Source organism: Aythya fuligula, chromosome 25, assembly GCF_009819795.1.
Source record: "Aythya fuligula isolate bAytFul2 chromosome 25, bAytFul2.pri, whole genome shotgun sequence".
Taxonomy (NCBI): domain Eukaryota; kingdom Metazoa; phylum Chordata; class Aves; order Anseriformes; family Anatidae; genus Aythya; species Aythya fuligula.
In genome coordinates, this window is record NC_045583.1 from 2210750 (window position 1) to 2332645 (window position 121896).

General features: G+C 42.7%; 5 protein-coding genes across 8 annotated transcripts; 3 read left to right on the forward strand and 2 right to left on the reverse strand.

The window, feature by feature from the left end:
- The first annotated feature begins 340 nt into the window (after window positions 1–340).
- Window positions 341–61562, forward strand: MAGI3 (membrane associated guanylate kinase, WW and PDZ domain containing 3). 2 transcript variants are annotated; one of them, XM_032203365.1, is made up of 22 exons: window positions 341–663; window positions 29838–29954; window positions 30658–30777; window positions 32898–33107; window positions 34374–34548; window positions 35398–35477; window positions 37644–37701; window positions 38642–38736; window positions 39506–39694; window positions 41108–41716; window positions 42269–42300; window positions 44138–44291; window positions 44546–44637; window positions 46659–46851; window positions 47647–47832; window positions 49292–49477; window positions 53074–53176; window positions 53287–53419; window positions 53905–54048; window positions 56810–56948; window positions 57848–57937; window positions 58383–58446. In XM_032203365.1, exons 1-21 carry the CDS (start codon window positions 342–344, stop codon window positions 57895–57897), a joined length of 3387 nt encoding a protein of 1128 aa, XP_032059256.1. In that variant the 5' UTR covers window position 341; the 3' UTR covers window positions 57898–57937; window positions 58383–58446. The 2 variants fall into 2 exon arrangements, with proteins under 2 accessions (XP_032059256.1, XP_032059257.1); XM_032203366.1 differs by lacking the exon at window positions 57848–57937 and having other exon boundaries at window positions 58383–61562.
- Window positions 61563–61753: 191 nt separating this feature from the next.
- PHTF1 (putative homeodomain transcription factor 1) lies at window positions 61754–75331 on the reverse strand. 2 transcript variants are annotated; one of them, XM_032203367.1, is made up of 18 exons: window positions 75238–75331; window positions 75117–75173; window positions 74949–75018; window positions 74427–74585; window positions 73380–73539; window positions 72495–72620; window positions 71549–71708; window positions 70587–70757; window positions 70429–70506; window positions 69616–69825; window positions 69093–69221; window positions 68443–68715; window positions 66083–66214; window positions 65864–65950; window positions 64712–64867; window positions 64209–64304; window positions 63442–63567; window positions 61754–63070 (listed from the first exon to the last, which is right to left on the reverse strand). In XM_032203367.1, exons 1-18 carry the CDS (start codon window positions 75280–75282, stop codon window positions 63050–63052), a joined length of 2256 nt encoding a protein of 751 aa, XP_032059258.1. In that variant the 5' UTR covers window positions 75283–75331; the 3' UTR covers window positions 61754–63049. The 2 variants fall into 2 exon arrangements, with proteins under 2 accessions (XP_032059258.1, XP_032059259.1); XM_032203368.1 differs by lacking the exons at window positions 74427–74585; window positions 74949–75018; window positions 75117–75173; window positions 75238–75331 and adding an exon at window positions 73909–74412.
- A 967-nt stretch (window positions 75332–76298) lies between these two features.
- On the reverse strand, window positions 76299–93936 carry RSBN1 (round spermatid basic protein 1). Its single transcript, XM_032203000.1, has 7 exons — window positions 93498–93936; window positions 89073–89743; window positions 84353–84490; window positions 83783–83925; window positions 82748–82915; window positions 81686–81794; window positions 76299–80231 (listed from the first exon to the last, which is right to left on the reverse strand). The coding sequence occupies exons 1-7, from the start codon at window positions 93934–93936 to the stop codon at window positions 79770–79772; spliced, it is 2130 nt and encodes a 709-aa protein (XP_032058891.1). The 3' UTR covers window positions 76299–79769.
- A 1466-nt stretch (window positions 93937–95402) lies between these two features.
- Window positions 95403–100037, forward strand: RAB29 (RAB29, member RAS oncogene family). The gene is made up of 5 exons (XM_032203222.1): window positions 95403–95538; window positions 96493–96564; window positions 97797–97978; window positions 99057–99178; window positions 99837–100037. The coding sequence occupies exons 1-5, from the start codon at window positions 95415–95417 to the stop codon at window positions 99952–99954; spliced, it is 618 nt and encodes a 205-aa protein (XP_032059113.1). The 5' UTR covers window positions 95403–95414; the 3' UTR covers window positions 99955–100037.
- A 5302-nt stretch (window positions 100038–105339) lies between these two features.
- On the forward strand, window positions 105340–121203 carry NUCKS1 (nuclear casein kinase and cyclin dependent kinase substrate 1). Of its 2 annotated transcripts, none has more exons than XM_032203064.1 (8): window positions 105340–105624; window positions 112481–112530; window positions 113581–113686; window positions 116025–116080; window positions 116407–116556; window positions 117246–117398; window positions 118166–118315; window positions 119006–121203. In XM_032203064.1, the coding sequence occupies exons 1-8, from the start codon at window positions 105608–105610 to the stop codon at window positions 119203–119205; spliced, it is 882 nt and encodes a 293-aa protein (XP_032058955.1). In that variant the 5' UTR covers window positions 105340–105607; the 3' UTR covers window positions 119206–121203. The 2 variants fall into 2 exon arrangements, with proteins under 2 accessions (XP_032058955.1, XP_032058956.1); XM_032203065.1 differs by having other exon boundaries at window positions 105342–105624; window positions 118169–118315.
- The last annotated feature ends 693 nt before the right edge of the window (window positions 121204–121896 follow it).

Sequence of the window (121896 nt, forward strand, 5' to 3'; positions counted from 1 at the left end):
CTATGTGAGAAAAGGATAAAGGATAAAGGATAAAAATTGTGGCAGAGGCTGGAGCTGGGTGCGCACAGGCCCTGCTGAGGGGACACCTCCCCTCAGGCCCCTCAGGGCTGCGGGCGGGGGGGGGCGGGGCTCGCTCCGCGCTGCCCGTGACGTAAAGCCCCGCCCCTCGGCTACACAGAGCGGCGGGGCGGGGCTTCGCGGAGGAGGGGGGGCGGGGCTTCCCAAAGGGGGCGTGGCCTCTCGAGGGGTGGGGCCGGGGGTGGGGCGGGGCCGCGCGGCAGTCGGGCGGCAGCCGCGGCCGGAGCGGGCGGCGGCGGCGGCGACGGGGGCCGGGGTGCGGCATGTCCAAAACGCTGCGGAAGAAGCGGCACTGGCTGAGCAAGGTGCAGGAGTGCGTGGTGTCCTGGGGCGGCGCGGCGGGCCCCGACCCCGAGCTGCTGCGCGGCGGCGCCGAACGCGGCGAGTTCCCCTACCTGGCGGGGCGCCTACCGCCGGGCTCCGAGGGCGGGCCGGGCCCCGCGTTGCTCTCCGGTAAAGCGCCGGCTCCTGGCGACGTGCTGCTGGAGGTGAACGGCACCCCCGTCAGCGGCCTGACGCACCGCGACGCGCTGGCCGTCATCCGGCACTTCAGGGAGCCCGTGCGCCTCAAGACCGTGCGCCCAGGTGAGCCAGGCCGCGGGCAGGCCCGGGGAGCGCGCTCGGGGTTGGGGCTGGGGCCGCGGCCCCGCGTCCTTGCCCCGCTGGGGGCGGGGGGGAGGCTCCCTCCGGAGCTGGGGTTGGGCCCTGAGAGGGCTGGGGGGGCCCCGGGGTGAGCGCGGAGATTGGGTGGGGCCTTGGGGTTGGGGGTCCGGGGGGATGAGGGGGGGGTCCCGAGGCCTCTCGGAGCCCCCCGGAGCCCCCCGCGACCCCCCGGGGCCGGCACCGGGCGGGGCGCGGCCGGGGCCGGGGTCGCGGGGGCGGCGCCTCCCGGAGCGCGGTGGGACCGGGATCGGGCCCCGGCCGCGGCCCCCGAGCGCCCTCGGCCCCGGCTGGGAGTGGGGGGCTGAGGAGGAGCCCCTGGGCTGTGTCCCCCCCTGGGTCGGGGTTATCGCTGCGGGTAATGAGGGCCAGCAGGTGTCGGGCGTCAGGTTGGTGCCCGGCACTCCCCGGTGCCCGCGACCACACGCGTTAATGATTCACAGCGAACGAGCTCCGGAGCTGCAGCTTTGCTGGTCGCGATCCAGGTGTGAGCTCGGTGCGTTGTGCAGAAGCTCTCTTAAAGCTGTGCCTGTCTGAATCCCAGCCGCTAACAGCCTGTCAGGGACTGAAATCCAAAACGCTGCTTTTACAGGCTCTCTGTTTACCACCTGCTCTGTGCTTCTTTCATAACGCCCAGGTTGCTCTTTGACTCTAGGTAACGCGTATCTTAAATCAGAGTTTCCTCCTTTGACCACTAATTAAAAGTTATCTTTGCTACGGAGATTGAGCACTTACTTAGTCCCGATGTGTATCACCTGTTAAAAAAAATGAAACCTGCAACACCTTAAAGCAGCTACAGAAGGCTGCTGGCTCCGAGATGCCTGCCTTCAAAAACTGGAAACCCCGTCTGAATGAGGAAACTAGGAAAGAACAAACTGCTGCAAGTTAAATTCAAATAAAAGAATAAATAAATTAAGGAACACGTTGTTAAAGACGAGACAATAACAAATCTCTTTTTTAAAAAGTTAATGGCAGATGAAACCGTATTAAGAATATCAAATGAAATTCTTGTGTGGTTACTCTGGAGGGAAATGGGATATTCCCGTACTGGGACTTTCCGTAACAGAGAGATGTCTCAAACTTTCAAGTTAAAACTGGCAGAAAAGATTTGAAATAAATGCATGCAACGAAGAGCAGACACTTGCCAGAGCCAGATGATGCTCTGATGTAGGTATAGGAGCTGTAAAGGTGAGGCACTAAAAAGCAGTGCGGGTTCTGTTCCTTAAATCAATTGTGAAGCAGGGGAATAGAAGGCGAGGAGCGTGGTGCCCACCAGACAGTGGTGCTGGGCTCCTGCTGTGCAGTGCCGTGAGTTGGTGCAGCTGGGTTTTTGGGCAGGCTTTCGGTGGGGTGTCAGCAGCCCCTGAGTGGGGCGCGCACGGAGCTGTTGCGTGCCGGTGTTGCTGCTGGAAGGTAAGAGCAGAATTCTCCTGGGGATTATGAACTGGTTAAAAGGTAGGAGCGGTTTTCTCAGCAGAAGGAAAGTGCTGCTGGTGTCTTGCACAGCCCGGTGTTACTAAGTGTAGTCATTCTGGGCTTGTGAACTAAACACTGGGCGAGTTGTGTAAAGAGAAGTAGCATTTCTATGCTGATTTTATGTAACTTTTGGAACAAATCAAATTCATGCTTCAGATCCAGCAGTTTTTCCATACTAGAGCATATTGCAAGCTTATTTACCACATCAGATGATTTTGGCAGGCGTTTTCGGTGTTAGACTCAGTGTCCTTAAATGCGGTATTTTAAAGCAGACTATTTTTCTTGTTGCTTTTTATTTTTTCAATTGCCACAGTAGCACTCTGTGGAAATACTCCAATTAGGGTGCGTGTGACGAGAGCTGTTGGCACGGCGTTCTCAGAGAAGCACCACGACTCTGGCCGTGGCTCCCCTTCTTCCCGCAGCGACCCGGGGTGCTCCAGGCTGGCTGACCCCAATGGTGGTGCCTGAGGGGTAGGGGCTGCGGAGGTGGTGGCGTGTGGTGCTTGTGGGATGGCTGGATGCTCAGAGACCCAAGCTGCCCCACTTCTTAAAGCCCCGTGTTGCTCTCCAGCCCCAAATGTTGTCTTTTGAATGCGCTGCCAGACTGGGAGAGCCTCTGGCAGGCAGCGCGCTGCTTCTGGGCGACTTCTGCATCATCAGGGCCATGCTGTGTTCTGCTGCCTCCCGCCTGGCAGGGAGGAATTGGTCTCCTCATACTTGGTCTTGGAGAGTGTGAGGCCTTGGCTCTCAGTGTTTGAGAGCTGGCTTCGTCTTCTCGGTGAAATCTGGTGCGGGTGTCCCAGTGGCCTCTGGCAGCACGTTAGGAGGCTGGACGTGTGCTTTATTTTGAGCATCCTTCGTTGAAGGCAGCAACAGCTTTAGTTGACAGCAGTAGAATCCGTCTGTGATACTTCTAGCAATCTCATAGAAAATTTAAAATGGAAATTTCAAGATGCTGTTTAGTCTTGTTTGATAAGACACTTGAAAGATACGAATGCTAAATTGAACGCCATCTGTTAACTGCACATCACAAACGAAGGACCATTTTGCTGATGAAGTTCCTCCTTCCCTCTCACTCCGTTCTTCCTCGTGAAGCAGAACAAGAGCGGCGTGAGGCTGAGCAGGGCTCGGGGCTGGGGTCACAGCCACCTCCAGGACGGGGCCGCAGGCGCTGGGAGCCCCTCAGCAGCAGGGGCCGTGCGGTGAGACCTGCAGGAAGGCTGCTCTCGGGTTTTCTGCCAGTGTTCCTGGACCGATGCTGGGATCGGAGTTGTCCAAATGAAAGTTAGGCATTGCTTCGTTCTGCTCGGTGCTTTAGATTATAACCCTGCTGTTATTTTTGTGTCATTCATCATCTCGATCAGCTGACGAGAGCCGGCCATACGGAGCAGTAGGGCTCCTCGTCCTGTGTGCGTGCTAACATGAGCAGCCTCATCGTAATGAGCGCATCTGTATTTTAGCCACACTTGTTAAATGCTGGTTTCAAGCTAATCACCTGCTTATGTGCATCCCAACGATGGCTGCCAGGTGGCTCAAGGACCTTCCCTGCCCAATGTCACTTGGATTAGTACTTGCATTAGCCTTGTAAGTAGCTGGCGCTGTTTCTGATTCTTTTATTCCCATTAAGGAAAAACCGAAGCATTTTGCTTGCAGTCAGTCCATCATCCTTCTGCCTGCTCAGCTCATCCTGTAAACGTACCGACTGGTTGCGTGTGACAGTCACATTCTGCCTGAAAAATATTTGTACGTGAAGCTGAGCTTACTCGCTAAAATGCTTAACACTCTCACTCTGAATGCGTATTTTCTTCAGAGCAGCGTGCTGCAGCATCAGAAGTAGGTTGCAGACTTAACGTGGTAAAGCAGCAAGCACTGCTGATTATCTGCAAGTTCCTCCTTCTGGAGCCTGGGTTGCCAGATACTATGTAGGAAGGAATGTGCTTTCCTTCCAAACGAAGGAGCTTCGATGCATAAAGCTACTCTGTGGCAATTATTATGGTTTCATATAACTAGCATCTGGGAAGAAGCAGGCAGAGTCACGCTGCTCTTCCACTTCCAAACCGTGGAGTTTTGTCCCTGGCTTATTGTTGAATGTATATCAGCTCTGTTGTGACTAACCCGGTCTGTAATCAAGAAATGCAGTGAGCTTCCAAATGATTAAAAGTTCCCTTCAGACTATCTTCTGATTTTTTTTTTTTTTTTAAAGTCTCAGTGCTCCTGAAATCACTAAACCTTGATTTCCTCTGTGTTTATTTCATAGCCGACTGTCACAACTTCAGCTGTGATTAAAACTTGTTCTGCAGTGGGGGCATTATCAGTGACCTCCGCTGGGGATTCTCAGGCATGCAGTAAGTTCAGTTCAGGCTAGGATATTTTTTTTATTTTTTTTACCAGATGGGGCATTCAGATAACCTCCCCGTTCACATTCACGGGATCTTTTTCAGTCCTTTGCCCCTGGTGCAGCACAGGGGCGCGTTGCTGCTGCGTGCACTCAGCCAGCCGCAGCCTCTTGATGTCCGCTGTGGCTTCAGGTCTGTCGCTTCCCCCTGGCTTGCGATGCACTCGTACAGAAAGTGAGGTGACCGACGGGTGGGTGCAGGACTCTGAAGTTCTTGGTACCGAGCTGTTTTGGCTTTCGTGCCAGTATCTTTCACTAAATCACGTAACGTTCTCAAGATGTAGCAATCTTGAGGATATGAAGGCCTTAGCTTACCGAAATGCTCTCTAGATCAAAGTCTACTACAGATTTACCAGAAAACAGTAAGATGTGTTTTCTCACGTGATGGTGAAATTGTGTAGTAATTAACCTGTGAAGTGCCCGTTACCAGAAGGAGCGATGGGAGCGATCAGAGGCCGGTTGTGCGTGGGGTCCTTCCCCTGAAGCCGGAGGCGTGAGATGACTGCGGTAGCTCAGACCAGGATGCTTCAGACATAATGCTTGCAGCTGAGTACGTAAGATTGATTTACATTTTCTTTTGTGCTTGAGGTAGGCGCTGAGCCTCTGTGTGGGGGTAAACATTTGCATGTTTGGCAATTAAGGCAGAGAGGAGCGCACACAGCACTGAGAGGCTGTTTTCACAAAATCTGATGAATTCTAAATGTGCCGTGTTAAAACAGAGATCAGAATACACACTAGGATAATTTTGCCTCTCTGAGGAAAGGCATTACCCTAATTCTGTGTTTCTCTGAGAGCTGGCAGCAGGCCAGCTCGGTGATTAACCAGACCAGTGTGTTACTGTGCTACTGGGGGGATGAGGAAGTCGGTTCGGGTCCTTCGCTCTTCGCGCACACCGGGTGGAGGACTTGTGGGTGTTGGTCTGAAAAACAGTCCTTCCTGTTCGAGGGCGTGTGAGAGAGTGACCCGTTAAAAAAAGAAAAGGTTGATTCATTTTACCACACTTGGAGGTTAAAAAACAAAACAAAACAAACAAATGTACATGTTATTTCCTATAACAGATGTGTAGGGTATCTCAGATTAGTGGAAGTGGGCAGAAGACATGTGCTATCTTTAAAAAGAAACCTGAGTGAGAAACTCTTTCAGCTGGGCCCTGTCACTTTTGTCCAGCATTGGCAATAGCGATGGTGCATCGCGTAGCAGTTTGGGAGAGCCACCTTGCACTACAAGCTCTTAGTTTGCATCTCAGGTGCGTGGATGCAGAGGACCATCAAGCGCTTGCCAAGGGATTGGTATTAGCATTAGTATGTGTATGCAATTTGTAGTCTTGTTTCTCCTATTCATCTTTATATAAACATGTTATTCTTGGCATAGAACATGCTGCCGTTCCCTTTCACATACTTGTTTAAATCTCACTGCAATAAGCGCTGTGATTTCACTGGCTCTAATTATTCTATTCTTTCTTAGCATGTTAGTTTCAAATGATAACGAGGCCTCATGTGGCTTTTGCTACTGTGCTGCTTAACACCATGGTTTTAATTTGTACTTTTTTGTTCCCTTCAGGAGAGCCATTCTGTTCCCTGTTTGTTCGCTGATGTCTCTCAGGAGAGACCTGGCAGAACAGCACAGAGTAAGACCAGCCTTTACCTTGAGCTGGCGGAGGAGCCGGTAGCGCAGCGTCTGCTCTCCCTGTTTGTGAGCTTCAAAGCTGCCACCACAGTGTCCCTGTCTCCTCCTTGTGGGGCATGGGAATTTCACTAGGACTGAACAATTGAGCACCTGTATTCCAGTTATTCCTGGAAGGAAAATTTTCTTACTCAGGTAGACAACTTTGATTGAAGTTTTTGCATATATATTTATTGGTTGCAATAAGGAGAGGGTTTTTTCCCTTTTAAAAAAAAAAAAAAAGGAAGCCTAGGTTTACACATTGGCACAGAACTAACTTGTTTAAAATCCTTGAAACTGTCCGTTGCCACTATTCTACAATAGCAGGAGACTTTTATTTTCTATGTGAATGAAACCAAGAATTAAATAAAACATGAATCTTCATTAGAAGCTGTGATTTCAACCACAGATTTCTTCATAGTTCTTGTCTAAGTATTGCCCTTGAATTCTTGGCTGGCTTTAATGAAATGCTAGTCAGTTGTAGAAAATGGCTGTCTCTTTATTCTTTTTATTGTCTTAGAAGATTCAATTTCCTTAATTTTTTCAAAGTGGTTTTTTTTTTTTTTTTTTTTTTTTACTTTTAGAAGGCACTTCAGAACAAAACTGTCATTTTAGAATTTTCCCAAAATAAACAAGCTGTGCTTGTTTAACTTGCTCTGCACGATGCTCCTTTATTATTGTAACATCTGCTTCAAGATATTGTTCTTAAAAGTATCTTAAAAATATAAAAAAGATTATGCATTCAAATTGACAGCTGAAAAAATTACTCTAGTTTTGATTGTTGCTCTGCTTTAAAGTCTTCTGAATTCATTCTTCTGGTTCTTGTTTTTAATTTGAGATGCTTCCTTTTAAGAAATATCTTCTAATGTTCGTGGACTGTGGGTTAAATTGCATATTGTTCCCTGAATGGGAACAGTTTTCTTCTTTAAGGCAATGGTATTCCTGAGAGGACTGGATTTGGATTAAGAAAAATATGAGCTCTTTGTATTTGAGAGTAAATTTCTGATTTAGTTCAGCTGAACAGAAGGTGAGAGGAAATGCAGTGGGAAGACTGCAGATTTGTATTGATCTGCTATACCAGTCTTCGAAACCAGAATTCTCTGTAATTCACCTTCTCTGTTGCTGATGGCTGGTAGAGTCTGTACTGAATTACTCTGCTTTGGGGTCGTGGTGGGAATGGGACCAGCCCCCAGGTGACATGCCAGCAGTAGCTGAATGCGTTGGGCTGGCTTCCAAGCTCATCAGTCTTAAAATCAAGAGCGTATTCTTCTGGGGGAAAGGGGAGTCACCCAGCAAGGGCGCTTGTCTGCGTGGTATCAAGGAGACTGTTGTCAAGGCACCGAGGGAGGAAAGGGGTTGCTGCTGTGGGTGCTGCGAGTACGGGGACGCTGGAGTTTGATTTTTCCACACTAGCTGTTAAAACCTCTGTACAAGCCATGCTAATTTGCATCAGTGCTATTTGATGCAAATTTGGGTGATTTAGTTCAGGTGCAGCTTTCAAGATGAAATAAAATCATAGCAATCCTTTGTTCAAACTTATGTCCCCGTGCTTTTGTCATATACTAATGCAATGTATTAAAGTAATGATCTTATGTGGAAATGTAATTTCATTTGCAAAGCACACCAAGGCTTTTAGATACAGCACTGGGCTCTCTCCAAGTGAGCTGTCAAAAATGCTTGCTTGAAGCTATTTTTCAATATGTATGTTGCATGAGCTTGTAATTTTTTGTGAATTATTGCTTGCTTTTAATTGAATGTAACTTCCTCAAATTGAAAATCACCAGTGTGTTTATTATCAATCCTGTGTCGCTCCTCAGTTGCTGAATAGTAGTCTAGCTCATATAAGTTGATTCATCTCATGAAAATAACTTACAGTATGTAAGTAACGAGTTAATTCCTTTAAGCTCTGGATAGCTATCTCTCTTCAGTTATCTGTATTAAAAAAGTAAAACTTGAATTCTTTGTCTGTCGGATCATGGCATATTGATTTTTATTGAATATTGATTTTTGTGTTCTACTTCAGTGCTGTTTCATTACCGGCTTTTGGTAATAAATACAATCAGACTAACAGCTGACATCTTATGGATTGTGAATGCTATATAAATATCAGAATTATCCTTTTTTTTTTTTTGTTTTGGTATGGCTGTCTATAAATGTTATTTCTACCTGCATGATAACGAATTATCATTTCTGGCCGGCTGGGTGGAAGAAGCCCTGTGCCATGAGACAGAGAAGGGTGGAAACAGAGCATGAAGGAAACAGATGCGGGGAATGGGGTCATGCTGTGTAGAAGAGCTGGGCTCGGGGTTTGGTGCTCCTCTCGCAACGCAAGTGGGAGGAGGTGACAGCAGGGAACTGGTGATAACAGGAAATGCCTTTACAGGTGTTAGTGCGCCTAGAGCAGCTACTGAAGTAGGGTTCACCGAGATTCAGTAATTGTTTGAACTTTGGCTAAGCCTTGTAACGTTTATGGCTTTGCTGACTTGTACGTGCTAATTTAGGGCTCTGTACAGAAAGGCACAGATGTTTAGCGTTTTTCTTATGATTCCTGTACATCTCCTGCTTTGCTTACTCTTCAAAGTGAAGACTTGGGAACGCTTCTCTCCCATGCACTGTTATTTACAACTTCTTCGTTTTGTCAGCCAAGTGGGAGCTGTAGCAACTTGCGGAATCCCCACACATACGGACACGTCTGTGCCTGGGTGAAGTTCTTGAAGTGCAGAGAGCGGCGGAGCCTGGCTGCTGCTGCGGGATGTTCTCAAACCTGTTCCCCAAGTCTTGGGCTTGGATCACAGAAATTTCGCTCAGAGTCACCCAGAAACCACCGCAGCCCCCAGCATTCACATGCCTGACTTGAGGTTTCCTGGCTGAGGCGGGGATGTGATACCCTTCTGCCCTGGTTTTGTTGGCGGGGCCTTCGGAGTCCGCTCAGGGCCGAGGGCAGCCTGAGCACAGGCCCCTCAGGAGCAGGGCTCTGGGGCTGCAGCAGGCCCCAGGCGCTCACCTCCCGGCCTGTTCCTCATCCTTGGTGCTGCTGCAGGAGCCATGAACCCGAATTCTGGCAGGCACCCCGACCCTGTGGCCGGTTCTGTGGCAGAGAGGGTAAACCCTGGTGGAGCCCGGCCTGTTTCTGAGGGTGATTTATCAGGTTTACTACCAGGACATAAAGAATAAGAAATTGAAAATGTTGTTGTTTTTAATAAGCTAGTCTTCTTAACTGATCATTTAACCGAATGCATGTTATTGCATCTGGAAAATATGAATCTTGAGTGACATTTAATCCATCCTCTATTCTTGGCTTGTAGGTTTGCAGCACTCAGTAGCTGTCTGCAGGCTATTATGCGTTTACATAAAAACACTTCTAGAAGTTCGTGATTTAAGATGCATCATAGACTAAACATTGAAGTCACTTGAAAGAACAACCATGATCCCCTCGCCCACCCAGTGAACAACCCACGTGCATTTTTAAGCCTGGCCACTAGACATTTCACTTCTTTGTAGTGCAAATTTGAATAAAGATCTCATGTCATGGAAATAAAAATGGATGCTTGGTATGATCCAGTGTTGTTTACTTTCTGGTAAGCAAATTCAGTTTAAGGTATGCAACATCTGCCCCTATCCATGAGCTATGAAGAACACCAAGGACCCTTTTGGATTTTAAGGTGTAAGGCAGGAGATCTCTGCAGTCATCTGCTAAAAATTGCTCTGAAAAGCAACTGTAGTTACTTGGTAGTATTGCCTGTGTATCAGGCTCTGAAGGTAGAAATATGGAAGAACAGATTTAGAGCTGAGTTTCTACTGAAATGTCCCCAGTGCCATTGTCAGAGGAATTTTAACAAAGCGTTCAGGGAGAATTGCATTTCCCTTGGACTTGGATCATTTCACAGTTGTGTTGTGAGAGAATTTCAGTGTTAATTACATTTTGGGATTCAAATTGTGTCCCTTCTATTAAGGACTGCTTTAGTATGCAGGAGGGGGCATAGCAAGTGATTTGATGCAGCCCAGTTTGCCAGGACTCCTCTGCCTGCCATTTAAAAGGTTGATCGGCGTTTGCACGTTCTGTGGGTGTAATCAGGGTGCTTGCACTGGGGCCTGCGGTGGCTGTTGTGACTCAACCCAGGGCTGCAGGCACGAGTGCTGTGTGTGGAGGGCAGGCGGGGTGGAAATGCTGCAAAGTGCTTGTGCTGGGGTGAAGAGCATCACCCCAAGCCCCTGCTCAGCTGCAGCCGGGAGCGCTCAGGTCGGATGCGGCGCTGCCGTGCCAGCAGATTCCCCGCGTGGAGATGGGAGCGGCGCCCAGTAAAATATGCAGCAGTTTTGTGCTTGGCCAGAAGAAACATGTTTGTAAAAAAATCTTCTTTCATGTTGATGATGAAAGAACAGATGAGAAGAAAAATTCCATCTGAAGTAGCTGCTTAATTACGGCTTGATATGGTGATGTAGTTTATCAAATTAAGTTGTTAGTGGAAATAATCTTAGGGTGGAAAGCGTGTTTGCTCTAGAGCAGCAACTTTCAACTTCTTGATCTCTGTGGGTTCTTCATTATTTTCTAGGGTCACCAGGTCTTGTATAGCAAAGTTAAGCCCCTTTTCGGTCTGTTTGCTTTACTGAAATGTTTCATGAGCACTAGAGGAGTCACTCAGGGAGTCTCAGTCTGCAGTGGCTGTGAGCTAAGAACCCCTCCTGCCGAGCATCTGTAGCGGAGAGCGGTGCAGCCGCTAGTGACTGACCAACGTGGTCCCAGCAGAGTTTAAAACATGTCCCAAGGTATTTGGATCTGCAATTAAATTGGTCTTAGGGGATCTGCAACATTCTCTTAACTCCTGAAATCAGGCTACTGGAAGAAAACAGATAATTAAACCAGTTCTGCTTCTTGATATCCTAAGAAAAAAAAAATCTGATTCACATAAATTATTTGTGTAAGATCCTGGAAAATGGACTTCTTGTAGTGGTTAAGACTAGCAGTAAAAGTTAAAAAGAAGTAGGCAAGGCAACCGATGAGCAACTTTGAGCTTTTGTTTTGCATAATGTTTTTAACAAAAGTTAAAGATAGCAAAATGAAGTGTAGCTAATCTTTAGATGACTAGCTGGTTCCCTGTCTACTTCAGTACAGAAAGCCTCTTTAAAAGGCATTCTTTATCTTAAATAGTTGCTCTACTTGTAGTCAGTCTTCAGAAAAAGTCATTTGTATAGTGTCTTCCCCATCCGCTTTGCATTCTGAAAGGAAGAAGTGCATAAGAGGTGGGTGGTGTCAAGAGTAAAACTTCAGTGAGCATTAAGCAGGAAAATCACTCTTAAAAACAGATCAAAATAAAAAGCAAAAGTGCCTGCTTCTGTATAAATTTTCATTTTTCCCGCAAGACTTAGTGGAAGGTCGCAACATAAATACAATCGAAGGAGGAATGGGGGCTGGTTTATTCTGTTTGGCACAGCTGCTGGCCTCCCAGCCTCATCCTGCAGCTGAATTCAGAGATGCATTTATGTAAGTTATTTCTTTTTCTGAAATTATTAAATAAATAAATAAATATATACGTATAAAAAACATTGACAAATAATTTGAGCTCAGTGTAAGTCAGCGTGCTGATGAGGTATTTTCCTACTGTGCTAAGTGATTTTCATGAAAAAGTCTAGACATAGGTGAATTTTTAAATAATTTTGACACAGTGTTTGCTCAAATAAAGAACAAGAACACCCAAACCACGTAAGCCTCCCACCTATCTTTAAGATTTCATTGCCAGTAGATGCAACTTTGTTTTGGTTATAGGCCAAGTTTACGGTGACCTTCTCCCAGGCTGAAGGTTTGCTAATAGGCAGAAGCAGAGTTTGCTGGTACTACTCATTAAATCCAAGAGGATTAACGTTCAGTTTATTTCCTCTAAAACCACAGAACTATCAGGAAATAACTAAGCCCTAAAGTTTTAGGTCTGCAGAGATGATTTCCTCCTAATGCATGTACATCAGAGGAATTTCAAAATCCCGTTATGTAAGAGGGAAGCAGAGTCCCGTATTAATCCAGGGGAATGATGTTTAATGGCTTGTTTTGTCCTTTATTGGTCTAAAGAATTCCTCAGAAATCAGCTGACCAAAAGTGCCAGTGAAGTATTTTTACCTCTGTTGCTGGAACTATTACTGCTCAGTAATTTCACTAATCTTCTTTGCAGTGAGATTAGATTGTAAATGCTTTGATGCTGGGAGAGCTGTGTTTGTGGGAACAGCTTGGTGCTGTGGGCACCATCAGGTGGAAGTGCCCATGCCTAAAAAGCTGTGTCACTCCATTGCTGAGTAATATTTTGAAATATGCGTTACCCTGACTGTGCTTCAAATTTGCCATGTTTTCGGAAGACAGTGTTTGTAATGTGAGCTTTAATGCAATGTGTTTGGTGTATGACAAAAATTACAAATGACCTAAGCTTGAAGACAAAATTGCTGTGATTATATTTCAGATTGAATGCTAGTCCCTGTTGTGTAATGCAGTTTTGTATGAATAAATAAAAATTATTCTGGTCCATTATTCAAGATCTGACAGCTGCTACTCATGTATGTGTTTTTGTTTGTTTGTTTTTTAAATCACTTACTGTAGAAGTATTAATATGCTGTATTTATAAATACTTTTAAAATGTATTCATCAATAGGTATGAAAGCTTGATGTGTCTACCTGACTTGTGGTTAAACTTCATCAGAAAGCTGAGATGGTGGCCAACTGGTTTATGTGATGTTCTGATGGAGTTATGTCCTTGACAGACCTATGTGCTTTCAAACCCTACTTTGTGGCTCTCTTAAGGGCAGCAGGAAAACTTTTTCTCAGTGCAAGGCCTGAAGTATTGCTCGTGTAGTGAAATTACGTATAGCAACTTGCCTCTGAACTGCAGCCCTTCCCGTCTGCCCTACTTACTCAGTGTAAAAATACCTAATCCTGTGGCTTTTATTTCCCTCTCTGTAGGACAGCAATGAGTAATTACTTTTCTCTAGTGAAGGTAGAGGTGCTGAAAAAGTTTAATTAACGCCCATTAGGAGATGCTACTAGTACTTAAATGAATTCATTAGGGTAGGACACTTAATGTTCATCAAAATAGTGAGTAATTGCAGGGGACTGTATGGTTTTATATTATACTGCATATTACTGTATATTTTTCTTTCAAGCTAAGAGTTTACTAAAATGGAATATTCTTCCATTCAGTCATCAGTCTCTGATACGTAATGTGGAATGTCATCCTGTAGGAACGGTAAAAAGGTTTTTACCCGAGGAAGTTCTTTCTGTGTTTTTCTTCTTGCACTGGGTGAAATGCAGGGAAAAAAAAAAAAAAAAAAAGCCTTAAATCAATTTCTGCTTTGTTGAATCACCTTCAGGGGGCATACGTTTTGTTCTGAAATCGTTATTTGTTGCCTTTTGGCAAACACATCTGTTTTTTTTCTTAATTGAACTATGTTGTTAAGAGGTCCATTGCTCTTTCTGGTTTGCAGGGTTTTAGAGATGTTGGATGTTAAGGAAACAGCAAAGGCAAACTATGCCTGTTCATGCATTGTAACTTCTGTGCTGTTCAGTATTTACAGTTATTACTTAAACATAAGAAAACTGCTTAAAGTTTGTTTAAAAACAGAGAGAGATGAGTTTTCCTATTTCCAGAATTAATCATTATGGGAAAATGGGAAAGTAGTTTTAAAGGCTGGCTGGTTTTTAGTAGCTCAAAATTTTTTAAACTGAAATTTAGTGAAGTATACCCACAGTATGGGACCTGACGTTTTAAGAGAGATTTTAAGACCACCACAATAAAAAAGAAATCCAACACAGAATCAAGAAACTCTGCAAAAGAGTTTATGAAGAGAAAGTGGAAAATTAATATTCAGCATTTCATAGCAAAAAATATATATAAAAGATGTAGAATTAACAAAATAATGAGGAAGTGTTTGTGTTTTTGTTGTTGTTTTGTTTTTTAAGGCAGTCTTTGACAAAAATTTGGATCTTACCTGAGGAATTCACAATTCAGGCAACTGCTCCCTGATCATGAATCGATACGATGAGTAAAATTAGGAAGGAAGAGAAAATTGTTAGGAGAAGGAAGGTAGGGTATTTGCTGGGGCACTTACTGGGGTGTTGCTTAGTCTCGCAAAATGCCTAAGGTAAAGCTGTTGCCATTTCAGTGCTGTGGTTTCTGTGCCCAAAGCCAGTCCTGCTGAGCTTGCCTGAAGGTTGTTCCAGGTCTTTGCCATAACTGCCCAGGTTGATGGCTTTTAAACTTGTAGGCCTGCATTAAGTGTTTGTTTTCATGCATCAAATTAATTCTACAGCCAAATAAAATGGACACGTGCAGGTGATCTCAGCTGGTGGATTTGGTTTGTTTTCCCCTACTAGGTGCAGCTTCTAATGCTTTGTGGTTGTGTCCCTTCTGGCTGCCTTAAACAGGTATCAGATTGAAATGCAAATTTGGTACTGAAGGTCACCTAAAGCTGGAAAGTTATGGCAGTTCCTCCTGTTTGGCACTTCCAATAAAGGTGGAAGTGCTCTTTTGACCCTGTTCATTTCAAGACCAAACTCAAAATCCCACTTCTGCCGCGCTGTTTGACTGGTGGCTCCAGAGCGACATCTGAGTGCTAAGGTCGTGGTCTGGAGGGGTTGTACAACTGAAGAGGCTGCATTTAACACGGTCTCTTTTTGACAGGAGGGAGAGATCAGCAAGGCATGGAGTTCAGGCTATGGAATTTTATTTTAATCTTGAGTTCATTTGTCTTGGGAAAACAGTGCAAGTAAATCTGAAAGTACCACGTACGGGCTCTGAATAAGGAAGCATTTTAATAAGTATTTATTGTGGGTAACAGAAGTATCTGCTCAGTGAAAGACTGTGCTCTGGTAATAGTAAAGCATTTCAGAGAGATTACTCCAGAATCTATATGGTCAGACAAGGGTGACAGAAAAGCAAATGATGCAATAAATACAGGAAAAAAACTACTGTGCTGTCAGTTTTGGTTTTCCTATCGGGGTGTGCGTACATAGCTGCCTTCTGATTGATTGTGAATTGAGAACAGAAATTAGATTTGGCTTTGCCTTCAAAGCTGTCTTGTTATTTGAAGTGCTTTCTTATGAGAATTCCATTTCTGTGTCAGTCTTGAATTTAGTGAGCTCTTTAAGCAGATATAAATGAGTCCAGCCTTTGGAGACAGCTGCATGAAGACGATGATTGGCAAGCTTCCCAAGCTGAATGCACCACAATCCAAGAGCTAAGCGCTCCCAAACTGAAACTTTTATGATTGTAACTGAATGACCCTTCCTGTCGCATAGGCTGTACAAGCATTGCTATTTTGTTCAGGACATCTACCATGTGTAGAACTTCTGGAGGCAAAAATTAAACTGCAATCAACTGGTGAAAGTTGATCACTGATGATCTAGTAGATAATCGGGTGTTGGAGAGGAGCCGCTGCCACCCTGCATCAGGAGCTGCACCGAGGCGTCCCGTCCTGGCACTGCCGTCCGGCCGAGGCTGCTTGGGAAGGTGAGGCTGCTGCTCTGAGGGTAGGTGGCACAATTCTGCCTCGTGCTCTCCTCCAACGCTGAAGTAACCTCAAATAAATGCCTCAGGAGGGGGTGATGAGAATGTCTCTTACCTGCTGCCTGGCTGCTCCAGTTAGTGCTTTCAGTCTGCGAGACACACGCGTTCATTAGTAGTCTGAGGGTTCCAATATTAATCACCGTTTGTTAATAAACTCATTTACCACTTTCAGCTTCCGCATGCTCTGTTGAGGCTGCTTTCTTACTGACTACAGCTAGATAAGGAAAGCAGAAATGCTGAGAAGCAGATGTTGCATGACCAAGTACCCAGCTGTGCATTAACAAAATGAATCTCATGGTGATTAGTTAACAATTCCTTGGCAGTCAGAGGCATATGTAAAACAGTAAACACAGCATGAGGAAATAATAATAATAATAATAATAAAAATTAAAAGCACTTTCTGAGCTTAAAACACTGGCAGCATCAGTTCAACCATCTGTGTTACGGAGGAGCTGACTGCTGTGGGTAAGTCACACCAAGGTCAGTTGAGCTGACTTTGAGTCCGTAACCCTTTGGGAGCAGAATGCAACATTTCCATTTCCTAAGCACGAGGTGAGTCCTCATCTGAACGGCAGAGTGACTGAATAAGGGAAAATAAGTACTGTAGAGTTTTTACTTGCTGTTCAGTAAAGATGTTTAGTCAACGCCAGCAAACACAGGAACTGACAAAAAGACAGGCAGCCACCTGAAGTTAACTGGTGAAGTTGGAGCTGAAGTCCGTGTTGCCACTGTTACACGGGTGAGCGCGTGTGAAGGAGGAAGATAAAGATCGGTCCGACCTTCTGGCTATATAGATAGCAGAGCTGTGGCTGCAGGTACAGAACTCTGTCCTCTGCAATATTTTTTTCCGCAGTGCCTTTTTATTGCTCATTAGAGTAATGATTTAGTTTGTGCTGCTCTGTGAATGTCGCCACCCTTCCAGTTTTACCCCCTGCACCTGTTTTTCTCATGGGTTACTCATCACAGCTTACAACAGTTTGAAGAACAAATTTATAGCAAGCTTATAAGTGGCTTTTAAGCAACTTTAGAAACTATAACACTGCTTTTTAGCAGTTGGGTATGAAGGAATTTATTAGGTTGAAGAAATATTTACAAAGATCTCTGAATGTTAATTCTGAATTACATTTCTCTCTAGGAAAAGGAGAGAGCCTTTTGTTTGCATTGGTCAGAGGGTATGGTTTTTAGTGTCGGCATTTCCCCAGACATGCCAGGCTAAGATACTGCTAAATGTGAGCATTTCATCGGAATAACTTTGGAAGAGAACTTCAAATTCCTGGTGTAGAATAAACATGCATTTTCTAATTTTTTAATGTATTTTGAAATGTCATAATTAGCGTGCTGTGTGGTTTGTGGGATTAATGGGTCATTACGTAGAATGTACTTTTTCTCCCTGCAGAAGCACAGAAATCAAGCGGTGACAGCACAGTACTGTTGGTCCTTGTTAGCTTGTGTTTGGCTTCTGCTATTGCAGATGCCTCCTAGTTACTGTCCAGCAGTGCTGAGGAACAAATGAGATTCCACAATAGCTGCTTCGGCAATCTGCTTGATCTTTAGATGTGTTTTCATGCAAATAGATTATGGGAGGAGGGTGCTTTCGATTTCAAAGTTAAATGAAGGAATTAACCCACGTTTTCAGAGTGTTTTGTGCATCAGACATACCGAGCGTGTTGCACTTGAAGTCCTGTGCACAGTCCCCCTGGAAGCTTCCGTAGGTGCAGATTTAAATTGAATTGATTGCTCTGAGGGACCCTGCTTGGGCTGGGGGCCAGCCTGGGTGATGTGCGGGGTCCCTTTGAGCTCACCACAGTGCGATGCTGGCAGTGGGTGCTCACGGCAGGAGCTGACCCCAGGCATCTGCCTCGCCTCTCCAGCAGTGAAGGTAGCAGGAGGAGTAGGGCTGTATCACCTGCTACGTTTGTTAGCAATTTCAGTGACTAGGCCACTTGTCTTGTTTGGACTTTGCTGGAAAGCAATGGAATCCCAAAAGCTGAGCAGGTCCTCTGCTGGCATTTAGCTTTGCTTGCATGCTCTTTCCAGAGGAAGCATATTTCTTATTTAATTGAAAATCCTGGGTGCCATAACTGAAAATAAATCGTAGTAAATGAATAGTGATGAGATAATAGGATATGCCGTGTGAGGGATAAGATAAATTCCTTTCATTTTCAATATTGCACAAGGATCAACACAGAGAGAAATGTTCTTTCCTTACACGATTACTTTGACAACATGCCATTAAGATCATAAACACAATTTTCCTTGCAGACAGTGTTCAAAATTAAGTTAGAACAAATTCTAGTTCACTGAATGAAGCTGGTGAGATTTGTGAGGGTGATGGGTGGCTGTGGTAGCTCTGGGGCTGAGGTTTGAACCAGAGCAGACCCTAATGGGCGCGGGCCCTGGGCTGCCTCCAGGCTCTGCAGCTGCAGCTTCCCCCATAGAGGTATTGCCAAAAAATGGACAGAAAGTGTTTGTGGCTGACGTCTGCATACAGGTGAAAGAGAGAATTGCCTTACTTCCCAAATTGGAAGTAGTTTGAAAGATGCTGGTAGGTCTTGTAAGGGTTTTTTTTCTTACTTGTAGGTTACTGTTAGGAACACTGTGTGATTTGGGTACACTTACAGTAAAGCTACATAGTGGATGCTCAGTACATTTGCAGAGGCATTCTGGGGAAAAAAAATTGTCGTTTTGGATTCCTGACGGGTTTGACTTAACCACAGTTGACACTAAATGCTGCTTTGTAGGTTGTGTTTTGAGAGGAAGTCTTTTTCTTATTTTATTTTTATGAAATTGGTATGACTTAGGCAATCTAAAAGTTGCAGTGCTGTTTATGCCAGAACTTTAAAATGTCAGCGTTTATACTTTCCTCTAACCAGCTTGTTTTTGCTGAGAAATGTGTTGAACAATCTGTGAGGAACACAAACCTGTTTCCTTCCAACCAGGCTTATGTAAAAGAGGACATCTATAAGAAACACTTTGCAGCCTTCACTCCCGCGTTGGCTTTCCGTATGCTCAGTCCGGGCGGTTGTAGGGACTCTGCTTTGGCGGATGCTCATCGCTTCTTACCAAGAGTTACAGCACACGCTGGTGTACCCTGATCCTTAGTTACTGTGGCAGACTGAATAACGCTTCTCTCAGTTCCAAAATTGAGAAAAACGTGCAATGTGTGTGTGTCAGGCATTCGCGTTAGTCATGGCCAGTGCACATCTGGAGTTAAAGGGGTTTTGCTGAGCGTTAGACAAAGGCAGCTTTTTGTGGGGGGTGTTGTTGTTGCTGTTGGTTTTCCAATTCAACGTGAAGATGTCTGTGATCAATACGGCTGTGACCACAGCACATTTGTTCGTTTGATGCAGAGGAGTGCTGCCCTAGGACTTAACGCTGATATTTTTAAATTCCTGGGAGTCCTTGGGAGCGCAGGGAGGCACCGCGCTGTCCTCTGGAGCTTGAATTTATTGCTGCACTGCCTCTCTCTGGCATAGCAGCAGCTATCCTTAGGGAATGTCACAGCCTGTGCTTTGAGATGCTGGGATTTCCTGAATTCCTTGAAAAGCCTGTCTGAGAAGCTCTACTTCTCTCCCATCAGCCGCGCTGCAGCTCTGTTGCTTGCTGTTGTGGGTGCGTGGCAGGCAGACCCTGCCCCTCCTGCGCTTGGGGGGCCTTGCAGTCGCTGCCCCCTGGCCTGGGGTTTGGGTACACATAGCTTGAAATGGGCTTTATCGGTTTAAAAGTGAAGAAGAGCAAGTGTAGCAGATGGAAAATAAGGTAAAATAAGGAAAATAAGGTAGCTGCTATCCCTGTCTTTTCAAAAGTAAATGAATTGTGTAAATGGCTCTGCTCCACAAAGGTCAGCGATGGGACAATTGGAAACAGTAGGGAGAGGAAGCTGAGAGGCAGAAAAATGCCGGTTATGCCTGTGGTTCATGGTGATTCTTCATTTTTTGTGGCCGATCTGCTCCCAGCGTGCAAAGCTGAACTGTGCGCGAATAGTTTTTTTTTGTGGTAAGAGAGCAAATCTCTAGCCTGAGTTTGGGGATGGGGCTGGTGTCCCCGGAGGGAGCTCGCCCTCTGCGCGGCCGGACGGGTGGCGAGCTGCTGCTGGCTGTGGTGGTGAGACCCCGAAGGGTTTGCTGTGCTTCAGAACAGAAATACGGTGTCGCTGTCAAACGCCGCTCTGCCAATCTCCAGACTGAAATAGGTTAGTGGGCCTAGAAATTATGCACAGGATAATTGCACGTCTTGCTTCCTATGAAAAGCAGGCTAAAAATAAGCGTGCGTATTATTTGAATAAGTTCTAATCAGAGCACGCTGGGAAGAGAAAAAAAAAAGGGGAAAAAAAAAAAAGAAGGTCTTGGCATGCAAACATGTACCCTTCTGCTGGGAAAATAATGCCAAGTCCCAAACAGATTAAATCGCTTGTGTAACACAGAGCAGCTGCAAGGACATTTTTCTTTTGGGGATATGACTGAAATGTGTCATTCTATAGAACTTCACGCTGCTTAAGCAATAAGATATGGTATGTTACACGTATGTCTGCATGTGAAACGTGACGCTCACGTAGGGCAAACACCAGGGCAGACAGCTGTTGCCCAGCACTGCAATGGGTTAACCTGTAAAAGTGCCCTGTTTGGGATCCTTTGTTAGGGTGGGCTATTTAAACTCCACTCATTAAGTGCTTGGTAACTTTAAATTTACACGGCAGCTGCAGGTTGTCAAAGGGCAGCGTTGGTATTAAAACAGTTTTGCGACAACGTTCTGTTCAGTTGTGTATGGTAACTCTGCTTTCCAGAGCAAATTGTTTCCTTGCAGTCTCAAGAAATCATTTTCTCTAGTGTGACTATGCTAAAACCGCACACATTGGGAATTTAAGGAAAGGAGTGGCAGATTGTTTATAAATTGGGAAAAACAAGCCATAGCTGTCCTGAGGAAATTCACTTCTGCTGCCTGGGTGCTTGTCTTTGCGTATGGGGGTGTTATTTTATTTTTATTTTTATATTTGTTAATGTATTGTTACAACCTCTAACAGCTACAGAGGATTCTGATTTTGTAGCTCCCAGTAGAAGAGGAGCAGTGACAGATACTGCTCCTGCCAAACAGCCTCTGTAGGTGTAGTCATTTGTGCGCTGATTAAACCTCAGCAAGAGATTGAGTATGTGATTAGGAAGCCTTAATAAAGTAGTCAGTGCTATTATTAGAGCAACCCAGTATTATAAAATTTTTGAACAAGTTTGTGTATTACCAACCATCGTTGTTGTTTTGCCCCACCAGATTTCTGTAGCGCTCTCCTTTAATTCCCTTCAGCCCTGTGTGGTGTCACCGTGCAGGCTTCACCAGCCCGATCCTCCCAGCGCATCCCATTCTGTCCTGTTAATTGTGCCCTGTGTTCATCTCCTGTGGAGAAGTCAGAAACCTGCTGACTCTCACGCTTTGCATTTCTGTCTTACAGGAGCATAGTTAGATCTTGCGAATCTAAGTTTTGTTTTGTGAGGTGTTTCAAGCTCTCGAGCTGTGTTCACTGAGCTTTCTAGATACCTGTGTAAGTCCTTGTCTCTGTTTCAAACCAGCAGTGGCAGAGGGACTTTATCTGGATTCTGGTTTTCTGTCATCAGCGCGAATGCATCTTATTTGAGATGGAAATCATGGATGGAAATCGTGTGCCATTTCAGCAGATGAAGTGCTGTGGGGACTGCTAAAAATGAGGACAGGAACAAGCAGAGCAGTGCTGGAGGCGAAGGGAAAGGGCAGCTCCAGTAGTAGCCAGAGAGAATCATGGTTTTTCCCTGCTGACCTGCAAGTACGGCTTAATCTGGTGTATAAACAGCAGTATCTCAAGGGCGACTTTCTGCACAGAAACTCTTCCACTGACTTTTTCCCCCCCAACCATCTTATAGTATCAAAACACAGAATACTGTTCTGAGAGCTGGGAGCAGTAGGAGAGATGTATGTCTTTGCTTTTAGGTACTACCCTGCAGTAATTGAAAGCAAATTCTCTTGAACTGTGGTTGTTTCAGAAAGTTGTAAAATGCTCTATCTTCCCCGTGAATTACGTGTGCTATATGCTGTCTCCCAGTAAAGTGTGGGAAGCATCTTGAGAAAAATAGAAAATTAAAATATGTATTCAAAATATAGCAAATCTTTATAAATAGGTGAAAGATTGTTGATCTGTTCAGAGCTTTTTTTTTTCTTTTTTTTTTTAAAGAAAATACCAAATCAAAGAGAGAAGAAAGTCTCCATATATTATGTAAAAGGTCAAACTGTTCTCTTGTGGAAAGTTCTTTTGCATTTTTCTTCCCCGCTGTTAAGTTGAAGGAAATGGTTATGTTTGCATTTTATTTGAAACCCATTCATTATTTTAAATCATTTGAGTTCTACTCATATCTCCTTCAGTTTCTGATCTTATATCAGAAACAGCTGTACAGTTCTTTGTGCTTTGCCATTCTCCTATTTAATAATAGCTACGCTAAAATACTTGGCATTATCAGAGAAAAGCCTACCCATTTGTAATTCTCCTGACTCTATTTCCATCGTTAATGGATTTTTATGTGTGTGCAATGTATTACTATAATTATATCTGATAATATTATATTTGAAGCTGGCATCTGCAAGTTTGAAGTTCTTCACTCAAAGGATTTTCGTTTTAAAAATCCTTAAGGCTGTAGGCAGACAATGTATCAGGCTATGCTTCTGCTACCAGTGCATCACGTAGAACAAACTTAAAATGATGCCTGCTGTCATTCACAGGAACCATGCACAGGCTGAGAATGTCTGTAGATTTAATGAGATATGCAAAAGAAAAAATAGCATTCGCTGAAAAATAATGAATTGAATGTGCTGTCCACCAGTTTACCAGCATGTCTCATCATCTCTAATTTTTTTCAAAATGCATGTTTCATGTTAACCCCACTATCTATACTTTACTTTCATGAAGAGATGAATGCCTCTTGACAAAACTGTGCTGGGCTGTGATGAAGGCGAGTCATGTAATTATATTAGTGTATTGCAAAATGTTTAGGTTTTGAGTCTGGTAGTGCATTTGTGTGTTGATTTCCTACCTACATGTTTCCAAATACAGCTGGACTTAATTTACAACTTCTTCTGCAGTTTTCTGTTGGCACACATCACTGTCAGGCTGCGTTATGCTGCTGCAAGAGCTGCTGGTAGCACCTGAGCAGGTCGGAGGGAGCTGCTCCACTGGTGCTCTGCCACCAGGGCCCCTGCAGTGCAAGGCTTTTAACTCGAGCCTTACTGATGCTCTATTTGTTTGGTACGTGTTCTGGAATGTGAGGCAAATGCTTTTACCTTCAGGTGGTTTAAGGAAAAGCTGTATTTCTTGCTGTTTGTGGTTAGACAGGAGCTGTTGCCTGGGCTGTGGGCAGGGGCAGAGGAGTCTCTCCCACCATGGACTTGGTCCTGTCTGGAGCTGGAGGATGCACTTGGTAGATGGTAGCAGATGCTTCTTTCATCTGTGAAAAACCTTTTGGATTCAGAATGCTGGGTCCTTATTCCTTCTTTCCAAGATTGTCAACTATGACACATCTATTTGCAAACTGAGGCAATTGTTAGTTGGGTAACAAGTGTTATTTTCATACACCAACCAAATGGCACTGAAAGAATCCCTGTAAACGCCATTATGTTCTGCCAGTATTTTCTTTCTTCTTCCTTCTGCACTAAACAAAGGATTTTTCTCATGGTACATGAGGATCCCAGCCACAGACATTCACTATCTAGAGGCTTCTGTTACAGTTGATTTTGCTGTTCCTATACTGCCAAAAATAAAAAAACGGAAGGATAGAATACAGGCTCCTGCTGTTCACATTTCTTCACTTGTCCTTTTCAGCTCTGCGTGTTGTTTCTGAAGAAACCAAGCATTATTTGCCAATGCTTTTTGTATTTATTAAAGATCGTTTAGGGATGTACCTTTCAAACTATATTTTAGTTATCTTCAAAAGTTAAAACGCTTTTAATGAAAAAGTTCATAAGTAAACACAAAGTCAAATTATTCTTGCATAGGTTTACCAACACTGGACTCGTATATTGGGTGGAATGTTTCCACCACTGTAAGATTTCAGGGAAGCACTACAACACAGTGTATGTCGTGATGGTCAAGACTGAGGACTGAGAAACAGTCTCCCTGGTCACCACATTCACTGAAGATCTTAAGGCAATGTTCAGCAAAGGCATATGTTGATCACTCCTTAGATCATTTTTAGTGATCCTTTTTCTTTTTTTCTTTCTCTGATTCTCTCTCTGCTGATAGCAGTGGCAGTAATTTCAGGAGAGCTCAGCTCTTGATGTCTTCTCCATGTCTGCTCCCAGTCTAAATCTCCAGAAAGACTCGTGTTGAGGGAGAAGGTGAAAAGTCTGTTAGTATGGCCAGAACAGATTACAGATATTTTTTCTCTTTTTTTCATGGCCTTTAATAATCTAAGTTTTGTTGTTGTTTTGTGTTTGTAAATATATCATTTGCATATATATATATATATATATATATATATATATATGCTTTTTATGTATTTGGTTCTTCTCCCACATCTCTCTTCTCTCATTCTAGAAAATGAAGTTCCATTCTTTACCTTGTCTGTTCTGTTCATTGTGCAGAGGAAAACTTACGTCTTTTGACAGATTTCTGTTTTAGGACAAATGTCACTACCTAACCTAAATGTCACTACCCGTAACCGAAGTGATACAGCAAATCAAGATGCCCTTATGATATCTCAGCCAAAAAGCATGCCCACTGTGGCCGTTTGGAGAATCTCAGCTGAATGCTCAACATCAGTAAGTGGCTGACAGTTTCTGATGTCAGATCTGGCAATCAAAAGACATGATTAATTTAGACTTTCCGAGCAGAGCAGTGTGGACCTACCGCTGTTTGAGTCTCATTAAAAGGCAAACAAGCAGAAGCGCACATGGCACATTCCTGAGGTGATTATCTGCTTTTAGTCTTCTGAATGTCCTGCAGCAGCCTAACTCCAAAGCGGCCTGTAATTGCTGGGTAGCATATAGGTGCTTATTAAGTTTTGTCTACTGAACCCAGTGATTTTCATTCTCGTTGTCCCCTACAAAATAATGCAGCAGCTGATTGCTCTTTTAAGAAGTTGTTGTTACCTAGTGAATAAGTAGAAATTGCTTCGATTGGAGATCAGCCCATATCTGGACCAGGATATCTGTTCCGGACTGATTGCTGTCCCAGATTCGGTCACCACCTTGACCTTCTTATCAACCTGAATTTTTCTATTAAGCTCCTCTCTTTGTGACAGGCAGCGTCCAAACCTCTGCTCCGTGTGTCTGGTTTGAACTGCCCTGATGAGGGACGGGAAGTCCTTGGTGGAGGTGTGCTCTGTGGTGGTCCCAGGACTGCTGCCTTCTCTTTTTCCATGAAGGAAGAGCCGATTTCTACACAGCACTCTATCTGTATTTCTGCCCCGCAATCTTAGCTGAGCTGCACCTGCTAAGTAGGTCAGACATTCTCAAAATTTTGCCGTCTTTTTCATCTTTAATTGAAGTAATTTGAACCTCCTACATGTTGTGCTGAGAACGCAGCAGAATGTTTGCTAGGTGGGCAGCCTTGTGAGGCGAGTACTAAAGCTGCTGTTACTGCTGAGCTTTTTTGTCTTTTGTTTTGCTTGTTCTGTGAATGCTGTGATTCTTCTTCGTGCTTTTAGGAAGAACTTATTGTATGCAGTTAATGTGCATGTATTTGGATCTGTAACTCATGCTGGATTATCAGCTGTGAGTATCATAAATTTAAGGTCTTGCACACTAATGATAACTTTGGTGTCTTAGAGCGACATACCTGCTTTGTGTACCTGCAAGTGTCTTTAAATGACTTTTGCATACTCGAGTCAAAGATCAATTAATCTTGCTTTATATAATAATGTCCTAGATTTAATTAAATAGTAAGTTTTCCACTTGATCAGCCCGACAACTCCTGTTGCAGGGGGCTGCCTTTGCGCAGGGCCGTGTAGCCTCCTGCTGCCCCTCGGTGTTCCCTGTGGGGCTGTGGCGGGGCTGCCGGGGCGGAGTGAGGCCTGGTTCTGCTTCCTCCCACGCTTTGTGCCCACCACAAGGCAAAATAATCCTGTAGCTGCATCTAATCCGCGCCTTTTTCATTCTTTAATGCCCCCAAAACCCTCTCAGGCGCTGCTGCGGGAGGTTAATCCGGGGAGCGGGGGGGCTGAGGGGATTTAGCGGTGCCACCGGGCGCCCGCGCACCTCCAGCACCCCCCCGGCCCTTCACCCACTGGGGGCTTTGCGACCTGAAGGGGACATGGCGTACCTGGAACAAGCTGCAGCCACGGAAATTTGCCTTTATGGTTGCTGGTGGGTTTTGAAAGGAAGCACAGCATTTCCACGAGGCCTTCAAAGTGCCTTGTGTGAGCACACATCAGGTGTTCTGTGGGTTAGCAGCACCGTTCAGAAACGCTTGTGAAGTTATTTTGCCGCCGCTCCTCACTGGGCAGCGACATAAAACCCTCACGGACTGAATGCTTAGAAATTACCCGCCCATTAAAACTTTCACCTCAGCTGTTTGCCAGCATTGGTAGTTCAGAACCGCACCTCTCTGTATGGGGTTAGCAGCACCCATTTGGTACGCGTTTGTTTGTACCCCGTACACTTCATCGCTGCCGCAGCAGGTTGGCTCTGGGCAGCACTCCGTGGGTAGCCCTGCTCGGGTCAGCAGCCACGGTGGCATTCACCTGTGCAGTTCGTGAGGAGACAAGCGAAATGGAAGCCCTTCTCTTCTCTGTTTCTCTCACTCATGCTTGCGTCTGTGCTTCGCAGTGTGTTATTTTGCTGCCGTGCTACTCAGGCCTCTTTTTGTCCTTCATAGGAGCTTAGTTTTCCTTGCTGAACTGCAGTGTGTATATCCTCACGTAAACAGGTCCCTTGTGGTTAATTTAAATTAAATCTGAAAGCAAGAGGCTTGTGCCTGTTCATCTTAGAGAGCCAAACGGTATAAAGTATGTTATTCCTCTCGACTGGCCGCTGTGTTTCATGTGTCGTCCAAAAGAGACAGCTCAGCAGCACAACAAGCAGCAGCCTTGCATTTATTAGGTCATTTCAGGGTCTGATACGTGAGGTCTTCCGAGAAGCTCGTGTGAAACGATGTAAAGCAGCATGTTGAACTCCAGAAGGAGGAAATAACTGCCTTTTACATAAGAACAAGCCCTAGAGGTTGCCTAAAGCATCCTCGCTGTTACTTTATTTTTCTGCTTCCTAATGCATACGGTTCTCCACGTGACCTCCCATCATTTTCTCGCTGCTTAGTGTGTTGTTTGACTTTCTCCTATTTTCCTCCGGCAGTGCTTTCAATCTTCAGCTTAGTCTTCCTGCTCTCAGAATACAGTCTGATGTGCGAGGTTTTTAGTGTTAAGATTAACCCCGTAATGCCAGCATATCCGTACAGACAGCTTTGGTTTTCCTTTTTTGGGACTGAGTTGTATTTATTGAAAAAGGCTTATGAGCTCTTAAATTTTAAAACATGATGAGGGGGAGATCAGTGAATAAAGCCTCTGCAAGTCTACGTCCATTTCAGAATTTCACCTCTTGCCAAGTTTTCCCTCCGTGCAGCACTCTGAACATGGCTAACAACCAGATCCATCTGCCGGAGTGAAATACGCGCGTATTGATCTGCCTGAGTGAAATGTGCTTGTGTGTTCAAGTGCAGTGCTATAGATCTGGCTTTGGCAGGGAGATGGATGGACCGCTTCAGTGGTAAAACATTTTTTAATGTTGAGAAACCATCTTGTCTACAAACAATGAAGAGATTTGTGGTAACAAATGGAAAATATTTTTCTTGCTGGAGATTACACCATTTGTTTTCATTTTCCATGACATGTTTTGCTCATTATGCTGCAGGAAGCAAACCCAAAGCTTTGTAAAGAAAGGCTCGTGATGGCAAAACGGGGAATTCAGCTCAGGGCTTGCTGCCCTAACAGCAGAGAGCACGTAACCCAGGGGAGCACCGCGTTACGGCGGGTCTCCTGGCTGGGGGGGAGCAGGGCACAGAGGGTTATGCTGCTCCCTCCGTCCCCATTAGCGGTAATTATTTATCATTTGTTTTACTCCTGGCAAGCTGTGAGGATTATGCTGTGGGGTCTTCTTAATACTGTAGAATGCTTTTTGTGTTTCTGAATGTATTTTTCAGATAAATGACAGAATTATACGAGGGTGAGAAAGAGACCTTGGAGCTGAGGGCTCCGTGTGCTGTGGGAGGTGTGGGTGCGGTGGGCTTTCTGCTCATTCCTCTGGGGGCTTTGGGTCTCTCGGTTGCTTTCTGGTTTGGGCCATTTTATGGCAGACCTCTGCAAGGAGAAGGCTGGTAGGAAATCTGGCATGGTTTCCCTTCTGAAGGTTGTTTTCAACACAGGATTGTTTGGAAATCGGTTTTCAGTACTGCAGGCAAGGTGTTTCCTTAAATGTCAGGATGTGTGAATACTTTAGATTTCCCCACGTTACCTATATTTTCTAACTAGTTCTTGATGATGTTGCAGAATGAATTTTAGCTTTTTTAAAAATCTTAAATTCTGAACAAGATTGTGTTAAGAATAATCTGTTCTTATCACATTTTTCAGCATTTTGCTTGAAGTTTAGCCCCATAAATTTTGTCATACCCACTGTATTCTTTGGTGTGTCATTTGTACTTCCAGACAGATCACCACATTCTCTTCTCCACGCTCCACCTTATGTTGTTAAGCTGTTAAAGACTTAAAACTGCTTAAGTTTTGGGGGGTTGCTTCTATTTTTAAATGCAACAAACAAACCCAACAATGCTGGTACTAGTAGTTGATGCATAAAGTTACTGATCTATTATGTATGGAGAAGGGAGGTACAAACTTGCAAAATGAAAATCTGCAATGAACCTCGCTGCAGTGATGACATGGTTTGGAAAAATATGGTTGGTAGTAGCGGAAGGGTTTTTTGTGCAGCGCACACATCAGATTGACGTTTAGTATCAGGACAACAACCTTGGTTTTAAGGTGCAGATGAGCTTTGTGTTAGGACTGGTGTGTGTCTGATGCCCCATTCCCTTCTCTTTGGTACTTTGAAGTGGTTTTCTTCAGCAGCTGGGTCTCAGCAGACTTCAGAGGCCCTTTTAGAATCACTCATATGGGAGTTTTCTTAAGTTTCATCACTGTTGCTGACTTAAAATAAGTATGGACCAATCCAATTTTTGTTCCCATTGAGATGTACCAGCATAGGCATGCTACTGGCCATCTCCTATATCAGTTCTTAAAGACAAAAGCTAAAAGCCTTTTTCCCTGAAGCCCTGAGTGTTCTGCTATAGTACGTAACTTAAATTTATCAGGGTCACTGAACCCTATTTAATGTGCTTTCTGGGAAGATGACAGGGTACAAAAGATTGTTTTGTACCCTTCTGTCAGAAGGATGAAGCAGTAACACAAGAGCTCAGTTATTTGTGTGCTAAAGGGGCCATGGCTATCTAGCGATATGACAGATTTGCTAATGATACCTGACAGAAGTATTGCAAAGGAATAATTGTAAAAAAATCTTCTGTCATGCAGTGCTTTTAAAAAGAAAATATTTTCTTTTTGTAATACCAAGAATGTAGGCTCCCGTGTGACAAAATATTGAGTTCAGGTGTCTAAGCAATAGCAGTAAATTGAATGGAAAGTATTATCTCTGTGTATGTTTTGGAGCAGTTTTCTATCTGTAGAGAGTTTTAATTTTGCTAATAGATTTTGTATTTTAATACTTTTTTATTTCAAAACACTTCCAGAATATTGGCACTGTCTTGTTTAGGAGATGCAGAGCTTGGGTGGTTGTCACTCAGCTGTGCTTAAAATCACTGTGCCTGATTTACACCAGCTGAGAATCGGGCTTTAGTAATATGTTTTCCATTGAAGTTGGTGCATTTAGAAGCAGCAGCAAGCCTTGGGTTGTTTTTTCTTTTTTTTTTTTTTTTTTGACATATTTATGGCAGTGAAATGTCGTTGTTGGCAATTTTGGCTTAATAGTTACAAGTTGTTATTATTATTATTTTATTTTTTCTTTTTTAAAATTTTAAGGAAAAGTCATCAACAAAGACTTGCGTCACTACTTGAGCCTTCAGTTCCAGAAGGGCTCAATAGACCATAAGCTCCAGCAAGTGATCAGAGACAACCTCTACTTGAGAACCATCCCTTGTAAGTATGTAAAGGTCAGCCTCATTTGATCTGTTTGTGCTAACCATCACATAATTTGAGAGATTTAAATGTCTTCTTTCTCAATCTGGTTTGTAGTTTTACCTTTCAACAGGAACTTTGTTAAAAGACTTTGCTAGATAGAATAGCTTAATATCTTAAAGTTGTGATGAAATTAAATTCCTTACCAGGAGAGCTTTAATTAAGCTGTTATAACTATGTGTGTCCCTTAATTATAGACATAAAAACTTTGAGAACTTCTGCATTAATACAACAATTTACTGATTATTTTGAAAAAACTTACCTCTCGCCAGGGTTTGGAATACAGATGAATTGTCCTCTCAACTGTAAGGTTAAAAAATAGTTCTTGTGCCTAGTTATGGATTTGGTGGCCCAGTAATCAAGTATGCTTAGTCACACTGACCTCATCAAAAATTACTGAATGGGTACAGGTGGTCAGGAGACAGTGGGAAGATGAAACACCCCTAACACTGCATTAAAATGCCACAGGTGTGAAACAGCTACCTCCAACCCCAGGCTGCTGTTGCCTGGCCCAGGTCACTGTCAGCATCTACAGCATAAGTTTTCAGTTCACTGAGCATAAGACAAAATTGTAATTGCCACCTTATTCTGCTTTTTTTTCCTGCATTTGGTAAACATGAAGGATTTTACGTATCTTACAAGTGTGTTTTCTCTGTCGTTCCAGGCACTACAAGGGCTCCCAGAGATGGGGAGGTCCCTGGGGTAGACTATAATTTTATTCCTGTTGAGCAGTTCAAAGCACTTGAAGAAAGTGGAGCCTTGCTAGAAAGTGGAACGTATGATGGTATGTTGATGATGATTGTTGGAACAGGAACAAATATCCAGTGCTCTTACCCAAAATCTTGGTCTAAGCACAGCTCCTCACACACAGGAGGTGCCACGTTTCCTGCCCACTTTGATGGTTCTTAGAGCAGGAGAGAGGCAATATTGGAATACCTGAGAGAGGACTCTAGGTCTTGTTTTGAAACTCTGTCTGGACTCTTTGTTGTTTTTGCTACTGCATCACAACTGGTCCTGCTGACCAGTCTTCCATGATTGGATTATTTTCCATGTTGCATTTTTGAGGAGGTGTTCTGAAAATCTTTGCCTATACTTGGTAGAATTTTGTCATAAAGGAATTCATAGACAAATTTTTTTAACCTTTGACAGCAGAGACATTCTTCTCAGAGGCATGCATCAAAAGGACAGGAGGCAGGAGAAATCTTGATACACAGGAAGAAAGGATTTTGCAGTGAAAAACTGTTCAGCACTAGACTCTGTTGTCCAAATCTGTAGCAAAGTTGGTTTAAATGTAATGGGGGCTGAACCATCAGGAAGCAATTATCCAGAGTTCTGGAACTGCCATCATGTGATGGGCTTTTGCTTTGCTTTGTTTTGTTTTAAAGTGTTAGATAGCAGCCAGAGATAACTTTAAGGTTCCTCACAATGCTGTATTGTGGGGGTGGGGGTGCTGGCCCCACAACCCATCTTTGCTTACAGTAAGAGGGAGGAGGGACAAGTTTGGCTCGGAAGCCTTGCACTGCTATAGAGCGTTCCCCTGTTGCAGATGTGTGTCAAGTAATGACTGCCTGTGTTCTGCTGCTTTTTACTATGGAACAATTTATCTCTTGACACTTTAAACAGAAGAAATGGCATTGCTTTTTTTTTTTAATGTAAGTTTTTATAAATCCTGAAATACGAGCTGGCTTAAGGTTTTTTCAAATATGTAGTTGTACTTGAAATCAACTAAATTTTCAGAAATGCTGAGCGTGTGCAGCATTCATTGATGCTAAACTGAGCTTACCAAATTATAAAGCTGCCTGATTTTGACATACAATACAAATAGCTGTAAGCATGCTTCTAGAGGACTTCTCTGGTAGGTGGTGGTTATAATAGCACTTGAATTAATTTGATTGATGTGTCAACAAACAAAAAATACAAATGTCTGAAGTAGAAAACTGTGTGAAAGGCTCTGTACCTCCTCATTTTATGTATCTCGTGCTGCATGCTGTCAAATAACATTGCCTGGTCTGGGGAAATCTTCTAAGCAAATTTAGGGTAAACTGGTACTTTTTTTTTTTTTTCCTGAGTTCCCCTTTATCTGGGTTTCTTTTTTTTTTTTTTTTTTTTTTTAATACAGTCAAATCAAAATCCAGCCACCAAATGTTAACCCAGCAGGAATTCTGGGCCGCTCTCTTGCTGTTTGCTCAGTTCCCTAATAAAAATCATATGAGCAGTCAGGAGAGAGGTCAGTTGCTGAAATTCTTTTCCAGAAAACTACAGATGATTCTCAATCTTTGTGTTTCGAAAGAAAATACTGAAGAAAAAAATCAGTTTACTTTTCTCAACTACAAATCATTTTTAGATGGAGCTGTATTAACAGCATGTATATGGTCAGTAGAAAAATGTAGAGCTGTAGTTTAAAAATCAATTATTTGTATTTTTTTAATGTAAATAGGTATTTTATGTTTCTGCACATATTGTTTTGCTTTTTGACTTCAGCATGTTTCTATTAATGTACACTACTCTATTAGTCACTTAATCAGTATACAAAGTAAGAGCAATTGACCTTCAGTGCTCTACTTCTCTAAGACTGTTCCCCAAGTCTCTTTCTGGAGCATTAGTGAATTCCATGCAAAATAACAAATCGTTCATTTACTTTGAAAACCTGTGGCGGGATAGAAATTTTGAATTAAACATCTTGCTCTCTGATGTACAATGTAATCATGAGCAAAACCACATTGTAGGAATAAGTAGTTTTTGAGTAATGATTGTTTTTTGAAGATGCTGATGTCTTCCTTAGGAAGTTACAGTTAAGGCATGACACCAGACACATTACATGGGCAATAAAACGTTCACTAGAATTGCCAGTACTTTCAGCAAGTACCAGTGCCTTCATTATCCTGATTTCTGTCTCATTGTCAGGTAATTTTTATGGTACTCCGAAGCCTCCAGCAGAGCCCAGCCCCTTTCAGCCCGATCCAGTGGATCAAGTTCTTTTTGACAATGACTTTGATACTGAATCACAGAGGAAAAGAACCACATCAGTCAGCAAAATGCAAAGGATGGACAGTTCTCTCCCTGAAGAGGAGGAAGAGGAGGAAAAGGAAGCAGTTAATGGCAGCGGAGGGATAGGTTGGTTACAAAGGGAAAAATTCCCTGAAGTGTTTCATGAATGAATAAGAAGTACACAGATAGCATTCATGCTTGCTTGAAGTGCTTCCTTAGCTTTGGTTAAGTTTGAAGGTGGTTTTCTACTCAGACGGGTGTTTTTACTCTCCTTTGAAATTAGATTTTAAAAAGAAACAGCTGTTCTCTCAGCCAGATGTGCAATTGCATCATAAAATGCACTGCTCAGTAGAGAACATGTAGTGCTGGGTAGTGGCCAGTTACAACAGGGAAGGAAAAATTTATCCGTACGACAGAATCCCTTTGCAGAATATAATCCATACCCTGTAAATTTGATCATTTCATTTCAGTAATCTTACTGCATGCAGGAGATTTTAGTGAAGCAGTTAGTTTAAGGGGCAACACTAACTCATACTGTAAAATTTTCGTATTATTCTGGTTAAGGGAACTGTCACACAGCCTGAAACTGCCTACGGGGGTGTTTGCGGAGGGAAGTAAAGCAGAGCACATAGAGACTGGACCAGTGTCTGGTGGGATGTTTCAGAGACTGGCAGGACACCCTTTTCCTCCTGCTGTCACAGTTACTCATCTCGAGGGGGAAGAAGTGATGGTGGAGAGAAGCCGTCGTGCTGCATTTGCGTGTGTGTAGGACTTACACTGAGCGCACCTGACCAAGCCTTGCGAGCTTTAGGGCTGGCAGCACCACAGCATAGAGAGGCCTGCTGGCCTGGCTGGTGGTTATGTGAAAGTTATGGACACGGTCGTGTAGCTGAGAACATCAAGCATAACCTCTGGATGCAGGGCCGAGGCTTGCAGTTAAGAGTTTTCTACAGGGATTTTGGGGAGCTTTTTCTTCTCGTGGATTGCAGGAGGGTTGTGTTTATTTTATTGGCAGTTTGGGTCTTTTCCGCACTTCAGTTTTGGTGCTTTGAGGAATATTAGTAGGATTTTTATTTATTTATTTTCAGTGGCATTACAAACACCGTGGGAAGGGAAACAAAGTAGTCAACTTGGATTTCTGCCAGCGTTGATGTTTCTCAGCCTAGGTTCAGACGAATAATACAAGGTTAATTCTGTTTGGCAGGGGCAGAACGGAGTTCAGTGTTTTCATGTCAGCTTTTCAAAGTTCATAGCTAAAAAAAAGTGGAAAAATGCTCATCGCATCCAGGAATGTATTTGACATTCTCTCGTAGCCAGATTAAGAGGGTGGTGCTTAGTGAGAAACACCATAAGCATCTGACAAATAGTAACACTTTCCCTGAACAACTGCAGAAAACAAAGAAAAACATTCAGATTCCTCTGACTGGATGAAACCTGTTCCCAGTTACAACCAGACAAGCAGCTCCATGGACTTCAGAAATTACTTATCAAGGGATGAGACCCTGGAACCTCTGCCCAAGAACTGGGAGATGGCCTACACCGACACTGGCATGATCTACTTCATCGAGTGAGTAGCCCGACAGCGCCGAGAAGTTACTGTGCCATTGTGAGAGACGTGCTGAGGAGCTGGTCTGGGAAGCTGCCTCCTGCTCTTACACCTCTCTTCTTCTATTCTTATTCCTTATATTTCTGTATGGAATTCTGAATGTTTCTGCTGTTTTGTTCTGTGCTGATAATCATTGCGCTACATACTTGGTATGATTGCCATCGCGCGGGAAAGTCTTACGATTCCACATGCGTAGTCAGTGTGTTTGTAATATGAGCTATGCATCTCACAAAGTGCAAAGCTGGGTGGGTATTGCTAGGTAAGGTGTAACACCGTACAAACTTTTAATATAACAGATTTCTCTGAAATTTGCGGATTTGTTTATTCTTTCTTCTCCTCATGTGTTGCTTGACTTGGAATGCCTGCTTAAAAAGATAAGCAGCACAGATTAAAGATCAGGATAGGAAAGCAGTTCATGTGTGAAATTTATGAATTCTCATTTATGAATTCTGAGGCGAAAGAAACAAACCCCTAACTGAGCATTAAGCATAAGAGTAGGCTAAAATGTTTTCTCCTTGCAGGTCGAAATAGTTGACGTTCCCAAATGAGCTTTTAGGGGCAGGGGATGGTGTTTGTAACTCTAATGTTTCACATCTGTCCTGGAGATCTCCAGTGTGCTAGTACCTCTGAGCAGTATTGTTGTCTTTTCTGTTTAGCATTTTACGATGTGGCTGAGGCATAAATAAAGGCTAAATTGTCTAAAGACTATAGTTTGCCCAAGGTAGTAAATATTTAAAAGTTAAAGAAAACCAACATTTCTTCAGTCTGTGGAAATCCTCTTCTTTTAATGGGCTGCATTTTGCTCCACAGTCACAACACCAAGACAACCACGTGGCTTGATCCTCGGCTCTGTAAGAAAGCCAAAGCTCCTGAAGATTGTGAAGATGGAGGTGAGATATTCAGAATTCATTTGTCACCTCTGATTGATAAATGTCTGAGTTTATCAGAGCTGGATAAGATCCATTACTGCTGTGATAGAAGCTTCTTCCTCAGACCCTTGACTCTCTGGAGCAAACAGAGTATAGCACTGAGTGTCCATAGTGAGGTGGCAATACGAGTTAACGTAAGGCTGGGAAAGACTATAGTATGTTTTCCCTGGAGCAGTGGAATCTGACTGAATCCTGGATATATCTGCATTCCTGAGAAGAGAATGGTATATTTTGTTCCAATAAGTATCATCGCTAAGGAGAAAGCTGGAAAGCTGATGATCTCACTGGAAACTTTTATGTGAGTGGAATATGGCAGGAAGAAAAGGTCCCTAAGTATTAGAATGTATGAATAATGAAAATGCAGCATAGTGCCTATTGCTAGGAACATGTACGGCATGTGTTGTGGTGTAATACTTGAATGCGTAAGCAAAGGGAACAACTCTTCATGCTGCTGCTTTAAGACAGGTCAGGTTCATGATTGACCTACAGACAATTCCTGCAACCATTTCCTACATAGTCATGCAATTTAGTCAACTAAACAAGAGTACCAAATAGCTCTGTCTTCAGCAAATGCCTGACATGTTGCAAAAGCTGAGGCAGACTCGGAATGGCCTGTCTTCTTAAATTGCACAGGCTAGCAATCATGTATTCATAATCAAGCCAGCTGGAGCAATGGACTCATACTGCTGCTTATTAAACATACGTGCAGCTCACCGCAGGATAAAAAGAGCACTTTAAACAGAGAGATGCAGGATATCCAAGTGAACAACATTTAAATGAATAGTCCCAATGGGTGTTTTGTCAAATCCTGTGGAGTGATGCTGATATTAATAAGTGGTAACACACTGTCATATGCTTGGAAAATTGTTCTTACCTTCAAACTTAGGGCAGCCTCAAACAAGATTAGACAGCAATTTTATCCTGCAAAATGTCTAGCTACCTGACTCTGTCTGTTATGCTAATATTTAAATTTCTATGGTCAAAATAACTAGAACAATAAAGGCAGAATTACGGGACCCCTGTTTTAACTGCTTGTCACCTCTCTTCGGGAATGGTCAGTTGCTGGGCACTATCTTACCAGATTGTGTATTTGCCTTTAGAAGGAGCTTTCTGAAATCTATAATAGTTTTTTTTTTTTTTTTTAAATAAATCTTTGCAAGATATAGTTTTATTTCACATGTTTCTTTTGGTACCTTTCCCAAACAGGTATTTTTTTATTTTAGACCCTAAATTTAGGGAAGTCTAAGGCAGTCCCAGCACATTCCACTACCAGCTACTTTGCCACAGCTGCAGCAGCAGTCAAAGTGCAGCAATACAGAACTGCCTCTCGTTGTCTTGGCAGGCCATGCAGTCTGTGCTGAATTTGATGCTGACAGACCTAAAGAAGCACTGGCTGGTTTTGGGGTGTCGGCGCTATATTGTAAACATCAGAACAGTCAGGTTCACTTATGCCTGTTACATTTCTGGCTGAAGGTTACTTGAGTTGACTCAAAAGTGAAATGTTGTCAGAATGCAGCGAAATATGTTGATGTCATTAATAGAATAAATAAAGATGGCATTTCTTCTGCAAGGTGGTCTTAAATTGAACGTTAAAGAGGAATGGAGGTGCATTGTTTTACAAGCTTGAGATGTGACACTGGGGCATTTATAGTTCTTTCTTGTGTGTTTCTGGGTAGAGACTGTGCAACCATATTTATATTGTCTAGTTAGAAAAGTCAACAGCTATCAAATCAAACTGATGATTGATAATTACATTATTTTAAAATAAGGTATTTTTCTTCCCCTTTCTTTTTTTAGGGAGTTTCTTCTTCTCTAAATAAGTTAATTTGTACCTTGTCTTTAAGTTTATTATAGGCTGAAAGTGATGTGATTTTGTTAAATACAAGTTTCCTCATCCAGTGGAAGAAAGAGTGAGATGTATAAGGTTCCATATTCCCTGGAAGAGACTAATATCTTTTCATCAGAAGGACCAGCCTCAAACAAATAAAGGGAAAAAAGTTACCTCTATATAATTAATGTTTTTCATGAGCCTGTAATCTGTCCTCTCTTTATTAAAAGCTCTGATATTTGCAGAGCTCTGATACAGTTTTCTACTGTAATGAATAATTTTGTTCTTTCTGATTGTAGAACTTCCTTATGGATGGGAAAAAATAGAAGACCCACAATATGGAACATATTATGTTGAGTAAGTGCTAGTTATAATTTGACGTAGTCATAAATTGGGCAGAAAGTAATGAAGCACTTGTTTAGCACTATATATAGTTTATCTTGAGTAGAAACAGTTCAACAGGCCATGGTGCACATTTCTGAAGCGCTGAAGATCCTTAGTGTGACCATACTGACTTATTGGAGTGTATTTCTTCCAGGGAAGGAAAGCAAGTAGCAACCAAAATAATTAATTAATGGGAATGAGCTCATGTCATTTTTCTTAGCTCTAATAAAAATGGGGTCACTTGATTTAAGAGTGGCACCTGTTAAATGTAAAAGGGCAAGAGTAACTTACATCTCACTGCCGTCTCCAAAGGCCCCTCACAAGTAAGTAACTGCTGTAAAAGCTCTAATTCAGGTCAGAGGAAATGACCCATTTCTTTAACCATGGATAGGAAAATTAGCAGAGTTGAAAATATTAGCTTCACAGAACAAGCTAACATTTTTTGACTTTGCAAAGGCAACACAGAGGTTTAAGTCTTGTTCAGACTTATTTTTTTTCCCCATTCTGCTATACTACTCCAGTATCTACTATTAAAACAATGACGGCTAGTTTTGTAAATGTGATGAGTAGATGGAAGCAACACGTAGCAGGGATCAAGAGAAGAAATAAGTTTTCCCTATTTAATCTAGTACAAACTTTTGGAAGTTTGCAGAGTGGAATGAATGTGTACTCTACTTAATAGTTGCAAGAAGTAAAATTACATTGTGCTTTAAATAAATCAAGTTGTTGAAAGGAAAAAAATGCTTTTCATGTTGATTATGATAGTTCAGCTTTCATTCCTCTAGGGTATTAATCTGAGATAAATAATAAAAAAAAAAAATTAGTATTTGTAGGGTGTCTTTTGTGGTTGTCTTTTCTGTGAAATAGGCAAGCTGCTTTCTTCTGAACTCCTGATCCTACCTTTTGTCTACAGTCATATTAACCAGAAAACTCAATTTGAAAACCCGGTATTAGAAGCCAAAAGAAAAAAACAGCTAGGACAGACTGATGTCGGCCCTTCAAAATCAGGTATTACTAAATATTATGTTCTTTGTCACTAATATCTTTATCTAAAAGTAAGCATTGTATGCAACCTGTTTTGGAATTCAGAAAGGCATTAGCCTTGTCTTTCTGCTGGCCATTGTGGTCTTGCCCTCCAGAATCTATAAGGTTTTTGGAATGATTTTTTTGATGTTAAAATTGAACTGAGACCCTGACACTGCTTTAAAAGAATTTTAATCATTCTAAAGTTGGTTGTCATAAGCAGTTTTTCAATAAATGGAGACTTAGAAGAGCCAGTTGGAAAGTGCAGGGTAACCCACTCCTTGAATTTTTATGCTTTTGGTCTACTTTGAGCTTGACGTTCAAGAGTTAGAGAGTACAATTGGAAATGACAGGTAGGAGCTTTGGTTTCTGTTCTGTTTTAATTTGTAATACAGTCTTGAAAAACTGTAACTCTTCACTTAACTCAGCTGTGAAATGAGTGCAACAGTATCTTGTGTGCTTTACTCTGTGAGGGTGCTGCGGAGATTAACCAAAGTTAACCAAAGCATTAATCATTATGACACCTTAAAAAAAGAAAAAAAGTTATCAAAACTAATCCTTCTTCCTTCATGTCTTTTTATTCCATAATTCAAAAATCACTTAAAGAGGTTTGGTATTCAGCCATTAAAACATCTTCCTTCTTTCTGTGGTTAGCCATCCTATACATGTCTGTAGTCAGCATCATTTGGGGATTTAATGCCACCAAACAGCAGCATTGCTGATGGTGGATTGTGTTGGATCTTACCATGCACAGGACCAGAGAAGTCTCTCTTCACTAGAGATCCATCCCAGCTTACAGGAGCCCTCATACGGACATCACTAAAAAAAAGTACAATGGGTTTTGGTTTTACAATCATCGGAGGGGACAGGCCTGATGAGTTTCTCCAGGTGAAGAATGTGTTAAAAGACGGACCTGCTGCACAAGATGGGAGAATTGCACCAGGTAAGTTACAATTTCTCTAAACTTGTGTTTCTTGTGCTTTTAGAGAGTGCAGCTTCTGATGTGCAGGAGGTTGGATGGTGCTGTCCACTGACTCTGAATATGAATACCTCACTAGTTGTCAGGTTTTTGAAAGATCCATGCAGAGCAGTATCTGAAATGTGAAAAAACAGTGTTCTGGGGACAAATCTATTTTGAGGTCACTTTTGAAGATTTCAGTAGTTTTGTCAGCTTTGGGCTTCATAGCCGTTTACTGAATGGTTTTTGTTCTCTCTCCATATGTAAAGTAAAAACAGTGCATTTGAATCTTGGTCTCTTGTTACTACCAAAAAGTACCAGATATTAAAAATTGAAAAAACAAAACAAAAAAAACTACAGTAGGAATGAACAAGCAAGGCTTTAAGAAGTGGACAAGTGAGGGAATGAGGGATGAGAGAACCTGCAATGCATAAAGAATTGGACACTTTCATTGTTATTACATGCTCAATTAAGTTATTTATATGCTTAATGTAGCATATGGTTTGCATACTAGAAAAGACAAAATGCTTCAAGTAAGAAGAGTTTATGCTTTCAATGATTTAATACTATTTACTTAGGAAATAAAACCTTTTTCTGTTTTTATTTTTATTTTTTCCCCTGATGTTTCCCTTTGTTTATACATAATTCAATTTCATCCTCAGTAAAAATTTAAGACAATAGTGCAGCACTGTGTTTCAGTGCATACACATGTTCGATGCATATCTATTCCTGTTACACTTCGTGGCATAGGAGAATTACTAATTACTAACACAGGCATTTAAGTGGCAAGAGAGCTTACTCCTGAGGATTATTGTATTGCATATGCAAAGTTTTGTGATCAACATGATGCAGATTATGAAACAAAGTTTCAGGATCTGACATGCACTTCCACTTCATTTTGAAAATACACGCTTACCCACCTGTCAACAGTGTAAGAGTATGAAATATACGTGGGCGCAATCCTAGCTTAAGTTCAGCCAGTCCTAAAATAAACATAGGAACTCCCTCAAAACTCTGATTTATTTTTGGTTTGAGATTAGGATGCTGTACAATATGAATTAAAGCAGGAACATCTGCTTGCAGTAATGTGTGTGCACATTGCTTCATCTCTTGTGGCTGTACAGTATCATTTTTTTTAATCTGCTGCAGATTAAAGTTTATATATTTAGCACACTGTGTTCTGAGAAGACATAAAAAAAAATGCAAAGAGGAAATCCTTTATGCTTCTTGGCACCAGATAGCCAACAGGTAATGGCACAGCCAGCGTCGATTATTATTTTTTGAAGACTGCACTGAGATTTTGTCCACTTAGGCTTTTCTTCTGAGCCTCAGAACACTGGAAAGGTGTGGGTGGTTCTGTCTTTGGTTTTGATGTTGTTGAACTTCCTTTTTTAACAGGTGATGTCATTGTAGACATAAATGGAAATTGTGTCCTTGGCCATACCCATGCAGATGTTGTCCAGATGTTTCAGCTAGTTCCTGTCAACCAATATGTAAACATGACTTTGTGTCGTGGTTATCCTCTTCCTGACGACAATGAAGACCCTGTTGTAGATATAGTGACAGCTACACCTATTATCAACGGACCACCTGGGACTAAAGGAGATGTTTGTCTGACCAGCCAGGATTTGATGCCAGGAACAGTCGTGTTGGACCAGAATGGGAAAACGGGCCCTATGCTGGTCAATGGTCGTCTGAACGGCCCTCCCGTGGATACAAACGAGCAGAGGATCTCTGTCGCATCTTCAGGAGGCTCTCAGCCAGAGCTGGTCACCATTCCTCTAGTCAAAGGTCCTAAAGGCTTTGGGTTTGCCATTGCAGACAGTCCTACAGGGCAGAAGGTAAAAATGATTTTAGACAGCCAGTGGTGCCAAGGACTTCAGAAAGGGGATGTGATCAAGGAGATTTGCCATCAGAACGTGCAGAGCTTGACACATCTGCAGGTGGTGGAGGTACTGAAGCAGTTTCCAGTAGGAGCAGAGGTGCCGCTGCTTATCTTAAGAGGAGGTATATACATACATTTACAGTTGCCATATACAGTTATATGTGGTTATATGCTTTTTTAAAGTCCTCTTTTAGTGTGATACTTAAAACCTGTCCAGTGTTGAGAGTTAACTAGCAGTTTATTATGCCTCTAAGCCATTATGTTCTAGGTTTAATCTATATCCCTGAGTATTTGGGGTAAGAGGATGCTACTAGGGATTTTTTTTTAACAAAAAATTTATGGTAATATGTTTAAACACTGGCTCTTCCAAGTGTCTGGGGAATGCTAAAGCAAAAATGCAGTCTCTAGCATAATCCAATGAACTGATGTGTGCTTTGGTTTACTAGTTTCAAGCAAAAAGAGAAATACATGTTTTTCATTGTTGTAAAGCTGGCAGTTCTAATTTGAGACTTAAGTAATGGCTTTGGTCAACTGAACATTCACTTTGCCATTTAAAAGGAGTAATAAGCAGTTATCATTTTCAGCTCAGGAGAAACTGATTATATTGCCTTAATACTGTTTAAACTTGTGGTGACCTAGAATTGAAATTGCTTTCTACATTTTATTTTCTTCAGGTCCACCCTCACCTACTAAAACTGGCAAAGTGGTGAGTATTAATGGTGTATTTAAATTCGTTTCTGATGAAGAATGTTGAGGTTTCTTTGGTTGCAAAAAAAACTTGTTAATGTGATCTACTTAGCACAGAAGTTCTTCCACAGACTCCTTTGAGTTTTTTGGGGGTTATTTGGTAGATGCAATGGATTTCTTCTTTCTTACTACTGAAATATCAAGAACAGAGCAAAGATCTTGTAAGAAAATATATATAAATAAGATAATACATATAAAATAAATTCATTGCCATAGGTAAATGTTGTCAGAGTATGTGTTAAAGGGGAAACAAAGTACTGTATCTAAAACTTTTTTTTTATGCCTTGCTAATTACCTGTAGTAAAGTGAAATAAGGTTTCTAAAAGAAGTTTAAGATAGTTTGATATTTCTTGATCTCCACATAAAATGAACTGGTTTGTATTTCCTTCTTGAATTGCTTGCTTATCTTTGAATCCATATTTTCAGAAAGTCTGTCTGTAGCTTTGCGTTTCTAGTTGGATGTTTGTTATTCTTGTAAAGTTTGACCCATTGAAATACCTTTACTATACGTTAGTTCAGTAAAGAATCCTTGGGATTAATTAAGTACCCTCGTAATGTGAATGATAATGCATATTTTTGTCATGAGCGCTTCTCTTATGAAATAGCCTAGTCAATGCCCATTAGTGAACACCTCTAAGAAAAGAGCTGCTTCTTCAAAAATATTTCTTGTACACAACAAATTATTCCAGTTTAGGAGACCCCCGTTAGAATGTGGACGTAGTTTATTTTTGTGTGTTGTGCAGCTCAAATATCGTAGTCACATCCAAGCAGTGCGATAGCATGAGCACGCAAGTTTATGGTTGAAACAAGCTGCACTCAATAAGATTTGAAGATTCACTAAGTCGTTGCATAAATCTGTGCAACTTGAGGGTGCAGGCCTTGTCAGCCTGGCTCCTGTGTCCACACACTCTCTGCAGGCATGCTAAAAATACTGAGGAGTCCGGGAATGGTGTTCCAGCACACAGGCAGGAGCAGCTTTCCCATGGAGCACTCAATGTTCAGTGGCATTAAGCAACATGGCAAATGAATTCAGTTAAAAAGGGCAAGTTCTTGTGTTGATAAACACACAAGAAGTGTGAAACTGCTAAACTCCTTCAAGGGGTTTTCTTCCACTCTTCTTAAAAGGGCATATCTAAGCCTATTCTGCTCGTGCTTTTGTTTAACGTGCACAGACGCACGCAGACCACCATGTTCCAGTTTTCTAGGCTGGGTTTCAGCCCAGAATAGATTTTTAGAGTTACTTCAGTGCATAATCCACTGGAAATTAGGATGGGAGACCACAAGGATACTTGGTGTCCTTTCCTCTGCAAGTGGTAGTGTTGCAGCTATCACAGCAGAAGAGAAAAATGTAAATACTGAATTACATTCCCAGTTTTATCTGTGCCTCATGATACTCAAGTGTTCCCTCCTGCTGGGGGTTTTATAATGCCCTTGTGCTGCTGCTGGGCTGCCCTAATGGCCTGGCTGCTCCGCCAAGCGTGCCACTGGGTCGGTAATGGCAGGGGCTTGCAAGGTTTACACATTTCTGAGCATCAGTCACTTCAAACCCTGTTTCTAAGCCCAGTGGTTGGCAGAAATCTGTGACCTATCTGGAAGCCTGGAGCAGCCAAGTCAGATGCAAGCTGTGTACAGAGCTCACGTGCTGGGAAAGCTGAGCTCACCTGCAGTGTTGTTCCCTTACTGCCACGTTTTGCCATGCATGTCACCTCAGTGTGATGGTTATTGTCTTTGCACACACAGATTCCATCAGGCTTTTGGTTTGATACATGCTTTGTGGGGGCGGGGCTCTGTTTCAGAAGGATAAGCAGGACAGTTCAGGGAGTTTGGAAGCTATCAACGATCCCATTCCACAGCCTATGCCTTTCCCACCCACTGCTGTAAGATCGAGCTCCCCAAAACTGGACCCTTCAGAAGTCTACCTGAAGTCCAAGACTATATATGAGGACAAACGTGAGTATTGCAGCATCAACTTGGAAATACTCAAGTGTGACAGAATTTTTCCTGTCCTTTTTTGGCATTTTCTTGAATACCTTTTTTTTCCATTGTGGACATAGAACTTCACTGAAGATTTAGCTGTTCAAATTGGTTTCTGTACTTCTGGCTACTGCATTTTGTCAATAAAAATCATTGGAATACACAACAAAGGAATAATCTTTCAGTAATCAAAGATAGCTCGTTACATGTTTTGAAATGTTTTCTCTTAGCTCCAAACACAAGAGATTTGGACGTTTTCCTGCGCAAGCAAGAATCGGGCTTTGGTTTCCGGGTGCTTGGAGGGGATGGACCAGACCAGCCTGTAAGTGAAACTGTTTCTGGTTGCTTACATGGTACCTTACCTTGTTACTGTTCGAATGACTCCTACTCTGTCATCGACTTTTCTCTCTCATTCTAAGTAGTTCAATGATGGAAAAATTCATCAGTTCAGTGACTACCTTTTAAGATCAAAACTTCGTTCAGATTACCAGGTTCATGCTGAGTTTAAGAACTAGTTCAATTCCAGTTCCTAAGAGAAGAGAATAGTCCCATCTTCAGTCACTGAGATGTTCTTCAGTCATCTAGTTAAAGCTGGAAGGTGGAATCCAGCCCTGGTTAAAGCCAGAGGGCATGAACAGTGCTCTAGGAAAGCAAGCTGTGTGTGTATTCAGTTTTGTGTTTGTCAATGTCCACTTGGGTGGAATTTGTGCTAGAACTTTGTGTTCCCAGAGGCCATGAAGGCGTTGACCACAGCCTGAGGACTCCAGCAGGTAGCCTTGGGCTCTGATCAGTTGGGTGTCTGTGAGAAGCCCACAGCTGAAGAGCTGCAGGGTGGATGGAGGTTTTCATGAGGTTTTCACCCCCCAGTCCCACCAAATTTTCAAAAAAAAAAAAAATCTTGTTTTGTCAGCCTGTGTCGTTTCTGGTGAATTCATTTTGAGGATACAAGCATGGCCTTTTCAGCGCACTCTTTCAGGCTAATGTTTGCCTTGTGTTTTTTCCTCTCATCTCAGAAAATACAGAATGTGGTGCTTTAGAATTTGCATAAAAGCCTTGAAGCAGAAGCTATTAAAATTGGCTTCTTCCTGCAAATGGATGTACGTATTGTTTGGCTTCATAAGTGGCATCAAAATGTAGCTCTAATGTTTGCTCCAGAGGAAGCATACTCATTAGAGCCTGGGTTGCTTTAACCTGGTCAGTGATTAGGGTTCAATTACTGTTTGAAGTCATCAGTGTAATAGTTTTCCTGGCTTCAGCCTACAGAGCTGTTGCACAGTTTCACATGGATGTGAGTGGGAATTGTTGAGGAATGGGAAAGTTGGAGGCAGGCTGGCAAATGCCCTTCTGGTACCCCATTATGGCAGGCTTTAGGAGACTCCCCTCACTTTCCTAAAAGGCAAACATTCTTCTCTGCAAAGAAGTAGTAAGACTAATAACATATGTCAGGGGCTGTTGCTTCATCTGTCAAGAGAAAAAAAAAACTTTTGAAGTAGATAATCATAGATTGCTTTCTGATTATAGTTGAAGAGAGATCTTTTTTTTCTGTTCACAGCTATGATCCAGTGCAAGCCTTTTTTTTTTTTTTTTTTTTTTTAACATGCATTTAAAGAAAGGGAAGAGCAGTGCCTCTCTTGAGCAAAACCAAAGAGTTTTACTTCTGTTGCACTTCGTAGCATTTTTTGTGTTTTGTTTCCGTAACGACCATAGCTGTTGGTGCCGAGCTGATGCCATGACTGCTGCGTACAGGCAAGCTGCTCTCCATTGCTTAACCTCAGACCGGCTGTGATTATTCTTAACCTTTCATTTAACCTGCATGTGATTTGAGCATATGAAATAGTGTGTTTTTCTTATCTGGGTTATATTTAGTAGCACTTTAAGAGGTGAGGCTAGACAGAATTGATAAGGGGAGTGCAGCTGTCTGAATTCATTATCTAATCACCAAAAGCTGTGCACTGAAAGAACTTGAAGCATGGAACTGACCGAGCAGCTTTTCAGAAATAAATTCAAGTTCTTTTGAATGCTTTTGCTTCTTCGCTAGGCACTCTGGGCTTTCTTAGTTAAATAATTAAAAGTTCTAAAAAGTGGAATGAAAAACAGAGACTTTTATTTCAATAATGTCTGTAAGTCGTATATATGTAATAAGTACAGAATCTATGCTTATGTCAAAAGTGCAAAGTACACCCACTGGCTGTTTTTCTGCTAGAATTGGATGGTCAAATAATCTTTTAAAATATCTTCCCAAAAGACCTTTTCTGTCGGGATTCACCTCGTTTCCAACTGTTAACGTGTTCTGATGAGTTGATGTTCTGCCATTCAAACCCAGTGACTGTGCTCTGTTGATAGATCTATATTGGAGCCATAATCCCATTGGGAGCAGCAGAAAAAGATGGCAGGCTTCGAGCTGCTGATGAACTGATGTGTATCGATGGAGTCCCTGTTAAAGGGAAGTCACACAAACAAGTTTTGGACTTAATGACCAGTGCTGCACGGAACGGTCAGGTGCTGCTCACAGTCCGGAGGAAGGTCTTCTTTGGTGGTATGTGTCTGTCTGTCTGTCTGTCTGTCTGAGTGTACCACACGAAGTAGATGTGACTAAAGGAACACTTTCTTTGGTGCAATCAAATCAACTAAAGCTGCTCTGAGACATATCAGTTACTGCACTAGAATTGAGCAACCTGAGGTTCAGGAGTGTCAGCTACAATTCTGAGTAAGTGGAGAAAAGCAGGATGCTTTGGCACTCACTGGCTGGCACTGCTCACACAGATAAGACTGAAAATTAAGATGGCAATGCTGTTTTCTTCAAACTGTTTTGCAGATAGTAGTTAGAACAGCCATTAATGCTATGCAAATGGAGTAATAGCACAACCTGTCTTCTGGACTACATGCTATATTCTGAAGTCTGTTGGCATCTGTGTGCAGCAAGGACAAGTGCATTCAAACCAGAGATGATTCAGTGCAGCATCTTGTAATGCTGCAGTTTTAGATCAGTGTCCAGGTCTGCAGTGTATGGAAGGGTATTTAACCTCGAGTTAATAGTGCTTGATCATGTAAACGACAGCTGGAATAGGGCTCAGGAATCCTGATACAGTCCCCTGTTCTGATCAGTAACCAGTACTGCTTTGCCAATGCGTTCGTCAACCATTCATTCTGAGTATAAACAAGTAAAAGGAAAACACATTTTTAAGATCAAGTCTCAGTCCCATACTTTCCAAGGCAGGCAGTGCTTCCTCTTGCCAGCGCTGATGCTGAGATGTACAGCTTTGTTGTCTTTACCTGATAAAGCAGCAGTATTGTTTTTTTCCTTATTTGTTGTTTATCTGTTATTTCTAAGGAGAAAAGCAACCAGAGGAGGAAGAGTCACAGCCTGTCGTGACGCAGGATGGTTCTCCCCGACTAAATCGGGGAGAGTTTGCAAACCAGCAGACCCCAGAGGTCTACGATGTCCGTCTGCAACGGAAGGAGAATGAAGGATTTGGCTTTGTCATTCTCACCTCAAAAAACAAACCTCCTCCTGGTGGTAAGTGTGATAAGCTGGTGGTTTTGTCACTGCCTGGCATTACTGGTGCCTGACTGTCTTAGCATGGTCCTTATACCAGGACATGTCTGCAGGACACGGGTTGTTTGTGATGTATATTCTCCACATTGCATTGATTCATAGGTATTTAAATGGAAGTATAGTTTCAACCTTGGTTTTATATTATCTAATTTATTACTTTGGGAATCTGAGAAAGCAGAGACTGCAGCACTTGGAGGAAAGCAATGAAGTTGTTACTGTCAGACATTTAGAAATAGATAGTGTTTGTCTAGAACATCAAAATGAAAAAGTAGCATGCTGTGGTATTACAATTCTGGTATATGAACACAGCTTCAGGCACAGTTGTAAAGATAAACAGCAAAATAACCAAGGTTAAAAGGAAAATACATGTTGTGAGCAGGAGTGAGGGAGAGAAGCTGGAAGCTTCTTTTAGGAAGCTCTGAGTCCAAATTGATTAATGGTAAGGTCAGTGACCCCCTGCAGAAGATCAGTTTTGCTCTGTGTAATCAAGTGATTTGTATTCCACGTGCTCATAGCTGCTAAGCACTAGCAGTGCCAAGAAGAAATTTTGAACGTTTTTTGCATGAGATCGTGAGTAGAATGCTCTTCCTGAGATTCACTCCTTTTGTCCATCACGTTTGGGTTGTCTGTGTCAGCCCTCAAAATACAAGCCAGCGCAGTGAGTTTACACACAAACTGACATGAAAAACGTGTAACTCCTGAAATCCATAGTCAGTTCCTTTAGTTCCTTATTGGAAATCGCTGCTCTGGAACTTGTTCAAGTGGTTGCAGATGGATACAATGATGGCTTGAAAGTGAATCCTTCTTCTGGGGCTCAGACACTTTCCTGTGCCTTTCCACTTCATTTTACTGTACAACAAAAAGCAGCAGGAACACGGCAGAAGACAGTGTTTCTAACTAACATTGTGCTGAATTCATCCAACATACATTTAGCGCGTGATGCCGTCTTGGCTCAGATGCTACTTTTGCAAGAATTTTAAAAACACCCATTTTGGAAGTGCCTGGTGCCAGCCTGTGCTGTGGAGGGCAGTTTGGGCACAAATGCCCGCTGCAGGGCCGGGTCCCCGCGGCAGTGCACAGCATGAACTGTCACCTTCTGGTGCAGGATGCTGCACAGATGCCTGTGTTCAGGGTTAGAGTTGCCATGGGTTGTGGGCGTGTTTTCTGGACAGTCAGATATTAAGAAAAATGTTATAAACAAAATTGGCATTATTACATAACTCTATTACAGACAACATTTTTGACAGAGAATCTGCTGCAAGTCCTTCTTTATTTTCTTAATCATCACCTTGATGACAGCCTGTAGGGCAGGGACAGTCTCTGGGATGGCTGTGGCAGTTCTGGGTCTGTACGGTGCTTGCCCAACGCAAGCATTATTTGTGATCTGGAAAAGCTGATGTGCCTGCTCTTGACTCCCTAGTGATTCCTCACAAGATCGGCCGTGTTATAGACGGGAGCCCGGCTGATCAGTGCGGGAAGCTGAAAGTGGGAGACCGCATCTCCGCCGTGAACGGGCAGTCCATCGTGGAGCTCTCGCACGACAGCATAGTGCAGCTGATCAAAGACGCGGGCCACGTGGTGACTCTGACTGTCGTCGCTGAGGAAGGTAAGGAGGATGCACGGCCCGGCTGAGTTGAGTGAATGTGGCCTACCACACGAGCCAGATCTGATGTTTGTAACTTCTGAAGTCAATTCACTTACAAGGGAGCATTTTAAGGTGTTCGGGGATGAAAGGAAGGAGAATGAGGCTTATCTGTTGGCTCTGGAAGAACAGCACAGGTGGGGCAGAAAGAGATAGCTGCTGAGATGGTTATATTGAAACATAAGATGCAAGTAATAACAGCATGATCTGGGGCGAGGGATTTCCCTCATGGTTTCTCGTGTGAGAGAGATCCTGCTGCTCACAGGGAAATACGACCTGTCCACAGCTTGTGTTTTTCCATTGAAGTTGTCCCTTCTGGGGGAGTTACATCAGAGTAAAGGACTGCACTGGGAAGGAAAACCTCCTCACCCCATGGGACCGTACGTGTGTCTCTTGCTGCTGCAGTAGTTGTCAGGAAGCTTTGTGCCAGACACGGTCTGTCAGGAGCATCCAGCGCAGCTCTGCAAGGGCTGTGCAGGGACCCAGCTACAGGGCGGGAGCTGGATGCGTTTTATATCCCCTCCACTTAGGCAGTCTGAGTCTTTTCTTCTTGCTGTCTTAAAATACACAAATGAACTAGTACTGCATCCCTAGGATACAATTGAAACACCCTGTAGTTCTTGCCTGCTAAAAATACATCTTGAGAAATGGTCCCATCCCACCACAGAAATCCTGTCTGGTGTTTTCCAGGCTGCTAGCAAATTCTTCGCACACAACTGTTGTATCATCTAAGCAGCAGAATGAATGTTTGTGACTGTTAAGTCCCAGCTTCAGAGATGATATTTTTAATGAAAGCTCTCATGCAGTTTTGCATTCAATATGGTATTGTTCCTACGCAAACAGTTCACTATAAATATGTAAAATTCAATCATTTGAACTGAAAAGCTGTTTTCTAACCCTGCTTACCACTGCATTTTTCTGGATTGCTGCTTGTGGGTTTAATTAAACTTGCTATCATTATTTTGCCAGAAAGTTGGCTTTTGTCACCTTTCAGATAATAAATACCTAAAGCCAGAATGTGAATACAGCCAACAGATCATTCTCTAATTTCACATTCATTGCAAATATTTAACATGCTATCTCAGCCCGTAATACAGAATTTCAAAAACTTAATTTCCCTTTTTGTTAATGTTTAAAGCAGAGAGATTTTTACAAATTGTTATTTTTCTATTAGACTTTCATTTCTATCAAATCTAATTCATTGCAGTTTGAGGGGACATACCTCAAAGCAGTTGCCCAGGACAGTTTATAACGCAATTGAAGTTTGAGTTTGTTGCATTAGATCTGTTTCTCAGGGGCTCTTTGTCTTTAGAATAAACTTTCTGAATATTATCTTTTTTCCCCTTATTTATGCATGACCTTACCTGGACAGTGTATAAGAACTTAGCATTTCTCCTTTCCTCAATTACATATTTGGAGCCAAAATGTAGAGATAAATCAAGAGCCTGAGGAGAATTAAGAGGGGGGGGAAAAAAGTGATAAAACTAGACTGAGGAGACCAATCAGAAAATGTGGGGGACTTAAAACAGCTGAAGTTTGTACATTTCAGATGGAAAGAATTTTGTGACAATGAAAGAGAGAAGCAGAACCTGTTCCACAGAAATGGGAATAAATCATTGTTTTAAAATTCTCACTCATTTACTTGGAAGAACAGTGTTTATCTCACAGCATAACCCTCCATACAGCAGAATCCCTTAAGAAGCCAGAGTGGTTGTAAATTAGTCAGGGCTTTAGTCTTTTCCCCCTATTGGGGTGCCAGGGAGAGAGCTGAGCTTTGCAGGGATTGTTCACAAGGTGGTGGATGACACCAAGGATGAATATAACACGCAGCTCCAAAAGAGGAAAATGCCTGTTTTGCCAAAAGCTGTACAGCATCACAAAACATAAACTCTCCTAGAGCTTAATGTTCCCCAGTGCATCATCTTCAGTGCTATCCTCTGAGACTGGCACTGAGAATGCTACCATGTAGCACTCCTCTCTCCCTCCTGGCTTTCACAGATGTGTGGTCTTTGCTTTTCATATGAATAAACGAATTCCACTTCATGCTCCAGAAGACATTCTTTAACATTTTTCACAAAAGCAGGAGCCTGTCAGCTTCTGTCATGTATTAGCTGGAAACACAAGAGAGAAGGCTGAAAGAGGACTGGAAAATTTGTACAAACAGATGGCATTTCTCTTGCCTGTGCTTCTAAATTAAAATTCTGAGTATAAACCAGGAGTAAAAGTTGACATTTTGTCTCTAGAGAAAAACCTCTTTAAGGCACGTCATAGTAATAGCACCAACAAGTCCTATGAAGGACTTCTGAGGTCTAGCATAACAGAGGAATTCAGTTTAATAATAGACATTATGTTTTCCTTTCCATAAGATGCTTGAGCCTTTTATATATTTTACTAGGGTTTGGGCTTTTTTTTTTTAACTCAGAAATGAATAATGAGTTGCACCTAACAGAGGACTGGAACAACTGCACTTTGACTGTTTGGGATTTTTTTAAAACTGTATAAGGAAAATAAATCTATTAGTTTGTAATTCAGTACCTAAGTTCATCTTGGGCCACAATTTGCCATTTAAGTTTCTAGCGAAGAGGCAGCTTTTTGCATAGACCATGCTTCATTACTCTTTTAAGTGACAGACATTTTGTATTCTGAAACATCTTGTTTCATAAATGCAGTGGTTTTATTGTAAAACGCACAATCACTACTTTGCGTGGTAAAGAAAATTGTATTATTTTAAAGGATTTTATTAAAGCGTCGTTATACTTTAATTTTTACTTAGCCTTTGGGAGAAAGCAGAACACTGCAATTCTGGTTGGTACGTGCCAGTTACCTGGTCGCCCCAGTGTAGCTCTGGGACTGTTCCATAACCTTGCTTCCAGGTGGCCTACAGGAGACTGTGTTGCAGCTTAAAAGAGTTGACAGTTTGCCTCTGTTGTTCAGGCCTTCATCGGTGAATCCTAATTGCCCCTGCAAATCCTCGTTCTCCTCTTACCTTTAAAAAGTGATGTGTTCTCAAATGGGCATTGTTCTTCGTCCCTTACAAATCACTGCTGCATCGAGTATCTGAACCAGCTTTGTGGATCTGACTGGCTCGAACCTTCTGCTCTTTATCAGCTTGCAGACAGTCTAAAAGCATTTTGTTCATGGTTGGTTTGGTTAAAATTGTGTATTTTTTTTCTGAGAAAAAGCAGTGTAAGTAAGAATAAAATTTCTGCATAATTTATTCTGTGGAACTGATGAGCTGCCATTGGTTCCTGGCTTACAGCACCAAACCTGGGAAGATCCCCTTCACCTGGTAACTGTTGTGAGCTCAGCTCAACCTGAGGGACTGTGGCAGTAGCATCACCGCGAGCAGCCCATCAGCTGTTACACAGATCTGCCTTTCAGCTCATCCTCTGAAAGCCGTGGTCGTTTTTCCCAAAATTTCAGATGCAAACCTTCTATTTTGATCCAGGCAGTTGAGAGCAGCAGACACAGCACTGCTGGTCACTGTGGTCTCTCGTTGCGTGTGCCTCGCTTTATATTTGGAAAATTATCTCTGACTTGTTTTTGTTTGAATTTATTAGAACATCGTGGTCCTCCGTCAGGAACAAACTCTGCCAAGCAGAGTCCAGCTCCGCAGCACCGACCTCTGGGATCAGCACAGATGAACCCTTCCAGCACAGACAGGTACAGAGCTTTTGTATTTGGCAAAAGGAACTGAAAGCAACTAGAAAAGCTTGACTGGTGGGATCGTTTACATGCAAAAGTGACATCCGCTTCCTTCTACTTCTCTGCAGGGTAGCTACGGAAGTTGAAGCTGGAAAAGAAGTTTCAAATAGTTACAGGCTTTCGTGGCCTGAGCATAAGCACTTGACACAACCGGATGCTGGCGTTGCTGCAGTTATTGGTAGTCGTCATTCACAGGTGCAGGTAACCATGCAGAGGCACGCAAAATGCCAGTTCCTCAAGACACTACAGTGAAATTGCCACAGAGTATTCAAAATGAGAACAGGAAAACGTTTCCATGTCAGACTTGGGTAGAAAGTTGCTTATAAAAATGCACTAAATCATTTCACATAATGTCTTTGCTAATAATTTATATTTATTTACTTGCCATAGTTGAATACTCAGACAAAATCCTTGGAACAAGGCTACTACAGACCCTCTGGCAACATTTCCTAAAGAAGTCTTATATGCACATCAAAAACTTAAAAAGACGTTATTTATATTTAGACTTAGAATGAAACCATTGCACTTAATCATACATGAGTTGTGATGAATTCATCTTAAATTGTATATTGCATGCTTCTCAAAATGTGGAAATTTGTAAAGCATTTCTCCAGAGAAACAAAGATTTAAGTCTGCCTATAGGTCCTCATCTTTTTTTTTTCCCTCTGGTCTCACTTCCTGCACAGAATTCTGGCTGTTTCCCAGTAGAATTGGAGAGAGGCCCTCGAGGGTTTGGGTTCAGTCTTCGAGGAGGAAAGGAATACAACATGGGCTTATTTATCCTTCGACTAGCTGAAGATGGACCAGCTGTCAAAGATGGGAGAGTACATGTGAGTTTGTCTTTCCTAATCAGTTTGTCAGCACAGAAGTCGGCCTTTTGACATACTTACTTTGCCTGTGCTGGTAACAAACTTTGTTCATGAGGTCGGGATTCCAGCAGGCAGAACAGCATCTGGACAGCCGTCCTTTCAGCTACTACTGTGCAGTGATAGCAAATGCTGTGGTGCTAGGATTTTAAAGGAGAAAATGTTACTCTGGCCATCCAAAACGAACTGTCTATCCATGTGCCTGAGTTATAATAACGTCCCTGGGCTTAGTAGCAGTAAATCAGGATACTCCAGACAAGAAATTGCACAGTGGAACAGAAAACGGAAAGTATAGCCACTGTCCAAGTCAGTGAATTTGTAAAGAATTTCTGTGTGTACGTTGTGCTATTGCTGTTTTGTGAATTATTTGAAGATACAAGCCTAATATTTTTTTCAAAGATTACTCTGCTGATTCTTAGGTTTTTGTAAGAAATTCACTCTCTGTTATTATAGGAAAAACAAAATGTATAGGTACAATAGCAAAGAATTGATGGCACATGACGATCTGTGACTTCTGTTCAAAGCTGAACTTTCACAGTCTAGAGCACACAACTGAGTCGGGTGACCGTGAAATGCAGTCCCTTGGTGGTTCACTGTGCGTGGCTGCTGACACACGTCTCTGCCTCCTTTTGGACTGTAGTCTACCAGGAGAGAGACGACACTCAGTCCTTGCTGGAGCTATTCTGACTCTCACTTGGATTTGAAATTTTATGTATTGTTAACTTCCACTACCCTAATTCTTTGCAGAAATTAAATTTCTGACAGAGATAAAGATTTAGTGCATGCTGTCTTTGACCAGGGGAGAAGATAAGTGTGACGGGAGCCGAAGGAGGCTCCTTCAAGAAGGAGCCCAAATATAGATTCCAAGGGAGGGGGAGACCATGGGGAGCTTCCTCAGCAGTCTTTTAAAGCCCACTCCTACCTCTTGGCACCAGGCACCTTTTTGTGCCAAGGATGTATGTATATAGGAGGCTCCTCAAATGCTCACAGTTTCTTACTCCTCAGTCCAGCCTGGTACAGTGAGGGAGAGAACAATCCTGTTGCCTATTTCTGAGTTTTCCAGTCTCATCTCTTGCCAGAAAGGAGTCCTATCCTAGCAGACAGATAAAAATCTAAATAATAAAAAAAAAAAAATGGATGTGGAGTTTCATGCTTCTTCTCATAAAGCCACATCCACATCTTTTTTTGTTACCCTTTTGTTTCTGATCACCTTTTGGCCAGTAAAACAGGAGTGCCTTGTGATCATAGGTGGCAAAGGTGCTGAGAGCAAGATTTAAACCTACATGAACAATAGGCTCAAGTTTCATCTTACTGTTTCCCAGAGGTCCTACTTTTGACTAGTAGACAAGTGGACTGTACAGTAGGGCAGAGCTCATCTGCAGACTCACACCATTCCTGTGCTGAAGCTGTGTGTAACAGTGGTGCAATCGCATCTGAAACATGGATTCAGAACAGAGTCAGCTGCTTGTCCCACCAGCATGGGAGAATCCCAACTTGTGTTTCATCCTCATTCGTTTCTGGTGGTGCATTTGTGTGAATAAAATGCTGCTTAATTCAGATGTCTCAGTGGCAAGAGGAGGCAAAATGCTAGTACAATATGAAAGTAAGTAAATCACGCTGCTGTCTGCACCACTTCTTGCATCACTCAGGACACCGGTTTTAGGCACATTAGTGATTTTGTTATTCAGCAGTGAATGTATTTGCTGATGGTGGGTGCGGTCTGTACCCCTCCACAGCTGGTCAGGCACCGGTGGGAGCGGTGGAGCAGGGCCAGAAGTGCTGTGGTGCGTGCCCCCTGCAGCTCTGAGCTCACCCAGTGTGAGATTGTTCATGGGTTTTGTGTCGTTCGCTTTGTCCCTCCCGCAGCTGTAAAATGCTGTCATTTTTCTGGCTGTTCTCTAAAACAGTGGAGAGGAATTTCTCACCCAGTTAATGGCAGCTGAGCATGATGTGAGGCACGTAGCATGGTGCAGAGCGCCCTGTCCTATCAGATGAGTAACCAGCTACTGACCTTCTTTGGCAGAGGCATTTTATTTAACAAAGCCCAGTTTCTTTAAACTGCTAAATTTAAACACTGGTGACATCCATTGGCTGACCCGTGTATTGCAAAATAGGTTTCACGACACTTTGTGCAGATACTGAGGCCCGTTCTGGTAGCCTGCAAAGTTGGTGTGAAAGGTAATTATCCACCCAACTTCTATGCAAGTTGCTAATTGGCCTCAAAGACCTTAGTGCTGATAACTGCATAAAGGTGATCTTTCCTACCTGGAAAAATGAATCCATTCCTTTATATGAAACTTGTTCTGCCGTAGTAACAGTCAGGTTTTTATTAAACATACAGACGCATGTTGCCAGGTTTTCCATGGTTTGTCAATATCCCTCTGTAAGATGATCCAGAATGAAAATAGGCACAGGAATATGGCTGTACCTGACTCGTTGCTTGTAAATAAATGGAAGATGTTTAAAGTAAGCTGAGACTTTCTATTGAGCTGGCTGAACTGGAGGCCTGACATGAAGAGTTCTGAACTGCCACCTTGTTGTGTTGTTTTGTGTTGTATTGTGTAATCAGCAGTCCTAGAGTGGTTTTGTTATTGTTGATTTCATGTGGATTTAATGTAAGAGCTAAAACAGAAGCATCTGTCTCTGTTTTTTCTTTCTAAATGAAAAAATATTTTATGGTGGCCATGATACATAAAAACTGAACTGGTTGTTATTTTCTTACCAGGTTGGTGACCAAATTGTTGAAATCAATGGAGAACCTACCCAAGGAATCACTCACACACGAGCTATTGAGCTGATTCAGGCTGGAGGAAATAAAGTTTTGCTGCTGCTGAGACCAGGGACTGGCTTGATACCAGATCACAGTATGTCATCTAAAGTGTGGTTTCATTTTGTGTAAATATCTTACAAATCGTAAGGTCACTTTTTCTGATGAAGAGCTTTTCAGTAATAGTTAACTAACCACGAGTTTATCCCTTGAAAATTTTAAAACACGCAGTTTGAACTACCAAATTGTGTGCTGTGTTCAGTCATTTACAGGCAGCAACTGGCATCCGCTCAAGGGATAAAATCTGCTCAGAAGTTTCTCCATCTCTTTCCTCCAGAGAGCTAGAAGATAGTTCTGAACATCTTACTGTTCCAAATTGCACATCACAGTAAAATCAGAGTGAATTAGCGCATGGCATGGAAACAGCCCATCTGTGACCCAAGAGATCTGTTCTGTGCCATCTTGCTGGCTTCCTGACTGGCTTTGTTTGTGTTTCACACTGAATTACTTTGTCACTAAGTGTGAAAGTTAAATAGAGTCCTCTGTGTTCTGATGAACTTCTAAATCAGCATTTACAAGCTAGAACAGAGGGAACCAGTGTGAGGTTCACCTCTCTCTCTCTCCTTACCAACAGCTGTTCAAGCTTGGTATAATTTCAGCAATGCTAAATAGTGTTCATCGTGCACCAGGAGGACAGCACAAGAGCTATCTGGAACCACTGCCGACCCTCTTGTGCATGGAAATTTCCTAAATCTTACGCAGAAACACACGATATAGAAAGTCAGGCAGGAACTCTAGAGACCATCTGGTCCAGCCCTCTGCCAAAGTCAGGTCCTGAGATAAGCTTAAACAACTGGGACTGGATCAGTGACTGTAAAGAAGGGAAAGGTTTTGCCTCTTGTCTTGCTGTTAATCATACATTCCTGATTAAATTCTTGCTTGCTGTACTCTGTGATTTTGGTATGTAGTTCTGGGCTTTTTCTCTTCCTTCTTCAGGTTTGGCTCCCTCCAGTTTGTGTCCCTACGTGAAACCTGAGCAACATTAAGGGCTTTCAGTGCTTTTCTTGGGTTTTCCTTAAAGACTTGGTAAATCTGCATGTCTTGTGTTTCATCTCTTCCTATTAGTAAAGTGTAAAGCTATGAACAACCTCAACTTCTCATTATTTTCAATTTTCTTTTAGCAAAAAAACATTTTAGCATTTATTTGATTTTCTTGTAACCAATGTAGACCAGGAATTTGTTTTGCAATTTGGCTACGTAGCCTCTAAAATTATGCTTGTAAAAGACCATGTCAGTCCCACAGAAATCCAGCCAGCATAAGCAGAAGCTTTTTCCAAAGTCACTTCCTTATAATTGTTGTAGGTTGTAGAACAATGCAGTATGGAAAAATGACTAAATAAAACTTTGAGATTATGCCACTACAGAATCTTTTTTAAATTGAAGCTTTCACGTAACATCCTGATACCTCCGTAGCACGCACGTTTCTAAAATAGTCTTAAAAAAATAATCAAATCTCTCTGTTTACTTCCAGGTGATTGGGATAGTTATAATCCATCTTCATCAACTGTAATATATGAAGAACAGTCACCATTATCTTCATCTTCACATTCTGCTTCCCCATCTGAAGTGTGTTATTTACCAGTACCAGGAGAAGCTTTAATGAAAGTTCAACTGTCTGAGAAACTGGAACAAGCAAAGAACACTGTGCCTGAAAAGATAAGCACTTTAACTGAAAACCAGTTTGAGATGAAGCCTCTGTCTTCTCCCCAGAGAACAAATAACAGATGGGATCTCCCCTCCAGTCCTGGGTTTGAAATCACAAAAGGTAGTTTGGAATTAGGGACCAGAAGAGACAGATCTGCAAGTCCAAAAAAGTTAGGGGCAGCTGAGGGACACCATCACACAGGTTTGCACAGCCCTAGAAAGGGGGATCCTGAAAAAAGCTATGGCAATCTCTCACATAAACCTGACAGTTCCAGAAGGAGTGAGAGTAAACTCACAGAAATAGGGATGAACAATAGTAGCAAAAAAGAGTGTTCCAGTGGAAATCAAGGCAGGTGTGCCAGTCCTCAAAAGCATCTCAGTAAGCAAGGAAACACAGAAGTGTTCTGCAAGTTACAAGAATATCCTGACTTAACTGGTGGTGATAAGATGACTGTTGAGCAACTGAAAGGTGGAAATGGTAAAATAGGAGTCACAAGGAAAGAAGGGAAGCAGAAGAGTTCCGGAAAGAAGGAAGGGTGGTCTCCAGAGACAAAATATGCAGCATTTGAGAGCAACCTTCCATTCAGTGACTCTAAGAGATACACATCCGAAGAGGAAAAAATGAGGAAGTCAAACTCTGGAGAACTGAGTTCCAGCAGATTCAAAACTTCAAGCCTTTCCAATATTCCACTGCTTTCCATGGAGAAACAAAGAAGGCTCGACGCACAGGAGACTGATATTCTGAACAGACAGCATGGAGAGCGACACATGGAGCTGCCTGATGAAACCAAAGATGATGGAATTTCCAAATCTGAAAATAGTTCTCCGGTCAAGAAAACACCAATAACTCCTGGACCTTGGAGGGTACCAAGTGCATGTAAAGTCACCAATACAGCAGGTGTGGCTGAAAAACGGGTTTGACTGACACTTTTTTTAGAACATGTAATCAAGTTTCTAATAATGATCATTTAAAAGCATTGTTTCTTTACACAAAGTTGTCGTATTTTTCAGAAACTGGTTAGAGGGTGGAAAGTATTTGATTCATTCTTAAATTATCTAAGCTGCATGAAGGACCTTTTGGATTGCTTAAATGAAATGCCTCCATAAGCTGCTGTCCCCTTGTCCTTTTGAAGGCGGTGTTCTGCTGCTCTCAACGTTGCACTGCTACAGCTTTCTCAGATAGTATTGTGAGTTTCTGAACAAAATTATTTAATGCCTATATTGCCAATGTGATCATGACTCACTTCTTGTTCTTGTGCCAAGTTATCTACTGTATCCAGTCAATCCAATTCTTCTCATATGTATTCCAGTCACAGGAAAGTCAAGGTTTTGTCGAAATGGGTATTTTCTCAAGAGCATGTTGCATGTTTACATAAGGAAATACCCATGTCTTACTGGTTCAGTAAGAAGATGGGTGGGTTGGTTCTATCAATTGTAGGGCAGCAAATGAGCCACTGATGCTGTTCCAATTGATGTCTTTTTCTTAAATTTTTATACCTAATATAAAATCATGTAGATAAAAATTATATTTGACATAAATCAATGTTTTGTAATTTTGCCTTTTACGAACACAACAAAATTGCTTTATTTTCTTGATTCATGAGGATGCTTATAATAACTGTTTGCAAACATCTGTCAAAACAGAGAAAATGCTGGTTTCTGTTAAATAGCATAATTCTTTTCGTTTCATGTAGCACAATGTCCTCCTTAGCATTCTTTGTAAACATAAGCATTGTGTGCATTTATTTTCAGCCTCATTGTGGTGCTGTGTACTAAAAAGTCACATCTTTAATTATTTAATGCTAGTTAAGAATTGGATTTTTTCTTTCCCTCTGTAGAGCTAACAACTGATCTTTAGGACAGAACCAACTGCCATACTAGCTCCTTAAATGAAGTTCCTGCCTGTGTGTATTAGGTCTCCCATATTTTATTTTAAATGTGTGTCTAAGAGTGCTGAGTAGTAAGACATACAGGGTACATGAGTCTTAATATCTATTGTTTGGGCTATAATACAGATTTTTTTAAAAATAATACTGGAGAATGTTACCACCAGAATCTTCTGACATATTAGACCTATAGCTGCAAGAACAGCAGACTGCATAAATTGAAGGGTTTTATTTCCATGATAGTTTTAGAGGTGATTTCCTGATGTGACAGGTCTTTAATTACTGGGGAAAAAAAAAAAAGTGGTAAAAGGAGTGTATTGGTCCAGCTTGCAGAAGGAAAAAGAAGTGTAGAAGGCCAAGCTTTACTTACTCATCAAAATTCAAACTTGTTTAGGCTTTGAAACATGTAATGTTTTTAAAGCGTAATGAAGCACAGTGATTCAGTTCTGAGTTGAAGAACTCTTTGGAAGTACAGATGACTACTCAAACAGCTTTTTAAAGAAACACTTTGAATATTAAATGGGCTTTAAAGCAGATCTGAACTGTGCTCTGCTGCTTCACATTGGATGATCCATTGATTTGTTGTGTAGCATAACATGAACAAGTACTCCACGTTACGGAGTATGACTGTGAAAATATTTAATACTTCAAAGTTAGTCTATGTAGATATTAACCATGTATTCTTAACAAGAGTCTGTTTTTTGTTGTTGTATGCACTTGCCCTAACCACTAAATGCAGAAACAGATTCAGAAGTTTAGTACAGAGATGAAATAGCACCACTGAAATTATTTCCCTGTCATCAACTACCCCTATATTTTTTCTATATATTAATGTGACCTGATTTATTGTCCTATCTGTGTGTGAATCCTCCTTCCATAGAACTTGTATCTGTACTTACTGTATCAGATGACTTAGCAATGTGGCCTTGGAATGCTAAGCAATGTATGGATGTACTGGGTGTAAATGTTTATATAATGTACAGCACCTTTATACATACTTCTGAGGTTCTGACTAGAGAGAGACCTGTAAATCGCTCATTATTTTTTATATAGATATTAAAAAAGAAAGTCCAGTTTGTTGCTTGTTGGTTCTGCACTGTATAAAATAGATTGTCTGCTGACTTTCAGTGGTGTGATACTTTAAACAGATAAATATATAACCCAGATTTTACCCACAAACATAATACTCTTCTGGAAAACAAATGCAGTTTATTATTGGAAGTTTTCTGGACTCCTGGTTCAAATAACAAATGTTCAACAAAGGTAATATAAAAATCATGAAGTCAAGTAGAAACAATTGTTTACGATGAAATACTTGTACTGTAGGTTTATTTGTACATTTTGATATATAAAAATGTCATTTCCTTTTCCATCTTACAACCTTTCCTTGTACAGAAAATAGCTATAAACAATTTGCTACCCAAGATTCTCATGCCCTCTTACTCCTTAAGTGAAAGAATGAAGCTATGAGAAGGTTGGTTGGTTGGTTTTTTTCCATTGCTAATATAATTGAAGGTAATGGTCACAAAACTTAAGGAAAATGGAAGTTTAACAGATAGCCTTTTTTTTTTCTCTGTCCTATGCCTTTTCTAAACAATCTATTTTTAAGTGAGGTCTTTGTAACTGATCTCCCACTGACCTGATCCACGCAACAGAACACTTCCTTAGGTATTCCAGTGTAAGGCACTAGTGCAGTGCACGGCTGCAGCAACTTCACAGAACACTGGGTTTGGTGCATCACCAGACGGTACAGGAGCATGTCCTTTGTACATACCACGTGCTACTAACTGCCCACTGACTAACCCTAACGGAGATGTTAGCGGGAACGAACATAGCAAAATACTTGTAGTTGCCAGCTGTTCTACGTGTTGTTTGTGTTGTAAGGTTGTTCTTACGTAACTGATGTTTTCAAAAAAACAATAATTTATTTGCAGTAAGCCTAATGTAAGCTACCCAGTATTAATCTGTTGTATCTACTATGCAGCTGCAAGCTCAACAACTGTCAGCGTAGGGGCAGCGTTCAGCTTGTGCGGACTGAATTTCACTGCATCCTGCAGTAGCTCACGATAAAGAGGCAAAGCCTAAAACACACTGAGATGCTAAGAAAAATACTCCTCAGCACATTCAGGTAACTGCCTTTAAGTATTGTCTAGCTGAACAGAGTTCTGAAGTCAGTGTAGCTCCAGTGCTCTCTGGAAATGATGCAGACTGAACCAGGAGGCCTCTTTGTTTATCTCATGCACAGGATTGACGGGTGTTAAACAAGGCACCCATCGCGCCACCCCAGTAAGAGCAGTACCATGACTCTTACCGTGTTTGATGCCCCACAGTAGGTGCACACAATTCCTGATATTCTCAATCTCAGCCACTAGTATTTAGCCCCCTTTATCCTGTTGTACATGTGTTTGCCATAAGATAACTAATAAGCCCAGTAGAGTTACAGAACAGTACAGCAGAGGAACAACGTTCAGTACATACGCTGAGACTGTTGAAGCCCTCGGCGGTTACATCTTTCTGTAGTGTGAGCGCGCCTCTGCTTTCTGCCCAAGCCACTGGTCTCTGGTCTGTCCTGGTGGAGCAGATGGCTGAGTGCTGATGTTTGGTCAGCTCAGGGTTTAATCTTCCATAACTGAGAAGAGATGTTGAGAATGAGTATAGCCCTGAAAGCCACCGGGCTGAATGCTTTTCATCTACAGGTAAGACTCCCCTTTCCTTCACCCATCCTGCACTGAAAACAGAACTGAGGGTTCTGACTACTGGCTTTAAGCAGGCCTGAACAGGGCTGAAACTTAAGGGCTGTCCTTCCCCCACCCCATGCCACGAGCTCGTTCAGGGAGGTAGAGCTTGACTCAAGATGGTCCCGTCTCTGAACTACCAAGCAGAGGGAGCCTAATTCAAACCAAGTCTTTTTGCTTGGGTGCCAAATTCCCCTTCAGTGGTGTAAGGGTGACACACCCACATGCCCAAGAGTTTTCTTCTTTATGTGGGAATTATACTTACTCTGATATTGAATCCTAGCAGATCACTTACAACACCTGAGACAGCAGAAAGTATTACAACACGTGTTATATTGTAGATTAATGGGTTCATGGTCAGCCCATACAGCCTAAATGGGGTATCTAATTCCTACAGTAAGAGAAAGAAAGAGAAAAGAAACAAAACACAACACAACCCACAACGTGTCATTAGTTAGCCCATACTTGAAGCAATTAATCTGCTTTTTAGCTTAATATTGGCTTTCTGGAAGACACTGTGCTGCCTCTGTAGCCTTACTTATACATTCATGTAAAAATTCCCAATATGGATTTCAGGCCTTCCCGCACAGATGTTTTCTAACAGCCATCCTGGACCTGAAAAAACCTCCTTTGTAGAAATACTAGCTTCATAACAACAGTGTGATGCAACAGGCTGCAAAATTTGTCTAGACTGTTCTAGGTGGCTTTTAGACTATGCCCTTTCTTTTCAAATAGCTACCCTGTTCCTGTCAACAAGAAATTTCCACTTTGAAGTTGCTGAAGGACAATGACATTCTAAATTGTAGCAAGCCGATGTTAGTCAAATGTTTGCAACATAATTAGCTACATGAATCTTGTATTACTAGAGCTTAAACCACTGTTGTCGAAGCACAGTCAAACTCCCTTTGCGAAACCTAACTTATCTAATCAAAAGACAATGGAACTGGAAAGCGCAAAACCACATGGTCACTGTCATTAGCCACTGTTTGCATAAAGCTGAGCAACCACCTGTTTTGAGGGAGATGAACTTACCTTCAGTAGCTTTGTAGAGAGTTTCAAAACATTGTTTACTAGAGACAGCTGTTCTTTCTTGTTTGGCTTCTTCTCCATCTTCAGGTATAAGTTTATCTGTGACATAAACATTACAGACTAGAGATTAATATTCCAACACTAGCCCCCAAACAAGTTCTGGCTTTGGAAAAATTAGAGTCATTTTTGCAATCTCACTCCTAAACAAGTGATGACATCTACAGACAGAGGACTTTAACAGTGCTATATCATTATTTTCCTGATTGACATGGCAAATGTGTTAATGCCCAGCCAAAAATAATTTAAAACTTTAAAATCTAAGGCGGTCTTATGTTTACCAGCTTGTCCCTCTGTAGCTGTAGTTATACTGCTTTATTGCAGTGCAGCACAAATGTTGGGTTTTAAATTTTAAAATTTGATTCCGGTATTTTTTTAAGATGGTTTGAAAAGCAATAGTTTTATCCAAAAATGGCATAAAGCCAAAGGGAGAACATGCATGGATGTACCTGCTCAGTAAGCAAGATGGAAATATTGCTGTATTTCTTGTTGGTTTCAGATCCCAAGGATCCTAGGCGTAGTAAAAAGAGGAGAAGTGCTGCCTCCCAGATTAAGAACTCCCAGTTGTAAGCTGCATTCAGAAATGTTTTGTGACCCTTCAGGACCTGTATTGAAAACAAAAACATCTACATCAGTAACAACTAACATGCCTATTCTTTGGAGAGGTGCAAAAGCCTTGCCCTCGTTCCTCTTCTGAACAGATATCCATGCTCTGGAGTGACTGATGCTTTTTCCTTTGAAGTATAATGCATTCATGTAACAAGGTTAAAGTAAAAAACCTTGTTTACAACCTTGTTTTAGCTTGGCATTTGCTTTTTTTTTCTTTCCACCAAGAAAAAGATGTGTTAGCCAGAAAGCTTATACTTTCTTTTTCCTCCCTCTTTCCAGTTAACTAGTAATTAAATGTCTTTCCTTGTGTGTGCTTGTCGCACAGCCTTAGACCACCATAGCCATGCTAAGCTGATTCTGCCTTTCCTAGGAGTGCATTTATTCATCAGGTCTATTACAGCAGGATGGGGACTGTCATTGCTTTCTCCAGTAACCTGTGGCTTACAAAAGCAATCACAGCAGTGAAAGTCAGTATCTACTGATCATCAGTCCTATTTCCATCACAACTGCATCTTCATGATATTAAGAATTTTCCTAAAAAACTTAATTGATCTCTTGCGAAAACCAAAGAAACCAAGAAAGAGCTCCTGTATTAATACTACTTACTGTAACAGAAGGTTTAGTGAAGAATTAAAAGGTGTAATAGTTACTGATCTGCTTTTCAACCACAGGGGTTCTTAAAGATGGTGCTGCAATCAGCCCTCTTAAATAAAATGTCCTGTGAACACATGAAGTGCTTAGGCAGAGTCCTTTATTTTGTGCAAAAAGCCTTTGTCCTGAAATCTAAATTATACAAAATCCAAGCTTTCCACCACAAAAGTAGAGAATGAACGTCTATAACCAACTACACATCACAAAGTTTTTAAAAATGCAGAACTCCATTCCCCATACTATTTTGGAGACCAACAGCTACAATGCAAGCATTAAATAGGTTCTGCAAAATATATATATATATGTAATATTTTTTTTAACTACTTTAAAAAAAATCTCACCTGGGCACAGCATATAAAAGCAATTGAAAGAGCCAGTAAAAAGATGGATGATACAACAACATCCACAGATCGCTGGGGGCCTCGCCTCTGCAGAAATAAAGACACTGAGTCAGGTCTAAGGTTTGGATGTAGGATCTGCAGAGACCTGTAACGTACCTAGAGACTTCATTTACACTCACTGTAGTAACCAAACGCACCCATTCTTGGATTAGAACTCACCTTTAGATAGGAACGAAGGGATAACCAGATTTTAATGTTTTCTACCTTCTTAAGTCTGAAGTGAGGAATTTCATATTTCCTAGCTTTCCGAGCAGATGTAATGTGACTAAAAAGCTTGGCAAATAAAAACCTCTGCAAATTAAAAACACACAAAAACATAAATTAGAAAATAATAAAACATACCAAGGAAAATCATTGCTAGGGTTTGCTTAGCAGTAACTGGCAGAAAGCCTTAGCTTTACAGCACTCTGGGAAAACCTAACTGCAGGGTCTTGTTGCGTGACCTCTCAGACATTTGTTCATCTTGTGCGCGGCAGAGGTAGAACTGCTGATGCTACACAGGGGTAGCCACAAAGCCAGCAAATGATGACGTTCTTCACAGCATGCAATATTTAGAACCATTTGGACAAAGCTATTGCCCAGTTATGACAGAACTGAATGTGATGTCGCCAACTCTCTAATGCTAAGTATGCTTTTTCCTAAGTAGCAAGTGTATCAACAAGCTTATGTCTGATAAATAAAGAGTCTTACCAGACTCACCTACCTAAGTTTCTCACACATCTTAACAGATTCAACACTTCTGCTTGTTGAGACATGTTTGTCTTGCCATTGTCTTATAATTTGTAGCATGGTTTTGGAAGACCCACTGCTCCACGGTTCATGAAATATTTTACAGAATCACAGAATCACAGAATTTCCTAGGTTGGAAGAGACCTAAAGGTCATCGAGTCCAACCTCCAACCTAACGCTAACAGCCCTCCACTAAACCATATCCCTAAGCTCTACATCTAAACGTCTTTTGAAGACTTCCAGGGATGGTGACTCCACCACTTCCCTGGGCAGCCTGTTCCAGTGCCTCACAACCCTTTCAGTGAAGAAGTTCTTCCTAACATCTAACCTAAAACTCCCCTGGCTCAACTTAAGCCCATTCCCCCTCGTCCTGTCACCAGGCACGTGGGAGAACAGGCCAACCCCCACCTCGCTACAGCCTCCCTTGAGGTACCTAAAAAGAGCGATAAGGTCGCCCCTGAGCCTCCTCTTCTCCAGGCTGAACAAGCCCAGCTCCCTCAGCCTCTCCTCGTAGGACTTGTTCTCCAGGCCCCTCACCAGCTTCGTTGCCCTTCTCTGGACCCGCTCAAGCACCTCCATGTCCTTCTTGTAGCGAGGGGCCCAAAACTGAACACAGTACTCGAGGTGCGGCCTCACCAGAGCTGAGTACAGGGGGACGATCACCTCCCTAGCCCTGCTGGTCACGCTGTTCCTGATACAAGCCAGGATGCTGTTGGCCTTCTTGGCCACCTGAGCACACTGCTGGCTCATATTCAGCCGACTATCCACCATCACTCCCAGGTCCTTCTCTGCCTGGCAGCTTTCCAACCATTCCTCTCCCAGTCTGTAGCTCTGCTTGGGGTTATTGCGCCCCAGGTGCAGGACCCGGCACTTGGCCTTGTTGAACTTCATGCAGTTGACCTCAGCCCATCGGTGCAGCCTATCCAGATCCTCCTGCAGAGCTTTCCTACCCTCAAGCAGATCGACACACGCACCTAACTTGGTGTCATCTGCGAACTTACTGAGGGTGCACTCGATGCCCTCGTCCAGATCATCGATGAAGATATTAAAGAGGACCGGCCCCAGCACCGAGCCCTGGGGGACGCCACTAGTGACTGGCCTCCAACTGGACTTGGCTCCATTCACCACGACTCTTTGGGCCCGGCTATCCAGCCAGTTTCTAACCCAACAAAGCGTGCGCCAGTCCAAGCCAAGAGCAGCCAGTTTCTTGAGGAGAATGCTGTGGGAAACAGTGTCAAAAGCCTTGCTGAAGTCAAGGTAGACCACATCCACAGCCTTTCCCTCATCCACCCAGCGCGTCACTCTGTCATAGAAGGAGATCAGGTTCGTCAGGCATGACCTGCCTTTCATAAAGCCATGCTGACTGGGCCTGATCGCCTGCTTCCCCTTCAAGTGCTGCATGATGACTCTCAGGAGGATCTGCTCCATGAGCTTTCCTGGCACTGAGGTCAAACTGACAGGCCTGTAGTTTCCCGGGTCTGCCCTCCGGCCCTTCTTGTAGATGGGCGTCACGTTTGCTAGCCGCCAGTCGATTGGCACCTCCCCCGATAGCCAGGACTGTTGATAAATGATGGACAGTGGCTTGGCCAGCTCCTCTGCCAGTTCCCTCAGTACCCTTGGGTGGATCCCATCCGGCCCCATCGACTTGTGCACATCTAAGTGCCGTAGCAGGTCACCAACCAGTTCTTCATGGATAATGAGGGCCACATCCTGCTCCCCATCCCCTTCCACCAGCTCAGGGTACTGAGCTGGTTCATGAAATATTTTAGTTTCAACATATTTAAGCATACCTGTTTGTACGTTCTCTCAGCTACACACATCATGAAGAAAAACATCCAGGTTAAGCAAAGACGTTCAAGGAAGTTGATGGCAGACAAAACAATGACGGGGATGCTAGCAGGTGCTCCACAAAAGATGTGCAAAAGCTCCATTAGAGAAAACGAGCACAACTGCTCCAGGTTATCTGTGCGGAAGAGTCTGTAGAGGAATGGCAGGAATGCTAATCCAATGGTGATGATGTTTCCCAGCATTTGATACCCCACTCCCTGCTGGTAGGCATTAACCTGGCAAGCAGGAACAAAAACAGCGTGATCAACCAGGTTTTTTGCATCAAAGGAAACATACGCTGCTGTGGCAGCATTAATTTAATTGAGCACTCATTTTCCCCTCTGCCTCAAAGGACAGAGCATAAAGTTCCACCCATTTCAGTCCAAACACTGCACATTAAAAACAAAACAAAAAATGCTCACCAGTCTTTGCCAAGACTTGATAAATTTTGGTTTATGCAATTCCTAAGTACATTTAGGACAACTGTATTTGCAGCTGTGGGAGGACCAAGTTTTATGCCTCATTCCATGGTTGCCAGTGTAGCTATTTTCAGTTTTTGTTGTTTTTTTAAAGTGTAAGGGAGAAAGATTGAAATGCTTTACAGCTCTCTTACCCTGCTCATGATAATTCCACTGATCTCCAGCACGGACATGTCCACCTTCTTACAGTCATTCCCTTCCCAGATCAGTGCACTCACTTTTGCAGATGCTGGACTTGTATTCTGAAGCCAAAACAAATGGTTCTATAAAAGAAAAAAGAACACAACAGGCATATAATGCATTTTTGTCTCACTACTAAATAATTAATTTTACTATTGAGTATTTAGATTGAAAGGGGATTCCAAAGTTGTCTTTGAGTGAAACACTTTGAGATTAGCAGTAGTCTAGATGATAGTGGGGGGAAGTTCATTGATCCTGTTTAGATCATTCTAGTCTTCTGTGTGATTAGCACAGCTGACAGAATGGGTTCATCCAGCAGTAGGTTGCTTACATTATACCAACAGCATTCAGATGCATCTTTTGTATTATTTGGGCAGACAAATGAGGAGGGGGGGAGGGAGGGAGGGAGTAGCTGAATTGAAGAAGAAGAAAAAAAAACCTTTCATAGTACTCTCTACTGCATGCAAAACAACAAACCTGCTGGAAAACATCTTCCTTCAGGTCTCGCCTGGTACCTTTCACAGTCACTTCCTCACTGTCACTGGTGCAGGATGAGCGGCACTCTGGGCCGTGAAGCAGATCATCCCAAAGCATGTCTTCTGTCTCAGAGTCCTGGCGGGTACTTTCCGAGTCTCTCCGGGTCACGCTACAGCTCCGGGATCCCACGCTAATGCAGGATCTTGAGTCCTTTGAAGACGAACAAAATTTACACAGTACAGCCCCACACCCAAGCTGCATTCCCCTCTCCAAGCAATCAGACAAATCAGCTTCCATGGCTGATTCCACTAATTCTAATGCAAAGTTTTTCTGGTTTCTGCATAATCTATGTTAAGATTTTATTAATTTAAATATTTATATCCATACATGTTATCTATATTTTATTTTTAGATAGTGGGAGCAGTGGGTCAGGAAGATAAACAAGTAATTAAGTGAATGAGTATATGAGAATAAAGTATTTCTTCAAGAATCAGAATTTATTAGCATAAAAGCTACAACACAGTGCTGCCTCCCAAACACCAGGCCTTCAATACAAGCAATTCAAGGCAGCTGGGACCATAATGTGCTGCTAGTAGAATGATTTTTTTTTTTTTTTTGCTGTTGTTAAACAAAATAGAATAGTCACAATTGTGAATGAAGTCCACAAAGCTGCAAACACGCATGTAGGGAGGCCACACGTTATACCTGAAGATGCTGAAGCACTATTATTTAATAATGGTCTGTTCTGATGGGAGGGATATCCCCGCACTGGTCAGGCTCAGATAAGTTAAGCCTCTGAATTTACCACCGTACCTGACTATATATTGTGGACTCCAGTTCAGATTCCACGACACTATCAGAGTCTCTGGCACCTTTAAGGGCTTCCTTGACCTGCCAAAAACAAAGGAAAAACAACCCATGATCCATAGCAGAAAGTTGCGTGGAAAATGGCTTAAATTCAACATGAGTACCTGTGAGACAGCCTGGTTCAGAGAAATGAGAGGCCTTTTCTGCTCTTCATAGCTATTGTCACTGGAAGCCCCTTCTGCATTCTGGCATAGTAAGATCCTTTGTGCCATTGCTTCAGCATCCTCCTCACTTGAAAGGTCATCAGAAATACCATCTCTGTTGGTGCAATCATCCTGGAAATGCAGAAAATAAGATGAAGGCACCAAAAGGACCAACCTGAATCGCATCAAACCGCAGGTTCAGAGCCAGTGCTGCTGCTACGCCACGATACAGAGTAATCTCTTATCTCCAAATGCCTAGAAACAGAGAAGTTGGAACCGCACAGTACTACAGTCCTGTAGGGCTGAAGAAATTTGTTCTGAACAAATTCTAATCTATGTTCTTCATATTGGAGGTAACACCTTACTGACCCAGAGGAGCCTCAAAAGTAACTCCACAAAGCTTCTTGTTTTAGAGCTTTAAACAGCAATCACGATGCCTTAACTTAGTCTCTCCCACCCCCAAGAGACATTTCGGTCTTCATTTCCCTATCTTCAGTCTTCCAGAGGATAACGTGAGAACTGTTTGCAAGGAAAATGTTTTACAGAACTGCTTTTGAAAATTTCTAATTTATTTATTTTTAATAATTATCAGCAGTAATCCTTAACTGAGCAGCTTATGATCAGAAATCTTATAACGAAATAAGCAGTTAGGTAAAACAGACATTTTCCAGGACTGTCTGTGATTAACACACTTGACTATTGTAAGAGACACATGAAAAGGTGCTTACAGTGAAAATTAGCAACATGTCAACTGTTCAGTCCAGAAGCAGAAAGGGTTTTTAGGTTTCCTGTAAGCAACGATTTGTTGAGAAAGAGAGTACCTTGAATTGGATCCATCCATACACTTAAGTACCAAGAAACTTTTGGGCACACACAGAAAGTACTGAAACTTGCCACTGCAAATGGATGTTTCTTGCCAGTACCTGATGGCTCTTTTCTGCATCGGAAAGTTTATTTTTCTCTTTCAAGTTCAACAGCCTGTATTCAGATCTGGCATGTCTGTGCTTAATGCCATTATTCACAGCATTCACACCATTTTCTGTCTCAGTCCCTTTCTCAGCTACCGTCTTTATTCTTCTGACCCTGTGAGCGAAAACAAAATTAAGTGCTTTTATGTCAGAGAAAAGTTCTTTGAGGAAAACATCAAGGTCTCTTGTCACTTGCCATGCAGGTACAACATTAAACAATAGTTGAGGGAATACATAACTGTCTTCTTCTGACAGGCTCTTTGTGGCCTGATTCTGTTGAAGAGACTTAAATCTGCTTCACTTTCACCATTTTTGTAACTGTAAACTTCTAAATCAAGAGGGAAATATTTTCTTATTCAAAAAACTAGCTAAGGGCAACTCAGAAGGCAAGAAGTCTGCATCAAGGAAAAGGATCTGTCAATTGAAAACTCATCTGGAAACTCGCTTGAGAAAACAATAAAAGGCAATGAAATAATATCCCAAACAATCCATCCCCCTTTTTCCCCAGGTTATTTTTAGAGAAAAAGTAAGACAGTGTAGTGGCATGACTATTCGAGCAACCTTAACTAGAAGACACAATTGCTTCTGAATATTAGGTAAAATTGTAATATAATTTGAGAATACACATTCAAGAATTGTTACTTATCTGATAAATAAAAATAAGCTCTGTCACTTTCTGCAACCCATCTACCACTTAATTTCAGCTACAGTGTGAGATATAATACAATCTCCTAATAAGGACATAATAAAGACTCCTACAATACCAAGCATGCTCTTAGCTCCAAAGCTGGCAGACCCTGGGGACATCAGTGACAGCACACGTTTTGTATTCATTTTCCAAATATCGAATTGTTCACACAGTGTCGTTACAAACACACCAAACCCAGCGAAGATCACATACCTCCTTCGGAACAGCATGCCAAATAAACTGTTAAGAACGGATGCAGATTCCGACTGCTGTTCTTTACTGGCTTTCTCAGGAGAAGACCCGCTGTTCCCATCAACACCCACAGATTTGCGTAATTTCCTGATTAGAAGAAATAAAAGGAGAATTCAATTTGCATAGCAAGCTAGTTTTAGGTATTTCTTAAAAGATCTGAATCAGATTTGAATAGCATTTTAGATGCTATTTTACATGAGTCATGCTGACAGGAGGCTTATTTCCAAATAGAATAAATTTTACGTGGATAAGCAGAATTTATGCATACACAAGACATCAGTGTCACTAGCAAAGGAATTGAAAACGATACAACAGACAAAAATCTAGATAGAATCTTTACTGTAGAAATCTAATGGTAGCAAAAATCTAACCACACCCCTAATTCTCTGTTCAGATATATTACAGTTGCATTTGCACTGAGTAACGCTCCTAACAGTTAAATACCTAGCAGATGACCTGTAACATTTCCCACATGCAAAGAAAATTGCCAGCAATGAATCCACCAGTCATATCCATCATCATTCGCCTCTTCTCAATAAACATCAGCGATCTGGTATAGTTAAAACCAAAGCAGGACACCGGTTTGGTTTGCAAAACCTTGAGGGTGCCTTAGGAAAAGAAGACCCAAATGTCAACTACAGCAGACCTATCACAGCCTGGTAACCTTGCAGCATTTGTCTTTGTTATGAGAAGATTACATGCAAGACAGAAAATATTCCTTTTTACGTTTGCAGTTAAATAACATTGACATAAAAACAGAAGAGAAAATATTTACTCGTTAAATTCTCCCATGAGCAATCCATCATATGCTCTGATCCCAACAAATAAACCCATTACCTCTCTCACCTCCTCCGCCTGCTGAGTCCATTGTTTCCCGAAGTTTTGCTGATCTGTGTGGACACTATTTGACAGTGAACAGTTCCCATGAGTAACATAAGGCACATAGGTCCCATGACTTCGCTTGCATTCACCACAGGTATCATGAAATACAATACAACTGCTATGACTGAAAAAGAGAAAATTGTATCAAATGCAAAAGCATGACCCAGTTTTTACTTCTGTCTTAACTACTTATTTTTACTCTGTATTATAACTTCTGCAAATACTACTGTACTGTAAACAGTATAGAATAAATACTGGACAAAGAGAAAAAGGAAGCTGAAAGATCACTTCAAAGGACAAATCAAGAACAGCATAAACAATCAGCTACTGGATGACAGCGGAACTGCAGAGAAGCATTTACTTGCGATTTCACTGGTTAAAATGTTAATGCCCAACAGATAGTACAAGGCTGCCTAAATTAATAGATTTTACTGTCAGAAAGGACCAAGCATGTTTTTCCAAACAGATCTGTGCAACACCAAAGACTTCTTACCTAAATGTTCCTACATCAAATCCACATCTGGTGCAGACCACTGCAGCTCAGAGTTGTAAGTACAAACAAGCTGTCTGAAGAGGGGTGCCTCAGTATAACAAAAGTAAAATTCAAAACTCTTCTCACCTAGATGATTACCCCACCTTCCACTGTCCTGTACACACCAGTGAAATACCACCACAACCTCCCCAAAAGGCAGAATGCCAAAGCACAGCTGGCTAAGGTTCCACAGGAAAGAAGGCAGTTGTGGACTCAGTGTGGCTCTTGAGTTTTGATCCAGTGCCTCATCAGCAAGACAGGGCAGAGCAAACACAGCACAAGAAGTTAGCCCATCACCTGAAAGCGCGGGAGCATGGAACCCACGAACACACTGAGGGTAAAGCTTCGCCCTGCGTCTGCAGGCAGTGCTCAGACAAGTAAATTATAGGATCCTTATTTTTTTATTATGGACTATGGAAGAGTATCAGGTTCCTTGCAGAAAAAAAAAGATTGTGGCACAGCCTACCGCTACTCCTTACCTTGCATAAGGTAGAGCACCAGGAGCCACATAAAAATACGCTGGGAAGTGACCTGTATCCACCACTGGCTGAACAGTGGGAAAAACACAACTCTCACAATTCCCTTCCTAGTTAGTGACGTCCAAGGGATCTCAGGCTTAGCTTTGGCAAACGTAGAACCTCGACATTCAAGGAAAAATAAACAAGTTATTATAGGTGAACTACAAGAATTTTCTTACTTGTGACTTCCTCTTTGGCCAAGGCCAAGCTCTGCCGGGGTGCCGCCATCTGAAGGGGAGCCAGCCCGACCTCCCAGCCTGTGCAGGGTAGGCAGGTGTGCCCAAAAGCAGGTCCCCACCCCACCCACACCCTGCTGCTCCCCTTCCAACGAGCTCTGTGCCCCCCAGCCCTCACGTTGCCCCTGCCGAGCTCCTCCTGCCCCTGCCCGCGGCCTTCCCCCGGGGGCCGCAGAAGGCCCCTAGCAGGAGGCAGACCCTCAGCAGCCGGCCCCCAGCTCCCCTCGGGGGCACCCCCTCACCTCACCTCGGATGAGATCCACGTCGATCAGGTCGGGCTGGATGTGCCCCTTCTTTTTCGGCTTGTTTTTGAAGCCCTGCGGAGCCGAAAACAAAGGCCCGTCAGCGCTCCCCACCCCCCCCCCCACACACACACCCCCCGCTCCCCTCACGGCGAGGGGGCCGCCGCCGTTACCTTCATCTCGGTCTGCTCGATGGCCTTCTCCCATATCTGCTGGTCGTAGGCCCCGACCTGCAAGGAGACCGGGCTGAGGCGGCGGCCGGGCCCGCGCCCGCGCCCGCCGCGCCGCACTCACCTTCTTCTGGTACCAAGAGATCGCGTCACGGTCGCGCGCGGCCATGAGGCGCGGCCCCGGGTCCCCGGTGCCGGCCTCAGCCCCCCGGTCCCGGTCCCGGTCCCGGTCCCGGGCCGCCGCCGGTGCCGCCGTTACCCCGGAGACCGCCGCGCGCCGCCCGCCCGGTGCTCGGCTGCCGCCGCCTGGCGCCGCCCCGGGCCGGGCCGGGCAGCGTGAGGGGAGCGCCGAGAGGCCCCGGCCCGCCCCCGTGAGGCGCGACAAGGAGCGAGGCGGGGATAAAGGGACAAAATCAGACTTTGTTTATTTAAAAAAATACTTTACAGGAAGAAAAAAAAAAAAAAATTTCTATGCATTCCGCTCGACTATTTTACAAAGGAATAGCTTAACAGTTTGACACTCTCGTACAGTCAGCTACCGGAGGAAATGCACCGCGGCAGAGGGTTCACACAGCGCTTACACCGCTCGTCGTAAAAACCTCGCAAAACACTTGCTAAATGTCAATAAATATACTAAGGCCGCACAAAGCAAACAGTCTTCCAGGCAATTGTACACGTCCTCTGTAGGCAAAGACCTTAGATAAATTAAAACCACAGAAAAAAAAAAATAATAATCTTAGCTGCCAATCCAAATCAAACCACAAAAACAGCAATACAGAACTCTCTTTACACGTTGTACAAAGAAACCAGAAGCATACGTATGCCTTCAGACGCAGTTCGGAGTGCCCCCGTGACGCTTCTTGGGGCCATGTGCTACGGCAGCCCAGGGCCGCCCTGCCCCGGGGGGCTTCTGGTGGGATTTGTGGCCGGACAGACGCAAGGACAGCACGCAGGGCTTCGGGGGGGAAGGTTGCTTTTCTGGGGGAAAAACCAAAATGCTCCTCTTGCACCCCTTAGACAGGCGAACGCCTACAAGCGCTTCGCGTTCCTAGGAAAGGCGGATTTCAGGAGTTTATCACTCAGTTGGTTGAGACCTGAAAATGGCAGGCCATGACAGGAGGACTTTAACTTTTGTCTGTGGTAGAAGATCTGACAATTAGCATCGTCCAGGGGAACTAAACTGTAATGTGTAGATCTGACAGAGTACAGTACGGAGCCCTTTTTCTGTATGGCAAGATCTGAACCTACAAAAAAAGGTTATTATAAATCCCCTGAGAACACTCCAGTGAGTGTCCCACCTTCCTGGAAGAGAATGTGTCAAGTACCTGCACAGAACGACTTCTAGCATGGCTGAAGGAGAGAGGAAAGCGAAGATAACTGTTATTTCATCTTTAAACTGTGTTCTGCTAGTTCACTTGTGCAACTGAGCCACTCCTCTTTATCCTGACAGTTGTTTTTATCAACAGCACTGTATTGAAAATAGAACCCTAAGCCTGTAGGCTTAGACAGAATACTTGGTCAAGGAGTAGTTGCCCCCAGTACAAAGCACGAGTGTTTTTCTAGATAGTTGCTGATGACGTAAGCTAAAAAGAAATTAGGCACAAACATCACAGGAGCCACATAAACGGAGAATTCATAGTTTATAGTAACTGAACAGCACTGGTATTTATGAACTGTTCTGCATCTCTCCTGGTGGCACTCCTGAGATCTATTAAAACAACTCATGAAATATGCCAGTTTGATTATCTCTACATATAAGCTTTTTTATGAAATCTTGGAGAAATTCAAGCAGCTATTTAGTGTGAGATATATTCAGAAATAATTACTTTGACTTAACCAGAGATTTGTTTTGCTTGTACACTAAATGGTTTCAATGCATTACTTCATTTCTGAGTAGCCATAGCTTAAAAAAAATCAACATTCCACACATTATTGTGGAAAATGTTTGCATCTTTCACATCAAAGCATTGTTCTAACTATGCTCTATTGATTTCAGTGGAATTGAAGTGGTTCTAAAGTAATGGCTAGAAAGTTTGGCGACCAGCTTCATAAGCAATCTCTCCCATACTACACATCCAGATCTGAGGTGGAGTTTGAAAGCAGTACGTCATTTTGGTTAAAGCATAACAAAGTTGAGAATTTACTTTGGAAACAGTTTTTTATAAAGATTGTATACAGTTTGCTCCGCTCTTCCTCAGTCTTCCAAGCATGCTAGAACAGTATCAGCAACATTCAAGCCATTTGAAGGTACATTTCTATATTTAAATTTGATATTAGATAGATATCACGTTAGTAATTGAACTGAATGTAAATAGCGCATGGTACTACAGATCACTTCCCTCCATCCAAAGAGATGCCAGAGCGTTTCTGTGGTATGTCAGGCTATAGGCACAGATTTCACTAAACCTAGAGATCCACAAGCAACATGAGCCACTCTGGTCTCCTTCCTTTATCCATTTAAGAAATGTTATTAGAATTTACACAGGGCTTCCACATTGATTCCCCCTTCATTCTATTTCAGCTTTTAATATAAAGTAGACAATTTGCTGTATAGGGGCTCTTAAGTAGTTTATTGTGCCATTTAAGATGTTTGTGGAATCACTGAAGTAGCTGCAGATTTGTCCATTCCTGAGTGATTGTACAGTGCTGGCTGACAAAGAACACCCACCTTATTATGTACCTCTACTAACACAACCGAAGAATAGCACATGTGAGAAGGAAAACGGGCACTTGGAAGACTAGCAGACTTCTTAAAGGAAAGAACACCCTTGGGTAATACAATCTTCAAATGTGAAGGATGAACTGAAACCACTATTGCCTGTGAGGAATTTTACTTTGCACAACCCTTAAAGCTATGAAATTCCTCTCAACATAAAAAGTGGAAAAAACCCACCAGAAAACAGACTGCTCATTTATGAACCAGTCTGGATCATCTAGAATTTCTGCTAAGATTAAATTACACCCCTGCATGAATCACATTTTATCATAAAAGCTTTCCATTCTAACACCTTATTTACACAGATTACTAAACAAGTCACTACCACTTCAATCTGTAAGTTAGTTTTAAATTGAAATATTTCCTAGTCCTCATTTTTGTACCGAAGACAATACATACATACACATAAGGAGTAATACAGGTTCTAACTAATCACTGCAGTATCTTCTGATGATTATTTTTCTATCAGTTTAAAATAGTGACCTCTACATTGAGGTGCTAATATGTATATAAAAGCCTACACAAACAATATTGCACAAAGTAAGATTTATCGTAGAGTAACATATTTTAGAGACCCTTATAAAGAGAAGAGTAATAATTGATATTAAAAAGATGCATCCAGAACTAACACAGCATCTCTGCTTTTGTCTAGTCTAACATAGTGTTTCAAATCTTTCCTACCCCACTGAGGATCAGAACAAAGTTATCTGGACACAGCTTAACTTGCACCAAAACCCAACTTGTACTCTAAATGTGGGTAGGGGGAAGGGAGAGGGTGAGAGGGACAGGACTCTTCCTTTTGATGACTGGAAAGGGCAATAATAAATGGGGTAAGTGAAAGTCAAATACAGATTACACATTAACATTTAGAAATATTGAAAGATTGTTCAAGAACTGTTGATAGCTGACACTCTACGTATTTAGCACGTGCCACTGATTTTTCCACAGTACCTGGGCACCCAAAAGCTACACATGGAAACAGCAGTCCAATGCCATAATACTTTTTATTGTGAAACAGTAATACAGAACTTCCTAGAATAAGGACATTCTTGTTGTGTAAGTCAGTTACCAACTCAACGCTATTATATTAAGTGCATCAGTACAAGGGAAAGTGTGGTTCCATTGGACATATATTACGACCTGATCAAAACAAGCTGCCAAGTTGGTTAGCATTTTAAAGCCTTAAAGTGCTCAAAGATAGCAGTTTCCTCCATAAGACTACCAATAGATTCTCTGATTTTGACACTAATATTAATCATGTTCCGGGAAGATGTACTTTGGAAGCAAAACCCTCACACCAAATACTAATAAGCAGTGCTATGAAAAGTGTTAGGTCAGTAAGTCATTGCATTTCAACAGGATCAGACACTTTCTTCAGTTAATTTTACAGATCACCTTTGTAGGAACTGTAAGAAATACAGATCAATTTCTAGAGCTTGTATATAAACCAACTTGTATATAAACCAACATGTCAACAACAGACATACCAAAAATTTCACAAAACATCAACAAAAGTGCTGTGCTTTCTCTTTTTTTAAGCAATTAAAATGAGATGGGAAAGTTCTTTGTAAGCCTTCTACAAAAACATCACTTTCTGGTGAAGAATAAAGTAAAAACAGGGAAATAACACTGACCAATACAGTTCAATCATTTTATGTTCCTGGAGGAATTTCATTCTGATTTTGAGGAGATATTCAATATCTCTTTACTGAAACAGAAAGAAGTGGTAGACCACTGTTACAGGTTGTACTAAGGGGTTAAAATACAACTTGAATTTTGCATAATCTGTGTAAAAAAGATATGCTTGACATTTTGGAATGTCACCTTTCTCTATAGAATTATAGGCAAGATTTCTCCAATAAAACATAAGCCAGTTATAAAACTATAACTTCACATCAAAATTTTAAAAAGTTGTTAAAAAATGTTTGATTATATACATATCACACAGAAGAGCCTGCATGACCCTGTGGATTGTGTTGCTGATTAGACTCTACTTTAAAAGCTGGAAGGGGCTGGGCCACCTGATGTGGTTGCACAAGTCCTGATATTGAAGAAACAGAGGAAGAAAGCACCCCTGTTGTAAGCTGCATTTCTGTACCTGGTTCTTCAGCCTCTATTTTTACACTCACACATTGTGATTCACCTTCTGACTCTGTCTTTCCAGGAACGCTACTGTTCAAGTTTGAATCGCTTTCTGTACTTTGAGAAGTCTCCCCCACAGGGTGATATTGTTTAAGTCTTATGTGCCAAGCTAAGCTGCAGACTGCTGACACTGTTTTGAACTGATGAATGACATTTCTAGGGATGAAGTAGATGTCATTGTCACACAACTGAATTCTAGCATAGCGAATGCCTTCCCGTCTCATTTGGTTTAGTTTGGCTTCATCCACCCATTGAACACACTGGGAGAAGGAAAGATGGTAAAGTTAGTGGTATACTCTGTTCAGGGTAAACAATTCAGTATCCACCTATTTTCAACACACTTTGTACCTCGATCAGAATGCAGCTATTCAAACAGGTAAGAGTTCATTTTTTAAAATTACATTAAAAAAAATCCAACTCTCATTTATCTAATGTGTACATCTTTGAGAGGATGATTAACAGCTGAAAACACTCTACAGTCATAGCTGAAAACAGTAGATTTGACATAAGGCTGCATTGTTTTGGCTGCCAGAACTGAGTTTAGATGCCTTCATATCCTAAGGCAACATCAGGGTATTAAAAAGACAGAAAGAGGCATACATGATTTTTAATCAATTTAAAATTGTTCCTATAGCATATACTTTCTAGACACTGTTTGTTACTACTAGCTAGTACAGGGAGCTACCTACCCAGCAGGCTTCAGTACTTAGATACTGCATAGACCTCTTATTACCAACAGGAGGTAGAACAAACATAAACAAACCCAATGGAGAAAGAAAGAAAATGATTAACATTAAGTTAGCAATACCTCCACCCAGAAATAGTGCTGGGAGATAACAACCCAACCTGACTGCACACAGTCCTGGGCAGCCTGCCCTAACTGAACCTGCTTGCGCAGAGGGGCTGGACTTGATCTTAATATGTCACTTCCAACCTCAGTAAATCTGTGATTCTGTGAAAGATACCTGCCATTTCTTATCTTCAAAATTATTACTAAGCAATTGAAAATCCACACATTGTTGAAAAATTACTTAAAAGTATGAAACATTCCACAAGCATTATGTCGAGATGTGAGATGTCAAGATGCGAGATGAATGTTTAAAGGTATTGACACAGTATAAAAGCTGGCACTCCAGTCCCAATGGCAAGGTGCCTGCAGCAATCATTGCAACCCCTAGGACAAGTTAAAAAAAAAAAAAAAAAGAAAGACCTTGTGGAAAAGTCACCTGAGACACCCATCAATAATTCCAAAGTGTATAGTTAAAACCTGGGTATCTGAGATAAAAACTGGAAAAGTAATTCCCATTGGACTCAACTACAAGTAAATACCTGCCAGAATCTTTTATGCAAAAAAAAAAGTTACTTTTATACTGGAGACATATCAGTGGTATATTTTTTCTCTACAGTATACTTTTTGTAATGCATTTATTCCAGATCAGTAGATTTTGCTCTGTGAGGGTTGCTGGTCTCAGGTTATTTCAGTCATCATAACTGTAAAACTAAGACACTGAGGTGAGACTGGCAGAAGAATACAAAGTGATTCACAGCACAGATCCCAGCTTGGTGGAAAAGAAACAAGGAAAATTGCTTAAAGGAGGCAAGAACTGAGAGCCACTGGGGATGCAGAAGGGCTGGCTATAGAGCAAATCTGAAAGCTATCAGAAGCTATCTCCAAAATACTAAGAATGAGCTGTCAGTAGGAAAGATTAAATACCTGTGACACTGGTGGTTCATGCAGGTCCAACTGAAGTCTCTGCACAACATCAGTGAAATCTTCAGCATGGAAACAAACCACATCTTTGGTTATACGAGGCTGGTCACTCCTAGAAAGAGATAATTACAGGAATTTTTAAACAACTTGACTTATAGATAATTGCTTCATTGAACAAGCTGCTTCAGTTTTCTTCTGGACATGAAGTCTAATCACTCCTCAGTAAATATGCATGTTATTTAGGAAAGTAGGTATTATTTGTAGGTTTTTCTTTTTTTTTTTTTTTTTCATTTTACTTTACTGATGCATGCACAACAGAAGTGATGATTTTTGTGGACAAATACTATACTGACATGTCAGACAAGGAGGTTCAAATTGCTGCTATACCGAAGTATCCTGTAAATTCTAGAAGTCAAAACTTACCTCAATTCTTCCATTGTACAATTATACAGAATAATCCTGATTAAAGAAATGTAACAATGCAGCACTTTGAAACTGTAATGACAATATTAGTCAGCTGTTTTTTGTCTAATGGCTGTGAATCGGTAAAGGAAGTTCTGGCAGCTTTATTCGTATGAAAATCTAATAACATTGTTAATGATGCTACCAAAATTCTACTGTAATTGTCCAAAATAACCATGAGAGTCTGTAGTTTCTACGCAAGATCAACAGCAATGCCTTAAGTACACAAAATGAAAAAGCATTGTAGCTATGAAGTTAATTACATCACTGATCTTCGATTACTGTTTACAAGAGTTGCATTAATATACCTGCTCAGGAAATGAACAATCAGAGATGATGGTCCGGGCGTGGTATCTTGAGGCTTTTTTTTGTATGTCACTAAAATTTTCTGCAGACTGCTGTTACAACTTTTGTACTGCCTCAACAAGAGAGAAAATAATAGATACATAGCCTATATTTCTCACCTCTAGACTGCATTTATTTCAGTACAGGCTTTAGACAACTTCTTTAATGAGGCTTGTTTTCCAACAAATTTTCTTAAGAGAGAAAAATATTTAGACTTGCCCGCACCCATGGTAATAGTCCCATTTTGGTGGTACTTACCATTCCCCAAACTGCACAGCCTTCAGAACACCTACAGCAGCCGTACTCTGCCAGTCAAATCCTTGACCCACATGATCAGCGTGAGCCCTCGTTCGGTCTTCAAAAAGAACCTCACGGGGCTCACTGGTCCGAGGTAGGTACTGGAGATTCTTTATTTCATTCATTGACCTATAACATGATTAAAAGGCATACTAAAAAATATGGCAGACTACTCAGAAAATAAATGCTTGTATTAAAATACTCCTAAAGTATTGTATACAGCAGGCTCCAAAATCAAAGACTGACTTTATCTAGGTATTGGACAATAAAAGATTGAATCAAATACAACTAAGTACAATTCAGGTTATGAGATCAAACTTCATAAAATAACAAATGCAATTGCTAAAAATATATATATATTTTTTCCACCTGTGGTAAAAACATTCTTCCAGAAACTTAATGGCAAGTAAAATAGAGCTATTTTAACAGATACTAAATTATTTAATTATTTAGAAGTACCTCCAGAAATTCTGCTGGAAATTATGATTAAAATACGCTTCCAATTCTTAAACTCCTAAAATTTCTACAGCACACTCTTTCTGAGAAAGATAGCAAGTTTATATATGTGCACCATATTATTTCCTGAGAAGGAAGACAGTATCACAACTGTTTTAGCACTAATATTAAAATCCAACTCTAATGGTATAAAGGATCTGATATGTTTAAGAGCATTTCACCCACACAATTAGTTCTTTCCACGGAAGTTAGCTGAATAAGCATATCTCCTGAAGGACAATCAAAACAGGTGCCAGTATTAATGAAGCATTGATCAAAGACATATTAAAATAAAAAGTGATGAAATAAAATAACCATCATAAATAACACATTTGGCTTAATTCACTAGGCCAATTTTTAAAGAAAAATTAAAATGTAAAGCTTCAGCCTGTGAATCAGCCTTCTGAAAGAACTAATTATATATAAAATAGCAGTTTTGTTCTCAAATCTAAAGCATATGTAACTGCACTGTTTTGCCTTTAATACAGAAAAAAACATTACCGGCGTCGCTTGAATGGTGATTTTGGCATATCAGCTGTTGGGATCATCTGCTCTCCTGGTCTCACCCACATTATGGGACCATCATCACTTTGTGACCTGCACTGAAGTCTGAGACTAGAAAGAGTACCCCAGGGCAAAGTCATCTAAGAAAACAGAGCACAAAGCACTGGATGAGATGGATATATTAAACAGTGTCTTTAGTAAAACTAGTTTGAACCTACTGTCAGAGAAATAGTATAAAAACTGACATTCTGAGAGGTAAAATATATTGCAAGCTCCCTTTACCTAACTTAGGTTTTAGGGCAGTAGATAAATGATTAGGTAGTGTGTGTATATATATGATAATAAACTCCACTTAATTTTTGAATTATTTCCAAGACTGTAGCAAGTCAGTTCAACTTTCATTTGGGCACAGGAAAGAACGTACCTCAATCTTCGGTAGTTCCAATGATAAACACATCAATGGAGAAAATATTTGTAAGGTTTCTAATTACTTTAAAATATATGAAACTTCATAATCATTTAAATATCTGTAGGTCTTTAAAGAAAGCACCACAAGTTACTGCTTACTCTCAGAAATGGAGATTCTTCTAACATATCTAGAAATTCTGGGAAGTAGTCCCCAACTTCTTCATCAACAGCTCCAACAAGACTGATCTGCCGCATTGGTCCTGCTCTGTAGGTTCCACAGCAGTATGTTCGATTGACCTGAGTAGCCAGAAAGGAAAAAACACCACCACTTAAGTTTCAAGAGATTCATTTTTAATATAATGCGCTAGGCCATAGCCCAGTGTCCATACAAACCTACAACTATTTCATTAGAGATGTCTCTAGGAATATGCAAAGACACTGTTTGGAACGTCCTTATCTGTAGGGTACCCCAGGAGAAAATAACTCCTGTTTAAATGACTGATAGCACACGATTCTATAGGTTGAATAATAGGAAGTTAGTATCTGACTAATTCAGGAACAACTCAATGCTTTCATGCTGACTTGAGAAAATCGCCATGTGAAGTTTCTTTGCAACTCAGTTTCCGTTTGCTGGTGAAAGACTATTTATCAGCACAGCTGAGTATTGCTTCTTCATTTCAAACTGTATACTACTGAAATATGTACATTCTTCATTTCAGGCGTGTCCTGAAGGTCTTCCCCTCTGACCAGTGAAAAATCTGTGTCCCCTGCAGGTAGTGGTTCTGACAATGTTGCGATAGCAATGAACTTCGGGACCTGAGAGGTCTAACCAGAAATCAGTGGTCAGGTGTACATTTCAGTGTTTATCTACAACAATCTTAAGATTACCATTTGTAACAACCTGCTGTCACACCTGTGACCAGAAACACCTTAATCTGTTTTTTGACATCCCATGCAGCAGTGTCCCACTTTCTCAGATCATCTGGATACTTTTCTTGCCAATTTCCCATTCCCAGAGGAGAACCAGCAGCAAGACTCCATCATTCTCTAGCCTTTTTGTATGGACTGCAGCTGTAATATGCCACATTGCCACAGAGTACATTGTACGTAGATGCTGCAGCTATTCAGTCTTAAAAGATCACCAATTCTGCAGTAAGTCTGTATTCTCAAATTCATCCGAACTCCAACCTTCCATCACCCTTCAGCAGCCTCCCTATATTCATCATATGGTTCCAGTGGTGAGAAGTTACAGCCCAGCACAGAGATGTGTATGAAGTAATTAGTTCTAAAGCACTGCGCTTAGTTTTTCAGACAATAAAACAAGTGTAGTTAAACTACTCCATGAAGTCATTAAAAATAAATTAGGATAGATTAATAAAGACTTAGAGCTACTGCTGCAATTTTATCCTGTAGCAGCAATCACAGATACTGGGAATAATTATAGGAGTTCAGTTCACTCCTTTTTCCAGGGTCTTTGTTTAGCTTTGTGTATAGCCAGTTGACAGTTCTGTAGTGATCAGACACATTGGTACTTCAATGAAAAGCTAAGGAGGAGCCAAAGATGATTTCATGTACAGCTTTATTCCTCAGCCTAAAGCTCCCTGCTATACCACATCACCTCTCCCTGCAGATACACGGCTTTACATCCACACTATGGTCCTTAAACCAGTTAAATTTAACTGCCTGGTGCTATTGAAGTAAATGAGAAAGACTATTTCCAGCTGAGTTATGGTCTACTGTAATGACTTGAGGTTCACTAGTACTTCACAGGTGTTTGTCATGAAAGTCAAAATTAACTGGTAAACACCACATGCAAGATTTTCCTTTAAAGAGTAGTGTTTCCAAAAGGAAGAGAAGACTAGGAGCTTTGACAGTACTTTTAATTTACTGGAATGAGATTCAAAAATAGAGAATGAGAGCTAGAAAGAAGACACTAAAAATACTTTTAGGAAATCCCAGATTTCTGTTTAGTTTCAGTGTAAACACATGCTGTTTTTTAATTCTCAAGTGTTTATATTGCTTTAAGTTATTAAAAGCTACCTGCCAACTCATTGCAGTCCCAGCAGGCTGGGGTATTCATCTCAAGCACCTCAGTAGTCATCAGCATTAGATTTCAGCAGTTTAATATTGTCAAAAAATTCCCTAATATGTAGCTTTTCTCCCCTCAATTCCTTCAGAGCTGCACTAACACAATTCAGTGGTATTAGTATTTGTGGTCTTAACAATATGGACTACGCTAGGACCTTGCATACTAAGAAACATGTTCATCGCTGTCTGAAAGAACAGGCATTTCAGTATTAGAATAAGCCAGAGCCAATACAAGCAAAAACACAGCACATTCAGTGTTAAATATTTTAATATACAGAAATCAAAAATGATATAATATAAATTCACATTGGAGTGATTTGCTTTTAATTATTCAGTTTGCATTATTCTCACTGCCCTGAGAACAGAGAAATTCACCTTGCAAATGAACTAACCATTAGATTTCGTGAAGTCTTCCAGATTCAAGACCTTACTTCGAATAGAAGACACATCCTATAGATACTCATTTTGTCTGAACAGGTACAAAAACAGTTGAACGTTGTACAAGCCAGCACTCAAGTTAACTTCCAGTGAATTTGATTTCTTGACACAACACAGCATGGTTCAGTACAGCACATGAGTTCACACATACAAAAGGTTCACCTTAAAATTGAGGTGATTTACTTGAGCATCCTCAACTGACAATAAAATCAGCGTTAGAGCATACAATCTTCCTGTGACACGCTTAATCTGCAAAGGCATGATGTTCTATAACATAATTGTTTTGCATGTTTTCTCATACAGGAAGGTCCAGAAGTGTAAATTAAACAAATTGGTCATTCCTTAGTGCTGCCAAGGAATAGCCATAAGCCTGAGTTATCCTTGCTGTTCTCTGAAGCAGAGCATTTTAGCCACCTCTAAAGATAAGCTAGCTTGCAGGACTCGAGCTTTAGCAGAACGCATCTGCCATAGTTGAAGCCATCATGCATTTAAGTGCATCTTTAAACTATTATAGCATTGCCTATACTCGTGTTTCAGTTGTCTTAGAAGTGTGACAGCTATTTCCATACGTGCTTGTTCAGTGTGTGAACCACACTAACATACTTCAACTGGAGAAGATTAACCAGACATGCCAAAGCTGGGTTTCGAGAGGCATTTCAACCTAACTGAACCTAGTGTCATGACTCAAGTTTAGAGTACTTAAAATAGAATTGAAATACCAGCATACACTGTAACCCTGGGAAGCCTCTTATTCATTACCATACATTCCTCACATATATTTATAGTACAAGCTATTCATGTTCACAAGACCAAGACATCCACCAGGAAAGAGTATTATTGTTAAATATCCAGTTGGCACCATTTAGCTATTTTAGGGGACCATCACATACACTCAAAGTAAATTAGAATGTAATCATGATGTCAGAGAACATGGTGTAAGTAATACAGAAGGCTTTGAAACCTAGCTTATAGACAAGCCTCACATCTGTATAGCACATGCAGAAAATTGCATCATGTAGAAGTGCTCTGCTGATAGCAGCTGTCTGTATGCTCATACATTGAGCTGATCTTGGAGCAATATGCACTCTGATGCAGCTGTCAGAGCAAGGGATTACTTAGTCCACAAAGTAGAAGCTGTTCTAAAGTAAGTGCTGCAGAGCTATCAATTGTCAAAGAAGCTCATAAGCTAAGTAGTGCAATTACTAATTTAATGTTTACTATGCTAAATGCTGGACACTATTAAAAGACACTGCAAGTCACCATACAGTAACTCCGTAAGGCAGTAACTGCTTTTCCAATGCAAATCTAGCTTACAACTATTTGGTAATCTTCAGAGAGATCCAGACAGCCCACCACAAGCATTACAGTGTCAAAGTCTGTTGCTAAAGGACGTCTGTTCCAGCAGTGCTGAAGTGCAGTGGACTGTGGCATTCCAGATTTTTCCTTCCAACCAAAGGACCAGTATTTGAGACCTTGACTTCATCTAAAGGCTTAGAAAGAAGCATCAGTTTGAATCTGTTTTCAGTCTAGACTGAGGGAGAAAAAAAATAATTCCATCTGCTACAAACTTACCTAAAGTGTAACATTGCTGCATATTCAAGACTTTCCCAAGCTTGATGACAGGAGTCCAGTATAAGACTCCAGGATTAAAACCTCTTAAAGCTAGCTGTTACTATTGTTACATCCATTTAAGTTGCATGAGAGAACTTGACTCTTAGGACTAGCTTTCAGAGCTTAGTTTCTCTTCCCAAAACCAACGATGAAAAGGTTTTACTTCTACAGAATTTAAAGTAGTTTAAGCCTATACACTACCTTGATGTTCACAGTAAAGTGAAAGTCTTTTTCAATGAAAATTAGAAGCCATTCCACTCATCTCTCTGAAATTGGAAAGCAACTACCAAGTAACACCCTGCATCAGCTGCTGATGTTAAAAAAAACTCATCTACCATGCATGACATACTGAACCTGAAAGGCACTGAAAGGCAAATACTACAACTGCTTTTTCCTTCAGTTGATCTTTTTTGGTTTTGCTTTGCAATCTAACCAACTGTTAATACAGACTTGCCTATTGTTCAAACAGCATGGGTTCTTCCCAGCTCAGAAAATAAACCAGTACCTTGGAAGACCAGTAGAGATCTGTCTACAGGTCAGGGTTAGTGGTGTCTGAAATGTGATTCACTGCGCACACAAGAGAACTTTCAGCAGAAACAATCACAGTAGAAGTCCCAACATAATCTTTACCTGCTTAGGGAAAAATTGTGCCTCACCTATTTTAGGCCATCCCCACTCTGTATTAATGAAATTACTCAAATCCAGATGTTACACAACTTGCATGCCTTTAAGCTGTTCTTACCTGAGAGTGAAAATTTGAAATTGTTGTTGTTTCAATGTCCTTCTTGCCCAAAATTTCCATTTTCACTGGAGTGTTAGGAAAGTTAAAAGCAAAGTAATCCAGGAAGTCTGGTAAATAAGCAGCTGCTCCATGTACTATTGCTAAAGCATAGTAAGCTGCATTTTTATCGTTTTCACTGAATGACAAAGCAAGGAACTCTTCTGCAAATCTCTCCATCTCCACTGGAGACAAAAATGAGAGTTCATCCATGTAAGCATGAAGGACCAGAGCGCCACCATTAGACTGATGTTCTTCATGAATGAAGTTACTAAATTTAGTGCCAGTTTTCAAGAAGCTGCTGCGAACAGAATGCTCCTGGTGCGTCACAAATGGTGTTTGTACTCCCTGGGGCACTCGGTACTCCTGCATACCCAAATTCAGTCTGCAGAGCTGCTCATCCTTAAGATACCTGAAGGATTCCTTGTTTATTTCTAAGTTATCACAATGTCCTTGAGACAAAGTCTCTTTGTCAATGCGAGTAAGTCCAGCACACACCGTCTGCACTTCTTTGTTGTACATCTTCAGGCGTTTTCCTCTCATATCTTCCCGGTGTTTCTTTTTCTTTTTTTTCTTTATCTTCTTCATTATAAGACTGTCAGCTCGCTGGGTTTTGCCATTTTCGTCTTGAGTTTCTGGCAGCAATAACAGAGAGGAGATTAGAGTTCTGCAATTCTAGCATATTCATACAAAATGAATGAAGACCTCACTTCCTAAGGCTATCTATTCCCACAAAGACTGACCAATGGTAACACCTTGTCTTTTGGCTTACGAGACAATTATAGAATAAAAACATGCAGTACACCTCTGTTATGCAAGGAAGCTTTGAATTAAGAAGAACACCCAAATTCAAGTTTAGTATTTTAGAAATATTTTGATTCGTAACAACTTCATTAGAATACCTTTAAAAGGAATGCTTATTTCAGAGCATCTAAATTAAGATGCATCATTAACTTCTGACATTTAAGGCAGTGAATGGGAAGAGGAAAAACAACTATGCATAACATTCAGACTTTCCTTCCAGAATACCTCCCTGATTTTGGATCCAAAATATAGAAGCAAAGGAGAATGCTGCCAAAGATGTGCAAGCGTTATTAACATTTAGAAGAAAAAGAAACTTAGAGCAGTTCACTTTCTGGCAAAAAAAATCTTTGACTACTGATCTTTCTTACTGAAGTTTAGAACTGATATTTCCAAGACACTGAGGATATTGCTAAACAAAATTAAGTTTCAAATCCAGCTGACACTTCTGATAAAGTAAAATATAAAGCTATTTGTAACACAGCTGGTATCTGGTTTCACCAGAAAATTGTGCTGTGCATTAATACATAATCTTTTGTCTGACAATGTCCAAAAAAGGATTTTAACTGGTAGCACTACTCTCACAGCCTGCTTAGTCTGACAGTTACCAGGCTGCACAAGGCATGGCAGAAAGCAAAGTACATGGCAAAAAGAGGTCATTCGGACTGCAGAAGCCTATTAGACATACTAGCAATTAGATGTGTTTTTAAGTCTGCTCTACTCAACTGGCACCAGACTTCGCAGTTCTTCAAAAACTATCCCAAGGCATTCAGTCCTCAGTTAACAGCTTGCTGAAAGGCCCCCCGAGGGACCGCATACTGGCCTTTATCAGAACACAAGTATCAAAATATCACATCCATGTTTTCAGCCACCTTGTCCTAGCCTGTTTTACAGTTGACTATATAGTTAATTCAGAGCTAAAAACCCTACACTTTTTTTTAGGGTTCAGTTTTTCCAAGTTAAAATACTGAAAGGTTAGGGCAACAAGTACTAAGAATCAGTTCTGTCAAGCAACATGTAGCAGCTTAATTGCTTATCTTTTAGTGTTAAGAAATAATTCACACAATGTAGCAAGTGACAGAGATGCAATCTGATGCTCAGCTGCTAAAAAGCTCAATTGTCAGAATTTTAATCTGCTCAAATCAAAGAACTGGTTTATGCCAATGATGCACATACCTAAGTGCCGCACTGCCGGGACCATTATGGGGATCAGAACGGCCAGCTGTTGACGTTAATAGCTGACTAGAACACACAACAGCTAAGCTTTCACCAGTTTCCCATGGCACAAAATCTTGTGCTAACAGTTTCCTTTCTTTGCCCACAAAGCGATACAATTTCTATTCCATCTTTATTCTCTTGCTCTAACTTGTAGTTAAAGAAAAAAATTGTATTGCACTGATCTATGAGGAAAAGCTGTAATAAACACACATAGCTTGAAGTTATTTAGTTTAACCACGGTGTTTAACTGTGTCATTAATAATTTGGTCTCAGCACTCTTTACTTGAGATGGCTGACCTTCACAACAGCCTGCTGTAACGAACAGAATTACTCACGAAGCAAAGAAATAGTTGATTGCTTAATGCTACCTTCGTACAACTGTCCTAGGACCTGAAATACAAGTTTTCCACAGGACTGCTGCTATGCCTGAGCTCTTACAGACAGCAAGTGTCCTTATTTTTCATTACAACCATGGAAACCTTGAGAAGAAAGGTTTCAGCTGAGACACCAAAACAACTGGTACAGTTCTTTGAACCAGCTTCCCTGGAAGTCTCAGAAGTGAAGCTTGCACAAGCTTACTCAGTCACTGAGCTAGGACGTACAGATACTGCTTCGCTAGCTGCAACAAGCAGACTAACCACACAGGTGATCTTAGACCTGCTGTGTCCAGGGAGTCCAAGTCCAAGCTGAAACTACAGAAGAGTTTCAAGTGTCCACAGGGCTGCTGGGAACACTTCCTTGCAGGTGTTTCTCAGTTAATTTTTAGATAAAGGTGTCTTATTTGAAGGATTTCTATTTATACTAATTATAGATATATTTTTTTAGAAGTCAGATAAGCTCAAGTTCTAATTAAGAATATCTTCCTGTTTGAAGATACTCCCTAATAACAGACCTACACTTAGCACCCTGAATTTTGGGGCATCCATCAAACGCTAGTCCGTTTTCAGGATAAAAGCCACCCAGACCCCCTTCCACTGCCGCATCCTCTGAACACAACAGGGTCCCAGGATTAGTCAGAGTAACCACTGTATCAGAGGAAGCTTGACAGTGACATTTGGGGAATGCCTGATAGTCTTGATAGAAATACAGTTTTTACTTTAAAGAAGTGGAAAGACTCCAGCATTTCATATACCAAAAAAATCTCATCAGCAGACTACGGGTTCCCACAGCAAGGTAGAATAACAGCACTGCCAATAACAGCTCCTCTGAAGTTATCACACAACTGAACGCCCTAGTCACTATCACTATTAGCAACAAAAAAAAACACTGGAGATGTTTATTATTACCTGTGGCCAAAGATAAGAATATAAGCAAGAAACAGGCAGCTTGATTAGATTATACATTGAAATAGAAGTAGTGAAAGGAGAAAAATAGCTCCCTCCCAAAACCCACTCTATATGCAGTCTAGGACATATAATGAAAAGCTTCAGACTTTGTTAGCAAACAGCTTTCCTTTGCAAATCTGGAATTCAGATGGTAATTTTAATTACTGTTTAAGCCTTCATTAAAGAAGGTCTTATTTGGTTATTGGCCTAGAACCGGCACACAGAAGCATTCCCAGGCTAAGATGGCATACTCCTTGTACTCCTTCAGCTTTTATCAACGCTCATCAAGCTAAAATTTGAAGATTACATTCTAATAGCTTTGAGAGCTATTATTCAAAGACAGTGGTTTAGCAGCACTGAACAACAGCGAGAAGTGCGCTTCTGCATGATCACTTCGTCTTTATCAACCAAGCAGCTTTTATCTCTTTCTTCACACAGCACTAGCAAGTTTATGCTACAGACCTAACCTTCGTAAGCACGTACGTTTTAGGTTTCTTTGGCACAAAACTTTCATGCATACTCCTGCAGCATAATCCACAACATATTAACTTTATCGCAGTTGCTTCTGATCGCGTTGTGCGCTCATACTAAGAGGCTTTCTGTGAAACACTTATCCTGCACTGTACTGAGAGAGAGAGACCTTAAATCCAGGTTCCTGTCTGAAAAACTGAAGCATTTATTTAATAAAAATAAAACCAGCAGCTTCTCGTTTCTAGTCTACATTAACGTAGGTACAGTAAGAGGGAAGCTTTACTATCTGAGCACTTGTGTTTTGAAGCTGCACCGAGGGCAGCTCTGCCCAGCAGCAGCATGACAGCAGGCTGGGAGCGCTCCCGATCCTCACACAGCACCTGCTTCTCAGCTCCCCCTGCATCGCTACCAGGGGAAACACGAAGGCTCCCGGAGCTCCGGCTGCACAACACAGGCACGGAGCGAGCCCTCGGCGAGCAGCGCTGACAGAGCCTCTCCCCCTCAGCCCAGCCGGGACGGGGCCCTCACCGCCGGGCCCTGGGCTGCGAGCGGCCCCCTCCCCATTCCCGCTCACCTCTCTTGCTGGGCCTCCCGGCCGCACCATCCGCGGGGCTGCTCCGCCTCGCCTTCTGCGGCTGCCCCGCGGCCAGGCGGCCGGGCTCGGGGGCGACAGCGGCGGCGGGGCGATGCCGGTGGTGGTGGTGGCGCCGCTCCTCCAGCGCTGCGGACGGCGGCGGCGGCGGGAGGCCGAGCGGGGAGAAGGCGAAGAGGCCGGCGGCGGGCAGGCCGGGCAGGGCGGCCGGGGGCAGCGGCTCCGCCGGGCCGGGCCCCGCCAGCAGCTGCTGGCTCAGCCGGGCCCGCTTACCGCCCCCCGCAGCCGCCGCTTCACCGGGAGGGCCCCGCCGCCGCCTCCCGGTGCCGCGCGGCCGGCCGGGCCGGTCCCCTGAGGGGAGCGGGGGCGGCTCCTCAGCGGCCCGGGACACGGCGCGCACCGCGGCGACCTGCGCGGCCATTTCACAGGCTCCCTCACACACATTTAAATGGCCCGAGCGCCAGCGGGCAGCGCGCAGGCGCGGCGCGGTGCACCCTGGGAGTTGTAGTTCGCGGCGGCTGTGCCGGGAAGCGTAGTCCGTCCTCCCGCGCAGGCGCGGGTCGCGGCTCGGCCGGCCCGCCGCCCAGCCAATGGCCGTTAACGGGAGGTGCGCGGGGAGGGGGCGGGGCTGCGCCTCAGGGGTGGTTCGGAAATGGCGCCCGCCGCCTCAGGGGGAGCGTTTGTGTGTTCTTTTCACTGCAGCACAGTTCAGACCCACAAAGTACCAAAAAAAATAAAAATAAAAAAATCACACACACACACACACAAAAAAAAAGTAATGTATTTTCAAATTAGTTTGACGTGTTGGCGTTATTTACTTGTCTGATCTTGCATTCAGGGCTTGATCTATGTGGAGGGGAGCGTTTAATGCCGTGCAGGGTTGTTCGGTTGTGTGACTGACAACGGGACTTCAAAAGTTTGAAGTGTTTGTATAGAAGCAAAATACAGAAGAGTATGCTATCCCCAGGGGAAATGTAGAAAACTGCCTCTTGCTTCTCAGGTTTAAAGTTTTCCCTTAAAAGGTGTAAGCATCTATTAAGGCGTAATCAGCTGTTTGAGTACAATTCTTACGTATACACGAACATTTTCCTCTCCAGTTTCCAGCTTTTGGTCCCCGGGGGCTCCTTGCCTGCACCTGGGTTAAGGCGAGCAGGGCATGGGGCTTCTGTGTGATTTGGGGGTGTGTTAAGCAGCCCCTGGCTCTGCGGGAGCTGGTGGCACTGAGAGGGCTCTGCCTACCCCCCAGGTGTGGGATTTGCTCTTTGTTGGTGTGGAGCAATCCCCCGTGGGGCTGTGCCTGGACAGGACTGTGCTGGGACCTGGGCCCTGCTTCCCCATGCCCCAAATATTAGGGTATTCAGGCACGGGGCGGTTGCCTGGGTCTCCCTGTGGGGACGGATCCTTTTCCTGCTTAGCTGGGGAAAAGGAAAGCAGTGGGGGAGGAAAGCAGTGGGGGATCTCTGCGGCTTCCTGAGGGGGGAAGCAGAGGCACCGGGCTCAGCAGTGCAGGATGTGGGGGAACGGCTCGGAGCTGCACCAGGGCAGCCTCAGCCTGAGCAACCAGCAGCAATTCCTCATGGTGAGGGCGGCCGGGTGCTGCTGGCTGCCATCAGCCCCCGCCTCATTAACAGACGGAGCCCTCATTAAAACGCTTTAACTGCCTGGCCCCAAAGCGCTCAGCTGATCTCCGAGGGTCCCCTTGGGGCTGTTTGGTTGCAAAGAGGACCCTTGGGGGGAGAGAGGGGGTTCGGTCCCAGGGGGGAGAAGCAGCCACAGGCCTGCATGGTGGCAAGGCCGGGTGCCACGGACTACACGTCCCGGCAGCCCCGCGGCCGGTGGCTGTTCCGCCGCCGCCACCTGACCCTCACATGATCGCAGCGGGCGGCTGCGGGGCCGGCGATGGGGCACCGCGACCGCATGTTCAAGGTGCTGGTGGTGGGGGACGCCACGGTGGGGAAGACGTCGCTGGTGCAGCGCTACGCCAACGACAGCTTCAACCGGCACTACAAATCCACCGTGGGAGGTGAGCCCCGGGGGGCCCGCAGCCAGGAGCCGGCACCCTGGGGTCAGGGGCTGAAGCGGCAGAGGATGGGGGAGCCCCGCAGCCTCCCTGTGGGCTCCCCACCGCCTCCTGCTTGGTCTATCCTGGATATTTGGCCTCTATAAAGCGCAATGGGGCCCTCATGGAATGTGTCCTGTGTTTGGCTCTGGGCCCCGGGCTGCAGGGAGGATGCTGAGGGGCTGGGATGTGTTCAGAGAGCAGCGAGAGAAGCTGCTGGGAAAGGGGAGCAGGGAGTGGGGCTGGGGGGCTGGGGGTATTTGGGCTGGAGGCTGAGGGCAGAGCATGTCACTCCTACAGCTGCCTGCAGGGAGGCTGCAGTGACAGGGCAGGCTCTTTTCTCAGCTGACAGGAGATAGGATGCGAGGTAATGGCCTCAGGTTGTGCCAGGGGAGGTTTAGTGTGGGTGTCAGAAGAATTTCCTTGCAGAAAGGCACTGGGACGGGCTGCCTGGGGTGCTGGTAGCACCCCCACCCCAGAGGGTGTTTCATGGGTGCGTGGACGTGGCACCAAGGGACATGGCTTAGTGGTGGACCCGGTACTGTCAGGAGCCTTTCTGCTCTCTGTGTTTAAGGATGAGCTGCAGGTTGTGGTGAGCAGCACACGGGAAGGAAACACCAGGCTCCACATATCTATCAGCAGCTGAATGGTTTAGGCAGTACAGAAAAAACAGACAACTGCCACAAATCCAGCATTTCACTGGTGTTTTTCTGAGTTTCCTGTAAGATTATGAATTTTAAAAGAGGGCATGGTGCATGGTTAGCTCTGATTCTTTCACTTAAAACTTCTGCTGGTCCAGTGCGAGCTGCCACAACTGGGACAGTGACACTGGGAGGTGGCAAGAGGCTGTGGAGGAACAAGCCCCGCAGTGCAGAATGCCCCTAATGAGCTTTCCTTTCTTTTTGGGGGGTTCTTCAGTGGATTTTGCTCTGAAGGTGGTCCAGTGGTCAGAGTCGGAGACAGTGCGACTTCAGCTCTGGGACATTGCAGGTATGTCACATGAACCACAAAGCTGTTCAGGAGTCAATTGAAAGCTCTTGAGTGCTTGGCTTTTTTATTTATTGTTATTATTATTATATTCCTCCAGTAGGAGTCTGCTGCAAACATAAAACCTAAAAGCCCGTGGATTCAAGGGACAGGACTGTCCTGGTTTGCAGTGCTGTCTCTAGTTTGCAGCAGTAGTTTTAATATTTAACCAAAAACTCATCTGCAAAGAACACAGCAGCACAGAGGATAAATTCTATCAAGCCTTTCTTTGCAATTGCAAAGGCACAGCAGATGAATGGGGGGAGAGCTGATCTGTAACCAAGTGCATAACCTCCCAGCTCCGAGTCTGGTGTGCAAATTCTGATTTGTGGCGTGGCAGCCAGGCCCAATTCCCATGTCTCAGTGTGTGAAACCCCACTGAAGTCGCTCTGGTTTCGCTGTCAGGACCAGAGGGGCCCGGGCAGTCGCTCCCTGGCTGCTCAGTGACCTGTGCGAGCAGGGCTGGGGGTTTCCTTGGGAACAGGCGTCCCCCCTGGAGCAGCAGAGCCCAGCGAGCAGCAGTCATGGAAACAGGACGCCGTGCTGAGCCGGGGTGGCCGGCCTGGGTCAGTAGTGGGGCATCTTTGGGGGGCTTTTGGGGTGGGCCAGCCGTGCAGCCCGCTCAGCCATCCTCAGATGCCCTAGTGCCAGAGGGCAAAGGCCAGGTCAGTGCCGTAGTGGCTCGAAAATGGCACCTCTGGATGCAGGGTGGCAAGGAAAACGGGGCTGTGCGTGCCTGCTTTTTCGCCGTTCAGGCGTGTGCGTCAGGAATCTCTAAAAAGAAAACAGGAAGGAGAAGTTTGCTGCAAGAGGATTGCAGCAAGAAACTGATTTCGATTGCAGTCCCCAAAAGGCGTTTAAGATTTGGAAGGCAGAGCGGCCACCCTCATCCAGGGGCTGCGCATCCAGGGGATGTGAAATTTTAATATAAATTGTTACACTGGGAGTCGGGCAGAACATTTCTGGGACACCTGAGTGGCTGGGTCGGGGTTAGGAGCTCTCAGTTTGTCCCAGTTCCCTGCACTGCTGAGGCACCGAGGCAGGATGCATCTCAGTGCCTGTATCCTCATTATGTAGTGGAGGTAGACGATGTCAGCTGAGGAAATGCGGTACCCTCATGGGCAGGCAATTTACATGAATAAATCTAAAAAACGGTAACTTCTGGGGGGATTTTTCTTTTCCTTTTGATCCTGAAGGGCAGGAACGCTTCACGTCAATGACACGGCTGTACTACAGGGAGGCATCCGCCTGCATCATCATGTTCGATGTCACCAATGTCAGCACCTTCAGCAACAGCCAGAAGTGGAAGCAGGACCTGGACAGCAAGCTGACGCTGCCAGACGGGAGCCCCGTGCCCTGCCTGCTGCTGGCTAACAAAGTGAGCAGCTCGAGACACGCTCTGTGTGTGTACACGTTTACCTGTTCTTTCCCAGCTGCAGGAGATGCCTCCACTGCTAAGCCTTGCCCTGTGCTGTACCACAGCCTGTGGGCTTTTTAATCCTTTCCTTAATGTCTTTGGAATTTTCTTTCTCTACCTAGGAGAGTGGTAGGACCTAAGGCTGGATGGCACTTAGGAGGTGTTAGCACCTGCTTTGTCCTAGGATGCTTCTTTTGCTGCTGGAGCTAGAGATCAGTACCTTGGGCACTGAAAGCTTTTCTTCTGCTTTCTTGGTCTTTAACTTGCCTGGGGAATTTTTGTGGGAGGAACTTGAGCTGCCACAGCAATGGCTACTTTTCCTTTGGGTGCAGTGTCAGGTTTCGCCGTGCAGAATGGGTGCTGTCTTTCAGTGATTTATTTCTCGTTCGTTTAAAAAGTACTTTTCTGTTCCTTGCGTGCCAGCGTTGGCTCAGCAGCCATTCCCAGATTCAGTTTGAGACTTGCCTGCTTTGAGAGAGTCTAAAATTGGAGACGAATCAAAAACATGCAAGGTGGGTGGGAGAATGGCTTTTCTTCTCCACTTCTTCACAAGCAATGAACTGCGATAGCAATTTTACAGTAACGTTTGTGCCTGCATGAAGCCATGTGACTGCACGGGCTGCACTCCCACCAACACGAGCTCCCCTGGGACAGGTTTCCTCACTCTCTTCATGCTGTCCACTGACATCCATGGGATGGCCTCGGTGGCACCACAGCACTAAAATCCCCTTGGTGCTGCTAGGCCTGGCAGATTTTGGATGAGTGACAGTGCTTTCTTGTCCTGTTCTGGAGGAACCTCCATTCCATGCGTGCTTGGCTGAGGTGTGGCAGCATCTGAGATGAGATAAATGTACTGCTGCTTGCAACATCCCATTAAGAACCTTGCCCTAGGAACGCTCAGATTGTGATCTCGGAGATGCGCGGGGCTGAGCCCTCCTGCTGCCTCCACACAGGCACTGCTGGGGTGAGGGGAGAGGTTCCCCTCCCAGCTTAAAAATTAAAAGGCTGAAACTTAAAATGTCTGACTCTCCTTTTGCAGTGTGACCTTTCCCCGTGGGCAGTGACAAGGGAAGAAGTGGATCGCTTCAGCAAAGAAAACGGCTTTTCTGGCTGGGTGGAGACGTCTGTCAAGGAAAACAAGAACATTAATGAGTCCATGAGGTAGGCACAATGCCTCGTGGAGCATCTCAAGAGTTAATTCCCTCTCTCAGACACCGCCATCTGAGGTGAGGGGAGATGCTGTCAGGCAGTAACAAATGGCAGCAATAACGTGCAAGTAAATCTCCTGGAGGGAAACTGAATTCTAAAAGGTCAGAAGTTCTTCTGTCCCTGGTTAAGCTCAGGCATGCTTTTGGGAACAGAAATGCTTTAATTGGTACCAGGGATGGGTTTTTCCCATATGCTGCCTTCTTCCAGGAGGATGGGGCTTCTGGTGCAAATATATTAGAAATTCTTTTGTGATGCACTAATCCAAGAGAGGATTTTGCTTGTTCTGAAAGGTGAGAGGCAGCAGCGCTGGGCATTCGCACCGTACCTCAGGTAGGTAACTGGTTGTGGTGTCCCAGTCCTCAGGCCTCAATTATGGTCACTGCAGCCTCCTGGTGCTGCCAGGAAATGGCAGTGGAGCTGCTGTCAGTGCGGATCAGGCTCCTTAACCTCACTCTTCAGTCCTTCAAGTTCTGGAATTGTGTGTTCTCCTAGGAGGAGTTATTTCTATTTATTTTATTTTTTATTTTATTTTTTGTATTGCCTCGAAACTGTGTGGCCCAATGCTGCTTGTGTAAGAAAATAACCAAAGTCACGTGTGTTTGTCTTCTAGAGTCCTGATTGAAAAGATGATGTCTTCGTCCACCCGTGATGGAAGTTCCTCTGCTTCTGGGAGCGGGGATTACATTAACATAAAGGAGGCATCCCCACCAGGTTGGGCTTGCTGTTAGGTGCACTGACTACACCATCTGCTTGGGTCTAGCAGCAATGTCCTTTTATTCTTTTTTGTATTTTTTATTTTATTTTTTCAAAGCAGCTCTCACTTTTTTTTTTCTTTTTTTTACATGATAGTGAACTGTCTTCTCTTTAGTGCATATTCATGCTCGGTAAAGCATTGCTGCAATGACTGGGAGTGAGAAGTGGAAGAAGGCTGAGAACAGGATTCCTTTCTTCTCGTGCAGCAGCGACTGGAAGCTCTGCTGCTAGTCATGTAGCACAGCCTGTGTTCGAGCACATGGCTTGGATTAATACTTTTTATGTTTCGAGCACTTATCTTCATCTTCTCACATGTGACGACCTGTCCCGGGCAGGATGAAGGATGTGGAAAGTCTATTTTTAATATCACTGCACCTTTTGTTCCCCACAGCCCGCACCCACCACACACAGTGGCACCACTCCAAAGCCTCACAGTGCCCTTTATGTCATGCACACGATGCTCACGCGGTCTCTCTGTGCCCGTGGATCCCCAGTGTGGGACTGCAGCAAACTCCTTACTTCGTGCTGCGGAACCATGGACCTGTGCTGGCACGTCGCGGAGAGACCGACGCACCCCAGCCTTGTCACCAACTGTCCTTAAGATGTGAAGCCAGCTGTGGGTTATGACTGTGTCCCACTTTACCAGCCGTGTAAAAATAACCGGTGTGCGAATTGAGAATTCATGCAGCACGGCTCTTACTCACGTGTACACCGACCAGGGGGCGTAGAGCACAGACCCCGAGTTTGTGCCAAGAATTGCCCGGTTGCCTTCTGTTCGTTCATTCTCCCTCACCCTCTGTCCAGCACAATCCTACGTATTCTGTTCTGCTGCCACTTTATTAGGGCACTGAGAGCTGAATGAGGAATAGGTTGTAAACTCCTTTGTATGACAGAACAACAGTTCTTTTCACTTTTAGAACACCCTGTATCCTACAATTTCGAATAGCTTTGCAATTGCTGATGAATTGCCTTCCCACAATTATTCTGTAGCGATGAGTGAGTTTGGTAGCAGGGATGGTGCTGGAAACACAGCTCTCTGAAAGCCCACCTGCTGGTTTTAGTGGTCCAAAGGGGAAGCGAAGGAGAAGACTTTGCAGGGCAAAAGGAAATGAAGAGACCTGCTCCCTACTTGCCTTTTGATGCCTGCTTTTCCTAGCACGTCCCCTAGGTATTTGCTGTTGTTGAGAACGGTTCTGGCCAACAACAACAACAACAAAAACAGGTAAAAGCACTCTAGATAGTTATCTTAGAGGAGTTATTAGGAACCTCAGTCTGCAAGGCTGTTGTTACGTAGCATTGTATGCACTTTATGTAAGCGTGCTATGCCACAGAATTGTCTTGCCTGGGTTTTGGGTTAGGATTTAAACAAGTGCTCTTCAATAATGTTTTCCCTTCCCTAGCAGTTTAAATAAGCAGAGTGCTGAGAGAGGAAAATATTGGAAGACTTTCCTTCCAGAGCACAATTTGAAAACGGTTTGTTCTGATTCACGCTAATTTAGGACTGATTTTCTTTGGCAAGGTACTCCTGTCCGTCTTTTCTTACTCTATACAATCTATGGAGGGAGAGGACAGTAAGAACAGGAACCGATTACCTTCACTAGGCACAAAAGAATGCTGAGTTTTTGTTATCTGGACTTGAGAAGGACAGGTAAACAGTAAGGGCTATGAAATTTAGGCCTAATGTTGTGTTCTGACTATTTTATTAAAAGCTAAAGTAGCTGGGGTAGGATTCTGTTGTGCAAAAATTGACAAATTCAGCTTCATAAGCACTTAAACTTACCTTTTCCTGTGCCACTGGATTCACTGAAATATATGAAATGTGTAGAACTGGTTAGCAACAAAATTGAACTCTAGTTGAATTCTACTGCCTAAACATACTAGGTAAAAGAAAAAAAAATGATTTTTTTAATCATCCTATCAGTATTTTTAGTCCTCTACGAAATACGGAGAAAAGGGTCTAAGATACGTCATGAAGCTGTTAGTATTCGTGTGTTATTTATTGATTTCTCTATGTGCACCTCAAAGTGTTTGAGCAAAGAGGTCAAGTGTAGGAGCTGCCTTAACAGATGAAGAAATTGAGACAGAGTGGAAGTCTCTGCTCAGGACCAACCAACCACTCAAGTCAGTAAAAGCTCGGAAATGAACAGGAATTTTATAACATGGGTTAAAATGCCTTATTTATACCTTTTGTATACCATTTTTTTACATACCAGTTTCTCTTTAGTATCTGGACCTCTTAATTTTTCAGAAGTGCCTCTCAGAAACAAGCAAAAAGCCAAAGGAAGAGCTTTTATGATTTTCTTTTATTATACATAATTTCTGCTGGGCCCAGAGATTTCTGGTACCAGTGTATGCCTTGGCGGTTTGTTTGTTTTTTTCCCACACTGCTTGTTAACATCTTAATAGACACAGCAGACAAGTAAGTGTAGAAAACCAAGCCTGCACAACAGAAACAGTCGTTACTCGAGATCGGTACAAAAACACAGACAGGAAAACGATTTTACTGTGCAGATGTGTGTTTGTTTTTTTTTCAGTTTGCTCTGTGGCACATAAGGTACTTAAAAAGAAACAACAAACCAACCCTTGATTCAGTCTCGTAAAACAAACTGATTCAAAAGCCCCACCTAAACATGTTTTTTTTTGCTGCGTTAATTTGTGAAGAATGCTTACCTGTGAGATTGGTTCTGCCCAGCTTGTGCTGGTTGAAATAACACATTTTTAAAACAACCAAAAAGTCAGCTTGATAGAAGCTCATTTTTGGAGAGATATTTTAAACAAAGTTAAATCTGATTCATAAAAACTTGATCTTTCAATATGATGCAGAAAAGCATAGTCTTTATAGTCTATTAGGAACAACTTGTTTTTAAAATGACGCTTGATTTTTCCTTTCTGTAGCGCCTTCTTTGACTTTGTGCTCTTTATGAGACTCTGGACCAACTGTACCTATTTCATTCCCTTCCACATGTTGTTTCTCATTTCTGTAACTAATTTGCAGTCATGAGACTCAAAAACATTACTTTAGCTTTGTATTTAATATGTTGATGACAGCAATCCATGGGTCAACAGAGCCAGGAATTTTTACTGTAATAGAATTTGAAATCATGAGGGGAGACTACAGTTCAGAAACTAGTTGGCAATATTGAAATTGAGCTTTTTTTTTTAAAACAGTTCGCAGTTATGCACAAGTATTTTAGAGACAGGGTTCTGATTACTGTAAAGTTGCAGTGTTATCGTGTTTATATAAAGAGAAGAAACTGCTGGGAGGTTTTCTCCATATCAATCAGTAACTAATGCACTGTTGCAGAAGTTTGAAATAAAACAAGTTTGACATTGCTCGTGTAGTAGTTGTTGTTTTCCTAAGAAATGGGTTCAGGAGTCCAACACAAAAACAATATTGCTGTCAATAACAGGAGATGGATAAAGCATACAATGTGAACTGCTCTGTGCTGCCAGCAAAACAAATTAGATCCTTTTCACTGAAACATCTTTCTGTTCTGATTATTGTAGTCTGATTGACCTACAAGTGGGACATAAGTATGCAAAACTTTTGCATCTGCGAGTCAATCATAGTGGCTTTTAATCCAATATATCCAGCTAAGAGGAGAAAGAAAAGAATTCCTTGATGTGGCTGTCTGTTAATACGCCTTCCTCCTTATGGCTCATTAATTCACACAGTGCATTTTGAGGCTGGCTATGCGGGCAGGCAGTTGCTCTGAATGCCTCTCTTTCTTTCCTGATCAGCTTGATTTTCATGAGTATTGACTTGCACGAAGGACAGGGCACATCTGAATTGATCAGAAAAATGGCACTAATTCCAAAGGGGACAAATTAAGCTCGGGAAAGGCATTAAATGAACTCAAATTACTCCTAGGATTAGGTAAAAGCTGACCATGTTTCTAGTGTAACACCAGTCTTCTCAGATAACCCCAGATCTAATAAAATGTTTTAATGTGCTGTTTGTAGTGAAACAGGAATAAGTCTCTGTAAAGACTGAAGTGCAAAAGCACGTTGCTGTTCCCAAAGCTGCCATGTTCACGGGCAGTGGAGTTATGTTTTATTTTGCCATGGCAAAAAGCAGCTCTTATTAATCATAATGAGTAATTACGGATTTCTAGGGGATTAGAAGTGTGAGGAACCCCAAACCTTCCATGGACTTTCTTGTATTTTACGTAAGTTGTGCATGTTTGTTGGATCTGCTGATGGGCGCGGGCAAACGTGGTGCTGCAAACGCCATCAACGCCGCTAATGAAATCCACGCTTGCTGAAAACAAGAAAAATAAGAACTTCACACTTCGGCACACTCCCAAAGCGGCAAGGCGACGTCGGAGCGAAGCCCAGCAGCCTCCCCGCACCCCCCTGCCCCACACACGGCCTGGGAACCGCCTCAGGCCCTGAGGGGAGGCGATTTTGTGTCCCGCTGTCCCGGGGCAGGAGGTGCCCGTGGCAGCCTGGCGGTGAGCATCCCTCCCTCCATCCTTCCCTCCCTCCCTCGGGCAGGCTGCCATGACAAAGGGGCCGCCGCCTTGCTCTAACCTCGCTGCCTAAACTGCGCCCGGCCCCGCATCGCCTCAGGGGCGGCGTGAGGCGAGGGGGGTGGGGGGCTCGGGGCCGGGCCCTGAGGGGATTTCGGGCTCCGTGGGCCCGTTTGTGAGGCGATGAAGGGGCTCGGGGCCGGTCCCTGAGGTGAAAGGGGGTCCCGAGGCCGGTCCTGAGGCGAGGGGGGGTCCCGGGGCCCGGCCCCGTGGCGCTGAGGGGCGGCGCGGCGCCTCCCCGCGTTTTCCCTCCAAAACCACCCCCCCCCTCCCCTCCCCGCGCGGCGAATCTGCCGATCCCACCCCACCGCGAAAAAAAAATAAATTATATATATATATATAAATATATATAAATAAAAGAAAAGAAAAGAAAAATCGGGACGGGTTACTTGCGGCGGAGGAGAGGCGGGGCGGTGAGGAGGAGGAGCGGGGGAAACGCGAGGAGGCGGAGCGGCGGAGCCGGTGTCGAATCTGCCGGCGGTCCCGCCGCGCGGCTCACAGCAGCTTGAGCGTGTGGGGCGTCCTCGCCCCCCTCCCCGCGGCGACCGGAGGGGCGGGGCCTCCGGGCCGTGATGGTTCGAACTAACCAATAGCGAGCGGCCGGGCCGCGCGGGCGGCCAATGAGCGGCGGAGGAGGCGGTGCCAGCGGGGTAGGCTGAGCCGCCCCCCCCCCCCCCGCTCGCATCCTCTCGGCGGTGCGAACGCGACCATTTTGCGGGGGGGAGCGGCGAGCGGCGGCGGGGCCGGGCCGGGCGGCGGCGGGGAGCGGGGCGGGGGCGCGCGGCCCACGCACGGCGGCGGCTCCGGCGGCTCCCCCCTGAGGGGGCTGAGAGAGAGGCGGCGGCGGCGGCGGCTCCGGCACCGTTGGGCCTGAGGCGCTGGGCCCGGGGCTCCCGCTTCAGGGAGGGAGGGGACGGGCGTACGCGGAGCCCGCAGGCAGCGAGCGGCGGCCGCTTGGGTGATTTTATTTTTATTTTTTTAATTATTATTAGTTTTTCTGGTTTATTTTTATTTTTATTTTTTTTTCATTTTTTAATTTTTTTGCCCTTCGGCTGAGGGCGACGTCCCCCGGGCCGGGCCCGAAGCGCCGGGGAAAATGTCGAGGCCTGTCAGGTGAGTCCTTGGCGGCGCGGAGGCCCCGCTCCCGCCTCCCTCCTCCTCCTCCTCCTCCTCCTCCTCCTCCTCCTCCCGCCGCCGCCCTCCGGGGCCCGGCCCCCCCCGTTTCTCCCTCATTCCCCCCCCCCTCAGCCCCACGCCTCGCCTCAGGCCCGGCCCGGCCCCGCCGCAGCTCCAGGACGGCGAGGCCGGGAGGCTGCAGCCTGGGCTGAGAGGGAGGCCGCCCCCCCCCCCCCCCCCTCCTACCCCTTTTCATCTCCTATTTTTATTTATTTTTAACTTTATCGGCAATTATCGCTCGGTGGCGCGGGCGAGGGGCGCTGCTGACGGTGGTGGTGGGGGGAGGTTGTGGAAAGGGGAGGCCCGCGGCGGGCGGCGTCCCACATTTTGTGGTTGGGGGGGGGGTTAAAAAGGGAAAAATAAATAAATAAATTAAAAAAAAAAAAAAAGGATTTCTCGCCGTGACCCACTTGGGGCCGGCGCCATTTCGGAGCCGCGGGGCTCGGCGGAGGCAGCGGGCCGGGGGCTGCGGGCAGGGGGAGCGGGGCTGTGCGGGCCGCCTGGACCACGCTGAGGGGAGGAGCTGCGGCGGCCACCGCCTCCTCTCCTCCTCCTCCTCCTCCTCCTGCTGCTGCTGCTGTCCTCCGCTCCCTCTCCTCCTCCTCTTCTCCTGCTTCTCCTCCTCCTCCTCGGGCTGTCCCCCAGCCCCACCGCCCGCTGGGGGGCTGCGGGAGGAGGAGGAGGAAGAGGAGGAGGAGGAAGGAGGCGGCAGCTCCGTGCCTGGAGTTTGGGGCCGGATAGCGGTGGCGGCGTGCAGAAGTTGCCGTGCTCTGAGCCCGGAGTGTGTTCGGCTTTGCTTAGCCCCGGGGAGAGCCCCGAGAGCCAGCTCGGGGTTTAAATGCTCTTTGCAGAAGAGGTAAGGTGTGTCATAATGTGGGCTCTGTTCACTTGTTGCAGTCCTAAGGCTTATGTTATACTTGGAGCCTCTTACCTATTTAAATGTGCACGTGTATCGGTGGTAACTTTGGATTTAAGTCATACCTCTAATATGTAAGAGTTAAAATGGAGATTTAGGGCTGCTTCACACAATCAGGAGGTTTGGCACGCTGATTAGTGAAACAGTTGTTTTTCTATAGCTTTTTTTTTTCTTTTAACCAGTAGTGTATTCCTGCATGCAAAAGTAAGGGCGGATAAAGCTCCGAGTTCCCCTCCTAGGGAATTACCTCGGGTCTAAAAGGTGATGAACAGCACCGTGCATACCGTGCTCTGAAGCATCAGTTTTTGGCCTTTTGTAAGCCAGCACGTTGGACTAGATGGACTAGTGGTCTGATGTTGAATGGCAGTGCCTGTGTGCTGAAATGCAGCGGCGATGTGACTTTGCTGCTCACTGTGACACTTCAGTGTACGGTCTGCTGGTGATTTACTTGCCAGCACTGGAGTCTTGCTACAGGTAAGGAGAGCGTTGTGTCTTTAAAGGCATAGTTTGTAAGGTTTCTGCTGTCGCATACCTTTGTGAGCAACCTTTTATAAACTAAAGAAATCCGTAAAATCCTGCAGTGTTGTGAAAGACCTGGCTTGTCTTACTCGCAGTTGACAGGTGCTGGCATACAGCAGAACTCCATGCCAAAGTCCAGTGTGTGCTTGTAGTAGCACAATACCTGCTGGCACGTGCCAGCAATAGTTGGAGCAATTCACTATCTAGCTGGATTTAGTAGCTTTCAGGGGAAAAATGTAAATCTTCAGAAGCTACTGCGCTGGGAGAAGTAGAGAACTTCTAGCAGAGAACTGGAGAACTCGTCAGAGACGAAAATCCAGAACTTTTAAAATTATGCAACAACTTTTTTTTCCTGATTATCTTGTTGATAATAAGGGTGTCTGGTGAGAAGTTCTCTATCAGAATCAGATTTGGTGGTCTCTTGAATTAATTTAATATGTCTGTTAGTTTCTAGTGAATATATACACAGCTAAAACAAAGGGCTTTGACAGATACCCCTAGTTTCTGCTCGTCAGTAGAAGACTGTCTTAAGACTGAGTCTGGTTGTTGAATTCAGTTTCTTGTAATTAAGTAGCAATGAAACCCACGTATTTACAGGTTTATTGTTCGTGTTAATTCAGAACCAAATACTTTTTATGCAATTAGGCTACTGTTGGGTGGATAATGATGGTATCCGCACTATTGTTAGAAAATGGCAAGTAGTGAAAAGGAAAGGAACTTCCTACAGCTACTGAACTTCTGCACCATGTGGCTAACTTCTGAAATGCTGCCATGAGCATTTAGAGTTGCTGGTTACGTTACTATGTCCTTATCTATTTCTGAATACAAGTAAGATAATGTCAAGCCCTCATTTTTATACACAGCAACAATTAATGTATTTTAAGTGAGAATTTTGACTCTGAATTTGGGAGGAGTTCCCATTTGCTGCTCCGTACTGGTCACTTTTGCTTGCTGGTGCTCCTCTCCTGCAGGCACTGCAAAATGAAACTGGGCAAGTATTGAAATCAGAGTGGTTTTCTGTTTGTTTGAATATTGAAGCCAGTTAAGAACAGATATCTGTCTGTATTTCGAGGCCATATAGCTTTATGTGTTTAGCTCTTCATTAGTAACTTCCAGTATTGCATTGGCACTACAGTGGAAGGGTGGCTCTTTGAAACTTTAGTTGCAGTGGGGAAAAAAAAAAATCTATTAAATATAACTTGCTTTATTGCCACTGTTGTACCTGGGCAACATAAAATGTAAATGGTGAGATTCTGGATAACTTCCGTGGGTTAGCAGGAAAGGAAGACTTCCTTGGGATGGCATTTGACTTGAGTAATGATGCCTGGTAACGTCCAGGGATGAGCAAAATTCTTTGCAGATAAGTAAAAAGGCATGGGCCTTGCTCTGGGAACTTTCAGTCTAAAGAGAAACAAAGAGCAAGGGAAAAGTATGACAAAAATCAGTTTTTCAGGAGCAGTGCAGGTTGCAGAATTGGCTTTTTTCTTTTTTTTCTTTTGTTTTTTCCCCTTTGCATCAGAATAGTTCTATATTGTATTTTAAAATCTCCTCATTTGTAGTTAGGTTCAGATGGAGGATGGGCGCAAAGCTGCTAAAACTGTTGCTGCATAAATCATTTAATTGTTTTACGGAGTTTCAAGTCATGTGTATCCCTAAAAATTCTGCAGATACCATGAGCAGTGCCTAGTCTTACAGACGTTTGGAGTTACACCAAGTCCAGACCCAAACAATGACCTCTGTAATTGGGAACCTCTAGTCGGTGAGTCCTGTCTGAGTACAGTTGTGCCAATTTTTCAATAGACTAACACCATAGCGACGTGCTTCAGGTACATAACTGTCACTAGGCTTTGATGTTTCAACTTCTGATATGTAATTATAAGTTAATGTCTGTTTATTTAAGGCCTGAGTCTAGCACCGCCTATTTGTTTTGCACAACTTTGAAAACACCTAGAAGAAATACTTCCTATCTCTCTTTTTCTTATCTGTATAAGAAGGCAGCAGAGCAGTGCTTTTAACAGCAGTATTTATTGGTAGCCTGTTGCTGGTTGAGCAGGACAGCTTTACCCAGGAATGAGGATTAGAAAGTGAAACTGTGTCTGTGCCAGGCCCTGGGCCAGAGGGAAGGTCAACAGCTCCTTCCACAAATGCTTGGTTGGAGAGTTACATGCTGGAGTTTAAAACAACAAAAACCTCAGCAACCGTTTAATCTCTCGTTCATTCTACTTCTCAAATTGTGTAAGAGAACAGATTATTTCTGCTGATAATCACTTGACCTGAGCACTCTTCTGCACTGCATGGTGAGCCCAGTCAGTCGCTTTTTTGAATACTCCTCTAAGCTTTGATTAGGATGTGTATGTAATTTTTTAAACTTGGACTTTAAACTGTGGGGTTTACTGCCTGTGGAAATACACAGGGATCTAAACATTCCCTTTTATTTCTTTTTTTAAAAGCTTTCTAACTGATTATTACTTTATATTCTGATACGTTAACTCGTAAACATGGTTTGAGGGACCTTGTTAGCCGAAGAAGAGATGCTATACAATCCTTAACCGCTTGTGGAGGTATTTAGCAAGCCTTTTGAGTGATGATATTGCTTTTCATCATTTTAAAATTGATTTCACTCTGATAAGCATCAAGTATGAGTTGTAAGAACTACTGTGCTCTTCTGAGTTCTTATTAAATTACTCGAGTGTTACTTGAGTTAACCAAGTGCTTCCAGTGTAACATGTCAGTGGGTTTCTGGATGAGTTACTTGTTATTTCAGAAATACAGAGCTGTCAGCTGGTACCAAAACGTAAGCTCTCAGGACTTCTCTCTGTACCTTTCCTCCCCCAATCTCCCTTGCATGCACACTTCACGTGTTAAGCTGAATTAGCAAGTGAGTTATTTTACAATTTCAATGTGTTTTAAACCAGATTGAACAATATCCATCCCAGATGTCTACTAGACTGTCTTTTTATGCTCAGTCTAACTGAATTTTGCTGTTTATTCTTGTCTAGTTGCTTGCCTTAACATATTTTAGTGTCTGCTAGGGGCAAAGAGATGCTCCTCACTGAAAAAACAGCAAGTGTTCTGTTTTTTTTTTCCCCTTGGATCTCAACTCTGGTGAACTTACCTGTCTTTATTGCTTGGGTTTAATGAAGGAGGCAGTCTTTGTATGCTTGTAGCCATTAAGCATTGCACAACAGTGCTGTTCACAGTTAGAAATGTAAGGAGATCTAAATGGGGTGAATGCTGAGCAGAGTGAGAAGAATGGCAGATGGAAGAGCAGTTCTTGTTTCATGGTTCTGCTCTTGTGAGCTTCTCTGGCTCTGGTGGGAAGACGTAGAGATTTCTATGTTCAGTAATATCAGTGTATGCATCCCTTCTTTCTTTCACCCTACTCTGTCCTGCAAATGATTTTTCTCTATGGTACTGCTCCTCTAGGCCAGGCAATGAGAGCGTAGCAGAACTTGCTCTCCAGCTGAAAACAGATAAGGTACAGTGCTAAGAAAGAGGAAGAACAGATTTTTTTGTTGTTATATCTGACTGTGTCACACTTCTAGTATTTGATTTAGTATGGGCCTTTAACAGAAATGAGGAAGATGAAGCTGTGTATGACCAATGTACTGCAAGGTGGCAATATTGCAATTCCCATTTTGCTTGATAGTGATGTCTGAAACACTGAAAGACAGATGCTTACCAAAATAAACCGAATTTTCTGTTAGTTTTCCACCTGCAGGCAGGAGATGGTCTTCAGGACACCTTCCTGTTGGAAAGGAGGCCGAGTGTGAGGCCTCACCTAGGTGGTACACCACGGTGAGCCTTTTGGAGTCTGTGTAGTACTGAACTGGGGCTGCTGGTGAGCGGGCAGTGCTCTGTAACATGGTGCTGTTGTACTTTGTTCTGCTCACATTTACCCTGGAGCTTGGATGGGATTCAACGTGTGGAAGTCGAATGCCTGGTCTTGCCTTCTTTTGTTAGCTGTGTTTTTTTATTGTTGTTTGGAGCTGAAGAGGCTTTATGTAGGCTTGAAATAAAGTAATTATGCAGCTTCCTCTTCTGAAGGCTGCTGCTGTAAGCCATAAATAGAGGTACTTGTACAGGAGGGAGGCTTCTAATTGGTTTCTAATTGATCAACAGCCAGCACACAACAATGGCTGTTGCGTATCATTCAGCTGGGCAGTCTTAGCAGCAGTGGGTGATGTTAATCCCAAAATGCAGTGCAGTTCTGCAAAGTACACATGGAATTCAGCAGGCTTGTTCAGAAAGGAAGGGTGTCGTTGTTCGTGTGTTGGCTTCTGCTTGCAGCGATCCTTGAGTCTGCGCTGAGGGGCAGGTCGCTTCACCTCACACTTGCCCAACTTTTTCTGTGTGTAAAAGCGAGTTCACGAGATGGTGACTGCAGAATTTAGTTCTTCACTGGGCTGGGGTCAAAGGGATTGTTTTCAAAAAAAAAAAAAAAAGAGCAAAAGCGGAGACAGGGGAAGGAGGGCTAAATCTGTCTTCAACTGCTCTTTCTCCTTCTGCACATCCTCCAGAAGAGGAGGGTATTTGGAATCTGCCCCTGACCCACGCATTGCCAGCTGGAACTGCAGTGTAGTGCTGAGCAGCTGGACCAGGGGGCAGTTAAAGCTTGTCAGTAAAGCAAAGGGTGCTGAAAAACTAGCCAACAACTACAGAAACCTAAAATACTAAGTGCAAGTAAGTTTGTTGGTGAGTGAGGCATTGCTTTCAGTAATAGCTGCTTATGTAGTTGCCTGATTTTGTCTATCATTGGCCGTTGTATTTACCCTATTAAGGGCACCTGGTTACCTGGGGGACTGGCAGCTTGGTTAGGGAGCAGCAAAGCTGCTGATGCAGTAACAGAAGTGTGGGTCTGCGCACAGCTTTGAAACAGGGTGTGAGGGGGAGCTCTGTCTTAAGAAAGTTGAGGCCGATGCATTCTTTAAATGCATCTTTAATCTTTGGGTGCTGCTTTTTTAAAATGCTTTTTAATCTTTGGAAATAGCTTTTAAAGTGTGTTTTCTCTGTAGTTGGAACAATGATACATGTGTAGTTTTAGTAATGAAAGAATCGCATAACTTGTCACTGCAGTCATGAGCTGTAAGAGTGCTGCTTATCAACAATCACCTTTCACTTCTTAGACTATAATTCAGTCTGCTATGATAGGTCCCTAGGAAAATGCTCGGATATACCATGTTTTCTTTTGAGACTTCAAAGGTGTAGATGGCTTACGTAAATAAGTCTTCTTGGGAGGTGTTTGGGCTACAAATCCTGCACTGGAAACAAGAATGTGGTACTTTCTTCTTACTTTAAGAAAGCTTTTGTACCTTAGAGTATGAATTGCTGATTTATTTATTCCCTTCATTTTAACAGGAACAGGAAGGTGGTCGATTACTCCCAGTTTCAGGAATCAGATGATGCTGGTAAGTGACTTTGTTCTTAACAATATAACATCCTTGGGCTACAGCTGTTCATTTTTGGCTTTGCATATTAATTGTGTTGCTTGTAGTCACATCTTTAACCTAAATTCTAAGGAGTTTCTGCTCTTCAGTCTCTGAACTGTTAATGAACATTTGAAAATATAATGATTCTCGTATGTTTTGTATTAAACAAACAATGGTGATACAAATCTTATTATTTAATGCTTGCATTGTTGTAGTGCCTTTAGGCTGTTGGCAGCAACTGTATCCTTCCTTGGTCTATGTTATGTTCTGTGGCAAAATCCCCCTGATGCCACTTCTTTTTTTTTTTTCTAAAGTAAAATATGTTTTCAGTTTATTTAGTGGACTTTAGTTAATTCCATAATGTCAGGCATTTTTGTGAATTGCACCAAAAAAAATAATCTTTGTATATTCTGTTCTGCGTGAATTAATGAAATATTTCTGGAAGCCATATGGAATATGTTTTATGTTCTTAGAAAATAGACATACTGCTACTGTTTCCTAAGGGAGATTACATTGATAATTAATGGAAACAAATATGCATAGCTCTTAATTGCAGTCCTGTTACTTGTATTGTGTAATAGCTGTAAAAACTTACACCGTAAATTGCTCTGTGATGATATACTGTTCCCATCAGAGGACAGTAAATAAACTTCTTGTTGTTAAAAGCATAGAGAGATAAGTACAAATGTCAATTGTGAATAGGTTTTCTTAATAACTTTGTATTTCTAACTAGCTGTAAAATTAAGATACTGTCTCTTGTGAGGCATTTTGGTACGTTTCAGACTTGATTGCACTCAGCATTTTTATTATGCTGCTGCTGGAAGAAAAGGTAAATCACTAGTTTAAGACAGGACTTTTTGTAAAGTTTTCTTTTAAGATCTGTGATTATTTTTTTTAAGGGCTACTTTTTGATATGCCTGAAACGGTCCATTTAAAATATAACGGAAGAAGTCATTTTGCTGTGGAGCTGAGTCAATTTGCTGGGAGCTAAGGGTTTGATTCAAAACCATTTTCTGCTGTCCTATCCAGATGAAGATTATGGAAGAGATTCAGGTCCCCCATCCAAGAAAATCCGTTCGTCTCCCCGGGAGGCTAAAAACAAGAGGCGATCTGGAAAGAATTCTCAGGAGGACAGGTAAAAGAATCACTTCATCTGTTAAGAACATGCCTGCAAACCTTGTCTTGCACGTGGAGAGCAGTATCTTCTGAGAGGAGTGATTGTAAGTGCAATTCAGAGCCTGCAGTGTAAGAGCTCTCAATCACAAAGCTTGCATAACCAGCTTGGACATTGAGGTGGTTCGTTCTTATTTGAGTTGGCAGGGAAATCATGTGTAAAGTACTTGTCACTACTGCTTTGGCATTAAAAAAAAAATAAAAAATAAAGGCGCTTTCCAGATCTAGGCAGTAGGAATGGCAAAGAGGAATGAGTTACAAAAATTGGTAACTGGTACAATTATCCAGGTAAGACAGTGGCTAGATGCATTTAATTTTCCATGTTTTTTTTGGTATGCTCACAGTGTTCCTCTGGTTAAAGATTAAATGGGGTGAGTACAGTGGCAGCAGTAGTAGGGGCCATTTGTTAGTTTTGTGGTTCTTTGTTTTTCATTTCCTGTTTTGTCAAATTCAGAAACCATCTTGTTTTGATAACCGAGTTGCTCTGACAATGTCAAATGAGTGAATTGTAAGTGATGTCCTACTACAGGAAAGACTTTCACTATTAGAGTGAAGGCATCTAACATTTCCCAGTAACTATGATCGGCAAATGGTTGCCTTAAAGGTGATAAAAACAGGCCTATTAAATAAATTGACTGCTTTCATGACAGACATCAACATAGAGGGTCTGCCAGCTGGTTCTTACTATACAAACCCAAGGTATTTCTTAACTGTCTTGGATTGTTTGGTGGAATGTAGAAAACTTGCCAGAGGGTATGCTTTGGAGGCTTCTCTCTGTCTTTTTTCCTTATGCTCCTGTGCTGTAAGGTGAAAGCTGAATGAATGTTTGAATAGGTTCCTCACTGTTATGAACTGAGAGGGACAGGCAATTTTCACCCCAGCTTTTAATTGCCCTGAAGATATGAACATTGTTTTGTGTTTTTTCTTAATCTTGGAACTGTTTCCAGGAAGGAAAAGCCAAGCGATTGTTTCCTGTCGCCACTTCAAATGTGTGTTACACTGTTTTGACACAAATGATGGATAGAAATCTAATGCAGAACTGATGTTATGCAAGTACTTCTGACATCTACCTACATTTCTGGATAAATCTAGTTCATTCATTTCTTGACAGATTGGCACAGTTTGCTTAGGCCAGTGTATATTTCTGCTCATGCAGCACTTACATGAATTCTAGAGGTCAGTCTGCCACAGAAGTGCTCGCAAATGCCTGTAATGCTAGAAATAAAAACTTTAGTAGGTGTGACATTGTATAAAGAATGAGCTAGGGAGCTCCCAAAGTAACTAAGTAGTTGACCATAATGTCCAAATAGCTTTGGGGATATTTGAGTAAGAACACTTCTGTTTGTATTACAAACATTGCAGAGGGCCTGAATGGGACACAAGTGTGCGTGTTTAAGTGATTTGAAATCCACGGTTCTCTCCATGAGACGGAAAACAAATGGGCCTATGGGGCCATAGTATAACATGTTATCTAAACTATTAGTATTCTTCAAAAATATCGTGTGTCAGTGCCAACTGCCAAACCTGAACGTAGCGAAGCCTCGGTCTGTTGTTTCCTGACCTTTGCCAGAATGTGCAGCTCAACCATTCCTGAAACATATGTTGTACATCAGCGGCCCTTGATACAGTATTCACCATTCCTGTTTAAAACACTTATTCTCTGACAGCGTGCTGCTTGGAAAACCACCTCTGGACAGTGGTAGTGACAAATGATGGGGATTTGAATTAGAACAGAAACATTAGTACTTCCTTGATAGTGGAAGCCTCTAATGAGGATTGAAACCACTAGAGGGGGTTGGGGAAAGTCTGTCAGAGATCAGATCATCTGAGAGCTCACAGACCAACTATGTGCTAGGTAACTGGTTAGGCAGAAGGAAGAACTCCAAAGAAAACAATGAGATGAAGACAGGTGATGATTCTGTAAATCTATTCAGAATAAAACTTTACTCCATCTATAGACTGAGCCATGTATTAGCATATAAAACTTCAAAATCCTGATTGTAAAATGGAAGATGTCTGAATTGTCGGTAGGTTTTGGACCAAAATGCATGGTTCATCTCATCCTTATCTCCTGGTTGATTCCCTTGACTCTGCATAAATTTATATGTGATTAGGAATTTGAAATTTCTAACCGTGATAACTACATATGTTTCTGAGTAGTGCTAAAGTATAACATCGTAATGTCCAGGAAAAGTGCATATCCCTGGCTTAGAGATCAGTTTGCTCTCAAATTTCTATTTCCCATACAGCAAATGACTGGTTAAAGTACCAATTAAAACCTCTCTTTCTTTCCTGTTCAGTGAGGATTCAGAAGAAAAAGATGTGAAGACCAAGAAAGATGATTCACACTCGGCAGGTAACTAACTGTTGCACTGGTAATGTTATCTTCAAAATAAAGACCAGTTTTTAAGGAAGTTATGGGGGTAGGATTTGACATAGGAAAGGAGTTCTTTGTTTAGGGAGGGAAGCACTCTTCTAGCCCACTCGTCTTAAGCTGGATGCTGCCTCTACTGATTGTTGCTTCCAGCTCTTGTTTGGGATAACAGATATGTTTTGTGTAATATGATGCTGCCATAAATTGTCTTCACGGGTAGATAGATGTAGGTTAATCTCCTCCCTGGGGTTCTCATCAATATTTCACAGAGTGATAGAAGAAACTTCATATTTTCTTTTTCCTTCCAGATGAGGACTTTGGCAGTGAAGATGACGACTTAGGAGCAGATGATGGCAAAGCTGACAGTGACTATGAGAGTTCTCAAAAAAGCAAAAAAGGAAAAAAGGCTAAACCAGACAAGAATAAGAGAGCCTCTAAATCCAGGAAAAGGCCTGCAGGTAAAGAAATGATCGCTATGATTATTTTAATTTTTTGAGAAAGTCATTATGATAAGTGCAGTATTCAGTAAGTATTATTATTGATTGCATTCAATCCCTACATTGTGTTGCAGCAGTTCTGCACTGTGTATGCATTCATTACACATTTTATGAAGTAGTATGAAGAGGGTAATAATTCATCATGTCTCTTAAATTTTAAGAGGGAGAAAATTCTTCAGCTGTGGGCTTTCACAGTTCTTAGGTTCTTTAGTATTGTGGCTAAAAATACCAAGTTACAGATTGCACAGTAAGGAGCTACTGTGTTCTAGGCATGTAGTGATAGTTGTGCATTTTAAGCATAGTTTGTGATAGATCTGATTTAAATAATGTTTTGCTTCAGAGATACTTTAATGCTCTCCTTGGTGAGTAATGATATGGCTGTTAACATTGATGGCAGGCGAATAACGCCCTAGTAAAAAGGGTTGCTACTCTCTACAGTGGAAGATGCTGCACTGGGTCATTGTTGAATGACTCCAGAAACATACTTGATGACTTGAATGTGTTCTCCTCAGCTCAATTATTCACTGAGCACCTTGATTCGCTTTTTCATGAAGGACTTGACTTTTGTCTTGCTCACCCACTACCTGATGAAGACATATGGTGGCCTGTGTTTTGTGTCTTCGTTATAACATGGTGACTTTGTGCTGCAGAGGACAGTGAGGACGAGAAGGAAGACCACAAAAATGTGCGTCAGCAGAGACAGGCAGCATCTAAAGCAGCTTCCAAACAACGAGAGATGCTTATGGATGATGTGGGTAGTGAGGAAGAAGAACAAGAGGATGATGAGGCACAGTTCCAGGAGAGTGAGTAACTGGGATTGGACTGGCACGTGTCATAAAAAGTTGAAGTCAGTGTGGCATAGGTATAGTACCAAACATAAGTTTATGGGTCAGGCCAAACAACAAAAGGAACACAGTTTGGTTTCTGACTTGACAATGAAAACACAACTTGTCCTTCTTGGTACTTCCTTGTTAATGAATATCTGTCCAGCAGACCAAGTTTATATTTTTGACATCTAGAACTTTTGTTTTTAATTTGCAGCAGTATGTCTCACAATGCTCCCTCAGGGTTGCTTATTTCCTAATGTTTCTTGCTACCCCATCAGTTTTGAGGCATTGCTGCTACTTTTGGAAAGATGTCAAAGTACTTTATCCTTGATTGATCAACGTAGGCCAGTTTCTTTCATGAGAATAGATAAGTCTAGCATGTAATGAATTGCATTATGAATTGCGCTATTTCAAGTTATTGAAATAGTGCAAACAGGATTTCAGAAAGGAGTGAGAGTACCATTGCATAAAGATCACTTAACTTCTCCCTGTCAGGAGATCCTTTTTACTTTGGAATGGGTTGCTTAGAGCATATTTTGAGGTCCTCAAAACACTTTCCTGCTTTGTTATAGTACTTTATCCCTACCAGTATGTCACGTTTCCTTAAGACAGCAGATAAGTGGAAGCTCATAAGGTCGCAGAGTCTTGGTCTTCTGACTGCTCTGTGTAACTGGCGTGTATATCAGCTGTTTGTTCTGCTTCCTTTCCTTGACTTCCAAAGCTTAATTTTGTTCTTGTTTCAGAAGATTCAGGAAGCGATGAAGACTTCCTCATGGAAGATGATGATGATAGTGATTATGGCAGTTCGAAGAAAAAAAATAAAAAGGTCTCCAAGAAATCCAAGCCAGAGAGGAAAGAAAAGAAGATGCCTAAGCCCAGGCTAAAGGCTACAGGTGGGTCTAAGAAGAGCTGTGCAGTTTGCTTTAGAGACTAGTATTTATTTTTCTGCAGTAGAAGACTCTGGAAATTTTGGGTCGGTAGGCATTAACGCGTAATGTTGAAGGGCTAGGTCATGTAACTAGTAACTTACCATGATTTAAAGCAACACAAAGTGGCTTTAACTCTTGCTTAGTGAAGAGGTTGAGTTAGTATCTATGTCTCATTGGCAAAACCCGTGTAGATTACAAACTTCTATTGGCTGCAGTCTGACTTTTTGTGCATTGTGGCCAAATAATATAATTGGCGGCTTTGACAGGGACTCCTGGTCTTTGCGATGTTTTCAGGGTGGAGGAAGGTGGAGAAATTAGAACCAAAGAAAAACTTGATATGCTACTGCAGGAAGTTCAAAATCATAGGTAGTGGCATCTGTACTAGTTTGACAAGAGGCTAGCTATGCTAGTTGATAACATCATATCTAGTAACCAGTCAGGACTTGCAATTAGATGGTTCTAAAGTCCTGTTAGCTAACTTTTCATTCCCTTCAGTTTTGAATGGAATGTATAAAACACCCTGTGTGTGGTTTGGTCGAAGTAAAATGAAACCTGTTACTGTAATGTCTTCTAAATGCTGTTTGTATGAAGCCATGTCACTTTCTTGTCTTGGTAGCCGATAATAACTTTTATAAGCGTTTTATTTTTTTTCAGTGACTCCCAGTCCAGTGAAAGGCAAAGGGAAGGCAGGCCGACCCACAGCTTCCAAGGCAACAAAAGAAAAGACCCCATCCCCCAAAGAAGAGGATGAAGAGCCTGAAAGTCCCCCAGAAAAGAAAAAATCAGCCAGCCCTCCACCAGAGAAGTCAGGGGATGAGGGATCTGAAGATGAAGCACCCTCTGGTGAAGATTAAATGGCAGTTGAGGAAATCTTTGTTTAAAAAAAAAAAAAAAAAGAAAAAAGAAAAAGGAAAGAAAACATACTTAGGGATAGAACACGGTTTTGGCTGTGGCTTGACTCATGGGCTTTGAACGCTGTCTTTACTTTCAGCTGTTTAATACAGTGTATCCTTTTTTTAATAAGAGGAAACCATTATACAGTAATATTTTGAAGTCACTGTTCTCTGTTGGCCATTCCGTTCTCCCTCCCCCCACCAAATCTGAAAGCCATTTGAGACAAATTAACAGACCATTTAAATATATATTTTTTTCAAGGGATACTGCAGTTGTGAAGCAATAAGGTTTGAGACTGATATGGGGAAACCATACTTACAAATTGTTAAGTAGAATAGATTTCCCGGTGCTGGTAAGAGTCCTTTCAAACTATTATTATGTATTTGAGTATGTGGTTAAAAAAAAACAACAACAAAAATCTATGCTTTAATAGTTTTGTTGATACGAGTACATTCTCTCAGAAAAAAATGTAGTTAATAGGAATTCCAGTTGAGGAAACATGGGGAGGAATCCTGTGTTTCTTGGAATCATGCAACTTTTTAATGGAAAACAATCAAGAGACTTATAGATGGTCCACTGTCCTTTATTTAGAAAAAGACCCTCAAGTTAGGATGCAAGATCTTTGTCTTTGCTGGATAGAATCCTATTCTGCTTTAGGCAAATTGCAGTTTGTTCTATATGATTTCACATACACAGCCTACAAGCTGCTCACATCCATAAATCCTGTTTTACTTCCAGGGTTGGCTGTAGATGGGCGGAATAGGGAAGAGAAATTGAAAACAATTTTTAAAGCTCTGGTTTCCATCTGGTATTGTGGAAGTTTTCTTTAAAGTTGTTCCAAGGAAAAAAAAAACATGGACAATATAAAACTAAATTCTTTAGCTTTTGGGGCAAGGGATGTCCTTTTATAAATGTGAAGCAAAGGATTCCTGTAATGCTCTGGTCAGTCTCGGATCCCATGAGTCACGCTGAAGTGCTTCTCTTCTCTCCCTCCATCTGTCCTCAGAAAGGCTATGTAGTCATGTCTCTCAGCCTCTCCAGCTGCAGTTTTGGACAGCAGAATTCCATCAATAGTGACACTACCCCAGTATCACTTCCATTTCTTCATCCCTCCATCTGGCAGCACGGGGGGGGCTTCACACTCATTCTGTTCCTGCATCGACATGTCTGCCTCTGTTGGTCATTCTGCTCCCTAAGCCTAAAAAGTACGGAGTAGGGAACAGTATTAAAGGATGAAGCTGGGAGGAAATGGGGTTGGAAGCAGTGTAGCAGGGCTATAGTTTTATAACAAAAGCAGGATGTCCCTCTAAATGCAAGAAACTTGAGATGTGTGTGGTGGCATTTTAATGTGTTTTTATCAAAGCAGCCATATCCTTTTTTTAAAAAAAAGTACAAAAATCTTGGTTTTCAAACCCTAATACGGAGGTTGCTGCCATGTTGGTAGAAATATTAAAAACTGGACCTGCCATTTTCCTTTTTTTTTCTTAAACCCTTTGTGCTTTCTGTATGTTGCTCACCGTTATCTTATAGCTGACAAGTTTTGCATCTTTTTTTTTTTTTTTTTGTCACTGAATACATGTTTTGTAACCAGCCTCTTGAAGGTAACATAAGGCAGCTAATTAGTTGGATTTCTGGTGCACGTGCTACCAGATTTTTAATCCTGTTTGGATTTTAGAGAGCTTTTAGATATGACACACTAATATGACCAGGAAGGATACTTGGCTGAATGGCATAGGGAGCCTGAAGATGCTGAGCACAGTGTGGAGCCTAAACTCTGGAACGGAATATTAATATAACAGCCGAGCGATTGTCTTGTGTGATTCATAGCCATGGATTTTATGGAGGCTGGTAAAATTACTTTACCTTGGCTTATTAAAATTTAAGTTCTCTAACATTCTTTACTATAATGAAACTACTGTTGCCGTTACAATAAAGATGATCGGTGTTTCCATTGTAAATCTTTTTTTTAAGTGGTTTAACTTTGCAGAACAGCTTAAGGCTGGAGTCAAGTAACAGTCTTGAAAAAGAAGTGAATGTAACCTCCTCTCCCACGCCTCTTCCCACCTTTTAGGTTTCTGGGAGAGCAGAGTTTCTTGTATCCCCTGCGTTCCTGGTCCAGTGCTCCTCGGGTAATATGGGACAATAAATGGCCAAATTTTAAATAACATTTGGATTGATATTTTGGGGGTAGCATATACTTTCCGAGTGCGTTCCACATCGTTGTTCTCCTTCAGTCCAGACTGTTTTCAAGTTGTTATAGTCTACTGGGGGTATTAGTTTCTTTTTGGTATTAAAGTCTTCAAGAACTGCATAAATGCAGAATACCTCTAGTTGATCTGGTCAAACAGTTGTTTCTTTACATGTTAGACCAGATTTGTTCTGAAGAGTGTATTTTGTAAGTACCACTTAAAGACATGTTTGTTTGTTGTGTTTTTTGGGTGTTTTTTTCCCCTAACACAGTTAAGTTCAGGCTGTGAAAAATAAGTTTGTTTTCAGTTCAGGTTTTGGACTGTGGATTATTTTATGCCTGTCAATTTCGGCCCTTTATCCTGTAAATCTGTTCTGTTTTCTCATATATTCATCTCTAATGGCTGTTACAGGCTGCATGATGCTATCTTTGAGATTGTGTCACAACCCAAACACTATGTAAA

Coding starts and splice junctions, on each gene's coding strand:
- RSBN1 (XM_032203000.1), bottom strand. CDS start 93,936: ATGGCCGCGCAGGTCGCCGCGGTGCGCGCCGTGTCCCGGGCCGCTGAG. Junction 89,744..93,497: donor CGGGAGGCCCAGCAAGAGAG/GTGAGCGGGAAT, acceptor TATTGCTGCCAG/AAACTCAAGACGAAAATGGC. Junction 83,926..84,352: donor AAGAATCTCCATTTCTGAGA/GTAAGCAGTAAC, acceptor CTGTTTTCTTAG/ATGACTTTGCCCTGGGGTAC.
- PHTF1 (XM_032203367.1), bottom strand. CDS start 75,282: ATGGCCGCGCGCGACCGTGACGCGATCTCTTGGTACCAGAAGAAG. Junction 73,540..74,426: donor GGTGCTCTACCTTATGCAAG/GTAAGGAGTAGC, acceptor TCTCTTTTTCAG/TCATAGCAGTTGTATTGTAT. Junction 63,568..64,208: donor TCTCTACAAAGCTACTGAAG/GTAAGTTCATCT, acceptor CTCTTACTGTAG/GAATTAGATACCCCATTTAG.
- NUCKS1 (XM_032203064.1), top strand. Junction 116,557..117,245: donor ATCCAGGAAAAGGCCTGCAG/GTAAAGAAATGA, acceptor TTTGTGCTGCAG/AGGACAGTGAGGACGAGAAG. Junction 117,399..118,165: donor TGAGGCACAGTTCCAGGAGA/GTGAGTAACTGG, acceptor TTCTTGTTTCAG/AAGATTCAGGAAGCGATGAA.
- RAB29 (XM_032203222.1), top strand. CDS start 95,415: ATGGGGCACCGCGACCGCATGTTCAAGGTGCTGGTGGTGGGGGACGCC. Junction 95,539..96,492: donor CTACAAATCCACCGTGGGAG/GTGAGCCCCGGG, acceptor GGGGTTCTTCAG/TGGATTTTGCTCTGAAGGTG. Junction 99,179..99,836: donor AACATTAATGAGTCCATGAG/GTAGGCACAATG, acceptor TTTGTCTTCTAG/AGTCCTGATTGAAAAGATGA.
- MAGI3 (XM_032203366.1), top strand. CDS start 342: ATGTCCAAAACGCTGCGGAAGAAGCGGCACTGGCTGAGCAAGGTGCAG. Junction 44,292..44,545: donor GACTATATATGAGGACAAAC/GTGAGTATTGCA, acceptor GTTTTCTCTTAG/CTCCAAACACAAGAGATTTG. Junction 49,478..53,073: donor GACTGTCGTCGCTGAGGAAG/GTAAGGAGGATG, acceptor TGAATTTATTAG/AACATCGTGGTCCTCCGTCA.